Source organism: Littorina saxatilis, linkage group LG12 (genome assembly GCF_037325665.1).
Source record: "Littorina saxatilis isolate snail1 linkage group LG12, US_GU_Lsax_2.0, whole genome shotgun sequence".
In the NCBI taxonomy this organism is placed as follows: domain Eukaryota; kingdom Metazoa; phylum Mollusca; class Gastropoda; order Littorinimorpha; family Littorinidae; genus Littorina; species Littorina saxatilis.
Genome location: NC_090256.1, coordinates 34,550,922 through 34,675,194, shown reverse-complemented (window position 1 = coordinate 34,675,194; position 124,273 = coordinate 34,550,922). Strand labels below are relative to the sequence as shown.

Below are 124,273 nucleotides of genomic sequence, written 5' to 3'. Positions count from 1 at the left end.
GGGAAGTAATTTTCGAGCGGGCTGCATTGACTCGGCCAAGAATGCAAACTTTCTTCGATTAAAGACATTGTAGCATGTCTAAAGTCTTCGGACTTGTGTTATCAAGCTGTCAAAATCACCAAGTAACTTTTAAGTATAGTTTCAGTTACATGATAACTCATTCTAATGAACAGATTTTGAGAGCCACAACCCAACAGCTGCCCTTTATTTGTTTGTGTTTGTTTGTGGTTTCGTTTTGTGTGTGGTTTTGTTTGATTTGTGTTTCTACATGTGTGTGTGTGTGTGTGTGTGTGTGTGTGTGTGTGTGTGTGTGTGTGTGTGTGTGTGTGTGTGTGTGTGTGTGTGTTTTGCTTGCTTGTTTGTTTATTTGTTTGTTTGTTTATCACTTATAGCTGTGCGAGTCACGTGCTACCCTTGATCAGCACGATAAACTAAAACTAGCCAAATATAAGCCTTCTCTATTGACAAACAAATAATGAAGAGAAGAGTTAACAACCGACTGTGTGATCTTTTTTTTTTTAAATGTACTGCTCAGGATTTGGGATACTTCGTAAAGTTGACTGTTTCCAAGAAAATAGTATGCAGAAAAACCTGCACTTTCATAAGTCGACACTCAGTGTAAAAGGAACACACCGACGGGCGCAGTGGCGTGGTGGTAAGACGTCGGCCTCCTAATCGGGAGGTCGTGGGTCCGAATCCCGGTCGCTGCCGCCTTGTGGGTTAAGAGTGGAGATTTTTCCGATCTCCCAGCCAGGTCAACTTATGTGCAGACCTGCTAGTGACTTAACCCCCTTCGTGTGTACACGCAAGCACAAGTATGACGGCTTACTAGTGCCAAAACCTCATAATTGTAATTATCAAGGGAAAATTACTAATTTTCCCTTGATAATTACCATTTTCACGTGTTTATTAGTCATTTTCCCGGGAAAATTACTAATTTTTCCGGAATAATTACTAACTTTCACCTGTTAGTTACTAATTTTTAGTTTTGGCTCACTTCCCGACGGATTGCTAGTGCCAAAACTAAAAATTAGTAATTTTCCCGTGAAAATGAGTAACTAACAGGTGAAAACAGTAACTGACAGCGTTAATTAGTAATTATCATGTGATAATGAGTAACCCCAAGTTTTGGCACTAGTAAGCCGTCATAGGGCTTTGTCACAAGCAGCTGTAATTATTTCGTATTATATGCAATCATTGCAAGCGCCTGTTCTTTGTGCTGTCGTTTACCTGCCAGGTGAGACAGCTAGCACTCGTAGTTTTCGTGCGGCACGGTTTTCTCTAATTTCTAGTGAAACGGGTGTATCTCAGGTGTGCTGTAGTGAGCAGTAAATTCAGTTGTGTGTCAGTTTTATTCATTCTTGCCGTAGCCGTTTACAGGGCTAGTAGTCTGCGTTCCAGACTGGAATCCGTTCTTCATTTGAACGTTACTTTTGCTTTCATAGAGCAAAAGGGAGCTGTCTTCATTTGACAGGGGAATTTCGTGTATGCTTTCATGCAACCAGGATGTGGTGCGTAATTCTTTTCTATTGTTTTCGGTGTAGTTTAGGCTGTTTGCGTGGTACATGTTTGTTGTTTCGTGTCTGTGCGTTTCTTATATGTTCAGGCTAGTCAGTCAGGTATTTCGCTTAAAGAAGGTTAGTTTTATTAGTATTGTTAGTTATGTTAGTTATCAATTTTGAATATGGTCTGTGCATTATGATAACTTGTGTATGTAAAAAGACGGAAAGCTATTTTCGTGTTACATGTTTGCATAACTTCTGCCAATTATTAAACATGTAATGAATTGGTAGAACGTTCATAACATATGAAGTATTTGTGCGAGTGTGTGAGAGTCATAGAGGCTTTGTCCATTCTTTCCTGCATTGGGTTTGATATATGGGAACGGATAAGCGATGTGAGTTAACCATGGACTAAGAGCAATGCTAACCATTTCAGGTTGCGGTTTTCTTGCCGATGAGTGATGGAGATGATCCGCCAGCCCAGTCAAGCTAAGCCATTCTACTGTTGAGGGCTGCTATGGACTCGCTTCGCATGGAACTCGTTCTACAACTGAGGGCTGCTATGGACTCACTTCGCCAGGAACTCATTCTGCGCTCGTGACGTCATTCGTCTTCGGGGCATCTACACCCAGGATCTCGCTTCACTTCAAGTCACTGTCAGACCTGCTGGACGGTAACTCTTCCGCTAAATCCGTCCCCTAAAAATAACCCATGCAGGAAGTGTAATTTCAGTGTATGATGGAGTGATAGCAAGAGGGTGTGTTTGCGAGGTAGAGATTTGATGTGAGTGAATGAGAGTATTTAGAGTGTAAACGTTAATTATCTTTGGCAAGGGATTGGGGTTATTTGATGTGTAAATGTGAGTTTTGAGTGCTTTGTTTTGTTCAAGAAACGTATAAACTTCATTTATTGTGATTTGTACCTTTTTACAGTTTGAGAGAGAGAAAATTCTGTGAGTTTGTGGATGACAGACTGCGCATATGTGTGTGCGCATATGTGTGTGTGACAAATGGGGGCTCGTCCGGGATATGATTGGGATAGCTAGCTAGAAGTAGTGGGTCTATCCTAACTTTTCATCGTCACTTCAGATTTTTCTGTTTGCTTTCTGTTTTTCTGATATTGTTTTGTCTTGTTTTGTCATGTCTTCGTGATGCCTGTTTATTGAATATCATTCGTGTGATAGCACTAGAGTTCATTACTTTTGTCACTACCGTCGTAACAGTGACAGAAGTCGGTGTTTTCCGCGCATAGTACTGCTATTCATTTTGCGAAAGAAAACGTTCATTTGTAAAGCTTGTTTTCCTTGTTCGGTATTTATTGGTGTTCTAGCTCATTTCATTCAGAAGTACCATAAATACTTTTTCCTTTTTATTTCACTGTTTACTGAAGATAAAGATAAATATGTCCGCAAGGAAAACTCGAAACGCGGCCCTGTCTAGCTTTTCTACGCCTGACCCGACTTTGTCTCTTTCCGGCCATGAGTTATCTACTCCGCCTACTCATAGCGAAGTATTTTCTGAATCAGCTGGAAACTCGGTTAGTCTTAGTGCCGATCATGAGCGGATTGCCGCTAGGGGCAGAGCGTTGGGTGTCCGTTCCGGTAGTGCACTTGCCAGATTTGTGCAAGAAGAATTGGACCGTCTGCGCCATCAACAGCAGCAACAACAACGAGTGGAATTGGAGGCTCAGCTGCTAAAAGCTCAACTGGAGGAGGCTCGACTGAGAAAGAAGAGGCAAGAAGAAGACAGGAGAGAGAGGAAGAAGAGGCAAGAAGAAGACAGAAGAGAGAGGAAGAAGAGGCAAGAAGGAAACAGGAGAGAGAAGAGGAAGAGGCAAGAAGGAAACAGGAGAGAGAAGAGGAAGAGGCAAGAAGGAAACAGGAGAGAGAAGAGGAAGAATATACCCGACGTCAACGTTTGGCTGAGTTGGAGGAGGAGAGGATTCGGACACAGATAGCAAGGGCCCAGCGTGAAGAAACTGCTCATGTTCCCCATATCCGTCCAATAGAACCTGTCCGTCTAAAGATCGATCCTTTTGATACCACCAAAGAAGATTTGGATACTTTTCTCGGGCGATTTGAGAGAGCGGCATCCCTGAGTGGGTGGAACAGGGAACGAGACTGGGGAGCTAGGCTGGGGACACTTCTTAAAGGTTTTTCCTCAGAGGTTTACCTAGAATTGCCTGATGAGGACGCCGTAAAGTACGACAAAGTGGTGGAGACGCTACGTGGGGCTTTTCGTTGGACTGCTGACTCTTACCGCTCCAAGTTTCGTCAGGCTGTGAAAAAGGATGAAGAAACATTTCAGCAGCATGCTACTCGGCTCCGGATTTGGTTTGAGCGGTGGAGAAAGGCAGCCAAGAAGGAGGAGACATACGAAGGACTGAGTTCGAGATCTCATACTGATGGAGCACCTTCTCGACAGAGTATCTGGAGAACTTGCCGACTTCATCAGACAGAATGACCCCAGTACCCTTTCTGAAGCTGCTGAACTAGCTGAGAGATTTGCATCGTCGAAACGGGCCAGGAAAAATCCAGTTACGGTCTTTGGTAAAGCATTGGGTCATCAGAAAGGACCAAGTAGCCCGAAGAAGGATGAAACTCCAGAACAACTTGCTGACTCTAAGCCATCTGGATTCAAGGGAAAGTGTTACAACTGCGGTCAGGAAGGTCACTCTAGAAGAAACTGTCCTCGTCTAACTTCGGTGAAAACCGTTGTCACTCCAGGAACAGTCATTTCAGGATCTGAACTGCCTGCTCTCTGTGATCCTTGCAGCCAACTGACCTGCTCTCCTAGATGTACAGTGAACGTAAATGGTTCTTCAGTATCTGCCCTGAGAGATACTGGAGCTGACGGGCTAGTGGTGGATTCGTCTCTTGTGCAAGATAACAAGCTCAGCGTTGGACGATAAACCATCCGACTTGCAGCCGGCAACGTCGAACGAGAGTGCCCAACTCTTTTCAGGAAAGGCAATTGCTATTGTGGTGGAGGATCTTGCTCATCCTGTATTGATTGGAAATGCCATCCCGTTGCCTGATGGACAAACTCTTGAAGTTCCGGTGTATAGGGGAAAGGCATATCCTGTGAAGACATCTGTTGTCACCAGAGCACAGCATGTGCGAGAACAACAAGGACCCAAAACTCTTAAAATGAAGGACTCCGGACTGGGAGGTGTCACCCGAGATGAACTCATTCAGCTACAAGAGAACGACTCTACATTGGCACGCATTCGAGAGCTAGCGGCGGTTAGTAATCCTGCTCCCTCCGGGAAACATGGCCAAGTGAAGTTTTCCTGGAAGAAAGGAGTTCTGCAAAGGGAGTTCTCATCAGGTGAAGATGTGTACCATCAGATAGTTGTACCAGAAGCCTTGAGACCTGGTATCCTTAAGCTGTCGCATGATGTACCAATGGCTGGCCATCTTGGTTCGAGGAGGACTCGAAATCGAGTGTGGAACTCTTTCTACTGGCCGGGAATGTGCGGTGACATCCGTCGATATGTACAATCCTGCGACGTTTGCCAGCGAGCTCTACCCAAGGGGAAAATTCCAAAAGCACCATTTGGAAAGATGCCTCTGCGGGATGAACCATTCTCCTTCCGGATTCGTGCGACCCGAGGACGTGAAAACGTGGGAGCGGATTATTACAGCCGCGTTGTGTGAAGTTTTGTAACTTAACTGTTAGTTCAGTCTAACAAGGGGGGTGTGTCACAAGCAGCTGTAATTATTTCGTATTATATGCAATCATTGCAAGCGCCTGTTCTTTGTGCTGTCGTTTACCTGCCAGGTGAGACAGCTAGCACTCGTAGTTTTCGTGCGGCACGGTTTTCTCTAATTTCTAGTGAAACGGGTGTATCTCAGGTGTGCTGTAGTGAGCAGTAAATTCAGTTGTGTGTCAGTTTTATTCATTCTTGCCGTAGCCGTTTACAGGGCTAGTAGTCTGCGTTCCAGACTGGAATCCGTTCTTCATTTGAACGTTACTTTTGCTTTCATAGAGCAAAAGGGAGCTGTCTTCATTTGACAGGGGAATTTCGTGTATGCTTTCATGCAACCAGGATGTGGTGCGTAATTCTTTTCTATTGTTTTCGGTGTAGTTTAGGCTGTTTGCGTGGTACATGTTTGTTGTTTCGTGTCTGTGCGTTTCTTATATGTTCAGGCTAGTCAGTCAGGTATTTCGCTTAAAGAAGGTTAGTTTTATTAGTATTGTTAGTTATGTTAGTTATCAATTTTGAATATGGTCTGTGCATTATGATAACTTGTGTATGTAAAAAGACGGAAAGCTATTTTCGTGTTACATGTTTGCATAACTTCTGCCAATTATTAAACATGTAATGAATTGGTAGAACGTTCATAACATATGAAGTATTTGTGCGAGTGTGTGAGAGTCATAGAGGCTTTGTCCATTCTTTCCTGCATTGGGTTTGATATATGGGAACGGATAAGCGATGTGAGTTAACCATGGACTAAGAGCAATGCTAACCATTTCAGGTTGCGGTTTTCTTGCCGATGAGTGATGGAGATGATCCGCCAGCCCAGTCAAGCTAAGCCATTCTACTGTTGAGGGCTGCTATGGACTCGCTTCGCATGGAACTCGTTCTACAACTGAGGGCTGCTATGGACTCACTTCGCCAGGAACTCATTCTGCGCTCGTGACGTCATTCGTCTTCGGGGCATCTACACCCAGGATCTCGCTTCACTTCAAGTCACTGTCAGACCTGCTGGACGGTAACTCTTCCGCTAAATCCGTCCCCTAAAAATAACCCATGCAGGAAGTGTAATTTCAGTGTATGATGGAGTGATAGCAAGAGGGTGTGTTTGCGAGGTAGAGATTTGATGTGAGTGAATGAGAGTATTTAGAGTGTAAACGTTAATTATCTTTGGCAAGGGATTGGGGTTATTTGATGTGTAAATGTGAGTTTTGAGTGCTTTGTTTTGTTCAAGAAACGTATAAACTTCATTTATTGTGATTTGTACCTTTTTTACAGTTTGAGAGAGAGAAAATTCTGTGAGTTTGTGGATGACAGACTGCGCATATGTGTGTGCGCATATGTGTGTGTGACAGGCTTACTAGTGCCAAAACCTCTTAATTGTAATATCAAGGGAAAATTAGTAATTTTCCCTTGATAATTACCATTTTCACGTGTTATTTACTAATTTTCCCGTGAAAATTACTGACTTTTATCTGTTAATTACTAATTTTTAGTTTCGGCTCACTTCCTGACGGATTGCTAGTGCCAAAACTAAAAATTAGTCATTTTCCCGTGAAAATCACTAATTATCCCGTGAAAATTAGTAACTAACGAGTGAAAACAGTAACTGACAGCGTTAATTAGTAATTATCACGTGATAATGGGTAACCCCAGGTTTTGGCACTAGTAAGCCGTCATACACAAGACCAAATGCGCACGGAAAAGATCCTGTAATCCATGTCAGAGTTCGGTGGGTTATGGAAACACGAAAATACCCAGCATGCCTACTCAACGAAAGCGGAGTGAAGCTGACTATGCTCTCAGAGTATAGTGTGGGGAACCCAAATGGGCAAACGAGCTCACACGTAACCAGACAATTCTGGAACGCTGAAGAAGAAGAAGAAAGAAGAACACACCGACAGAAACGTGACACTGGCATGGCAAAGGCATACACACGAACAAGAGAGAGAGAGAGAGAGAGAGAGAGAGAGAGAGAGAGAGAGAGAGAGAGAGAGAGAGAGAGAGAGAGAGAGAGACCGAGAGAGACTGAGAGAGACTGAGAGAGAGAGACAGACAGACAGACAGACAGACAGAGACCGAGACAGAGACAGAGACCGAGACAGAGACAGGGGGAGCATCAGACAAAAACGTAACTGAAAAAGGCACTTACATGCCGAAAAATCGAAATGACGTGAAGTGAGTTTTATTCACATGTTGTTGGTTTTTCATACACAAATCCTTTTATTGCTGTACAATTCTATTTTATCTTACCATTTTGCTCATTACTTTTCGAGGCATTAATTTAATGACTGAGAGACAGACATACGCACAGACAAACAAACGAAGAGACTGGACACGTAGACTTACCACATTTCTGTTATGTGCGCAATATTATATCGGGGATCATTAATTTAAATGTCAGCCGGTGCTTGTCTCTGAATTATGATTTGTAAGATATATATATATATATATATATATACTGTTCAAAAAAAGAAACGCATAGTTGCTACTTGCCAAATTTGTTTTATTTTTCGAAAAAATTAACAGAAAATCCAATATTTAGATTATTTGTTTGAAATTTGGTATGGACACAGTTGAATGCACACACAGTTCATTTGCATCTTCAAATCAATCAGTCAATCAATACGATTGGGTGCCGAGGCTGTCAAGTCAGTAGGGGGTGTGACTGCCTTGAGCAGCAACAACTGCCCGGCACCTTCTGGGCATGGACTGGATCAGATGCCGGATATCTTGCTGTGGGATGGTGTCCCACTCCTCCTGAAGTTCCTGCAATAGATCGCGGTGATTTGCCGGCGCTTCTTCTCGCCTGCGCACACGTCTGTCCAATTCATCCCAGAGGTGTTCTATCGGGTTCATGTCTGGCGACATGGATGGCCAGGGAAGCACCTGGACATGGTGGTCGGTGAGGAACTGGGTGGTGAGTCGTGCTGTGTGCGGGCGAGCGTTGTCCTGCTGGAATATGGCATCCTGGTCAGCCAGAAGAGGAAGGGCGTGTGGGCGCAGAATTTCCTCCACGTATCGCTGGGCAGTTATGCGCCCTTGGACGTGCACCAGGGTGCTCCTTCCAGCGGTATTGATCGCCCCCCACACCATGACGCCTCCACCACCATGAACGGGTGCCTCATCCACACAGTTGGGCGCGTAACGTTCGTTTACTCTCCGGTAGACCCTCCTCCGACCATCATGTCGCTGGAGCAGGAAGTAGGACTCGTCGCTGAACCACACGTGTCTCCAGTGATTCCGGACGGTCCAGCGAAGGTGCTGGTTGCCCCACTGCACTCGGTTCTGGCGATGGCGGCGGGTGAGGACAGTTCCTCTGTGAGGTCTGCGAGCTCTCAAACCAGCTTCATGCAGGCGGTTCCGCACGGTCTGGTCCAATAATCGGTGTGGCCCGGGGAGAGCCTGGACAGAAGATGAGGCCGACAGGAAACGATTCCGGAGGTGGCGGAGCCGTATGAAGCGGTCGTGAGCAGCAGTTGTCGCCCTTGGTCTTCCCGCTCGTGGCAAGTCAGCAACGGAGCCAGTGGCTTGAAACCTGACCCACAGTCTACTGATGGTGCTCTGGGACACGTGGAAGTGCCTGGCGATTGCACTTTGACTTTGGCCTGCTTGTAAACGACCCAATGCAATTTGGCGGTCTTCTCTGCTCAATCGGGCCATCTTTCGTCGCTGAATTGTCGTCTGATTTCTTTGTGGCGAACAATCCGCTTTTATGGGTTTTGGAAGACATGGTGAGAGCTCAATATTCCCCGAGTTTCACGAGATTACACTGAAGCATGACGAGTGGTCATGCCAAATGAGCAATTTTGACATTGTAGCCACTGATAACGCATGCGTCACGTGCAGAGCTCACTTGTGGCAATGGACGAAAGGTCGACGACCAGATAAACATTTTCTGCAGTTTGGTGGATATCCTTGTAGCCATATAACTAAATTAACCAAATATTACAAGCTATGCGTTTCTTTTTTTGAACAGTATATATAACCTTTACTCTTAACCATAGGAACGACACAGCAGGCTACTGCATCTATCTTTGTTGATGTTAAAAAAAAATCGTACTCACACGTTTTGACAAATCCGTCAAAGCAAGCCAAAACAGGCAGAACAATATACCATATGAAAATATCATGCAAGCATGAATCAGCACATGTCGTAGCATGACAAAAGTGTAGACCAAATACTTTTTCTTAACTTCTTAGATTTTAATCATATTATAAAAACATGTCCCCAATTGGCCACTACTACCTCTGAGGATGTTAAATCTCAATTTAATCAAAGAAAAAGAACAAACAAAACAAACAAAATCAACAACAAAAACACAATGTAAACTTAGAGTGTCAGCTGCAGCAGACTCTTGACTCCAACACAACCAGACACTTTAATTCAGACATCTCGCAGTTTACATTTCTGTAAAATAAATAATGTTTTCATCCAACCACGCTGTCTCCAGTGTCTGAAACGGTGTAGAAATTGAACACATGGTTGACTCCCTCGGATAGCGTGTAGAACCCGGACCCCCGCACATTCCACGCCCCCGCCTGTCCCCCCTCCCTTCTGACGTAAGTCGTGACGTCAGAGGGCTTCATACTGACGATCTCGCTGACGTAATTCATGTTCCGAGAGAAGTAGTAAAACAGCACAGCCTGATCTGTCTTCGTCTTCACCAGCAGCAGCCTTCCGTTGGGAGAGCGGGTCGGCACCGCGTGGGTCGCTGTGGTGGGTGTTGAGACCCATACGAGCGGTGTTGTGGCTGGGGATGGGCCGTACTGGGGTGGATGCACCCCAGCCCGACGCGGGTAGCCTGGCGAAGAGAACGTCACCGCCGTAGACTTTGGAGATGATGTACAGGTACCCGCTGGGGTCAATCATCAGAGACTCGGCGTCTCAGTGGCTCGTCCCACCTGTAACACCACATGTGTTTTATGCTCAGAACTGAGGCAGAATCGAGTTCACATGATCCGTAGCTCAGCACCCACTCACCTGGAGTCATGCAAATGCCTGTGGTTTCATATGGTACATGTACTAGACGTGGAGAACCCAGAAGGTATAAGACTATATAGACTAGATAAGCTTTTCCATTCTGAGGAGGTACCCATTCTGGTTTGAGTTTTATTCTATTTTTGTTTCTTGCATTCTCGGCTCAGACTCATATCAACCCGATTCTTTCATAAGCCGCGTATGACTGAAACGACTTGGACACCATGCAGGGTCCGAGATACCGTGACGTAATGATGCCTCAGCTTCCCTGGACCACAGAACTTATAATCATTAGTAATATAAGTTCTGTGCCCTGGGCGACTTGGCTTATAGTGGTCAGTGACCCGGAACGAACACAAGATACAGAGAGGAACACTATTGCAGCCAACAACTCAGTTTTGCGCACACATTTCAGAGGCAAAGGCACCCAATCAGTATTGAACTTGGCACATGCACTCTAGAAGAGGAACATTTTCTATTTTGCTAGTGTGTGTTTGGCAGCAAAACAACAACCTCGGAAATCGTAAGCAAGCGGACATGCGTTTGATTGTCTTGCAAGTGCCTTTCCTTTAAAATTACGCGGGGTAAAAACGCTGATTTTTTTTCTTCGGGTGCCTGTGCAGGCTCCCACCCTGAAAGAAACTTTGGAGCCACAGTAAGCTAGCCCCGTCCCGGCGCCAAACCTTCATGTGGCCGGGTCTTACACAATCGAGCACCCGGCCGACTGACCAACTGCTCCCAGTCACATTTTTGCCTCCACTATCTTTTCACACCCACATGAGAATTTTTAGCCGCCACTGACTGAGTCAACGCTCGGTTTGATACGGCCGGACGTCAGTTGACGCTCAGAAACGGGAAGTATGCAATCTGACTAACGATTGAGGAAATTTGGAAACATTATAATTTATTTCAGGCAAATGGGTTTCACAATAGAGATTTGATTGGTTTTGACATTAAAAAAACCCACACAAATGGGGTAACGAACGTGAATTTCAGGGTATCGACATGTAACGCCGAGTTACAGCGTGGCGTCTTACAGCATGGCGGCTCTCTCTTGTACCGAGCATGGTCTAATAAACAGCTGACAAAACAATGTAAAGCAAAACGGTGATACATGTAATGCTGGAGAAAAAAAATTTAAACAGGTTTTCTGCAGTAAAACAACAGCACTGTTTTTTACTGCAGCATTCTTGATTTCAATTTTACTGCAGTAAAATGTTTTGCTGCAGAAAAAAACGCTGCTTCGGCGAAACGGATGACATTATGCAGAAATGCTGCAGAAAAGAACGGGTTTTCTCCAGCATTTGTCTTTTCTGCAGAATAACTGAATAAAGTCATAATCCGCTAAGGATAGATTTGTTTAACAGAAAGAAAATGCCGGAGTTAGCCTAAGCAGTCAAGTTACGGCAAAACTGAGGACTGACGTGCACTGAAAATCCGCAACTCCGAGTCTATCGGTCAAACCAGGCCGGCTTATAACTATACTCGGCTGCGTCATATACGTATAGCTATAATGTTGGATTTTTGACCTTTTCATTAATTTTAGTTCTCTGCTTTTTGCTTATTCTTTTGCTTTTTGTTTAACCTTCCCTGAACTGAGAATCCCTCGGCGAAACGATTTCGTGCTGTCCGTCTTAGTGAGTCAAGATCTTTCAGTTCAGCAAGTTAATTTCTTTTTTTTAGCATTGTTTGTCTCAACAACAGTCTATAAATATATTAAATGCTTTGGCCCATACAACTTTTACATTTCGTCAATCAGTTACACTATCTAGTTATATTTCTCGTCGGCATCCGCTGAACTAACATGATCTTTGAGAGTCACCCCTAACCAGTATCGGAATTAATTTTGTTGTGTTATGCAGAAGTCATAATAAAAATGTGGAATTCAAGAATTTAAAAAAAATCATGTAATCTTGAACTTATTTAGCGTGTTAAATTCATAGCTCATAATTCAGAGGCATTTAAGTCTCCAAATTTGTAGAACCTGCACTTGTAATCATAACAAGTCATTTTAGATCCCTTTGAAGTTACGGAATGATGAACTCCGATGTACGAATGCATTTCGTTTACATGGGTCAAAGAAGGAATTATCCGTACGAGTGGACAAGGGAGACAACTCTTTCGTGTATGTGTTGCGTCCCATCTAGTCAGCGGCGCTTTTCCGGAAATGACCTGCGCTTTGTTGGAATTCCAACTATGGCCGCCATTGTTGGAATTCCAACTTCGCGCTACGCGATTCTGGAAATGAACCGCGCGCAGAGTGAGAATTTTGCTCTTTCTTAGAATGCGATTATTAAATGATAATTGATGGACTACAATGATCAGCGTATGTTTAAAATATCAATAGTTGGTTGTAATAAAACAGATGCATTAGACAAAATCATACCAACTGCTATTTTTCTTACTTACGAACCTTAGAAAAATAAACACTGACTTCAGGCTGAGATCTTTTTGACGTCGTTCTGAACAAACGATCGAGCGCTTCAGTTTGCCATTTTAACTGGTGCTAGTGAAGTTTACTCTTACAATTTAAGTAACGTTGACAATCGTCATGCGTAACTTAATTGTTGCTTGATTGTCTTCTTCAATGTACTGTGTTAAAGTTGAAACAGTATATAGTTGGTTTGGGTATGTGTGTGGCTATATTTATGCATCCCCCCTCCACACACCCGCACACACACACCCCAAGCACACCATCATCATCATGCCAAACATCTATGCATGTATATAGTTGGGTTCAGGGTAGGTATTTGGTAACTGTAAGTAGGAGTCAAGGGACCAGTTAACATTTAGTTTGGGTCAGTTTGCACAAAAATGTAACTTACTGAGTGGAAATTGTATTTGCACTTAATTCTTTTCTTTTATCTAAAAGTAAGTATGTTATATTATTGTAAAGTAAAATCCATTAACAAACTCGCTTGATAATTTCTGTGTATTCCGTAAACTTTTGCGTTCTTTATATTTTATTGTCAATACAAAAGCCACCAACAGCATTCAGTATCAAATTCATTATGATATGCCGCCTGCATCTTAACAGGTTATTGTTAACATTATTGACTGTTAACTCATTGTGACCGGCCATTCTTGTGTCATTGGGAACACCCAGTGTCACAGAAATTGAAGATGCATGTATGTATATGTCCCAAGTGTGTTCTATGAGAGAAAGATTATATTCAACAGCTATATATATGGGCAGAAGCGCAGAACAATTTTTTATTACTTGCTTGAGAATGTGTAAATACTGAGAACAAAATGACATATTTTTGTGTTCAACACTTTTTTCATCACTAGAAACAGTTTAAGTAATGGTTGTGAACAACTTGTCCTGGTGGCACAAGATCAACAGGAGGTACCATAATTTTCATACAGAGGGTGTAAGAATTTGAAAGGATTAAAGTCAGTTAATGCAAAAATTAGCACTAAATGTGTGCTTGTGTGCATATGTGAAAAACCTGGTAATATGGTATATTTGAATACATATCCAGTTTCAATGTACACAGTGTCTGCCTATCCCAATCATTATGATGCTAAGCAAGGTGTGTGTGTTTTTTTGGTTTTTTGGGGGGTACAAGGGATGCTCTTATATTTCTTTGGAACAACTGTGCTATGTTATATGTGCTACATTTTGTGTGCTTGATTGCATCATATAAGTTGAGTATGACTTTTCTTTGAATAATGCCTTTTGGTCTTTGATAAACAAAGGGAAGGAAGCACTAGCTGCCAATGCATACATTTCATGATTTGTTTAATTAAATTCACACACCACACAAGAGAGGTAGCTTTCTCAGAAGGAGAGAAGGTCACTTTTTTCAACCAAAGCAACAAAGCGAAGACCAAAACAGAGATCAATGAACTGAATTTATAAACAAACAGAATATGAAAACAAACTTATGACTGTGATTAATGGCTTTACACTACATGGGTGGGAGTCTGAATTTTGCCTGCGACTGAACTTTTTATATTTAGTCAAGTTTTGACTAAATATTTTAACATCGAGGGGGAATCGAAACGAGGGTCGTGGTGTATGTGCGTGTGTGTGTCTGTGTGTGTGTGTGTGTGTGTGTGTGTGTGTGTAGAGCGATTCAGACTAAACTACTGGACCGATCTTTATGAAATTTGGCATGAGAGTTCCTGGGTATGAAATCCCCGAACAATTTTTTCATTTTTGTGATAAATGTCTTTGATGACGTCATATCCGGCTTTTCGTGAAAGTTGAGGCGGCACTGTCACGCCCTCATTTTTCAACCAAATTGGTTGAAATTTTGGTCAAGTAATCTTCGACGAAGCCCGGACTTCGGTATTGCATTTCAGCTTGGTGGCTTAAAAATTAATTAATGACTTTGGTCATTAAAAATCTGAAAATTGTAAAAAAAATTAAAAATTTATAAAACGATCCAAATTTACGTTTATCTTATTTTCCATCATTTGCTGATTCCAAAAACATATAAATATGTTATATTCGGATTAAAAACAAGCTCTAAAAATTAAATATATAAAAATTATTATCAAAATTAAATTGTCGAAATCAATTTAAAAACACTTTCATCTTATTCCTTGTCGGTTCCTGATTCCAAAAACATATAGATATGATATGTTTGGATTAAAAACACGCTCAGAAAGTTAAAACAAAGAGAGGTACAGAAAAGCGTGCTATCCTTCTTAGCGCAACTACTACCCCGCTCTTCTTGTCAATTTCACTGCCTTTGCCATGAGCGGTGGACTGACGATGCTACGAGTATACGGTCTTGCTGAAAAATTTCAGTTTCATTCTGTGAGTTCGACAGCTACTTGACTAAATATTGTATTTTCGCCTTACGCGACTTGTTTTTACTGCCGGGGTCCAAGGGCCGCCTAGGCCTTGGCGGATTGCAGGGGCAGCACGCAGCCAAAAACGAATTTTAGCATTTAAGGTGAGGATTAAGAAGCCTCGCCTGGCTTTAAAACGGAAAAAATAACAAGGTTGGTTCAGGTACTCAAACCATAACATCTTGTTAATTGAAGGGATTTATGCACGTTTTTAACACCTCACATGATTACAATTATATAGATTTTTTTTGTACGTCCCACATGCATTATGTTTCATTTGATTCACTCTGAATCACTTCTCTGTCTTAGTAGGAAAGCCGCATGAAATTATATATGTCATTATATTGAGACAAGAAAAGACAATTCATACATCATGATGCTTGAGGAGCAATGCACACACACACTCACACCCTAGGTCAAATGCTTGTCTTTGACCCCACAGTCTCACAGGAACACCAACACAAAGAAATCAGTGATGCAAATCAAAACTTTAGTTCTTCCACAAAAAAACACATAAAATGTATGAGCACCAATGAACACACACACACCATTTCATTTAGTTTTATACACACAAAATGGAAAGGCAAACATCATTAGGCAAGTTTGTTGTTCACAAATACAGAGATACAAAAATTAGAAGATGGAATTCAGAAGAAATGTTCAAGGGTAAAAAAATATTTTACGGTGCACAAAGCTTTCATACCCACAATAATGACATTATTCAGGATACAGCCTCAGTTGCCTTATTGATTAAAACAAAGTACGTTACTGCTTAGTTTGTGCTGTTTGCATGAAAATGGATCGATGGCAAAGAAATCACAAAAGACTGCAAAACGTAACTTATAACACCACAATTATCACACAGCAGAGGCAAACCTTGGTAACTGGGGTCAAACGGTAACGCAAATCTCAAAAGTTACAGAAGATACTTGTTTGAACTTGACAGTCAAACACACAAAAAACTATACTTCAAGAAAATTACAAGAAAAAAAATTAGTGACATCATTATGATCACAAAGCAGAAGCAACTAGAAAATTGGGGTCAAACTGTTCAGCACTATAATGTCACAGAAGACACACTTTGAAATTGGCACACTGACCCAACAAATAGACAGCACTAATAAATTAATCACATCACAATGATCTCACAGCAGAAGCACTACTTGTAAACTGCAATCAAACTGTACAGCACATCTAAATGCCACAGTAGAACATGTCTGTTTAACACACACACACACAATTAAGAGATACACATAACAAATGAATCACATCTTCGTAATGATCAGCAGAAGCACTACTTGTGAACTGGGGTCTAACTGTACAGCACTACTTAAAACTCACATTCACAGGAGAACACCTCTGTAAAAACTTGGCACACCCACACACAAAAATAAACAGACGGCACAAAAAAACCTTAAAAATTACAAAATACATCCGTTTAAACTTTGCACAAGAAACCATAAGACAGACAGCAAAAATAAATGAATCACATCTTGATGCTCAGCAGAAGCACTACTTGTGAACTGGGGTCAAACTGTACAGCACTACTTAAAACTCACATTCACAGGAGAACACCTCTGTAAAAACTTGGCACAACTACACACAAAAATAAACAGACGGCACAAATAAATTAATCACATCAAAATAATCACACAGCAAAAGCACTACTTGAAAACTGACGTCAAACTGTACAGCACAATTTAAAAATCATAAAATGCCTCTGTTTAAACTTTGCACAAGAATCCATAAGACAGACAGCAAAAATACATTAATCACATCTTGATGCTCAGCAGAAGCACTACTTGTAAACTGACGTCAAACTGTACAGCACGACTAAAAAAATTACAAAACACATCCGTTTAAACTTTGCACAAGAAACCCAGTGCCACTATGAAACAACAACATGATTTTTGAAAACACATACACACATACGTTCTAGACACCCCCTGAATATGTTGATTTAAACATATGGAAAATGTAACAAAGTTGTGCAATGCAATAATGACACAACGCAGTGACCCCAAAATGTGACAGGGGTATCTCAAACTAGATTCATGTTGGCTATCAACTACAACTACCCTTGAAGTTTTCATAGTTACAAAGCTTAAGATTCAATAACATCTGAGATAACTTCAATGTTAAGTTTTATGAAACAAACATGACTGGCCCCCTGTGACCCCAAAACTTGACAAGGGTCAATCAAACTTAGGTCAAGTCTGGAGATTATCAAACACTAGAAGTATACAAGGTTTCAAACCTGTAGCTTCAAAAACATCTGATATAGCTTCAACGCACAAGTTTTAATCCAATGAAACGAACATGACCCCGCTGTGACCCCAAAATTTGAAGAGGGTCAACCAAACTGAGGTCACTTTGTAAGATCTTTCTTTATTTGGTGGTTTATGTCATTGTCAACCACAAAGGTTATATCGCGACGGGGGAAGGGGGGAGATGGGATAGAGCCACTTGTCAATTGTTTCTTGTTCACAAAAGCACAAATCAAACATTTGCTCCAGGGGCTTGCAACGTAGTACAATATATTACCTTACTGGGAGAATGCAAGTTTCCAGTACAAAGGACTTTGTAAGATCATCGAACCCTAAATTTTTCAGAGGTCTAGCTTGAAAAACAACCAAGCTAACCTCAAATGTTAAGTTTTTTGGCCGGATATATGGATTGACACATGTACATGAATTCTTAGACTCGCCAATTACTCAGGTGAGTCAATAAGAGACGATTTGGAAAGAACAACAACATGATTTTTGAAAACACATACACACATATACTGTTCAAAAAAAAGAAACGCATAGCTTGTAATATTTGGTTAATTTAGTTATATGGCTACAAGGATATCCACCAAACTGCAGAAAATGTTTATCTGGTCGTCGACCTTTCGTCCATTGCCACTCCATCTAGTGAACGACGAAGAAGAAGAAGAAGTCCATTGCCACAAGTGAGCTCTGCACGTGACGCATGCGTTATCAGTGGCTACAATGTCAAAATTGCTCATTTGGCATGACCACTCGTCATGCTTCAGTGTAATCTCGTGAAACTCGGGGAATATTGAGCTCTCACCATGTCTTCCAAAACCCATAAAAGCGGATTGTTCGCCACAAAGAAATCAGACGACAATTCAGCGACGAAAGATGGCCTTATTGAGCAGAGAAGACCGCCAAATTGCATTGGGTCGTTTACAAGCAGGCCAAAGTCAAAGTGCAATCGCCAGGCACTTCCACGTGTCCCAGAGCACCATCAGTAGACTGTGGGTCAGGTTTCAAGCCACTGGCTCCGTTGCTGACTTGCCACGAGCGGGAAGACCAAGGGCGACAACTGCTGCTCACGACCGCTTCATACGGCTCCGCCACCTCCGGAATCGTTTCCTGTCGGCCTCATCTTCTGTCCAGGCTCTCCCCGGGCCACACCGATTATCGGACCAGACCGTGCGGAACCGCCTGCATGAAGCTGGTTTGAGAGCTCGCAGACCTCACAGAGGAGCTGTCCTCACCCGCCGCCATCGCCAGAACCGAGTGCAGTGGGGCAACCAGCACCTTCGCTGGACCGTCCGGAATTACTGGAGACACGTGTGGTTCAGCGACGAGTCCTACTTCCTGCTCCAGCGACATGATGGTCGGAGGAGGGTCTACCGGAGAGTAAACGAACGTTACGCGCCCAACTGTGTGGATGAGGCACCCGTTCATGGTGGTGGAGGCGTCATGGTGTGGGGGGCGATCAATACCGCTGGAAGGAGCACCCTGGTGCACGTCCAAGGGCGCATAACTGCCCAGCGATACGTGGAGGAAATTCTGCGCCCACACGCCCTTCCTCTTCTGGCTGACCAGGATGCCATATTCCAGCAGGACAACGCTCGCCCGCACACAGCACGACTCACCACCCACCATGTCCAGGTGCTTCCCTGGTCATCCATGTCGCCAGACATGAACCCGATAGAACACCTCTGGGATGAATTGGACAGACGTGTGCGCAGGCGAGAAGAAGCGCCGGCAAATCACCGCGATCTATTGCAGGCACTTCAGGAGGAGTGGGACACCATCCCACAGCAAGATATCCGGCATCTGATCCAGTCCATGCCCAGAAGGTGCCGGGCAGTTGTTGCTGCTCAAGGCAGTCACACCCCCTACTGACTTGACAGCCTCGGCACCCAATCGTATTGATTGACTGATTGATTTGAAGATGCAAATGAACTGTGTGTGCATTCAACTGTGTCCATACCAAATTTCAAACAAATAATCTAAATATTGGATTTTCTGTTAATTTTTTCGAAAAATAAAACAAATTTGGCAAGTAGCAACTATGCATTTCTTTTTTTGAACAGTATACGTTCTGGACACCCCCTGAATATGTGCAGAGAAAAGTCTGTGAGTGAACATCATACAGCACTAATGAACAAATTGAGAAGGAAAAAACCCCATGCAGGGGGAAGGTAGAAGACATAAATCAACACTTCCTCATCAGTCCTTGCAGTTGCACACAACACACACAAAATGTACATCTTCTGCCGAGACCTCAGCTCTCGTCATCTCCACCCCAGCACAGTCAAAGTGGCACCAGGAGTGACATTTCTCACTCTGCACCCAGTCTGCCAAATCCGGTTTTGAGCAAAATGGCATGCCGCACATGTTTTTTTCTCGAGGACGTCCATGTTGCAGAAGCCTCTGATGACTGTATTTTCTGAACATCTGGCAGTGACATTGTCGCATCACACCCACTGGAATGTTTGCCAGAAGCGACTCAGCATTCTGCACACAAGTAAGCAACAATCATAGCAAAACAACTCATTGAGGTCTGGATATATTAAAAAACAACTAAAAAAAAACAACAACAACAACAACAACAACAACAACAGATCAAGTGGACACTTACATAATTAACTGAGAAATACTGAGAATTCAGAGCGCAAAATGATATTTCTTTATCATATTATATATATGCTGTTGTAACTATAGTGCTTTCTACTGGAATTAAGAGAGGCGGGTACAAGTTCTACAACTGACAGATGACACTTGTTAAGTGTTATGATTAATCTGCATGAACAGTACAAAATGAATGAATTAAATCTAAGCAAGACCAATGTTGTAGGAATCAAAGGAACAAGGAAGTTTGGGGGCAAATATTGAAACTAGTTATATAAATATATATATTAATGAACCTAATTAGCTTCTGTCTGAAGTAACTGAATAAATTTTAAGCCATGAGTTGTCATTGTTCAGATTAATTTTAAGCAAGATTAGTGTAAAGTTATGAACACCTTCATCTTTTATTACAATGATAGCTGAGCACTTAAAGTTAAAGAATATTCAATTAAATTGTAACTATGTCACGGTGTAACAGTAAAGTTATGAACAACAAAAGGTAATAACTTATTTTTCGGCCTGTGTTTAAGGTTTTAACTTGATTTCTGACTGGTTGTTGACATGGAAACCAAAATGTTTGACATGGATATGTTTTTGTTGCATGTCTGTGTTATTATAACTAGAGTATTACAGAAAAAAGTACAGAGAATGATACGAATCATTTAAACTTTAAAGGACTGAAAATGCATGACTCTAATGGCAGGCACACAGCTCGTATTACATGGACGATTGTTTAGGAAACCTGTTACACATTGAATTATCATTGATCACACATGGTTGCATAGAACTTTGAAACTGAGTTTTATTCACTGGATGGACCATAGAACATGTCATCTGATACTTTCAGTCTCAATGTCAACAGAAATTTGGCTGACAGTGACACTGACAGCCATGGAATCAAGAACAGTTGAGATAACCATAACTCATTAAATGTACAAAAATAAACATGCGAAAAAATAAATAAAACAACATAGCGAAATACTTTCAGTCACGTTTCATAACTACGAACTTACCTCTTCAGTGTTTGCTGGGTATGCAGAGAACGTCGTTTAAGTCCAATCCTGGAAAGTTCACGAGCTGAAACTTCTTTTCACGCACCCACCACTTGAACTTCGAAGACTTCCCATCTTCAATGTGGTCCGTACGTTTTGTTTTTAGAAACAGCACAATATTGTCTAATTTCTTCTGCGTGAGCACGGTTGTATTTTCTGCGTAAGTTCCACGACAAAACTGTCCACCTCTTCCCTGTGGTCACCCATCATGGTCAAGGGCGAGAGGCAGACTGGCGATCAGACTGGCATCGCTAGTCGAAAGGAGGGCCATTTCTAGAATGAGTCGGTGCGTTTCCGGAAATGACGCGCTTTGTTGGAAATCTACTGAGGCGTGACGAAGTCCCGCGAGATTCCAACTCTGCCCCGGATTCTTACTATGCGCCCAACATTAATGATGTCCCATGGTTGACAACGTACGCCATTTTCGGTGCATTTTCGTCGATTGAACAACCAAATTAATTAATTATGCTTAAGTTTGGAGCTCAATCCGTCAATTAATTTCACGACAAATGTTCTTTGGCTTGCTTACATGGACTTGTATCAAAAATAAGTAAAGAATGTCACTGGATTCTGAGCTATGAATTTAACACGCTAAAGTTCAAGATTACCAAAATCATAATAATTAACTATTCACCAAAATTCGTATCAAACGACGTTATTAATATGCTGAAGTTTTTATGCTCCGTTTTCATCACGTTTGTCGTTTTTAAAAAACCTTCAACATAACAGGGGAGGCAAATCTGCGACAACTTTGCGGTGTCACGCTTTATGTGAACGCAAAAAGCGAACAAAAATCTCTTCCGATAAGACCGTGGCATTGCGAGCAAAATAAGACATGTTCACAGAAATGGTGAGAGTTATCCTAGTGCTCTGCGCACGCGACAAGATTTGTCAGATGTGTTGCGCAGTGGGTAGCAGGAGAGGTAAGTGGCCACACTTGGTTTTTCGCCCAACCCTCATTTTTGCACACCTCCGCGTAACGAGAGGTCGGTAAATATGACCGCCGCGAGGTGTATGGGACCACTCTGGTCTGCGGCGAGTGGTAGAGCTGTTACGATCACCTGATTACCTCGACTCACGCTGTTCGGTCTGTTGTAAAGGTTTCGTTCAAAACAACTTGCTGTCATTTCGTCAGATGTAACGGATCATAATTCATATCATTTTCATACACATCAACTGATCAAGATAGATGGGACGTTCAAGTTTAGGCCTTAAGTTTAAGTGAACTTCGCAATAAAGAAAGAAGTTTTTATAAGACTGACTGAGTGAAAGTCGAGAAAACTTCACCAAGGCTGAGATTTACTGTGACATTGGGTTCATAAGGTCAGTGGTTTTCAATCAGGCTATTTCTCAGTAACAGTAACAGTAACAATTTAAGTACCAAACAGCCAGAAATTCTGGCTGTTTGGTACTTAAATTGATACTGTTACTGTTACTGTTAGTGGTTTGTGTTTTATTTTTAAGTGTTCTGCTGTGCTTTTGACTGAGTTATGCAGCAATGAATAGAAATAGTTTTAGGTTTTTAAGTTCATGACATAATGTGATCATTCCATGAAGTATTTTATTGTATAATGTATTGACTCTTTAAAATGAGTAAGGAAAAGTGATGGGGGTCTCACACTCTGTGATTGTGAATAAATGTCCACTAAACTCTTTCAGTCATACTACAGTTTTATTTTGCTTTTAATTTACATTACCATTTTTTTAGTTGAACAGTATAAAAACCAATTAAATTACATATTATTACCCAACTCACATATAGCAATTAACTCTAGTTCAGTGCTGGTAACGCTGTACGCGTTCCCCTTGGTAACAAGGGAGACCACCCTAAAAAAGAGTGATCCATCCCATAATATCAGACCGATGTCCGGTCCAACATCCGTATGCGTGCGCATACGCCGCCATTTGTATCATTCTCTCTCAGCGGTTCAACTGGGAAGGACGCTCCTGATGTACGCTCCTGCTGTCTTCAGCATTTTGTCATAGTCTTTGGCTTTGGCATCTCCCCTTGGTCGTCGCCTAGCTGTTCACCTTTACCTACTTGTGTGGTGAGATCTTTCCGTTTTGTTATAACTTTAGCGACGTTTTTCGTCGCTCGTTTTGTACTTGTGAAATTTTTCTGAAATTGTTTTTCTTTGAAATTTTTCGTGAGTTCTTTCGCTATGGCGGAGGCTGCGCTTGTTGATAGCGTGAATAGGAAGCCGAGTTCGAGGCAGGTGCCTGACGATTCGCCTCCTAAACGTAGCTCGAGGAGAGAGAAGGGCGCAGGAAAATCCGCGTCTGTTTCTTCTGATTCAACTTCTGTTAAATCTCCCGTGTTAGCAGACGTCAGTTTAACTTCCGGTCAGGCTTGTTTACGTTCTGGCAAGAGTGGCGGTTCGCGCAAAAGAACTTCTTCTTCTGCTTCTGCTTCTGCTTCAACTTCAGATGGCTGCCCTGGGTTAGCGCCAGCTGAAGTTGCGTCTTTATTGTTGACTTTGAGCGCTCAAGTTTCGACACTTGCGTCGGAATTATCTTCCACTAGGGAGGAATTACGTGCGCTTCCGTCGGGTGTTTCTGATGTTCTCTCTTTAGCACAGTTACGGCAGTCTCCTGCAGTTCCGGCTTCGACTTCCGTTCAGCCTTCGGCGACTGTGACTCGGGCGGATGTCCATGCTTCGCAGGATGGGAGTACCAAGTTGGTGTCTCTTCTGAATGTGACACCAGTTCAAGGTATGTCTACACCGCTTGCCGGTGTGCGAGCTCAGGGGGCTCTCTCTGGCGATGGATGTCGTGAGAGTTCTTATGAGCAGCGAAAGGACGAGCGCCTCCGTACGTCTCTTTATGAGAATATCGGGGACCGTTTTAGTCCTCTTCCGCCCAGGGGGCAGGAAGTGGTCGGTTCTGCCGACGATAAACGGTCTGATGTTCTGCCTCCTGGCTCCGAGCTTGATCTCGAGTCGGAGTGTAGGGCGGAAGACGGGGATGCCTCAGTGGTAGAGGATTCCCAACTGAATTTGCCCGCGAAGCTGTCAGCCGCAGTGGCGCTGGCGGCGGAAACGGCGTTCAGGTATTTTCCGGAAGGGGTGGTGAAGGACAAGGCTCAGCTTCACCCACCTCGCTCTGCTTTTGACGATTTCCGGAGTGCACAGGAGCAACGGCCTCGCTTCCGCTTCCGGGAATCGTCAACTATTGCCTATGAGATGGCTAACGTCTTGTGTGGTAAACGCAAACCGGCGGTGCCGTTGTTGGTTCAGCACGGCGAGGCCCCGGAAGACGTCGTCTCTTGGCTGGCTCAGCCTGGGGCTCGGGCTGCTTCCGGTGTTCCGAAGTTCAAGCTTACCCCTTATCCTTTGGATCTGATGGACTCTTTTGCTCTGCCGTCAGGGGCACTTCCGGTGACGCCGGAACTTGCTGCGTTGAGAGAAGACGGGTACAGTAGGGATAGAGTTGTCCCATGTACTGACGGTTCTCTCGCGGCTGTGGAGGAAGTTGGAAGGTCTTTGCTGGAACTCACGTCAGTGTCGGAGTCTCTGCAAAGGTCTTTGTCGAGATCGATTGCCACATCTCTTGATCCTTTTGAATTTCGGTTCGATGCGTCGCCGACAGATGTTTCCACACTGCTGGCTACTCTGGGCAAGGTGACTAGAGAACAGGTTGCTTTGTCTGCCCGGCTGTATACTCACGCAGTTCTGTCAAGGAGGTCAGCCTTCTTGTCGGGGTCCAGGTTTCGGGACACCGCGACTGTGGAGCGGCTGAAGGTCTCCCCTTTTGCTGAGGGGTCTCTCCTAGGGCAGGCGTCTTTCGATGCACTCCAGAAAGAGACGCAGGACGCGCGGGATGTAGCGATCGCGCGTTTGGCTTCACAGGGCTTCCAGAAGCCTCAGGGCAAGTCTCAGACTCAGGCGTTTTCTTCCGCTAAGCCTCAGACGTCTTCGTCAGGTGGTGGGAAGGCCCAGAAGCAGTCATTCTCCTCCAGGGGTAGGGGGCGTGGAGCTCCTTACCCTAAGAGGGGTCAGTCTTTCGGGGGTTCCAGGGGGTCGGGGCGTAAGCCTCACCCCCAATGAAACTTCCCCGAACAACACATCCCGGTGGCCCCCGCGCTAGTTGTAGCGGGCGGCCCGTCCAGGGCCCTTTCTTCCTGGCTGCAACTGGTGGCCAGCAAGTGGGTCACGGGGATAGTGTGTTCGGGGTTCCGGCTTCTCTGGTCAGGGCAGAAGGCTCCCCTGGTCAGGATAATCCCGCCCTGCAGGGCGCCAAAGGATTTGGTGGCACGGAACGCAGTCCAGGAGGAGGTCTCGGCTCTGCTGCTCAAGGGAGCTATAGAGGAGGTCTTGGACGCGCGGTCCCCGGGGTTTTACGGCAGACTTTTCGTAGTGCCAAAAGCCTCGGGGGCGTGGAGGCCGGTGTTAGATCTTTCTCCTTTGAACAAGTTTCTGAGAGTAATCAAGTTTACCATGGAAACTCCAACCTCGGTTCGGGAGGCCTTACGGCCGGGAGATTGGGCAACGTCGATCGATCTTACAGACGCTTACTTTCACGTCCTCATACATGTCGCGGACAGGAAGTGGCTTCGCTTCCCTTGGGGCGGCAAAGCTTACCAGTTCAGGGCTCTGCCGTTTGGCCTGTCTTTAGCTCCGTGGATTTTCACGATTGTGGTCAGGCAGCTTTGCGCTCTTGTGAGACAGGAAGGCATCCGTCTCAGAGCATACCTGGACGATTGGTTAATCCTTCACCAGAACAGGGGGCTTTGCGAGGCTCATACGCACAGGGTGCTGAGTCGGGCGGCACAGCTGGGTTTCTCTGTCAACCTGACAAAATCCGAGTTGGAACCATCCCAGACGTTTACTTACCTGGGCATGGAATTCGACACACTTCGGTGGTCTGTCCGTCCGTCTCAAAGGCGGATCGACAAACTTCAGGGTCTGATTCGGTCTCTCTACGGAGAGAATCACGCCAGTGCAAGGGTTCTGACTTCGGTTCTGGGTCAGATGGAATCCATGGCTTCCCTCATTCCGTTGGGCAGGGTTCACAAGAGGCCTTTTCAGGCCTCCCTGCAGTCAAGGTGGGATCAGACATCCCAGGACTGGAGTGTTCCGATCGCACTGGGAACTTGGTTTCAGCAGACCACAGGCGTTTGGCTTCTTCCGGATTTGTTCCGGGGTGTTCCCATTGTTCGTCCACCGCCGGAGAGAGAGTTGTTTACGGACGCATCTCTGACGGGGTGGGGTGCTCATCTGGACGAGCACATGGTTTCGGGAGTCTGGGATTGCTCTCAGGCCTCCCTACATATCAATGTACTGGAGTTGGAGGCTGTTTCCTTGGCGCTGTTAGCGTTCAAGCCTTTCCTGGAGGGCAGTCATGTACGTCTTCACACCGACAACATGTCTGTGGCGTCGTATGTGAACAAGCAGGGGGGGACTCGGTCTCACAGTCTTTCCGACATTGCATGTCGCATTCTCAAGTGGTGTCACGCCCAGCACATTCTGTTGTCAGCAGTGTACTTGAAGGGCAGTCTGAACGTCCTTGCAGACACTTTGAGCAGAGGGGACAGGATTGTTCATTCAGAGTGGACTCTCACACACCAGTCTTTGCAGCGGCTTTGGTCGCAGATCGACAAGCCCAAGATAGATCTCTTTGCGACGAGGTTTTCGGCGAGACTGCCTCTCTTTGTGTCCCCCTTCCCGGATCCTCTGGCCTGGAAGGTGAATGCTCTGGAAGTGGATTGGTCAGATCTTCCGGCGTATGCCTTCCCTCCGTTCTGCCTCTTAGGCAAAGTCCTCAGGAAAGTGGACTTGGAGAAACCAGCGCTGGTTCTGGTCGCTCCTCTGTGGCCAAGCCAGCACTGGTTTCCCGACCTACTGCGTCTAGCAGTTCGGCCCCCAATCCCTCTCGCCCTGAAAAGAGGAGATCTCGTGCAGCCTCGGTCAGGCGTTCAGCACGAGAACCCACAGATCCTGGCCCTTCACGCGTGGATTCTGTCCGAAGCGCTTTGCGTAGGGCAGGGGCCTCTTCCCCTACTCTGAGATTCGTTGGACATGCGCATAGAAAATCGACTTCTTCGGTTTACTCATCGCACTGGGCCTCTTGGTCTAGGTGGTGCGCGCTTAACGGGGTTAAACCTCTTTCTCCTAGGTCTATTCATGTAGCCAACCATCTGTCTTGGTTGGCTGATCAGGGGGCTTCTCCCTCTTCTATTAGGGTCCGGAGGTCGGCGATCTCTTCGACCCTCGCGCAATTAGGCCACAAAATTTCGCTCGGAGGGGTTATCGCTAGTGTTATTAAGGGGGCTGCCCTTTTAGCAGCTCGTTCAAAATCGCTTCTCCCTGCATGGGATTTGTTCCTGGTCTTACGTTTCTTAGCCTCGGATGAATTCGAGCCTCTTTTGTCAGCCACTTTGGCCGATTTGACGCGTAAGACTGTGTTTTTAACGCTTCTCTCTACTTCTAGGAGAGGTAGTGAGGTGCATTCTTTGTCGGGTTTAGACAAGGACATTGCGTTCGAGAAGGATGGTTCCATTTCTCTCAAATTTGTTCCCGGCTTTCTCGCGAAAAACCAGAAACCTGGCCAGCTTTCTCCAATCTTGCGCATTCCACCCTTGAGCAAGATTTTGGCTCCTGGAGATCCCGATATTGCAAATTGTCCTGTGAGAGCTCTCCGATGTTACCTGTCTCGAACTCGGCCTGTTAGGTCAGAAAGTCAAAAGCTTCTTTTCATATCTTTAAACACGGCTAGGTGTAAGGATATAGCGAAGGTGACTCTGGCCAAATGGATCTCCACTCTGATCAAACGAGCATATGCCTGGTGGCTAGTGCAGTCGGGTGATGCTAGGGCAGTGTTGCCTCTCACCGCGGCTAGAACCCATGAGGCGAGAGCCTGGGCATCCTCGGTGGCAGTTCTTCGGTCCGGCAAGCTAGCCGAGGTACTGGAAGCTGCGTATTGGCGCTCTGAGGACGTTTTCGTCAACTTTTACCTCAGAGACGTCGCTTCTGTCAGACAGGATGGAAGCTCCGCGCTGCCTGCCATGGTAGCGGCGGGACAGGTCCTGCGTGCCTAGTTTTGGTAAGTACCCACCACCTATAGTAGCAATCTGCTATATGTGAGTTGGGTAATAATATGTAATTTAATCCAAAATTTTAATAATAAATTTTCATTTAATTAATATACTTACCCAACTCACATCGTTTAAACCCTCCCGCCTCCCCGCTGTGGTGGTATTGGGTTCTAAAAAAGTAGTGAGTTGGGCTTCGTTCGAATGATACAAATGGCGGCGTATGCGCACGCATACGGATGTTGGACCGGACATCGGTCTGATATTATGGGATGGATCACTCTTTTTTAGGGTGGTCTCCCTTGTTACCAAGGGGAACGCGTACAGCGTTACCAGCACTGAACTAGAGTTAATTGCTATATGTGAGTTGGGTAAGTATATTAATTAAATGAAAATTTATTATTAAAATTTTGGAATGTCCTCTGCAGTGGCCGCAATGCTTGTTTTCATTTCTGTTTTATTTATCAGTTTTCTCCTATAAATTTTAAATGTTAAATTCAGCTGCTGTGATATAGCCTATATATATATATATATATATATATATTAATTAAAGGTATTCAATAGATTTACAGTGACCAGTGTAGCCATGCATTTTCCAAACAGTGCCGCTTAATTACAAGTTCAAATCAATTGACTCTCAGGGTCTCACACAAACCAGTCATTCTCTCAGGCCAGGTAGACAGTCAAATCAAATGATTACATTTTAATTAAATTGAAAAAAGTCTGTCATAATGCAAAAATATCTATCAGTAGGTATCACTGGCTGATGATTTCATTTTAAAATATTTTCACATTTATACCACTTACCAGAAGACTATTGTACATTTCTGGTATGCGTGATATAGATTAACACTTGCTTTAATTCAAATTACTCACAGGGGTAAAGAAAAAAGCGAAAGGTGCTTGTGCTTAATTTTCAATTGAAATTATACATGCTGCCTTGCCAAGGCCAAGAAAAAAAAAATCAATGGTTCCGAATCCGCGACCCACACTATTTTATCCTCTCGACCCTAGACATTTGTTTACCCTTCAAAAAAACTGAAAATTCAAAATCACAAAACTTGATTTTGCAGACTTTACAAGGAAAGTTACTATTCCCCCGACATCCAGGTGACAGCTGATACGATTTCTCGTGAAGAAAAAACCCAAATTCAATCAACAACCAAAAAACAAAAGTAACCCACCTATATTTGTTTTGGCCCTATCATCAGAAACAAACTTCTTTTTTGTATTTTGTTTGTTTTGCCTAATGAAATGTGCTGTAGTTTTGGTTAATTCAATGTGACTGTGAGTGTGAACTATACTCATCTGTATACATCTGCACATTCAGCACTTAAAATGAATGCCCATGAACTGTTCAGTACTACATGTACCACGCTAATATAAGATGTTTGGTGGCTTGTTGACAGACCAGCTTTTTTGTTGGTCCAAGGGGACCATATCGTCGTTTGTTTCATCTTTATCGACCAAGGCCGAAGGCCGCGGTTGATAAATATGAGACAAAAGGCGATATGCTCCCCGAGGACCAACAACAAAGTGCTGGTCTGACAACAAGCTTCCAAACATCGTTTTTGTCATAATTTTGGTTGTGCAACAAAATGCACAATAACCCACAGGGAGACGAATTTTTAGAATCCAACTCCGGGCCACAAAGCATCGTCACAGAAGCACGAGATAACACGTCAAACTTGTATGTGACGTCAAACGTAGCTTGTTGACACTTTTCTTCCAGTCTGAAAATGTACAGAGCTGCGATCATACCTGTGAATTCAGTAAATGTTGAGCATATTTCTTTTCTTTTAAGTGTTTATGACTTTTCGTTGTGGATTTTGTGATTACAGAGATAAGTTGCAAATTGACAATGAGTCGCCGCGGTAATTATCAACATTGATTGGGTCTTTGAGAGTGAATGCTTACAATCGTTGTCCTTGGAAACACAAATCCGAAGCCACGATGGTTCCACACATCAAACAATCAGCCTGATTGCCTTTTACTTTGACAATCCACGTTTCATATGAAAGCTCTAACCCATTCACCACCTCGAGTTATTGCATGGGGATCATGAGATTTATTTACCAGGTGTTTGTGAATGAAAACTCGTGAAAATGATGACAATATATTTTGTTTTTATGGCCCGTTACAAATATTTATCAGTCCCGCACTAGAAATAAAATTGGTTACATAACTAGTTTACAGTGTGTCAAGGTGCACACATGTATGATGTATTACTATTTAGTCATAATCTCTCTCCGTATTTCTCTCTCTCTCACACACATTTAGATTTCATCCCTATAAGTTGTTTTCAGTTTGTGAAAGGTGCATTGAAGAACAAGCCTATATGTAGTAGCTTAAGCTATTGTCTAGTTAGCTTTGATAGATCACTTCCAGTCTGTGCCCGTATGCTTATGGGGGAAGTTCGCGAAAACTCCCAAAGTTTTGAGTGACATCGGAAGAACTTGCCTCACTTTCGTATGCATGGGCCGGAAGAAGGGCTTACTTCGAAGCAAAGCGAGGAAGTAATTGATGGTAGTTTGTGACAACTTCCTACGTTTTGAGCGACATCGGAAGTACATCCTCAATTTCGCATGCATGGGACGGAAAAAGTGCTTACTTTTGAAGCAAGCGAGGAAGTAAGTGAGGGTAATTGTACTACAGCGAAACCCAGGAGTAAACACGCTGCTTCCAAAGTTTCTCAGTGCAAAATAGCAGGGCTTTTCTTCGGTTTTTCATATACAACCGATCTAACGCAAATGAAAGTCCCAAAAAGAGAAAATAGAAAGAAAAGTCGTATCTCGTGCGTGCATTTCGTGTAAATTTCCCTGGATACAACTGAACCTGAGTTGCCAGCTTTGACTTTTGTTCGTTCTGGGTCACTGGCCACCACTCTTAAAATTTCATCCCCGCTTATAGGAGGGGGTGTTTCTATGTAAATAGGCGTCGTTGTGTGAGTGTGAGAGTGTGTGTGTGTGTGTGTGTGTGTGTGTGTGTGTGTGTGTGTGCGTGCGTGCGTGTGTAGGTGTGCGTCTGTTCATTCATTCATTCATTCGTTTGCAGTGCACGCGCGCACATGTGTGTGTGTGTGTGGGGGGAGGGTGTGTGTTTGTGTGTTGTGTGTGTGTGTGTGTGTGTGTGTGTGTGCGTGCGTGTGCGTGTGTGTGTGAAAGTGTTTGTATGTATTTGTGCGAGTGCCTGTGTGTGCGGGTATAATTGTGCGTTTGTTTGTGTGCGCGTGCGTGTGTGTGTGTGTGTGTGTGTGTTAAACGGTGTGTGTGTGTGTGAGGGGGGGGGGGTGGGGGTGCACACACACACACACTATTATGAGCTGATTATTTGCGCCTCGATATTTTATTTATTTTCTTACGTTTTATGTTGTTTGTTGTGATTCACCACACCCGAGTTTCTCGAAATTGAGATAATAAAGTGTTCTATGTCTAACACACATGCACACACGCGCGTAGGATAAAAAAATCCAATCTTGACTTTCAACTTTACATAAACATACATCCTGTTCACAATTAACGAGGACAAACATAATTTACTAACACCTAAGTACAACAATTTATCTTTTGTAAAAATTTGGACACACATTTTCCCAATTAATATGAAAGTTACTGAACTTATCTTCTTTTCACTACACCTTATATCTTGATTCCCCCCAAAACTTGAGTTCTGCCTTTTTAAATTGACCAGTAGCCCAAAACTTTTGCTCTAACCAAACAGTTTTACTGATACACAATCAATAAAAAAAGAAGAGGTTTAACAAAACCGACTTCGCTACCACATAAACAACAAAAGTGTTATTCTCCCCAACATTCTGGTCAACAAAATCATTATTACAGACAGTCATTCAATTTCAAGACAATCATCACAGCTTTGAACAGACCATTTCGTTCAACCAGTCAAAAACAACAACTATAGTAAAAGCTACAGCGCGATCAACGTTCGCCCATTTACGAACTCGCGATGAGATTTGTTTCTTCTGGTCACCAAGCCTACCGTTTACAAACGCATGCGCACTAATTGGGATTCCCCCAATTTCCTCGACCTTGACCTCAGGACTCTCGAAGCCACTACTTCGGCGTTCAAGTTAGCTCGTGCATACCGAGTAGCTGACAACTTTGCTTCCGAAGTTCCCACTTTCAAAGTTAATTTCATCATTTATACGACGATGTCGCATCTTAAAGGTCCTTACCCATCTAAAAACAACTCCAACGCATGCTACAATTGCATGACATTCTGGTTTTAAAGGCAGCTCATTGGGAAATGAGCTCAGACACAACATTGAAGACGTGAAATGCGTCAATCGAGCAACTGTCGTAACTTGGCTACAATGAGACGGTCGGCTACCTTGCACCATAGACACGAACTGTGACATTCTTGTTTAATTTAGGTGAAAAGCTTGAAACAGCGGGGCTCAAAACCGACAGTACGATCAATTACTGACCGAAAAAAACGTGCTCGAGTCATTCGGCGAAGATGGTGAGCTTTCCAACTACCACGACTGAATAACTGATAACACATCTTTGCATAATTTTTCTAAACGAGTAGCATAGTGCAGTGGTTACGGATTCGGAATATCAATCCGACGCTCTGGGTTCAAGTGCCGCTGGGAGCTAATTTTTTTTTTTAATTAACCTTTTTTTTAATAGACCTTAATTGCATTCAGACTGCAACAACCGGTTTTTAATTTGCCTCTGTGTTAATCTTTTTTAAACGCGTAAAGAAACTGTCCTATGCTTTCAAAAAAAATTCGAATCTTGACTTTTAACTGTACATAACCATGCATCGCCATCGTAATCAAAAATTAACGAGGGAAAACAAATTAAAACACCGATGAACAGTATTGTCTTTTCTAAACTTCTTGACAGACATTTCCCCAATAAATAAGGAACAAGTCACTAAACTTAGTTATTTACGGTCTACTGCATAATGTTCTTCCTTTTAAACTTTACTGTTTCCCTATAACAATCTATGTTTGTCCAACAAAGAGTTTTACCGATATAACATTATTAAGCACAAGTTCAACATACAGTAATTGTTGTACTTATTGTGAGAACCAATATGATTATACTGATTTTTTTGATTTTTTTGTGCCCCAAAATTATGTTCACTTGGAAATGCGTTGAGGATAAAGTGATTTGTAAATATAATATGATTATTAAAAATTACCGTAAAGGAAGTTTTTTGGGCGTGTTCAAAATACATTTAGAAATAGTATAGTTAACGATATGGGTACATTTAAAGTAGAAAAATTAATATAAAAAGCAGAAAAAAAGAAAAGAAAAAAAGATCAATGAAGAGGGATACTCCCAGCAAAACAAAAATAAATAAATAAAGGGTTGAAGCAAGCAGCTGAGATTCCCCCCCTCCCCCCCCCCAAAAAAAAAAGTTGAACATAATCATTTACTCTTATCCTAACATTCAAGCCAACAAAGTCATTTGTCATAGACAGTCATTCGATTCCAAGACAATCATCACAGGTTTGAACCGACCCTTTCGTTTAACCATTCAAAAAAACAACAGCAATAACGCTGTTAGTACTACAGCGCGCTCAACGTTCGCCTTTTTGAACTCGCGATGAGATTTGTTTCTTCTGGTGGCAAGCTTACCGTTAACAAACGCATGCGTACTAGTTAGGATTCCCCCAATTTTCGCGACCTTGACCGAATACTCTCGAAGTCACCACTCCGGCGTTCATGCATAGTGAACAGTTGGAAAGTTAAACTTCGGGAGTTCCCACTTCCGAAAGAGGCCTCTACTTCCAGTGTTGCTGACTTCCTCCTCATGCATACGGGCCCTGGTTAGCCAGTCAGTGAGTCAGTGTCTGGTGTCTGCAATGTTGCGGAATTTAGCATTGACATGACACTTACCTGTAGCAACTGCTGTGAGCCTGACGTGAAAACTGACAGTGACGGACGTCACGGAGACAGATGAGATTATATCTCATAGTTAACAGGTTGATCCTAACAAGGTCACCTGTGTTTTTTTGTTTTTTTAACTTTTTTTCTTGTTTTCTTTTGTTCCTGGTCAATGGCTTTGTATTGCACTCTCCATTTCTCTCAGTCTTACTTAATGTGCCCTCTCCTCCACACACAGTGCCATGCCCTCCCTCCCCAGCTCCCTGCATCACTGCCTCCCTCATTCCTTCCTGTCAGAGTTAAACAAGATTTCTATATAACTTCAAGATTTTTCGTTCATGTAAACTGCGACCTAAAAAAATAAAAAGCCCCAGCTGAAAGGTTTTTGTGTTTGTTCACCAAGGGGGACATTTTTTTTTAGAAAGTGTTATTGAAAAGTTGTTTACTCTTCTTTTAATTTTATCCATACAAACTTAAAGGAAAAATTCAAATTCTGTAGACGATTTTTGGAAATAACTTCGTTCGATTTGTATGGGTGATGTGAAAGAGTGACCTTTTTTCTTACAAACATTGGAGGGGCCAATCACAACCCAAACAAACCCCACAGAGTTATTTTCAGAATGCGTCTATTGCAAAAAGTCTTCTTACACAGCTATTTATGATAACAGACCATTGACTCTGTGAGAAAAGTTGCAGTGCACTAAAGTGTGTCACACTCACAGCTGTATAAAAAAATAGCTGTCTCACTGTCTCAGCTTGTTATATAATTTCTTGTCAGCACACTGGTACCTGATGTTTGTCCTGCTTTTCTTGATAAGTTTGACAAGAGGGCCTCCAGGCGTGCTCAGAATAATTAAAACAGGATTGACTAATGACTGTACCTTACAGCCAGAGAATCCCAGACCTAGTTTCAATTTAGCAAGGAATTTTTGTGCAGTTCACTTACATAAGAAATTTATGTTTGTGGACTTTAGCCTGTTATTTAACTTTCTTAGGAGGAAAACTTGCTCTGTGAATTGAAAGAATTTTCGTAAGAATGCTAATGAATGAAGCAATGAAATATTTTCCCCATTTAATTAACGTTGATGTTAGTTCTTTCTTTCTTTATTTTATTTTATTCCAGAAAAAAAGTTTTATGTTCATGTATTTAATGTCAGCAGAAATTCATTGGTGATCTGAATTGGAATTTTCAGTTTTGAATTTGACACACATAGTATTTAGTGCTGACATTTGTACCTACAAGTTTATTACTGCCACAAAGGTGCATAAGAGGAAGAAGAATAGACCTGTACAGAAGCACGTCACAGAACTGAACCCTAAGCTCAAAGTCCTTTCTGTGTCACACTCACAGTCTCATGCTTATCAAAGAAAAAGCTGAGCCAGTGAGGGTGCAAACACATAGAAAACCAAAGTTGTGCTTTGCTAGGTCGGTATTATTTCTTTTTCTTCTACATTGTACAACCGTTGTGTCTCTCATGGTCTATTTAGGCCTGCTGATGATGTGAACTATGTGGTATAGCTCATTATAGTCATAACAGTTAGTATGTATTCAGTTATTTGCGTTAAACAGAAATGTCTGGTATCTTACCAATTAGGAAATATTGGCAATTAAATATGGTTAATCGGTCAGTCCTACGAGTTTGATTTAATTTGAATTTGTTTTTTTCTGTATCAAAGTAAAGTTATTGCTTTGTTGCTCACGGGCCTTAGGTTGCCTTGACCCGGTGATTGAGTTTTTGTGGGAGCTTATCTTCTCGCTTTATACCACAGATTTCAAAACACCTGATCTGATCACTGAATCTATATATATATACGACTTGTGTCTGTGTGTGTGTCTGTCTGTCTGTCTGTCTGTCTGTGTATGTGTGTATTCGCCATGCACGGCCAAAGTTCTCGATGGATCTGCTTCAAATTTGGTGTCCATATTCAGATACACCCCGGACAAAATCTGGTCGATGAGATATTTCAATACGTGCTCTCAGCGCGCAGCGCTGAACCGATTTTGGTTCCACCTCAGCTACCCGGGCCCCCATACTGACACACCAAAGCCGCTAGACCACATCACAACGCCAAAGTTCTCGGTGGATCTTTTTCAAATTTGGACACCGTATTCAGATACACCCCGGACACAATATCATCGATGAGATATTTCAACACGTGCTCTCAGCGCGCAGCGCTGAACCGATTTTGATTTTTCTGTTCATTTCACCATTCCCAGTAACTCTTCCTTATCTTCTCCAGTGTTTTGCGTTTATCTCCCTTCCTTCGTGTGGCTTCAATCCATATTCCCGTTTCTACGTTACTATTTTTAGAATGTCACTGCGCTGTCCAGAACGCTTCCCTTGCACCCGTAAGTTGTTCTTACTGTCAAAGTGAAAAGGTCGAATCAATTTATAGCCACGCGAAAAATACACTGTCACCTATCTCTATATATTTATAGATATAGATATACATATATATATACGGCTTCTCTCTGTGTGTGTGTGTTTGTGTGTGTGTGTGGGCAACACCTGTGGATTTTAGAGTTCTGTTTGTGATGGGGTCTAGCGGCTTTTGTCTGTCTGTATGTTCTGGCATTTGAGAAGCCACAACAGATAATATAGGGCTAAGAAATAAGCCCTAAAATTCTCAATCCCATTTGACAGGACTTCGCCTTCAAAGGTGAATGTGGTGAACCGCCACGCTGTCTGTCTCTGTCTCGCGATTCACCCCGGCGAAGCCGGGTATTCCTCTAGTATATATATATATCAAGGTATATCAAGCCAAAATGAATAGTGGACCACCAAACATTCAGTTTATAGCACTAATGTCCTGAAATAATAGAATGGCACCATTGTAATTCTGCTATTCAAAGCTGAATATAAGGCTTTCGCGTTGAAATTTACAAATGTCTATCTCAGCTGGAATATTCAACTCAACTCAACTCAACTCAAATTTTATTGGCTTCAATTTTCATAGAAGAATTTGTCTTGCGCTTGGGAGAAAGTAAGAGTATAACATATAAAAACAGCATTCATATCACATTTCATGTATCACACAAGAATCTGTCAAGGAGTCTAAAAAGTGTTACAATTTTTAGACTTTTTTTTAAACCTCCTTAAATTTACATGAATAAACATCTCGGTATTCCTGTCCTTCAATTGCAGCATTTTATTTTCCAGTCAAGTGTTCGGTTTATCAAATATTTGCAGATAAAGCACAAATGACTGTATGTTACATTTACACCATAACATAATTTCAAGGTGCTGTCATTTCCTTAGGTTCAGCTTTAGGCAACTGTTTCACTATCCAATGGCTTGATGGCTGAATGTAGAGTTGATCTGTACTAAAGCAACACTTGAAAAAAGTTTCTCCTGTCTCAATATAAGCAAAATCATTTATCCGTTAGTTACTTTACACCAAAGCCCAGAATCAAAGATACAATTCAACATTTACCTATTTACACTGTTTTTAAAACAATGAAATTCTCTATGGAAGTGCAGAAAAGGTTCCAGTAAATGTTCATGTCATTTGTTTTGCAAACCTTAACCTCAATCATCAGGTTATTATGTAATTTGAAAAAAGCACGGTCAGCGGTGTAGAAATTATTATTAAATCACCCTCTTTAAATATTTTTACACTTTTTTGGTCCGCAGTTTTTTGAGTTACAAACAAGAAATTGTAACAAATCCTTTTCACGATAGAATAGTCAGGTTGGTACTCCACTACAGTACCAAATGTTAATTTTACCCATGATCTGTACGTTACTTTACACCAAACAGCAAGTACAAGGTACTGAATTTACATTTAATGGGCTATGCTCACATCAGTTAAACAGTATTTCTAACTTGTTTGTTCTAAGCTACCTGTCTCAAGTCAAAATAAAGGGTTAAATTAATGGTTGTGCCTTTTTGGTTGTGTGTACATCTTTACACAAAAGGATGGTGTAAAGTAACATACAGAAGGCTCCGAAGATCTGCAGGTCCATTTGAAGGGTAATTTCTCTTTTATTTAGCTCATAAACCCTCAACAGACTGTTATGTGCTGTTTTTAGCATTATTATGTGCTGCATATGGTCTCAGTAAAAAAACAAGGTGATGTATGTTACATTTACACCAAAATGTCCCAACAGTGGTCCTTCTGAGGTAAATTTTGTCATTCAGTGTGCTTGTTTTCATGTTGAAACAAAGGTTTGGTCTTGCTGGTTGTTCTTAAGCACTGATAAGTTATCTTCTGTCTCTAAAACAAATTCATTGTCATTTTCAAGTATTCTCAGTATGTACGTTACATTTACACCCTTGTCAGAAGGCCTCACTTAAATCTCTCTACAAGCCAACAGGTGCAAGCACTAGGAATCCTGTGACCATAGTTTAATTACCAGGTGTCTGAGGTATAAGAAAACACACACATTTGTGTATTATGCCATTATTTAAAGACTGTGACAAAACTTGTTTGGGCAAGTAGATACAATTTCATTTACACCAAACGCATATTTTTAACTTAGAAGTACAATTAAATTACAACAAACACAACTTTTTCGCTCAATTTAAAAAAAATTGCAATCATCCTACCTAATGACCTTCCTCTGCAATGATTTTTAAGTAAGTATGACCAGAAACATTTTTTTAAGATAGTTTCCCTTTTTTCATGATTATTTACACCAAATGTAACATACAGACCAGCTAAAAAAAAGAACGCTCAAAATCCAAAACCTATGTTCAGATCAAACTTTCATTAATCTAACATATGTTTCTCCATCCATTTCTGGACCTATTAAAAAATAGATTGAGAAGATACCCTTATCAGTAACTTGGTTATTCAATGCCCAATGTACCATGCGTTTCGCGTAACGCCTTGTGTGCCCAAAAAGGTGCTTTTTTTCTTGAACAAAGTCAATTTTCTCAGCATCCAGACGACTGACAGACATAAATTTGGTATGGATAGAATCTGCATAAGGAATACTTCATAACGGTATTGTTTATATTGTAGTCATTTAAAAACAGAATAGAATACAAAGTAATAAAAGTATCCAGAACAGGATTTTTGCATTTGGACACCTAATTGACAGATTCCTGACCATATAGGATGTAAATTTACATAATATTACTTGTACATCAGACTTATGATGGTTGAAGGATGTGAGTTCAGCTCACAGGTTTGGGCCAAGAAATAAGACAATGAAAACAGTTCTCTTTCAATAACAAACACATTACAAACCAGCTAACAAAGTATGCCAAATGAAACAAAAATTGTAACAAAATAAATAAATAGACAAAAGTTAATCAGTTGGTTTATAAACTAGAATAGCTGCTGTATGTACTCATATATGCTGTCAGTGTCAACGCTACATCACTACTCAGTGGATGCACAGCAATTACATTTTTCATTTCAATATTGTTTGATATTTTTACAGTCCTGAATTGTCTGTTTATGGTCATAGCCTGTCTGTTACCAAATTATTGCTTACATTACTGAGATTTTGACTGGTTTTTTGACACACATGCGAAGCAAAAGTGAGTCTATGTACTCACCCGAGTCGTCTGTCCGTCCGTCCCCCCCGTCCGTCCGGCCGGCCGGCCGTCCGTCCGGAAAACTTTAACGTTGGATATTTCTTGGACACTATTCAGTCTATCAGTACCAAATTTGGCAAGATGGTGTATGATGACAAGGCCCCAAAAAACATACATAGCATCTTGACCTTGCTTCAAGGTCAAGGTCGCAGGGGCCATAAATGTTGTCTAAAAAACAGCTATTTTTCACATTTTTCCCATTTTCTCTGAAGTTTTTGAGATTGAATACCTCACCTATATATGATATTTAGGGCAAAGTAAGCCCCATCTTTTGATACCAGTTTGGTTTACCTTGCTTCAAGGTCAAGGTCACAGGAGCTCTTCAAAGTTGGATTGTATACATATTTTGAAGTGACCTTGACCCTGAACTATGGAAGATAACTGTTTCAAACTTAAAAATTATGTGGGGCACATGTTATGCTTTCATCATGAGACACATTTGGTCACATATGGTCAAGGTCACTTTGACCCTTATGAAATGTGACCAAAATAAGGTAGTGAACCACTAAAAGTGACCATATCTCATGGTAGAAAGAGCCAATAAGCACCATTGTACTTCCTATGTCTTGAATTAACAGCTTTGTGTTGCATGACCTTGGATGACCTTGACCTTGGGTCAAGGTCACATGTATTTTGGTAGGAAAAATGTGTAAAGCAGTTCTTAGTGTATGATGTCATTGCAAGGTTTAGTTAGTCATGTAAAGGTCAAGGTCAAGCATGTGAGTCGTATGGGCTTTGCCTTTCTTGTTTTTCAGAAAAGGTAAGCTGCACAAGGACCTGATGGACTGAAAATAAGCAGTGTCACATACTGCAGGGAAAACTGAGTTGTAGATGTGAAAGGCAGGGTGCAGGTGTCCTCATTTCTTCACCATGGCAAGCAGCAGTGCAGCAGACCCAGCCAGCAGGGAAAGCAGCACCAGTCAGAATTCAGACTCTGATGTGGATGTTGACACACTGCCATGTAAGAGTTTGACTGTGTGTTGGTGTGCTTGTCTGTTGGTTGTTAGTTTTTTTCATGGTAGGCTTGTTGAATACATGCATACACACAACTGGAAGGAGTTGAGGTCGATACAGGGGTACCTGTGATGAGAGGACACTGTTAGGATTGGCCAAAGTGTGTCTTACTCATAGGGTGATTCTGTTGAACATATAAATAAGCATATTTACATAACATTAAAATAGACATGTGCTCACTAAAGTTTTAAATACCAAATATTCTAAACAAGCTACATTTTATCACAATTTCAGTATCTTTGTTTTAATTTTAAATGTGTCAAGCGCAAAGAGCATAATTGTAAAGTTATGATATTGCGCCATATAAATGCTCATTTATTATTATTATCTTCTGCGTTTGTGGGCTGAAACTCCCATGTACACTCGTGTTTTTGAACAAGTGGAATTTTACGTGTATGACCGTTTTTACCCCGCCATTTAGGCAGCCATACGCCGCTTTCGGAGGAAATTATTATTATTATTATTATCAAAATCTGGGCAGAAAAATTAATTGCACACATGCTCGCACACAGACACACACACACAGACAGTGTCACATGCATTCAGCAAGGAAAGTCTGTATCGCTGTAAACACATGCTTATTTCTTCCGTGTTCCTTGGGCTGATTTACACATATTTTTTTTAGTGTAACCATCCATAGATTTATCACTGTTTCTATGTGTGTATGTGCAAATTTTTTTGCGTGTTCTCTGGGGAGAGCAGGGTGCACTGCACATTTGCTTTGTAAAAACATTCATTTTGTTTTTCATTCAAAACTTGGTGCTAGTACATTTAAGGTACAATTATAGCCTGTTCCCTTTTTTTTTATGTGATTTACAGCATTCATGACAAAACAACATTGAGCTGTCAGTGAAGGGATGCATGTGAACCAATTTCAGTAAATCGATCTGCAGGCAAATCCTGAGAAGCAGTTACAACTACCGCCTCCTCTCCCATCTTCCACCCCATCCCCTTAAGAGAAGCATGAGATTGATGTCTTTTGTCACCGCATGCAAATGAGCCAAACATCCAAGCAATAAGTGGGCGTTAGGTTGACGAGACAGTGAGTGTCTCTGCTATATATATGCCCCATTGTTCTTCGTTGTACGCAGCTTTCAAGTTCAGCAATAGGATCTCTCGCAGGATCAGCACTTTCTGGAGGTTTAGTGTTCATTTCAGAGTATACTTCAGGGAGAAAAAGTTGCTCTGATGCTGATTTGTGTTATTTGTGGGGGCACACCTGATAATTTCTGGATTTTGCGATAGATTGTTTTAAAATTTAAGTGTTTAAATAACCGGTGACAGATTTGCTCAGAAACTATCTGTGTCAGAGACTTAGATTTTGAGATTTCCTGGTACACTTTCATGTGGGTATCAGGATTATTATTTATGGGACTACAAATGCAGAACTTTTTGTTGTAAGTGTGGACAGCTCCTTGCATTCTGAACATTCACTGAGATTTTGCTTTAACAAGATTTTACCTTCTTATCTCTCATAGACTATTCTGATGTGATAATGCTCTGTGACCATTCTGGTAATTGCACGAACAAGGCTGTCCGTACTTATTGAGCGCTGTAGGGCTCAGTCCATTACCTTTCCCCAGCCAAGCTAAGTGGCCTGAAAGTAAAAAAAATTACACCCTGGCTCTGGAAAAACGATAAATACTTGTGGAATTACTAAACCATATTAACTTTTTGCAGCCATGCCATGGTTCGGGATGGACATAGGAGGCACACTGACGAAGCTGGTGTATTTTGAGCCATGGGATGTGGAGGGGGTGGAAGGGAACGAGGAAGAAGAAACGCTGCGCACCATCAGAAAATACCTCACTGGCAATGTGGCGTATGGAAAAACAGGTAATCAGAGTTTTTTCAACAGAAAAGTTCTACCTTGATTGTGTATGTAGTAAATCCCAAAACAAAAAGACGGCCAACAATCCAAAATTCAGAATAAAAAAACAAGAAAGGTAGGTTGTTGGAACGTTTGTTATTGACAAAACAATACATTAACAAACATTCCAACAACCTACCTGTCTTGTTTTTTGATTGTGTATGTAGTAATTTTATGTTGCTGAATTGATTTATCGCCATGCACACAGAATCAGTTGCATAGTTGCATTCTTTAATTGTGTGTCTGTGTTGTGTTCAATAAATTCTTCTGTAATTTTATTTCACATCATTTGGTTCTGTGAATTTTTTAATTGATAGACTTTTTATGCGCTTTGAAGACTTTACTTCTGAACAGCAACAAATTTGTGGTACATGTATCTGTACTTCTCGTAAAATTGAGATCTGCCATAGCTTGTTTTTGTGAACTGAATTGTCGCATTTACTGTGCCTGCAGGTATACGAGACGTGCACCTAGAAATGCCGAAGCAGGTGCTGGGTGGACGGAAAGGGTCGTTACACTTCATACGCTTCCCCACCAGTGAAATGGCCGCCTTCATAGAGCTGGCGCGCGCCAAGCACTTCTCCAGTCTGGCGTCAGCAATCTGTGCAACGGGTGGTGGCGCTTTCAAGTTTGAGAGCGAATTTCAAGACGTAAGGAGAGCTTCAGGAAGAATTATAGTGAAGAATTATGGTGAAGAATATATGAATTACAAAAATAGCTCACGTTGGGTTTGTATGGGATGTGAAAGAGCGAATGCCCTTGCTTTTTATTTGGACAAACATTGGAGGGGCCAATCACTAGCGAGGGGTGTGTCGGAAACACGTGGACAGGAGCACGTGTGAAGTTATTTGTCAGAGGAATAGCAAGGGTATTGAGTCTTTCACTACGCATACAAACCTGATATTAAATTCAGTTTGCCGCATCAGAGTATTTAGCTTTTCAAATTCTGATCTTTAATGTTTGGTTTTCAGCAAGTCAGCCTTCGGCTCCACAAGTACGATGAGCTGGACTGTTTGATTCGCGGTATTCATTTCATCGACGGCCACAACCACAGCTCCGAGTGCTACTACCTCACCAAACAGCGCTCCCCCTCTCAGTCTCATCTGCATAACGGACACGCTGATTCCAACCAATCACGGGCATCCTCTGATCTCCCTAAGGACCATTCAGTAGAAAGTGGTAGTCATTCTGTAGATGACGGTAGTCATTTAGGTAGCAGTGGTGAACAAGCAGAGGACAGCAGGACGTTTTCCGACCAACCGGCAGTAAATGGCATAGACGCTGACAGTGATGGGTGGGATGACGAGAATGACAGGTGGCATGGCGATCATGGGTTTGATGGAGAGTGGGACAAGGTGCCCTTCGACTTCCGCAACCCTTACCCGTACTTGGTGGTGAATGTGGGGTCAGGGGTCAGCATCCTGGCCGTGTACTCTCCGACCAAGTACAAGCGTGTTAGCGGCACAAGGTACGGTATCTCTCTCTTTCTCTCACTCCCTCTAATTTTCTTTTTCTGTGTTAATAGACAGCAACTCCCTATGTACACTCGTGTTTGCACAAGAGGGTTTTTACGTGTATGATCATTTTTTCCCTCACCATGTAAGCAGCCATCCCTCTCTCTCACTTTGGTTATTTAATTTTTTTGCCTCTGGCCTTTCTTACCCTCTTCTTTGATCCTCTGAACTATAAGACTAGAATCTTTCTATTTTTGCTTTTGAAAAAATTATGTTTCAGTTTTGTGAGCGTCATTCTCTGTCACCAAAGACTTTGTTACTTTTGTAGCCTTAGGGTATGTCTATCATCTTCTGAGCTTATTTTCTTTTTTTTCTAAATCTCTCATTCTGTCAATTCTCTGCTTTTGTTGTTGTTGTGTAAGACCTCGTGTTTAAGCTGGTTTATTTTTGTTTCTTCATGCATTCTACTCAGTAGAAGTTCTAGTCTCTGGTGAGTGTATTTTAATTGTTGTATTATTCTAGTCCTTCTCACTTGCAGTCTGTTATATGATACAAGGTATGGTTTTCTTTTTTTTCTCCTCAATCTTTTTCTTTTTCTTTTTTCTTCTTTTTTGTAGCTTGTACCAATTTTGTTGGGTCAGGGCAGGCTTTTCTGGACTTTTAGTACAGTGGACACTCTTTTCATGGTGTTATGTATCATTTCCCAAATCATTATATATCTTGGCATTCTACTTTTGATGATTTAAACTTGATCTCTTTCTGCAATTTTTTTCCAAGTAAACAGTTTTTTTAGTTTGTGTGTTTGTTGGCAGCATCTGCAAGCTTATGGTTTCTTGTTATCAGACGTGGATTTCTGAGCACTGAGTCAATGTCCCTTATTGCTATTGAATGAATTAACCTGTGAACAGCCTTGGAGGAAGACAGTTTCTGGGTTTTTGTTGCCTGTTTGTTTGCCTGTTTCTTCTGCATTCATGTGCTGTAGTTCCCAAATACATTTGAGTTTTGCACGAATGGGTTTTTACATGTATTCCCTTTTTTAAACCCCCTCCATTCAGGCAGCCATTCTCCTTTTTTGAAGGAAGCATTAAATTACATATTCTTACTCCGAATCACATAAAGCATTGTCACAGACTCATATGCTAGGCACTGAAAACGCTAACCCATCAAAACCCTTTTAAGGGAAGCAACCCACTCTAAAAAGGCTGAACTAGCCATGGCCATGGGCCCCGGGAGTTACCTCCCCTATGGCTACTTCCCATCAGCCCCCACACACCCTATCATACGTCTTTTCAGCAGCGTGGTGTGAGGGTGCTCTGAATTTTCGCTAGACTGCGGCTGACTGTGTGAGCTTTTTTGCCTGCCAGCCGCGTTGACCTGTCGTTCTCCCGTGCGGGCGCCAGTCTTGGTGAGCTCGTTCTCGTTTGTTTCAACTTTCCTTGTTGTTTGTTGCTGATATTTCGTCCCTAGGACGTAGTTATCAGTTACTGTTGGTGTTGCCGCCATTTGCATTTCGCCAGCTTGCTGTCGTTTTTCATTGTTTGGCATGTAACCGGCGCTTGCTTCTGTTATTTGTTCTGCAAGCTTGGTTTTCTTGTTGCTAACGTTCGTTTTGTTTACGGAATTTTCAGTCCGTGTTTGCTACTTACGTTGTTTGCATTTTTATTTTCTTTCCGTCTTACGCTTGTGCTTTTGTGTCAAGTCATTATGGCTGACTCCGACGGGCGTAAGAGTAAGGGCAAGGGCGACGCGAAGGGCAAAATTAAGCCCAAGTCGTCTTCTTCTAGGCCAGTCGTACTGGTTACGGATGCGGAACGCAATACTGTACTTTCGGTTACTATTTCACCTCCGAGGGAGGCTACGGAGGCTCGTCCTTCTTCTTCTGTTGTTTCGGCTCCTTCTCCTTTGTCGGCGCCGGAACAGGGGGCACTTGTGTCCTCTTTGATTAAGTCATTAGTGCCAGAGATCCGGTCTTTGGTGCAACAGGAAATGCAGCGTTCGTCGGCTTCCGGTGTTGCCGCTGTGCCTCCTTCCGTGGGGGGGGTACAGTCCCTCTCTTCTCTGGTGGCTTCCGGTTCGGGGGTGCAACTTCCTGCCTCTGCCTTTACCACTTCTGTCAGCGGACATCCAAGTAAGTCGACTTGGTCCCACAGCCCTCGCCAGGCGTCGGGACACTCCCTGCTGGGAGACAAGTCAATGGGGCAGAGTGGCACTCTGCATTCTCCTGGTGACTCGTCCTCCCGTTTCGGCTTGGACGTTGGTAGCCAGTACGCTGATGTCCGTCCCCGCCAGCTTGTCTGGGATCGTGACTCTCAGCAGCAGCTTCCGTTTTCGGTCGCCGCATTTCCGGCTTCGGCCGGAAGTACACTTCCTGTCCTCACTTCCCGCTCAGCCGGTTGTGAGGGTATGGATTACAGGCTGGCCTCAGGGCCTTACGGCCCCCGGCCACAGCCTGCTCCGGTTTCGGCCGGATATGCTGTCCCTCTTCCGAGTTCATCTGCTTGGATCCCGGAGAGGGAACAACAGCGTTCAGCGGTGGCACATGCTGTGCATCAGCTGGGGCGGTCGTCTTCGTCCCCGGACGTGACGGCGACTTCCGCTCACCCACTTCCGGTCGTTTCCGATGCGTTTTCGGCTTTCCCTTTGCCTGCTGGCAGTGGGGTGAGCCGAGAACAATTTCGGCGTCACGACTTTCCGGTCTCCGGACAGGTCGCGGACGTTTCGGCTTCGGCGGTGGATGATTACGATCCTCAGTTTGACCAGTCTGAGGTTCAGTCTCTGGCAAGTGAGGATCCGCGTACGGGCTTTCCGTCTCGGCTTCGGACGGTTCTGAGTGCCGCGGCGGAAGTGACATCCCGCTACTTTCCTGAGGGGGCTTCGGCGGCCGGAGTTTCGACTTCCGTTCCTCCCTCAGCGTGGTCCGACTTCCTTCCCGGGGGGGAGGACTCTTCCTCCTTCCGGTTTGTGGAGTCACCGGCAGTGGCCTACCACCTTTCTCAGGTGCTTGCGAAGTCTTCGCGCCAGAGTGGTGGTTTGCCTCCCGTGCCTGTCCCGCTTCTGGTACCGTACGGACCAGTTCCGGAGCAGGCACAGGCTTGGGTTGCTTCGGGGGCTCAATCTTCTTCCGGTGGCACTTCCGGTCATCAGAAGTTGGTTCTGCCTTCGAACAACCGGAACCTGATAGCGTCTTTTTCGCTTCCCCGGTCTTCGTTACCGTTGACTAGGGATCTGCTGCCTCTTTTGTCAAAACAGGTCAAGAACGATTCTGTTTTGTCAGTAAAAGAGTCGACGCTAGTCAGTTTGGAGGAGATCGCACGCCAGCTTTTGGAGCTTGCGTCTATCTCCGACACTCTGGTTCGCGCTCTGTCTCGGTCTCTGACCGATTCTCTCGTTCCGTTTACCCTTAGCGAGGAGCAGAACGCGGACGACGTGTCTGTCCTTCTCGCTGCTCTCGCGAAGGTAAACGAGGAACAGACGCGGCTTTCCTCCTTGCAATATGCACATGCGGTGATGAGCAGGAGGGACCTGTTTCTGGACCATTCTCACTTCAGGGACCAGGCTACCCGGGATGCCCTTCGGGTATCCCCGGTTGTGGAGGGGTCTCTGTTCGGCCATATGGCGGTAGACGCTCGGCAGAAAGAGATCCAGTCACTCAAGGACACACAGTTCTGTGACTTTGCTCTACAGGGCATGAGGCAGGCTAAGCCTTCACAGCAAGTGAAGGCTCAGTCGTCGTCTCAACCCAAGTCTGGGACCAAGAGACCTGCACAGCAGTCGTCTCGAGGTGGCAAGAAACGGACTGCGTCGGGAAGGGGGCGTGGCGGCTCTGGTAGCAAGCCTCACCCCCAATGAAGTGCTCCCGGTCTCACCCCCCTTCCGCCCTCCACACCAGTGATGGCGGGAGGCCCCTCCCGGGCACTCTCCAATTGGATGGTCTCTGTAGACAGCCAATGGATAGTGGGAGTGGTGAGATCGGGCTTCCGTCTGCTATGGCGGGAAGAGAAGGCACCTCTTTCCCGGCGGCCGCCGCCCTTCAAACCCCCCTCCTCGCAGGAAGCAAAGTCCGTTCTTCAGACGGAAATTGTCTCCCTGGTGCAGAAGGGCGCGGTAGAGAGGGTCCTAGACCAAAGCTCTCTGGGATTTTACGGGCGTCTTTTCGCCGTTCCCAAGGCTTCAGGGGCCTGGCGTCCCGTCCTGGACTTGTCTCTTCTCAACACGTTCTTGAGAGAGATCAAGTTCAAGATGGAGACGCCAGCCACGGTCAGGGACTCTCTCCGCCCAGGAGATTGGGCGACCTCTATAGACCTGACGGATGCATATTTTCACATTCTTATGCATCCGTCCGACCGGAAATGGCTTCGTTTCCGGTGGGGCGATCAGGTCTACCAGTTCCGCGCACTCCCCTTCGGACTGTCTCTCGCACCGTGGATTTTTACCATGGTGGTGAGACAGTTGTGCGCACTGGTGAGGTCGCAGGGTATCAGACTGCGGGCTTATCTGGACGATTGGCTCATCCTGAACCAGTCCCAGATAGGTTGTGCGCAGCATACCCAATCGGTTCTTCGAGAGGCCTCCCTGCTGGGGTTCTCGATCAACCGATCAAAGTCGGAGTTGATCCCGTCTCGGACATTCACTTATCTGGGGATGTCTTTCGACACAGTGGCTTGGACTGTCCGCCCTTCCCAGAGCAGGGTGGACAAGCTCCAGGCCCAGATCAGCTCCACTTTGCCTCTCCTGCAGGCTTCCCTCAGGTCTCTGGCCTCCATCTTGGGACAGATGGAGTCTATGGCTCTGTTGGTTCCCCTGGGCAGGGTCCACAAACGGCCTTTCCAGGCAGCTCTGAAGCCGTTTGTGGACTCAGCTCGGGTGGACTGGAACGCCCTCGTTCCTCTTCAGGGATGGTTCCAGTCCGCAACCCTTCCGTGGCTGGACACGGAGTGGGTCTGCCAAGGAGTGCCGATTGCTTTGCCACCCCCAGATCTGGATCTCTTCACGGATGCTTCCCTACGGGGGTGGGGAGCGCACACGGACCTACACACGGTGTCAGGTCTGTGGTCGGCAGAACAGAGCCAGTGGCATATCAACTTGCTGGAGCTAGAAGCAGTAGCCCTAGCTCTAGTCGAGTTTCTGCCCTCCCTGCAGGCCAAGCATGTTCGTCTGTTTACAGACAACACGACTGTGGCCGCTTATCTCAACAAGCAGGGAGGCTCGCGGTCCCCGTCTCTCTCGGACAGGGCCTGCGAGATTCTGAAGTGGTGTGCTCGGCACCACATCATAATCTCGGCCAGGTTCCTTCCAGGGAGGCTGAACACTCTGGCGGACGCTCTCAGCCGGTCCGACAGGGTGCTTCAGTCAGAGTGGACCATCACTCACGGGGCACTGCTGCGCCTTTGGGCCCAGGTCCAAAAGCCTCTCGTGGATCTGTTTGCCACCAGGTTCTCGAAGAGGCTTCCGGTGTTCGTCTCGCCATTCCCGGATCCCCAGGCTTGGCGGGTGAACGCTCTGGACATTTCCTGGACGGGTCTGGAGGCGTACGCCTTCCCGCCTTTCCAATTACTCAGCCGAGTAATTCGAAAGGCGGAACTGGAGGGGCCGACTCTTCTTCTGCTGGTCGCCCCTCTCTGGCCGTCGCAGGTCTGGTTCCCAGACCTGCTTCGGCTCGCCCAGGGGCCTCCCATTCCTCTCTCCCTCGGGAGAGGGGAACTCGTGCAGCCCCGAACAGGCGTTCCACACGAGGAGCCCAGTTTTCTGAAGCTTCACGTGTGGAGGTTGTTCGGGACTCACTGAGGCGCTCTGGGGCGTCTTCTCTGACGCTAGACCTGGTGGGCCGTTCTCATAGGGCTTCCACTGCGTCCGTCTATGCCTCTCACTGGAAGTCCTGGTCCACCTGGTGTGCTGCTAAGGGGATTAGTGCGGTTGCGCCCCGCTCTATGCAGGTCGCCAACCATCTCTCCTTTCTCTTCTCACAGGGCGCCTCTGTTTCCTCCTTGAGGGTCCGGCGCTCTGCGATTTCCGCTACACTCAAACAGATCGGCCGTTCGATCAATGTAGGGGGAGTGATAGCGGCCGTGATCAAGGGCGCTTCTCTTAAGCAGGTCAAGTCCAGATTGGCCACCCCTAAGTGGGATCTGTTCCTGGTGTTAGCCTTTCTACGCTCTTCGGATTTTGAGCCTTTGAGAGAGGCTAGTCTTCACAACCTTACTCGGAAGACTCTGTTTTTGATTTTGTTGGCTACGGCCCGGCGGGGTAGCGAGGTCCACGCTCTGTCGGGTCTGCCTGGTGATATCTTGTTCGAGTCGGATGGTTCAGTGTCCTTACACTTCCGACCCGATTTCTTGGCTAAAAATCAGGCTCCGGGGCAGGCCTCTCCGTTGGTTAGAGTCAAGGCTCTGACCAACGCGTTGGCTCCGGATGACCCTGATTTGGTCAACTGCCCGGTTCGGGCCCTGCGTACGTACTTAGCCCGCACTCAGGCGGTACGCTCTAGCACGCAGAAGCTGTTGTTTCTCTCTATTCTTACCGCTCGGGAGAAAGACATCTCTAAGGTCACGTTGGCACGGTGGGTGACTTCGCTCATACGACAAGCTTATGTCTGGAGTCACACGAACGGGGGGGGGGCGCTGCCTGCCTTTCCCCTGGACTCTGCGAGAGCCCATGAGACTAGGGCTTGGGCGTCGTCACTTGCGGTGCTTCGCTCCAAACGTCTGGACGAGGTTTTGTCTACTGCGTATTGGCGTTCCGAAGATATTTTCATTAATTATTATCTTCGGGACGTCTCTGCTCTTCGCCAGGACGGCTCACGCGGGCTTCCTGCCCTGGTGGCAGCCGGCCAGGTTCTGGATAGAATGTGATGGTGAGTTTGGTTTATTCTCTTGCCCACCGCCATGTTGATGTTATCTGCTTTATGTGATTCGGAGTAAGAATATGTAATTTAATGGAAAATTTCCTAGTAAATTTTCATTTGATTAATATACTTACCCGAATCACATAGTGAATTCCCTCCCGCCTGCCCCGCTTATGGTTTTAAGTTTCTTTAAAGCCGTATGATAGGGTGTGTGGGGGCTGATGGGAAGTAGCCATAGGGGAGGTAACTCCCGGGGCCCATGGCCATGGCTAGTTCAGCCTTTTTAGAGTGGGTTGCTTCCCTTAAAAGGGTTTTGATGGGTTAGCGTTTTCAGTACCTAGCATATGAGTCTGTGACAATGCTTTATGTGATTCGGGTAAGTATATTAATCAAATGAAAATTTACTAGGAAATTTTCCATTCTTTGTTTTCATGTTTCTATGAAGCACCAAACTCTGACATAGATGACAGGATCTTTTCCATGCGGGCTTGGTCTTGTGCTTGCAAATAGACACAGAGGGGAATAATGCACAAGCATGTCTGCATATAAGTTGACCTGGGAGATTAGAAAAATCTCCAGCCTTAACTGACCAGGCGAGGCAGGATTTGAACCCTTAACACTTTCGCGACGGGAGGTGACTAAATTAGTAACAGCGCTGACACGCCCACGGACGGGAAGTGACTATTTTAGTAACAGACATACAAGGTACACGACTCGTGATTGCTTCCCGGTTTTTGAGTCACTTGAGAAAAAGTGACTCTATGTAATCGGTCAGTGTTAGTCTGTCCGTCCGGCCGGCCGGCCGTCCGGCCGGCCGGCCGTCCGGCCGGCCGTCCGTAGACACCACCTTAACGTTGGACTTTTCTCGGAAACTATCAAAGCGATCCGGCTCATATTTTGTTTAGTCGTGACCTCCAATGACCTCTACACTTTAACGATGGTTTCGTTGACCTTTGACCTTTTTCAAGGTCACAGGTCAGCGTCAAAGGAAAAATTAGACATTTTATATCTTTGACAAAGTTCATCGGATGTGATTGAAACTTTGTAGGATTATTCTTTACATCAAAGTATTTACATCTGTAGCCTTTTACGAACGTTATCAGAAAAACAAGGGAGATAACTAGCCTTTTCTGTTCGGCAACACACAACTTAACGTTGGGCTTTTCTCGGAAACTATAAAAGTGACCGGGCTCAAATTTTATGTGAACGTGACTCCCAGTGACCTCTACACTTTGACGTCTGCTTTGGTGACCTTTGACCTTTTTCAAGGTCACAGGTATGTCTTGAAGGAAAAAAATTGAAATATCATATCTCTGAAACTATTCATCGGATTTGATTCAAACTTTATAGGATTATTCTTTACATCAAATTATTTACATCTGTATTGTGTTGTGAATAGCAATTTCTTCCTGTCCATCTGATGCCTCATATAATATTCAGAACTGCGAAAGTGACTCGATCGAGCGTTTGCTCTTCTTGTTGAAGCTTGCAATAAATTGAGTTGTTTCCCTTGATACACGTGACTTGCTCTCCGCCATGTGCAAATTAGAGAAGATTTGAGTGGTTTTTTCGAACAAAAAAAATGAATCAAAGGCGAGCCTTGTCACGGGAGGAGATTCTCCGGATGTTGGATCTTGAGGATCCTGTAGATCATGATTCCGACGTGTTGTTTTCGCCTCAAGAAAGCGATAATAGCAGTGATATTGAGGAAGAAACAGTCCTGTTGTTGCTAGTATGAGTCGGCAAACTACACGTGGTAGGGTGGTACTGCATGGATCTTCGAATCGTGTAGTTGCAAGGGGGGCGTGGCAGCACTGATAACAATGGATGGCTGGAGCCTCCTAATCCTTTTGGAAATGTTCATAGGTGTACAGTTGGGACTTTGTTGTGAAAATGTGACTTATATTCAATATGGATTACCTAGACATCATTTGGTGAGTGTCACAGTTTTGTTTCATTTGAGTCAGGATGCTGTGAGTGAATGCGGGATTTGCTTGTTTTTTTCTTTGTACTGTCTCCTTATTTCTGTGTAGAATTTTAACAATATTTCAGCTAATTCATAGGTTTTACACCTTGTTTGGTTATAAAATTATTTATAATACTTTCTGTTAAAAAATAACTTTTAAAAAAGCAGTGGAAAAGAAAACACACACAAAAAAACGTTAAAAAACACAAATTATCCCCCTTTCACCCCCCCCTTTGCTAAAACAAATCGCGTGACAAACTTATAAATAGCACGACTGAACTGGGCATCCATTTTTTAATTAGTACACAAAATTTGGTGGTGATTGGACTTAATTCAAGCTTGCTAGACAGATTTCTTTACAGTTACTGTTTTTTGGGAAGTTTCTTGGTGGCAAGCTTGGGCAGGCAGGACGTTAACGCCTTGGCAATGCTAGTCACAATAGTGTTAACCTTCCAGGAAGAACGTTTCTGGGTTTTTGCTGTCTGTTGACAATGACTAGAGCTATCTTATTTCTGTCAACAGCCTTGGAGGAGGAACGTTTCTGGGTCTGTGTTGCCTGTTGACTGGGTGTGAAACGTTCGAGGAGGCGGTGGAACTAGCATCCAGGGGAGACAACCACAAGGTGGACCGTCTTGTGCAGGATATATATGGTGGAGACTACAGTCGCTTCAACCTCAAGGGGGACCTTGTGGCCAGCAGGTATGGACGTAGTGCAGTGGAACCCCCCTTTTAAGAACTAAAATCTGGGGGGGGGGGGGGGGGGGGGGAGTTTTGAAGGGAGGGAGTTTTAAACTGGGTATTAACAAACTAACAAACAATCTGAAAAGGCAAGGTCATGAAAGTGAGGTCTAAAATCGAGGAGTTTCACAGTACATGAAGCTGAGTTTAAATTTTTCACCCTTTGCTTACTGTTTGTCTGTTGTAACAGTAGTTTATTGACTTTAAAAACTCTTGAGTCAAGGATCTGTGAATGTTTTGTATTGTGTTTGGAATAGAATATTCTGTTAATGACCTTTCCAGGATTTCTTCATTTACTTCCAAGAGAAAAATCGTTGGTCATAAAGTCTTGCAGGACCCAAACATATTTCTGCACGCTTTCTTTTCTTTTCATTTTCAGTTGCTTTGCAAAAATGAAGTGTCATTGGTTTTCTCAACTTGTCAAGTCAGTCAAAACGACCGCAGAACACAGAACTGAGAAATGACACTGATTGAAATACGAAAGATCTCCGATGACGAAAGTATAAATGACGTCATGTGGTCACACCTATCTCGAGAACTAAGCGTCGCTCAGAACCAGCGCCCTTCCATTAGTGGGCTGATATGACAGTGATGTATTTATGTGTGCAGCTTCGGTCACATGATGTGCGAGCAGCGACGCAAAGAGGCAACGAAGGAAGACCTGGCCCGAGCCACTCTGGTCACCATCACCAACAACATAGGGTCCATCGCTCGCATGTGTGCCGTCACGGAGAAGATTGAGCGCGTCGTGTTTGTGGGGAACTTCCTGCGTGTGAACACGCTGTCCATGAAACTGCTTGCCTATGCCATGGACTACTGGTCCAAAGGGGCTCTCAAGGCACTTTTCCTTGAACATGAGGTTTGTACTGTGGTGGCTGTAAATACCTGTATAGTGGTCCCACATTTCTTCTTCTTCTTCTTCTTTGTTCATGGGCTGAAACTCCCATGTTCACTCATTCTACTGTGTGCATTTGTATGGGTAGAGAGACAGTTGCAGATGCTTCAGGCTTGCAGAAGCTACATACGGATTACTGTGCTTGTGATTTGAAACTGAGATAAGGAAGCTTGAACCTAAGTGACATGGAAACAAGTTTTGTAACCAAAGTTCAGTTGTTGCTGCATTGTAAGTGGTCTCCCACAAAAGGACATCTTATGGAGTTGAAATTTGCATATCTGGCTTTGATCGTTGGTAACAAGTGTTACTTTAAACCTTGAAATGTGCCCATCTGGCTTATTTTCATCATAAGTAACACTGTTACTTTAAACCTTGAAATTTGCCCATCTGGCAGATTTAATGCTCCTTCTTTCATGCCACCATCAGTTTATGTGTGTTTGATGAAACTTTTTCTTGCGCAGGGATATTTTGGAGCTACAGGATGCCTGATGGAGTACCTCAAACTGGGACATCCCACCTGAAGTGAGAGTGCAATCGGTACGGATGACCTAAATGGGGACAAGTCCTGAACAGGGCAACGTGTCTTGCCAAAATGGGGACATGAAACTACTTTATGCCTGTACAAGGCAACAAGTCTGACCTAATTGGAGACATAACACTGCATGTAAATTCTTGAACAGGGAAACGTTAAACATGTCTGGCTCAGTGCAACTGGAAACATGTTCTGCTGGCCTGTGTGTTTATTTACTGCTGCCATTCAGATTCTTAATATTTGAGCCAATGAGGATTTATCACTTTTCTTCCCTGAAATGTCTGTGTGTTCAAGGACACGGCAGGAGACTTTCAGTTGGATTTTCATCAAGATCTTTGCTTTATTGTGCAAATAGGAAAATGCTTCAAAGCATGGACACGTTGAATGTTGCACCAGTGCCGTAGATGCAACGCTGACAAACAGAAACAGTGTTTGTCTTTTTGAGAACTGCTGGCGTGGTGAGTGAGACGATGAAATTCCACAGTTGATTGGTAAAGTGATTGATATACCAATCAATCATGAGTGAAGAATAATTTATGAATTGAATGTATTTATGCTTGGGAATTGCGTACAGTGTTGGTTTCTGTGAATTGTATATTATGATTGCTCAGCTGTGTGTTGAAGTACAATACATGTAATATATTTAAAAGAAAAAATGGAAATATATCTGCAATTTGAAGTCAGGTAACTTTGTGTTTTAGATTTATTTGAAAGGTGTATAGATGAGTATGCGTTTAACTTTCAATTCAGGGAGTTCGATGTTCAGGTTGAATTTTTGTACAGGCATTTTGTAATTTGGCAAGACTGAAAATGTCAAAACACTGTCATTGTCCAGTATGCTGAGTTGATCTTTGTGTTGTAATTAAAGCATCTGCTTCCTAGAAGTTTGTTTGGATAGTAACTCAGACTTGTTTACATCTTGAATTTCCATGGATTTTATGCTTGAGTCTGTAGCATAAGATTAATATGAACCACTAACAGTACAACCAGGAAGTATCTATACACATCTTCTCAGATGTGCTAAGAGCCGAATACATTCTTTTTTTTTTTACTGAGTGCCTTCTGGTGTCCTTATTGTGATTACTTATATTAAATCTGATCAAGTATTTTGCATTACCAAGGCACTTGCAGCTTTTCCTCAAGTTCAATACTATTTGTTTCTGATCTCAACTTGTTTTCTCTGTGCCAAAACCAAATTGACTACTTCAAAAAATAACACACCATTTTGGGGGGAAAGGCCTGATCTAGGAACGCTGAAGAAGAAGAATGGGGGAAAGGATAACAAGAACAGAACAGAATCGGGGTAGACAGGTGTAATAGTATAGCAGCCTTTCTGCTGTTGCTTTTTTTCTTCTTAGTTTAGCTAATACTGAACAGTTGATTAAGTAGTAGTAGTAATGTTTTTAAAAATATTAACATTGCCTGCATTGGCTTCATGAGAGATGTCATTAGAAATATTCCTTGGTTTGGTCTAAGTTTACCAATCACGTGCAATTAATGTTTTTAGCATTTCTATGGTACTAATCAGCACAAATTTTGTTTGTGTAGTAGTAGGTGATTTTGTTGTTGTTTTAAAATCGGACCTTATGCTTACATTTGTTATACACATGTCTTTTTGTATGATTTCTTGTTTTGGACCTGCCTGTTGAACTGTAAATAATCTTCTTTATTTTCAGTGATGAATGTACACTCTAAATGATCTTTGTTAATAATCTTCTTTGCTGACTTGTTTTTGGTTAGATATTAAATTAGATTGTACACTCTAACCCAATGCCCCCTGACAAAAAAATGGCAGGCAGCCTTCTTAATCCTGAGCAAAGGGAAACTACTCCGCACAACATGCACACATACAAAACAAAACAATTCATATAAAATCATAGAGTACTCACATTTATATAGAAGATGGCAGAATAACTCGAGAATACACTATAGTTTCATATGCAAGTATGTTCTGTCCACTTCCGATGTAATAAATGTTGTTTAAAAAAAAAATCCAGCAAGTGTTCTTCAAAAACGTCCAACGTGTCAGCCTTCAGTCCTCATTTACACCAATATATGTTGAAAAATCCTCCCGAAAGTCCTGTTGTCGAATAACAACACCCAGATCGATGTCAGACTCATCCCCTTTCACCTCTTCAAGTAGAAAACCTTTGAAAGGAGTGTCAGAATCGTCATCCGAGTTCCCCATGATCGAACACCATACTTCCAAACCTTCGTTCAACGCCATTTTGTCAGACAAAAAAATCTCAAACTTTGAAAATTCACAGCTAACACACTATCGCATCGATTCAAACTCTGCAAACGCTAGAATGAAGCAGCCGGAAGGAAGTGCATTAATCACATCCGGTCGCAAGGCCTTATGGGTAAGGCTCAAAGCTCAAGTGAAAGTAGGTGACCTAGTGTTTAGCGGGCCATGCCGGGCGTTTCAGGGATTTCATAGGGCACTTACGGCGGGCCATGCCGGGCGGTTCAGGGGGCATTGGGCTAAATAATAATTAATATTTGTTAACTTCCTTTTAGTAAAATAACCTGTGAATATGGGCTGTGACCTGGTAGTTTCTTCTGCTCGTTATATTTCATTTTTGATATGTGTCTGGTCCCTAGGATGTCCGAGTTCTAGTTTTATGCTCGGATCTGTGGAGAGAGTTTCACAATCATCTCTGATTAAACCTGTGAATTTGCCAAAAATGTGTTTTGCTACAGATAAGGAAAATTATGTGCAGAACACACTCATTTTCCTTGGATATTTATTTTTGTAAATGTGCTGTGTTTTGGTACTCTGCTGCTCTCTGCTTCAACAATCAATAGAAGTGAAGGTACCAAGTAAAGGGACACAACTGAGGGTTGTGAGAAACTGGAGTTGAAAGAATTATTCAGACGCATCTTTTGTTGTGTGAATAATTATTGTTCTTATCCTGTTGCAGTCAAAAGCTTATTATTTACTGCTTATGTTGTTGTTACATGTTGGATATATGTGCGTATCGCATATTTTTTTTTTTATCAAGTTTGATCAAATTCAACAGAAGCAGCAGTGCATTCTAAAGAATTTGTTGTCTCCCACTTTTTGAGTGTTTACTCGCACATTTTTGTTATTATAAATACATATTTCCGGAATAATTGGTGTAAATATTTGCCCCCCGCGGGTTAGGGGGAAGAATTTACCCGATGCTCCCCAGCATGTCGTAAGAGGCGACTAACGGATTCTGTTTCTCCTTTTACCCTTGTTAAGTGTTTCTTGTATAGAATATAGTCAATTTTTGTAAAAGATTTTAGTCAAGCAGTATGTAAGAAATGTTAAGTCCTTTGTACTGGAAACTTGCATTCTCCCAGTAAGGTAATATATTGTACTACGTTGCAAGCCCCTGGAGCAAATTTTTGATTAGTGCTTTTATGAACAAGAAACAATTGACAAGTGGCTCTATCCCATCTCCCCCCTTTCCCCGTCGCGATATAACCTTCGTGGTTGAAAACGACGTTAAACACCAAATAAAGTAAAGAAAGAAAGTGTAAATATTTAGCTAATGCAATTCGTACAGACACTGTCATTTTGATGCATTTCCAAGTGACTGCCACTAAAAAAAGGATTGTCCTATTGCATCTGCGCGAAAAAAAGGTAGCAAAGCAAGGGAAATAATAACAAATTCAACACAAGGAGACTTTCTCATCTATTTGAGGAAGAATTTGTCAGGTCACTATTTTGTTGTTGTTGTTGTTGTATTAATGGTTTAAGGACTTCTTGGACCGTTTATAAGTCAAAAAAGGTTTACTTATTAGAGATAATAAAAATCATAATAGAATTTATAGTTTTATTTTTATGTACTTACCAACTTTACTCTGTAAATTGTAATCCTCTTTGCATGTTCGCTGGTAAGCACTGATAGACATAAGCAGTGTATCACTAGCACAAGAAAAGTTTCAGTCCTACCCAGAGATGACCAAGTGGTCATTGTGAGACTGAGAACAGGCCATTGCAGACTCAAACATCACCTGTATACCAAATTCCACATTGGTGATTCTGCATCGTGCCCCTGTGGCACATCTCCAATGACAGTGGAACACTTCCTGCAGGACTGTCCAACACACCAAAACTTGCGAGCAGAGACCTGGCCTGATGACACACCGATGAGGGACAAACTCTATGGACCCATGGAGAGCCTCCGGCGTACAGCAGCCTTCATCAGGGCCTCCGGAGTTGCTGTCTGAGCGAACGACGAAGAAGAAGAAGAAGTGCAAAAATTTTACCCAAATCCATCAGCCATTATGTGTCATTCTTGGTTTATGCAGTATTGGCGTTAACCGGCAATTACCAGTATTTTACCAGTTGAAACGAGAAAATACCGGACCAAAATTGGTTGCCGGTATGACCTTCCGGTTGATTTTTAGAACTACCGGGGTTTTTTCACCGGTAAAACAAAAAAACCAGTACTTACTGCTTCCAATGACCAGCCTACCGTTTTTTTCTGGACTGTTTGCATTAGATAGTTTGCGTACAGGTTTGAAAAAATACTAGCACCATCACTGTTATGCATGGTCTAATCATTGCCATGATTTTGATCTGTGTCAAAATCCTTCATTATGTTTCGAATGACATGAAAATCATTGAAATGCGTCAGACTGTATGTGTTTTAAATCAGGGATCAAGAAGTATTGATGACGGAAGAATCATTAAACTGACAAAATATGACCAGCCGCTTTCACCCTAAATGCTGTAGTTTATAATCTTTGTGAAAATCATACATGTATTTTAATCAAGTGTACAGTATTTGTTCTATTATTACTCTGTTTTATTTTTCCTTCCTCTTGTCTTAACCTTAAAAAAAATAGTCACCTAAATAATCTATTGATTGAGATTTAAAAATTAAGTTGTAATGACAGGTACATATGATGCCATAAAAGATGTTATCTTGATAAAGAGGATGGAATGGAGAACAAGACGCCAGTAGAACCAAACTGGACCGCTCAACAGAATGGAAACCACTTGTGTCTCAGTAGCAGTGGCAGGCACCATGAAAAAGCTCAAGGGAAGTTACTGTATGCTTTGACTTCAAGCCCAAGCAAAATTCTCACAAGATCTGTCAAATTAGAAAAAAAAAGTTCTGCAAATGAACTATGCTTATGCAGATTGTATACAGCTTTGTCTGTTTTTTAATTTATTTTTTAATGTGGATTGTATTGTACATAACCATAAACAGATTACAAAAAATAAGCATGAAAGGGACATTACCACTGTCAATGTGTGATGTCTCGGTTTTGCATTAAGTGAAGTGACATGGAAATGCTGTGCCTGTTGAGTGACATGGCTGATAACGGCATTCAATGCACTGGCGGTATGTTCAGAAGTGAACAGCAAGATTTGCTGCCGGTAGCACATCTGCGATGCAAGAGTGATTCACTGCATGCATGAATAACAGGCTTTACAGACATCAGGACCAGGTTTACCGTAGACACTGTGTACCAGTGTACCATTCAAGCGAATGACATAATGACTCGGGATTTCTTTTCCAGCAACCCTTGGTTTCTCTCTTTACCCCCCGCGGGTTAGGGGGAGTCCCATATTGGTTGGGACGAGAAAGAATTTACCCGATGCTCCCCAGCATGTCGTAAGAGGCGACTAACGGAATCTGTTTATCCCTTTACCCTTGAGTGTTTCTTGTATAGAATATAGTCAATTTTTGTAAAGATTTTAGTCAAGCAGTATGTAAGAAATGTTAAGCCCTTTGTACTGGAAACTTGCATTCTCCCAGTAAGGTAATATATTGTACAACGTTGCAAGCCCCTGGAGCACATTTTTGATTAGTGCTTTTGTGAACAAGAAACAATTGACAAGTGGCTCTATCCCATCTCCCCCCTTCCCCCGTCGCGATATAACCTTCGTGGTTGAAAACAAGGTTTAACACCAAATAAAGAAAGAAAAGAAAGTTTCTCTCTTTCTTGAAAACATTTCTCGATTGGTCTATAAAATAGGGCTCGTTCAACAGGCAAAGGGGCGCAACTTACAGATATCACATGTTGACAGGTAGAATTGAGGTGCTTGCTTGCTTTTGTCGCTTTATATGCTTGTGACAGAACTGTATCATTTCTGTCATGTGAAGGTCATGTATACTAATGTATGCTGATGAATCATTTACTGAATTTGTATTTGATTATTATAATAACTATTTTAATCTGAAATGATGATTCACACATAAATGCAGTCAGTTCTTGTTAGAATGGAGGGTAGATTTTATATTCATATTATGCCATGTTCATCTCAAGAAAAGAGGATCAGTGACATGATTATTTAAGACACTGTTGTTGCTTTTTGAATAGATGGACTCCAGAAATAACTCTACCGGGTTTGTATGGGTTGTGATTGAGTGAATACACTTGCTTTTATTGAGGCAAACTTTTCACGCTGCTCCTTGTCCACATATATCAGACACACTCCTTCGCTAGTGACTGGCCTATAATGTCACGTGGGAAAGTTTGCCCCAATAAAAGCAAGAGTATTCACTCTTACACAACCCGTACAAACCCGACAAAGTTATTTCTGAACATTGTCTATTTTGAGATAGCCATACAACTGTGCTTTGTTGAGGTTTACCAAATCAAATATGAAGATTTGTATTTATAAATGTTGCTGAAATGTTTTATTTGTGGAATATTGTCTCTTCGGGCATTACATGTATTTCAGCATTTCCTACATAGCAGTACATGTAGTTTGAAGTTACTGTCGGTGTCACATTTATTTCTGTTTTGAGTTCAAGAAATGACATATTGCCATGTTTTGAAAGTACATTTTCTGTTCTAAGAGAATGACGTTGCAAGCCCCTGGAGCAAGTTTTTGATTAGTGCTTTTGTGAACAAGAAACAATTAACAAGTGGCTCTATCCCGTCGCGATATAACCTTGAACGGTTGAAAATGACGTTAAACACCAAATAAAGAAAGAAAGTTCTAAGGGAATGTAAAGTTTGCTTGATTCAAGTTTGGGGACATTCTTTTAAAATGAAATTGAGACTGATTTGAATTTGAAGAATGTTCTTTAATACAAAAGTCAGAGAAAAAAGAAACAGTAAACCAATAATATGAAATGTTGAACACTGCATGTGGCTATGTAGAGTAGGTCAGGAGGGTAATAATTATTTATGTTATGTTAAATAACGACAAGTATTTTGTTATAACATGAATAAGCAATGTGCATAGCGTCAGGCGTTGTCCCTTCATAAGAGGCAAAGGAGTACATGTATTTGAATAGGGCAGAAATGGGTTTATTATGTTTCTTGCAAGACTAAAAGATTTTGATTGAGCAGTCTGCATAATCCAAGATTAAAGGTACTGTAGTCCGATATCGCTTTTTTCGTCGTAGGGGACTGAGATGTTAGAAATCTTAACTTCTTGAGGGCCAGCTTTAGGAGGGCTGGCCATAGTGACAAGGACTCTTTTCTTAGATGTGTAGACTGGAGAGGGCTCGGAAAAATAGGTGCAAGTATTTGTATACGTCCCATGTGGGGGGGTAGACTACCCAGTACTTCAGAGTGAGGGGCACACACTCTATCGGCTATGCCACACCGGCTCTCTCCCCAGCTCTGATTGGGCATATACTTGTCAAAACTCTGTTTTGAATGCATCATAGAAAAATGTCAGTGTGAAGTAAACATCGCCCAAAGACCGCTTTTGACCAAGAATCAAAGAAATAATGTTATGTGTGTTGTTTTTGATTATTTTCTGTTTCACTTTTTTAAATTCTTTTATGGCTGCATTGAAGACCAAACTTTTTAAAATATTTTTTATCTGAACAAGCATTTTTCTTTTGTCAGAAAGCAGATTTTACTGATGTGTATTGTTTGTATATAATTCTTTCACGTATATTTGTGTGTGTGTGTGTGTGTGTGTGTGCCCCCCGCGGGTTAGGGGGAAGAATTTACCCGATGCTCCCCAGCATGTCGTAAGAGGCGACTAACGGATTCTGTTTCTCCTTTTACCCTTGTTAAGTGTTTCTTGTATAGAATATAGTCAATGTTTGTAAAGATTTTAGTCAAGCAGTGTGTAAGAAATGTTAAGTCCTTTGTACTGAAAACTTGCATTCTCCCAGTAAGGTAATATATTGTACTACGTTGCAAGCCCCTGGAGCAATTTTTTGATTAGTGCTTTTGTGAACAAGAAACAATTAACAAGTGGCTCTATCCCATCTTCCCCCTTTCCCCATCGCGATATAACCTTTGTGGTTGAAAACGACGTTAAACACCAAATAAAGAAAGAAAGTGTGTGTGTGTGTGTGTGGGTTTTTTTTTTTAAACTGTCTTGTGTCTGTTAGATAGCTTTGTGATTGTACCTGTTTTGATTCTCAAATGTGTTTCTCCTAGTTGAATGCACGAAGCATTTAAGTAGGTAAAACTGTTACATTTAGGGTGATAATTAACTCATTGATTAATAAGTTAATGAGTAAATTAACTTATTAAAGGGATATTCTTCAGCAATTAGCTGTGTCCAGTCCTTTCAAAAGTGGTAAAGTCTGGATTTTTTATGATAATATTACATGCTTGGATATTGCAGAACTAACTCAGAAAAATTGAGATTTCCTAAGTTACTGGTTTGGTGTATCAAAACTCCACACTTTCAAGAGTGTTGCAATGAAAGACATGAACCTCCAAACCTATTATATTTCAATACTAAGGCATGCATTTGAGCAAGCCTTATTTCACAGTACATGGTTGTGTATCATCAGCATGTATTGTCTACCCAATTCCTTTAATGTGGCAGGCCTCAAATTCAGAGGTACCTTTATTTTCATACCTAAAAAAAATCTGAAAATGTTAGCTCTTTAAAGAGAGGCAGTCTTAAAACACAGGTAAATTTACTGACACTATGATGAGAATGTCTATGAAAATCAAGTCTTGATGTAGATGGAACCCCCCGCGGGTTAGGGGGAAGAATTTACCCGATGCTCCCCAGCATGTCGTAAGAGGCGACTAACGGATTCTGTTTCTCTTTTTACCCTTGTTAAGTGTTTCTTGTATAGAATGTACTATGTTGCAAGCCCCTGGAGCAAATTTTTGATTAGTACTTTTGTGAACAAGAAACAATTGACAAGTGGCTCTATCCCATCTCCCCCCTTTCCCCGTCGCGATATAACCTTCGTGGTTGAAAGCGACGTTAAACACCAAATAAAGAAAGAAAGAAAGAAAGATGTAGATGGAGTCTTAATGTAGGGTCTAAAAACAGAGTTGAATGTACCAGAAGATGATAATGATCTCACAAGGGCCATTGGAGAGACCCCTTGAAGAGAATATGATCTGTATGATTGTGTTGAAATAAAAAATCCTCTCAGGAGATGTGGAAGAGCACGTTTTTGTTGCTAAAATATTTCTTGGGATAACTTAATTAAGCTGCAGAATACAAGTGTTGTACATGTAAAGTATGTGTGATGTTTTGTGTGAAGTGTAAAACGTTTGTGAGTATGTAGCATTCGGTTAGTGTATTATTTAGTCTTGTATCCAGTTGCTTTGAAAATATCCATGTAGAGGTTGAGATGGCTCTCTTGTTGTCGCCACTAGGTTTGTAGCCAACGCTATAGATGTTATTTGAAGGGAAAACTTCAATACATAGAAACTGTAGTGCACATATTTATTGGACCAGTTATTTACTTTAGCACGTGTGATTTAGGTTGAACTGTAATTAAGGGAGTGTGTGTGTGTGTGTGAGAGAGAGAGAGAGAGAGAGAGAGAGAGAGAGAGAGAGGAGAGAGAGAGAGAGAGAGAGAGAGAGAGAGAGAGAGAGAGAGAGAGAGGAGAGAGAGAGAGAGAGAGAGAATCAAAACTATTTTTAATTTCAGAATATGACATTAGTGTGCTGAAGTGTGCTTGTAATTTAAAATATGCATGAAAATATAACAGCATAGTGTGAATCAACAGAGTACAGCGAAGTGGACAAGAACCAATAATCATAATACAGTAACGATAGGCAGACTGTTTGTTGTTGGTGGTGGTGAATTATCATAAACAGAGGACCACAAATGGATAACTGTTTTATATTTGCACAACCTTGTGTTTATATATTTTGTTTGTGCAGTGGGAGACTGAAATAAAGTGGGAGTATTTAGATTTATGTGATTACACACCTTGACTTGACTCGCTATGTGTGTGTGTGTGTGTGTGTGTGTGTGTGTGTGTGTGTGTGCTGGTTTTGCTTTGTCAACAAACTAGAACGGTACAGGTTTTAAGTCATCAAATTCAAATCTTCACTTCTTCACATCTTCTTTTATATTTTACTGTTGTTTTGGAATCCAGATTGTGCTTGCTTCCCCCCTTTTCTCTACCATCATATGCTCGATTAATTCTTCTAATCCATCAGTACAAAATCCTGTTACACTGGAACCCCCCTTTTAAGACCCCCCAATTTAAGACTTTCTCCTTTTCAAGACCTTGTTTTCTCAGACTTTCTGTTCATAACCTCTGACGCTCTGTAAAAAATTACCCCCATTTTAAGACTCCCTCCTTTTTAAGACCTGGTTTTCAAAGATTTTTGGAGGTCTTAAAAGGGGGGTTCCACTGTACCTTCATAAGGCCATTTTCAGACCATACTGTATGGGTAAGTCTCAACAGAAAAATCTGAGAAAGCAGGGTTTTAATAGGGATAAGTCTTTAAATCGCCTGGTCTTCAAAGAGAGGTTCTATTAATGATGTACACAAATGCAGTGTACGGTGTGAACAATTGTTCACATGACCCTTACACTGCATACAGCATATTACTAGCTGCATTGTTTTGTCTTGCCATAGAAACACTGAGCAAGTGACATGTAACTTTGCTCAATAGGGTCTCCTAAGCCCGTAAGTGGTTTTTTTTCTGCTGACATAAGGTGAGACACAGGTAACTTATTCTTCCCAAAGTAGATTCCACTTTAGGGAACAAGTGTTTACATTTTGTTTTGTTTTGAAACGTAACAGCACTTAATAATAATAATAACTGGACATTTTTAAGTGCCTAACCTATGGTTCTAGGCCCTTTACAAAAGAACATATACAGAATAGAACAATTAAATGTACAACCTACATAAAACAATGAACAGACCTGGGAACCCCTGTTTTATACTTTGAGTATTCTCAAACAAACATGGTGTATTTTCAGAAATATGAGCGTACCCTGCACAGCATTTGAACATTTATGATTTAAACATATGCTTCACACCGCGTCCGTGGCACTGTTAAATAAGTTTACTAATACATTTAAAAACAAATGCTTCTATCAATGTTACTCACAAAAACTGTAATCATGTGTCAAAATAGTGGATCGGCTTCGGGATATGCTTGTGCAGAAAAGTAGTGTAGGAATTTTTCTCCTCGTATTATTTTTTAACTGAGCATACTGATCGTATTCTAGACAATCATGCGTACAAAATACGGCAAAATCATATGGGTTCCCAGGTCTGAATTAACCATACGGACAAAAATCACCACATGTACTGTTCACACAATATTCATATAATAATGCCATACACACTATAACACACATACCCAGCGAACACTTTCAACAATCATATGCCAACTTTGTGGGAGAGGAGTACGTGCAGAAATGGAATGGAAAAGACATTAGGCCGGGTTGGTGTAATATTGTGTGAAAAGGAAAGTTTTCAACTGTTGTTTGAAAGAGCTGAGAGAGGTGCAGTGTCTGACAGAGAAAGGAAGAGAGTTCCAGAGTGGTGGTGCTGCACAACAGAAGGTTCTTGCTATGTGCTGCTTCCTGTTGAAGCGCTCAACTTTTAGTAGCCTGAACTTCCTTTACTGAAACCTTGAAGTCTTTTCAATTACCTGTTCAAAGATCTTTTGTGAGAAGTACAATCTTTATCTTACGATAAGAGTTTAGCAACACAGACCAAATGGACTGCAGCCTTTATTATTATTTTTTAAAATTTTTTTGGATTGAGGCTGAGAAATATTTTGCTCATGCTATTTCAAAGCTTTTTTCTCATGACTTTGAAGCCCATCGGTCTCTCAGGCACTAATTGTTATCATTCCATACTATCGTTCAATTGGTCCTCATTTGCACATTTTTCATTTATTTATTGTACCAGTGTGAGACATATGTCTCTGATTCAATGATTGTCTTTATTTTTTTTTATAATTTCTTGTCTTCATTAATATATTTTCTCTTATTTCTCTTTCCTCCTTGGCTTTATCTAACTTTTCTTCTCTTGATTGTTGTTGTTGTTGTTGTTGTTGTTGTTTTTGTTGTTGTTGTTGTTGTTCTGTCAGAAATCAGTTGAGGTCAGTCCCTGTAAAAGTTCATGTCGCAAGTGCGCCTACCCATGCGCCATCGAGGGAACAGATTATAACGTAGGGAGTATACAATAATTACAGGTAAGGTGTTAAAGTTAGCATTATAAGCTGAACGGTTCATATTAACACTGCTGATAGGCTTAATCCATAGTAATTGTAATCTAGCTATGGTCTCTGCAATTTCAGGATGTTGTGTTTTTTTGTCGAAACAGATTTCAAAAACATAATTTCTGACAATACCAGAACTGATTCCCCCCTTTTCCATCCGGGCGTTCTGCAAGTACGCTGAGAGTACTTTACGGTATTGTGTGCAAATTACTGTGCAATCTGGAACGCAAACTTAACGATTTTGTGAGTACATTTCGAGGTTCATTCATTTGCAAATGAACAGACACACATTTTGGAATGTTATTATTGGAATACGCAGGTTTGCCAGTTTTTCAGTGCCCCTTTATTCGCATTGAAAATTCTGTGTTTTGGTGGGGTTCCAGACTTTGTCTTAGATTTTTCACTCAATTCCAAATTCTTGTGATGTTGTTGTACTTCTAAGGTTTTGATACAAAAGCTCTGATGTCATTGTTTCGGAAAACCCAAAATAAAGAGAGAAAATAATTGTTTGTCATTCAGCATTGTGAAATGTGTTACAAAGGGAGTCTGGAACTAAATAGACAGTAGAATCACATTGCGATTCAGCACACTATATTTTCAGGCAACTGAAAAGCATTTTGCATGCAACACATTTACATGTTGTTGTTGTTTTTCATGCAGATCACTTTGTGATTTTCTTTTTATGATCGAAATGATCTCTTATTCTTATCAAAGGCATTTGGTGTAGCTCCGAGACACATGAAAACTGAAATTGAAAAGACGTTTCAGTGTCACGGTAATTTATGTGCAAGTTCTTCAATTTCTTGGAGAGGAGTGTATGCATAATTTGCTTACAAACGCACAGGTCTAGCAGTAGCAATTTGAAGATTGGATTTGACCCTTTTCAGTTTTTGTTAAAATCATGGCTTTTTGGAAAATTTGCCGTAAAGTTAATAAAAGTGTGTGACTGATAAGTGATATTGATCAATTTGATGACAATATATATATAGACTATCAGTAAGATTAAGAACCAATTAAGTCATTTAAGCCTTTAAACATCACATTATGTACCGACACTGACAGTTAGGTTACATACATTAAAGGCACAGTAAGCCTCCCGTAAACCATCACAGATACTGTCAGGCTTTTACACACAGTACAAACACCCTTCCATTTGAACGCTCACCAAACAGGAACATCGTAGGTGCCCTCCGTAAAGAGCGAGCAATTTTCAAAGAATTTATTTTTGCGTGGTTTATCTTACCCCTGAGCCATCGTGAACCCGTGTGATCAAGTTTCCCTTTTTCACAATATAGTCGTCAGTTAGTAATTTGAATGCGACTCGCTGTGAGCTTATCTGCAATAGCACGTTATTAAGTACCTCTGACTATGCACGAAACAAACGGCTGTGGTTCACAAGAACTCTAGCGATGTCTTTTGACTGTTCAGAGGAACTGGCGATAGGTATAAACCGTCGTCTGCTACGAGAACCACGACCTTGCGTGACCCTGCTTCCGGGCTTTTCTTTTTTCAAACTTTCATAACTTCGAATTGTACTGATCTTGTCTTTATGAAAAAAGAATTCTTTTATGATTTAAGAATGTTTGTGTAACAAGCTGTCAATTTATTATTTAGATTTTAAAAGTTAGGTCTAGCGCCAAAACGCACCACGGTCCGATTGTCTCTGACACAATCTGCAACATTAATTCTTTGAAAATTGCTCGCTCTTTTCGTAGGGCACCTAGGTTGTTCCTGTTTGGTGAGCGTTCAAATGTAAGGGTGTTTTTACTGTGTGTAAAAGCCTGACAGTATCTGTGATGGTTTACGGGAGGCTTACTGTGCCTTTAATGTATTCATGTGCAAATATATATTTCTTCATGTTTCAGGACAAAGTCATGGATCTTCTTCATGCTTCCTTCAGTTCACATTTTACTCAAGCCCCAAGAAAAGTGTTACACAGTATACATTAATCATATTGAGCTACATACTGCTCAACCAGTTTCAAAGGGAACTATATGCAAGCAAAAACTTTCAAACAGAACCTGCAAATTTTTTTTGAAAAAGCAGTACAGCAATCAACATTGATTAAGTGTTGAATTGATGAATTGACACGTACTTGTTTGAACTGAAAGCATTGATAAAGTGGGTGTTTTTTGTCAGTAAGTGAAGTGTGCAGTTCAACTTCAAGCTTAGTGTGTTCTTCGTTTGCATCAAACTTAGTCAGCCTTGGTCAAGTTCAGGTGCCATCAGCTCTCCAAAACATTTTCACTTGTATGTGAACGTGAATTAAGCCGCCACAATCGCTTGGATGAGCCTAGTGTGTAAGTGCGTGAGGATGGGCAACACACGCTCCAGTCGCTGCGAGCTGGTCTCCCTCGGGATGCCGCAGCGAGAGCGTGACCTTCACCTTGCAGTGATGGGCAATGACAAGACGATGTTGCATCAGATTGTGTCGCTGGGTGTAGACCTTGACTACCCGTGGAGCAATCCTGCCATTCCCAGCATCAAGGACAGTACCACACCTCTCTTGGCCGCTGTTTCGCTAAACCACGTGGACATCAGTTTGGTAGGTGCCGCTCCGCTGTATCAGATAACCCTCCCATTGAGGCTCATTTGACATACATGAAGTTGTTTGGACTCGCTTGATAGAGAATCAAATGTTAATGACTGTTCGAGTGTTTCCCTTTTAACTGCAGAGCAGCAGAATTGGGTTTGATGATCTATATCAGCTAGTATAAGTTTTCTATAACGCTAACACTATAACAGTTAACACTAACAGTAGTGAATTCTGAGCTTAATTTTGATCTGTTAGTGTTACATAGTGTTCACTGATAAACAGCATATTATAAAAATGGTTTTTCAGTACATTTTAACTGCTTGATGAAAATTGAAATCCTTAAGAATAGATTTTTACCAACAATGTAATCTGTTAGTAATTGGCATTATGAGTATTTTTATGGGACTTGACTCATTGTCTCCCAGGTACGGATATATATATCCGTACCCACTCATATGGCTCTATCAGACCAGGTACGGATACATCTGCTCAGACTGTTAGCTTCAGTCGCTTCCTGTAACGTCCATCTAACGCCTGCATTCCAGCGTGTTGATACACAGTTACTACACAGTTACTACAATTCTGAGTGACCTGCTGCAGCACAGCTGGTCTCGGCTAAAAAAAACTTGGTCAACATAGGTGGGGTACAAAGTGTTTAAAAGCTCAATTGACATCTTTTGAAGGCTAAAACAGTAACACACCTGGATCGATTAAATTTCATAACTTATCCCGACTCACATATATCATTAACCTTTTGGTTTAAGTGCCGAGACGCTGAACTACGCTTCACCCCTTAAGGGGAAGTAACCCTAAAAAAGAACAGCCTTGACCCTATAAGCTGGGTCACAGGTCAAGGCCATACCGTCACGTGACTGACCACGCGAGACCGCCACCGCCATTTTGGAATACTTCACTCTTACCTCAGCGGTTTTATCGCTAAGACGTTGTCTCTTGAGCTACGCTATTGGCTTTACAGCCTGCTGCCTGGTCGGCAGTTATCATCACCCTGGTCATTCTTCACAGTTCTCTGCTTCTTATGCTGTATTGGTGAGGTCGTTCTTTGTTTTCGTTTTTACTCAGACTTTGCATTGTGTCCGCCAGCCTGTTTGTTTGTTGTTCTGCTCTCAAACTGAGTTGTCATCAACATGGCGGACAAGGATAAGAAGAAGCCTACTACTAGACAGTTAGCTGCTGAGTCTTCCCCTGCTAGCGTACAGAAAAAAGACAAACCTAAAGCGGCAACAGTTACTGTGTTAGACCCTTTAACTCAGACTTCGTTATCTGTCAATATTTCTGGTACTTCAAGTCCTACCATGCATGTACTTAAAGAAATTAAAAGTAAGGGTAAGGCTTCTTCAGCCAAACCAAGAAAGAGCAGCGATAAGGAAGACATCTCCTCTCTCTTTTCCTCTTTTTCCACGCAAATGAATGCTATGTTCTCACAGCAGCAGAAGCTTGCCGCGGACATACAAGCCACACGTGACGAGTTGCGTTCCCTTCCGAAGGGGGTTGGCGATGTTTCCTCCCTGTCTCGCGTCAGGATTCCACCCTCAGCCACGATCACGTCTGCAGACGTGCGAGCAGGCGAACTGGCTTACGCCAGCTACGGAGAGATGGTCCCTCGGGACTCTGTAGCTTCTGTACAGAAGTCACTCTCCTCAGGTATGTTGGGTTCGCCGGTAGCCAGGCTCTTTGGCGAAAGCGTTCCGCATAGACCGCAACTAGTAGCTCCCCCGCCTCGACATAGGTCAGGGAGTGAAAGTTCGACATCCCCTGGGCATACGACTCACACGAAGCGGAGCTCACGGGATGTTGACGCGGGAATGCAATCGATGTTACATCGATTTGGAGACCAAAGTGCACACGGGCAGTCTTCGACTTCCCCCGTTGCTGTACTTGTGTCACCACTTCCGCCTGGGCAGGAAGTTGTCTCCATGCAGGCTCTGCACCGAAGTTCTACTTCCGGTTTGCAGTCAGCCTCACTTCCGGTTGATCACGTCCAAGACTCTGTGAGTCGCGCAGACTTGTTGACACATACGGAAGCGGATTCGGAGCTCGACGATCATCTCTCATTCAATGAGGACGACGCTGAGTTCCACTTACCGTCAAAGCTGAAGCCAACCTTAGCTATTGCAGCACAGGTGGCTTACAAATATTTTCCTGATGGCGTTGTTTCATCGGCTGGACTTGTCTTACCCCCACCATCAGCGGTGGGCGACTTCCGCCCAGCACCAACAGCATCTGAAGGTTTTCAGTTCTCTGAGTCTCCTTCAGTAGCTTATGAGCTCTCTAAACTTTTAGCAAGAGCTCCAGGCACGGCGAGCTCCCTGCCTGTCGGCACGGTGCCTCTCCTCTCTGCTCATGGTCAGGCGCCAGACGCTGCTAAGCCTTGGCCTGCCACTGACCAACTTCCACAGGATAGTGTCTCTGCCTTTGCGCGCAGGTTTTCTCTCAGCCGTCGGCCTCAGAACCTTATCGGCACGTTTGCCCTTCCGAGTGCAGCTCTTCCGGTCACGCCGGAGCTGTCCACTCTTAGGGAGGACGGTTACCGTCAAGACAGACCTTGTGTCTACACAGAAGGTTCTCTTATTGGTTTGGAAGAGACAGGCAGGTACTCTCTTGAACTTGCCTCTCTCTCTGAGACACTCCTTCGGACACTCTCTGGTTCGATTACGTCTTCTCTGGATCCGTTCGAGTTCCGGAATGACGCAAGTGTTAAGGACGTATCAACACTGCTGGCCACCTTAGCCAATGTCTCTGCAGAGCAAATGTCTGTAGCGGCACACCTTTACTCCCATGCCGTGTTTACACGCAGGGACTCTTTTCTGTCGGGCTCAAGGATTCAGGAGAAAGCGACTTTGGATGCTCTTAAGTCTTCTCCGTTCACTGAGGGAGCCCTTCTCGGGCAGCTCTCCCTTGACGCCCTAGACAAGCAAACCCAGAACGCCAAAGATTTGGCAATTGCTCAGTTAGCACAACATGGCTTCGCAAAGCCACAAGCAAAGCAGCAGGGTCAGCCTAAGGCTTTGTTCTCGGCAGCTAACCGCGGCCACAACACCCAGCAGTCTCAGTCTTCGTTTAGGGGAAGGGGCAGGGGCGCCCCTTATCCTAAGCGGAAACCATCGTTCGGGAACTCCAGGGGAAATGGGCGTAAGCCCAACCCCCAATGATGCCCCCCGAACCACTCATCCCTACAACCCCCACCCCTTTGGTGACGGGTGGCCCCTCCCGGGTTCTTCCCTGCTGGATACAGCGCGTAGACAGTCAGTGGATCGTAGGGATAGTGCGTTCGGGGTTCCGTCTACTCTGGAAAAGGGAAAAAGCTCCCCTAACCAGAGTAGCTCCGGCATTCAGGTTTTTAACAAGATCAGAGGCAAAGGCGACGATTCAGTCGGAAATCGCCTCTCTCCTAGGAAGCTATAGAGGAGGTTTTGGACCTCAGCTCTCCGGGTTTTTATGGAAGACTTTTCGTAGTCCCGAAGAACTCGGGGGGGTTGGAGGCCTGTTCTAGATCTGTCACCTCTCAACAGGTACCTCAGAGAAATAAAGTTCACTATGGAAACTCCAACCTCTATCAGGGAGTCTCTCAGGCCATCCGATTGGGCAACGTCCATCGACCTAACAGATGCCTACTTTCATGTTCTGATCCACCCCTCGGACCGGAAGTGGCTCAGATTCCGGTGGGCAGAGAAGGCTTTTCAATTCAGAGCCCTTCCCTTCGGGTTGTCTCTGGCTCCCTGGATATTCACAATGGTCACTCGTCAGCTGTGCTCTCTTGTCAGACAGAAAGGCATTCGCCTCCGTGCATATCTGGACGATTGGCTAACTCTGCACCAAGATCGACTGACTTGCAGTCTTCACACACAGTTTGTCTTGAGCCAGTCAGCAGACCTAGGTTTCTGTGTCAATCAGGACAAGTCGGAGTTGACTCCTTCACAGACGTTCACGTATCTAGGTATGATTTTCGATACCGTGGCCTGGACAGTCAGACCTTCTCTCAGGAGAGTCGACAGGCTTCAGACGCTCCTAACATCTCTGAGATCTCAGGAGCAGGCCCCAGTCAGGACTCTGGCCTCAGCTTTAGGCCAGATGGAGTCGATGGCTACAATCGTTCCCCTGGGGAGCGTGTTCAAGAGGCCTTTTCTGGCAGCCTTCGGCTCAGTATGGGAAGCAGCCTCTCAGGGTTGGGACGTCTCCGTCCCTATTCAAGGCTGGATCAGGCAGACCACAGAACAATGGCTTCAAGCCCAGTTCTTTCTCGACGTCCCCATTGTCCTACCTCCGCCGGACCAGGACATGTTCACAGACGCCTCCATGGTGGGCTGGGGCGCTCACCTAGCCCACCTGACGGCCTCGGGTGTGTGGTCAGCGACACAATCGCTGTTGCACATCAACATGCTAGAGCTGGAGGCCGTATTCCTTGCCCTTCAGAGCTTTCTTCCCACTGTGATGGGAAAGCACGTGAGGTTACACACGGACAACACTACAGTAGTCGCTTACGTGAACAGACAGGGCGGCTCACGTTCCCACTCTTTGTCGGACAGGACTTGTCACATTCTACTGTTGTGCCAGCAGCATCATATCATTCTTTCTGCCAAGTTTCTGCCAGGGTCTCTCAATGTCCTGGCAGACTCTCTCAGCCGCTCGTCCAGCGTCATCCACACAGAGTGGACGATCACTCACCAGGCCCTACAACGTCTGTGGGTCCAGGTGGACAAGCCGCTTGTCGACTTGTTCGCCACAAGATTCTCAAGAAGACTTCTTGTGTTCGTTTCCCCGTTTCCGGACCCGGAAACCTGGAAAACAAACGCGCTGGAGATAGACTGGTCGGGACTGGCGGCCTACGCCTTCCCACCTGTCAAACTCCTAGGCAAGGTGCTCAGGAAGGTGGAGATGGAACGCCCGTCTCTCATTTTGGTGGCACCGATGTGGCCCTCTCAGCACTGGTTCCCGGACCTACTCCGTCTCGCAGTAGGTACACCCATTCCGCTAAATCTTCGGAAAGGGGAACTACTTCAGCCACGCACGGGCATCCTGCACGACAACCCACAGTCTCTACGCCTTCACGGCTGGAGACTGTGAGGATCTCTCTGCGCCGTGCTGGTGCATCGGACAGGACCCTCGACTTAGTGCAAAAGGCTCACAGACAGTCCACAAGCTCTGTTTATGCCTCACATTGGGCAGCCTGGTTCAAGTGGTGCACAGACAACGGAGTGAATTCCACTTCCCCCCGTTCCATGCAGGTGGCCAATCACTTGTCCTGGTTGGCATCACAGGGCCGATCACCTTCTTCTCTGAAGGTCAGGAGATCTGCAATTTCTTCTACACTCAGGCAGTTGGGCCGCACAATTTCGCTTAGTGGTGTCATAGTAAGCGTCCTCAGGGGTGCGTCCTTAGGCTTTGCGAAGACTAGGTCACCAGTCCCAGCTTGGGATCTGTTTCTGGTTCTCGAGTTTCTCAGGTCACGGGATTTCGAACCTTTGCATGCAGCAAGTCTCCACAATCTGACCCGTAAAACACTTTTTCTTACGTTACTTGCCACTGCTAGAAGAAACAGTGAGATTCATGCTTTATCTGGTCTCGCTAAAGACATCTCGTTTGAAAGGGGCGGCTCTATCAGACTTCGTTTCCGACCAGATTTTCTAGCCAAGAATCAAAGGCCAGATCAGCCTTCGCCCTTAATCAAAATCCCACCGCTATCCACAATTTTAGCACCAGGGGACCCAGATATCTTAAACTGTCCTGTCAGAGCAATCAGCAGCTATCTGTCTCGTACGGCTCCTATTCGTTCAAAAGATCAGAGACTCCTTTTCATATCAATCAATACAGCCCGGAGCAGGGACCTGTCTAGGGTCACCCTTGTTATGGAGTGGTATAGCCCGGTTTCTAGACTCTCATAAATGTCTCTACACCACTCTATAAGTTTAGTATTTGTTTACAGGCTTGAATGTAATCTGAATAGTTGTCCGCTACAGTAGCTTACAAGGCACAAGCGCACCCGCACTCACACACGCAAAAACCTAGTGTTAAATGGATCTTGACACTGCCAAGACTAATTATTATTAGTTACAAAGCTTTTTACATCACAAAATCATTTCCGGGCCTCGACCAGTACTCTAGGCCGACAACACCGCAAGAAACTCTACAGTCCAAGACGCAGACACCTTTTGGCTCAAACAAAGCAGCTTAACAGGTAAGACGAATAGGTATTCTACTGTACGTTACCCTACTGCCATCTTTCGGCCCTCAAGATGTTGGTATGGCTGTAAGTCCTTCAGACGACTGATAAGGGTGCACCAGTCCTCACGACACCGCAACCATTGCTTGACGTAGTCCTTGATCCTTCCAGTTCGTCTCGGCGGCTAACTGTAGAACTCTGCCAGCTCTCCATGCCATGGACATGTACACCAAGCTGCAGTCACCAGTTCAGTTCAGCCTCCGGCGATGAAAACCCTCCAGTTGGAACACTGTAAAGTTTATAGTCCATAAGTCAACTTGTCTTTAGTTTCTTTCACTCGCACAATAAAAATACTCACTCGTCCAACATATTAAGCTGCATGAGCCAATATAATTATTTACACGTTAATTCCTGTTTTCTAAAGCCAAGAAAACGTTACGTAAACCCTCACATGTTTAAGCAGTGTAGCACAATAGCTTAGGCCTACACAATAACGTTAAACACAGAAACAGTCACTCTTCTCACATACGACAACATGACATGAAAATATAACCGGTTTCAAACATACCTCAAAAGAGTGTAAAGCCAACATTTAGTACAGTCGCCGGCCTGGCATGAATATGAAAATGGAAGATATCATGTAAGCTGATAGGGAAAGTTCGTCAGTCTTCATCCTTCTTCAGTCAGATACCTAAAACAGGAGCCCGTCTGCTAAAGTGTTACGAAAAACATGAGTCGAGCTTGGCTCCTTGACGGCGACTGATTTTACAAAGTCGTTCTTGCTATGACATTGCCAGTGAGCTGTCGTCTGCATCACTTGCACGTGAAAAACCTTGTCAGTTACACAAAGGTTCAACTGCGGTCAACGTGACGGTACGCAGCCTATAGCCCTTTCCAATATCTGACCATCGCTATAGTCTATTCTATTTACAACAATACACATTACCAAAAATACGAGTAAACCGCTTCGTAACAACCCTGGCCAGATGGGTATCTACTTTGATCAGACAATCTGGTGGCAAGAAGGAAAGGGGGGGGGGGGGGGGGGGGGGCAGTCAGTTCTTCCCCTGTCGTCTGCTAAGACTCATGAAACCAGAGCCTGGGCCTCCTCGGTTGCTGTTCTCAAGTCTGGTAGGCTGGCAGAAGTTTTGGATTCTGCCTATTGGAGATCCGAGGATGTGTTTATAAATTTCTACTTGCGTGACATCGCAAGTACTCGTCAGGACGGGACCAACACCCTTCCGGCTATGGTAGCAGGTTCTCTCCAGCTTGTAGAGTGAGTTTCTTTCCCACCACCTACATTAGCAATCTACTATATATGTGAGTCGGGAGAAGTTATGTAATTTAATCGAAAATTTTAAAAATAAATTTTGATTTGATTAATATACTTACCCGACTCACATCGTTAATACCCTCCCGCCTACCCCGCTTTAATTTACCCTAAAAATGAATGTTTCGCTTCGTTTCGAGTGAAGTATTCCAATATGGCGGCGGCGGTCTCGCGTGGTCAGTCACTAGATGGTATGGCCTTGACCTGTGACCCAGCTTATAGGGTCAAGGCTGTTCTTTTTTTAGGGTTACTTCCCCTTAAGGGGTGAAGCGTAGTTCAGCGTCTCGGCACTTAAACCAAAAGGTTAATGTTATATGTGAGTCGGGTAAGTATATTAATCAAATCAAAATTTATTTTTAAAATTTTCGATTATGCAAACCTGGTAGCTTCATTGCTTGTTTATTCAATGATAGTGACTGTGAGTGTGAGTGATATTCACTGACTTTTTAGAGAATGATTTGTGTGTGCAGATTCTAGTACAGTATGGTGCAGCAGTGAACCGCACAGATCGCAATGGATGCACACCTTTGTACAAAGCTGCCTACCACGGTCGCCCTGTACTGGTAGATATGCTGGTCAAAGCAGGTATCCGTCACTCTTGTAAAACTTTTCTCCCTGAAAACTCAGATAAAAACTTAGATTCCCATGGCTGGGAAGGCAGAAGAAGAAGAAGAAGAAATTCCATTCATTCAGTTTGAGTGATGTTTAGATGGGGATGCATGTGCAGTTTTGACATTTTGCCAACTGAAGTTTGATAATAAAATACTGGTAACCAGCCCTTGGACATTAAAACTAAAAGATGTTAACATCAAAAGAAAAAGAAAAAAACCCCAAACAAACAGATGCAAATCCAGATAAACAAAATCTTCACAGTGTTTGATTTAGAATGAGGTGTAAATAAACAGTTGACAGGAGTTTTTGTTGTAGATACATGTTGTTTTTCAATCAGTCACACTGTTGGTTGGTTAGTTGTTAGTTAATAATGAATCACAGTGAAACCTCTGTAAAGACCCTTTATTCTAAATACAAAAAAACTCAGTTTTATTGAAGAGCTTGATAAGGTATTTGAGATTTACCTCCAGTTAAAGTTCCTCAATCATAAGACTAACTTTTCTCAGATTCGTGGAAGTCTTGAGACAGAGGTTTCACTGTAAAAGTAGTGGAGTGCTGTTTGTTAATCATTATTATTGCTGATAATCAGTCATTATTGTGTGCCCTTTGTCTGCTTGAGCATGGCATGTGTTTGTGTACAGGAGCTGAAGTGGACAAACCAGACAAGGAGGAGCAGACAGCGTTACACATCTGTGTTCAGAACGCCATTGTTCACTCCAGTTATGCTGCTGTAGAACATCTGCTGGCTGCGGGGGCCTCTGTCAGTGTGTAAGAGTTCAATTGGTAATGTGTTAGAGTAGAATTGTTAATGTGTAAGAGTTCAGTTGTGTTGTAGATTTCAGTAGCTTTGTGGTTAGAGCATCACTTTGAAGTCTGTTTTTGTGTGTGGTTCCAGCGACATGTTTTTCTGGAGCTGAGGTTTATTGTTACAGGTTTTGTTTGTTGAGGAGGAAGGATAAAAATATAGTATTTCCCAAAATGTCACATTTTCCCCCCTCTTGTCATTAAATTTCTACTTCTTGTCCTTTTGAAATATTAGCACTTTTAGCACAACAAGTTGTAGTTTGTTATAGATTTTGTATCATTGCTATTTGTGAAAGGTATTGCACGTAGGATGATGACCGAACAGAATAATTCTGAGGCCTCAAAAGTTCCCACCACACAACTGGGCTTAACCTGCTCCCTATTCACTTTAGACTCTTTAACTAGTGCACAGACAGCATGTCCTGATACAGGCCACGGAGATCCGTTAAACTCACTTTCTGCATTTGTTGGTTGATTTAGACGAGACATGTACGGACGGGCCCCCATTCACATTGCTGCCCACTGGAAGATCCGTGAAATGCTGCGTCTGTTGATAGCTGCTGGTAGTCGGGTGGACCTGGTGGACAAGAGGGGTCGCACTCCGCTGTATGTTGTGGTCAGCTCCCTCTCTACCGGCCTATACAAAGAGGACCTGCGCTATCAGGTAAACTTTTCTTGTCTTGGTTTGACTGAGAATATTGCGAGAAAGTGATGCAGGAGCCCAGAGCCTGATCAAAGTCAACAATTCAGCTGTACATGGTTTATTGATGTTTGATGGTCTTTAGTCTGTTTTGATCATTGTGGTTTCAGGACAACAAGGAAGAATCCAAGAGCCTGATTTTGCAACGTTTGAGCTGCACAGAGTTTGTGGTTGTCTGTTTCCTTTTCAATTATCTTCTGAACTGTAAATATATTTTTATGTGATAGAATTCTGTGAGGTACAGAGTTGGGGATCAGAATTCTGTGAGGTACAGAGTTGGGGATCAGAATTCTGTGAGGTACAGAATTGGGGATCAGGATTCTGTGAGGTACAGAATTGGGGATCAGTAAAAAACAAAAATAGGACTGGCTCAGCAGTCAATGGGTATAGTTAGTAAAAATCAGTTAAATCATTGGTTGTGGGTTCACTGTCTGGATTTGGTGAATGTTTTATTTCCGCCAGTTGACTCCTGTTAACAATACAGCTCCTTATTGTGAGGCTTGGGCAACAGAAAGTTGCAAGTGCCCGTTAAAAGATACCAAACGTTTTTTGCTGCTTGGGGAAACCAACCAGTATTTCGTTGCAAAAATACTCTAGAGAAGAGAAATATAGTGAACACGGACTGTTTCAGGTTCCTTGCATCAAACTGTTGTTCTCTCATGGCTGTGACATGCTGAACCTGGTGGACTGGCTCAAGTGGAAGGGGCCCGGCATCCCTGAGGAGCTGTTAGCTGATGACGAAGCTTTCTTCACATGGTATGTACATGTGCTCATCTACGGTAATGGGGACTACGTCAGTGGGTGACACCATGTAACCCACTTTATTTTCAACTGAAACTTGTGGCTCACCTGAATAATCAGTGAGTCTTAGTAATGAGCATTGTTCTTCTGTACGGACTGACAGGCGGCTGGCCCTCTGTGAACAATAACCTAAACATTGAAGTTTTCTCGTGTTTTTGAAGCTGGAACTTTAAAACTTAACATAATTCTATTGTGTGATGACCTCCCAACATGACCCAAGTCTGGTTGACCCTCGTCAAATTGCAAGGTCACAGGTGAGTCGAGTTCGGGTCATAAAATGGAACATTATTGGTGTCTTTGAAGGGTTTTGAACCTAGACCTTTGAAACTATACGTGCTTACAGAGTTTGATGTCTTCCAGATATGACTCAAATCTTGTTGATTAGTGTCGATCTTTTAGTTTCAAGCCGACAGATTGACTAAATGTTTTGATATCGTTTGACGCAACTTTTTGACTCACATGCGAAGCAAAAGTGAGTCTATGTACTCACCCGAGTCGTCCGTCCGTCCGTCCGTCCGTCCGGACGTCCGTCCGTCCGTCCGGAAAACTTTAACGTTGGATATTTCTTGGACACTATTCAGTCTATCAGTACCAAATTTGGCAAGATGGTGTATGATGACAAGGCCCCAAAAAACATACATAGCATCTTGACCTTGCTTCAAGGTCAAGGTCGCAGGGGCCATAAATGTTGCCTAAAAACCAGCTATTTTTCACATTTTTCCCATTTTCTCTGAAGTTTTTGAGATTCAATACCTCACCTATATATGATATATAGGGCAAAGTAAGCCCCATCTTTTGATACCAGTTTGGTTTACCTTGCTTCAAGGTCAAGGTCACAGGAGCTCTTCAAAGTTGGATTGTATACATATTTTGAAGTGACCTTGACCCTGAACTATGGAAGATAACTGTTTCAAACTTAAAAATTATGTGGGGCACATGTTATGCTTTCATCATGAGACACATTTGGTCACATATGATCAAGGTCAAGGTCACTTTGACCCTTATGAAATGTGACCAAAATAAGGTAGTGAACCACTAAAAGTGACCATATCTCATGGTAGAAAGAGCCAATAAGCACCATTGTACTTCTTATGTCTTGAATTAACAGCTTTGTGTTGCATGACCTTGGATGACCTTGACCTTGGGTCAACGTCACATGTATTTTGGTAGGAAAAATGTGTAAAGCATGTGAGTCGTATGGGCTTTGCCCTTCTTGTTTTGTTTTGTTTTCTTCTAATGCATTTCAGTTGCACAGCTAGGAATATATGTGGATTGGTTATTCTTTTCTTGAAGTTAGAATCCCTTGCAAGGAATCAGCTAATATTTTATTTCATTCTGGTCGGTTAGTTACTTGATCTCTCTCTTGTGGTTGCAGGTACAAGAAGAATTCAACATCACCTACATCACTGCGCAATTTGAGCCGTAAAATCATCCAACACCAGCTGTGTCGCCATGACAACATAAGACTCCTGGAGCTGATCCCACAGCTGCCCCTGCCACCGTCGTTGCATCTCTTCTTGTCGCGCAAAATGTTTCACCAGGACTTCTCCTAGTTGATTCCTGCTTCTCCTCCTCTCACCTCTCTGGGTATGCTCCCCACCCCCTTGTTTTCCTGGGGACACCTCTACCCTCATCACCCACCTGTGTGTTCTGAATGCGCCCACACCTCCTTTTTTTGGCGCGAGTCAGTTGGATTTTGTGTGTGTGAGTGAGTTTGTGTGTGTGTGTGTGTGGATATGGTTTTAGTCTCCCAGTACTAGACCGGCCAGTTGTGAACATAACAGTTCAGATTTCCTTAGCTAGACAGAAAGTCGTTAGCCGTCAATATTGTTTTGCTCATACTTTTTGAAATGTAGCCAGTCTACAAACAGCTGACCTCCAGTCAACCTGAAATGATGTTTGAATGTCTCAGATGATTACCGGTACTAAGTCTGAAGTTTCAATCTGTCACCTCCATACATGCACACTTGACTTTGCTAGTTTTACCTTGACTTCTGTGGAAGTTAACAAGACTCAAGACAACATTTTTATACAGTTCCAGTTTTTAAATCTTGACACTCCTACTGCATTTTGTAAGCTGTGAAAAAAAAAATGTGGTTTCTATTCTCAGTGGAAATCTCAACATTTTGGTCTTCAGCAAGCTAGACCGACACTCAATGATTAATGATGACTGTCGCGTGCATGCATGCTTGCATGTTTTAGTTTTTACCTCAAAAACGTTGGCCACACCACACAGCACTCACAGAACACCGATGTAAATAAATGAGAATATTTAATAGTTTCCAGTAGGGTGACAGATGGGGGTGACGATGAATGGGATGATGGAAAAGTTAATACGAATACATGAAGATGAACATGATGAGCATGAAAAAGTAAACAACAGTCAAATAATGTCAACAAACAACATACCCGAGACGATCAGGGTAGTCAGTATACAGAACGTACGTCTTAAAGGCCCTCCTCATACCATAAATGATATCTATCGTTGAAAGAAAGTACTTAGCTACTCGTTCGATGAATTCAGGGGGGGTGGGTGCGCCCTCAGGTCAACACCTGCGTCTCTGTCGCGGGGGTGAGAGATTCAGCCCGGTTGAGAGCTGTCACGCGGCACACATGCTGCAGCGACGGCGCCGGTCCGATGTTGCTGCTCAACAGCAGCGTGGTTGTGCCACTGCGACGATACGGAATAGCTGCTCAACAACAGCGTAGTGATGCGACGGCGATGATCCAAAGTGGCTGCTCAAACAGCAGCGTGGTGGTGCGACGGCGAGGGTCCAAAGTTGCTGCTCAAACGGCAGCGTGGTGGTGCCACTGCGAGGGTCCAAAGTTGCTGCTCAAACAACAGCGTGGTGGTGCCTCCTCCATGCTGAGAAGCTAAGGTTCGCACATCCCGGTCCGTTCTGTCCTTGACAGTAATCACTGAAAGCCTAGAAGGCCAAAGTCAATAATCACCCCAAAAATATAAGACACGTGACTTCCTCCTCCAATAGACATCATTATTAGGAATGAGGAGGAAGCACAATGACTCTAAACTTTGGTTTCCTTCTACAATACAATTTACCATTATAATGATTTCCTTTTAAACACTATGATGAACACTATTTACAACAACACAAAGACGAGACAAAACAGTACAACTGGTAACTAATGTAGGTTCCCTGTCCCCTGCCACCGGCCCAATTCACCTTCAGCAAAACTAACAAAAGTCTATCCAACTAGACCAAGAAATATAGCTTACCTCACACAGGCCAATGAATAATCATCGCGTACACACTTTACGCAACCGACTTTAACAAAGTCAACCAGTAGACGTACATTACTACTGAAAAATAAACCTCGAACTCAAACGACAATTCACAACGCGAACTTCGAAGCCGTTCGAAAACATCTTGTCTCGGCCGAGACAGAAAAAAGAATGCTTATGAATTTTACGGTCAGCTACAAGGTAACCAGTGAACTCTACAAATAGCGCGCAGCCTACCGTGAACGTCCCGTGCAATGCGTGCAAAGCGTGCAAGGCGTGGAATTACTGAGCTAAGCTCAGATACAGGTCTTCCCACCTTGACACAGGTACCTGTCAGCAACGCCCGACCAAGGAACCCTATATATATATACAACTGTCCGCGACAATGCCCCCCAAGTTAAGCATAGACATCCGTCTACACGGCAAAAGATCCCTCTTCAACGCATGCCCGGCTGAGGTAGTCGGCTCCCACGTTGCGACTACCGGGAATCACACGATATATCTGCGGGTAGCGCAGTGGTTGGTGATCACACCTACGGCGTCCACTGCGGTTTGTCTGTCTCTGTACAGCTTGAGAAGATTGGCGTGGTACAGCTTCTCACGCCCATAGATCCGAATCCTGTAGTCTGACTCGCCCTTCTTCTCCAGAACGTTGAACGGTCCCTGCCAACACAACTGCAGTTTGTTCTTCTTCTGCGGCAGCAGCAACAAAACCTTGTCTCCAGGCTGGAACTGTCTTCGAACTGTCTTCCGGTTGAACACCTTCGCGTGTTTCTGTGCAGCAGCTGACAAATTCTGACGCGCCAGTTTGCAGGTTTCCTCAATCCGGTTCCTCAAGTCAACCACATACTCAGAAGTCGTGCGAACTTGCTCATCGACTTGCTCTTCCGTCCATAGGTTGCGAAGAACAGACATGGGTCCTCGCACTGTCCTGCCGTATAGAAGCTCAAAGGGAGAGAATCCAAGACTCTCCTGTGGAACTTCACGATAAGCGAAGAGGAGTGCAGGAATGTAGCGATCCCACTGCTTCGGTTTCTCTTGAGCAAGCTTGCGTAGCATGGTCTTGAGAGTTCCGTTGTATCGTTCCACCAATCCGTTTCCTTGCGCATGATACGGAGTAGTCGCTAAACCCTTGATGGCCAGCAAACGCTCCACCTCTTTCATCACCTCGGACATGAACTGAGTACCACGGTCTGTCAAAATCTCTGAGGGAATTCCTACTCGAGTCCAGACTGCCCACATCGCTTCTGCAACCTTCACAGCCTCAATCGACTTCAATGGAATGGCTTCCGGGTACCGAGTAGCGTAGTCCACAAACACCAAGATGTACCGGTTACCAGACTCAGAAGCAGGGATGATGGGACCCACCAGATCGATCGCCACACGCTCGAACGGCGTATCGATGAGAGGCATCTTACCTAACGGTACCTTCTGTGGCTTATGAGAAACCTTCTGACACTGATCACAAGACAACACAAAGCGACGTATGTCTGCGCACATACCTGGCCAAAAGAACTGCTGCCAAACTCGATCACGTGTCCTCTGAACACCCATGTGACCTCCCATAGGCGGTTCATGAGCCAACTTGATAACACCTAACCTCAACTGCTGGGGAACAACAACCTGAGTATAGACGCTACCACCACCGCGATACTCACGGTACAGAATCTTCTTCTTCCAGACAAACCCAACTTCACCGGAGTGACCAGACGTTCTGACGTCCCGGCGATCTGCTGCCTCACGACAACTCTTCAAAGTCGAATCATTCCGCTGAAGGTCATGCAACTGCTCAGGCGTGACTGCTTCTAGACCCGGAGCAGCAACATGCAACAAAGTCGGCCTCTTTCCTTCAGCGGCAGCCTGAGCACGAGTGACAACTGAAACAACCTTGGAAACAGCGTACACCGGTAGAACATTCGAATCACCCAGCCGGGCGTGATTACCTACAATGAAGTCAGCAACAGGTGTATCCATGACGATAGCCTCAACCTCACCAGTGTAGAAAGGGCAATCAACCTGAACCTTAATCACAGGATATCGCCTCTTGATGTCTTTCTCAGCCATAGAAACCTCAAGATCCTGTCCTGTGAACTGAGACCTTGAAACTAATGAACTCTTCACGACACAAACCTGAGATCCAGTATCACGCAACCCCTCCACTGCAATACCATCCACTACCACCAGGCATCTCGGGTCGTAGTCTTGCTGGCTACAGGGAGTACACAAAGTAGGTACACTGACGGGCGGTAAAGACTTCTCAGGACCACTATTCACCGCTCCAGTCGACTTGCTCTTCTTGGGACAATCTCTAGCCAGGTGTTTGGGGGATTCACAGATGTAACACTTCCTACCGGATGTACCAAATGAGATATCTCCACTTTTCTTCTTTTCACCAGCGTCAGCCTTTCCACCCTGATCACGATCATGCTGAAAAAACTTCTTGCTATCACGGTGTGCTTCAAAGTGAATCTCAGCAGACTTAACTGCTTCGGCTAACGTCTGAGGTTTTCTCTCCTTAACGTACGCGGCCATGTCCGCGCTCAGGGTCTGCAAGAACTGTTCAAGCAAAACCAACTGTTTCAGTTCTGTGATCTCGGAAAGCTCATGCCACTTAGTCAAATTCTCTTCAATGCGAGCACCGAACTGTCTGAACGTTTCATGTTCCTTTCTCTTGCAGGTTCTGAGACGACGGCGGTAAGTTTCTGCTGTGAGCTGATAGCGGCCTAACAACGCGACCTTCAAACCATCATAGTCGTCTGCGCTATCATCATCAAGAGTGTTGTACACTTCTACAGCCCTACCCGACAACCTAGTCGAGACCCTAGTTGCCCATGTATTTCTCTTCCACTTGTACAAGGTAGCGACTCTCTCAAACCTTTTCAACCAAGTAGCTATGTCTTCTTTGCTCTCATCAAACATCGGTATGGAAGGCCGAAAACCACGAAGGTCACTAGACTCTTCTTCACCTGAGGAATCTCCATCATTATCAGCCCTATCCCTACTTCCTTTCTTCACCCTCTTACTTTCAGACTCTCTCTGCAGGAGGTGCATACGAAGGTCATGCTCTTCTCTTTCCTGCCTTTGTTTTTCTTCAAACATCTGAGTACGTTCATATGCGGCTTTCTCATCAGTCTCTCGCTGAGCTTGAACATACTTAATTCTCTCATCAGTCTCTCGACGCGCTACTTCTAGCTTGTCCTGATAAGCTTTCCTTTCCAGCTCTAGTTTCTCCTTCTCTAGCTCTAGTCTAGCCTGTTCCGCATCTTCACGGGTCATTCGCTCGGCAATAAACTCAGGAATACTGGTAGATTTAACACCTAGCTCCTCAGCAAGTGAACGCCATCTAGCAATCCTATCCGAACCACTTTCTGTCCTAGACGCCATGATAGCACTATCATCCAGAACACGACCAGAACGAAGTTCCATAAACAAGAACAAAACTAGCAAATGGGTAGCCAAAACATGAAAAATCAAAATAAGGCACGGCTGACTGGCAACAAGGACAGGAAACCCACAAGGCCTGATGATAACCCTCGGGCCCCTCCAACCACCCACAGTTACCAGACAACAACAAAAGCTAACTAAAGTACATCAGTGCCAAGTGTATGGGAAGTGTGGCCAACGACAAAAAATGAAGTGAATTCCTTGAATTCAAAGAGGATTTATCCTGGCAAGCTCGCCATTGTCGCGTGCATGCATGCTTGCATGTTTTACTTTTCAAAAACTTTGGCCACACCACACAGCACTCACAGAACACCGATGTAAATAAATGAGAATATTTAATAGTTTCCAGTAGGGTGACAGATGGGGGTGACGATGGATGGGATGATGGAAAAGTTAATACGAATACATGAAGATGAACATGATGAGCATGAAAAAGTAAACAACAGTCAAATAATGTCAACAAACAACATACCCGAGACGATCAGGGTAGTCAGTATACAGAACGTACGTCTTAAAGGCCCTCCTCATACCATAAATGATATCTATCGTTGAAAGAAAGTACTTAGCTACTAGTTAGATGATCAGGGTGGGTGGGTGCGCCCTCAGGTCGACACCTGCGTCTCTGTCGCGGGGGTGAGAGATTCAGCCCGGTTGAGAGCTGTACGGCACGCGGCACACATGCTGCAGCGACGGCGCCGGTCCGATGTTGCTGCTCAACAGCAGCGTGGTTGTGCCACTGTGACGATACGAAATAGCTGCTCAAAACAGCGTAGTGATGCCACGGCGATGATCCAAAGTGGCTGCTCAAACAGCAGCGTGGTGGTGACACGGCGATGGTCCAAAGTTGCTGCTCAAACAGCAGCGTGGTGGTGACATGGCGATGATCCAAAGTTGCTGCTCAAACAGCAGCGTGGTGGTGCTTCCTCAATGCTGAGAAGCTAAGGTTCGCACATCCCGGTCCGTTCTGTCCTTGACAGTAATCACTGAAAGCCTAGAAGGCCAAAGTCAATAATCACCCCAAAAATATAAGACACGTGACTTCCTCCTCCAATAGACATCATTATTAGGGATGAGGAGGAAGCACAATGACTCTAAACTTTGGTTTCCTTCTACAATACAATTTAGCATTATAATGATTTCCTTTTAGACACTATGATGAACACTATTTACAACAACACAAAGACGAGACAAAACAGTACAACTGGTAACTAATGTAGGTTCCCTGTCCCCTGCCACCGGCCCAATTCACCTTCAGCAAAACTGACAAAAGTCTATCCAACTAGACCAAGAAATATAGCTTACCTCACACAGGCCAATGAATATCATCGCGTACACACTTTACGCAACCGACTTTAACAAAGTCAACCAGTAGACGTACATTACTACTGAAAAATAAACCTCGAACTCAAACGACAATTCACAACGCGAACTTCGAAGCCGTTCGAAAACATCTTGTCTCGGCCGAGACAGAAAAAAGAATGCTTATGAATTTTACGGTCAGCTACAAGGTAACCAGTGAACTCTACAAATAGCGCGCAGCCTACCGTGAACGTCCCGTGCAATGCGTGCAAAGCGTGCAAGGCGTGGAATTACTGAGCTAAGCTCAGATACAGGTCTTCCCACCTTGACACAGGTACCTGTCAGCAACGCCCGACCAAGGAACCTTATATATACATACAACTGTCCGCGACAATGACCACGTTTTAGTTTATTGTGTGTCAAGTTGAAAGGTTCTATGAGCAAACTTTGTGACTGCTATTTTTGTCTTTTTATAAGAACGACTTAAAAAAAATAGTTGCCAATATATTATTTAAACTTCTTTTTCTTCTTCTTGTCGATCACTATTATTTAAACAATGACCACCACTTTACTTTGGAGGCCTTTCAGCATACAAAATAAGGTGTTTGTGCATTGTTATAAGGATGCATAGTCAGATTTATCTGAGATTGCACTGTTTCTTGGTTTATGTCTTGTTTATTCCCTTTTCATTTTGCCTTCTTCTGATGGTCTTGTGGGTTTGTTTCTTTGAATATATTTTGTTTTTATTCCAAACATTGATAGCGTCATGTATGCCTATCCATTCCATCTACTGTGTCCCATAGGTTATTTCTCACAAATGTGTTTATCGGATTGTTGAGCGTTGTTTTATCATGCAAATTTGCTAGTGCTGTCAGACTTTGTGTGTAAACTGCACTGTTTCACTGTTGTTTTCTTGTCATGCATTTATCAATTTTACAATCTGCAGCTGGAATAGTTTGTCACACGTTCAGTGATGGTATTGTCTGTTTCGTGTTTTATTTCAACTTCAGAACTGTTCTCTACCACATTTTTTGGTGCCTGCACATGGCTTTTGTTGTTGGAATGTTCTTTGTTAAAGACTCCATGTATCCAATCATTTTGATGATTGTTGCTGTCAAGTTTTCTTCAGGGAGGTATGTGCTTTCTTTAGCTTGCGAAGTTTAAAAGTGAATTATAAACTTCATGGTGGACAGCAAGAGGAGCTGTAAAGGACTGTATACTATGTGTGACAGAAGCTACACAAGGCGTTGCAAGAGTTTGAACAGTTGTTATGCTGAGGTGCTGCAAGCAGTAGTGTTTCTGTCACTTGGTTTTCTTTGAATTTTTTGTTTATTGATGTATTTACTGATGTGGTTTTGAAGTAATGGCACAGTTCACTCTATGTTTTTTCCCCTGTTCTGCTGTCTTCTTAAAGTACTGGGAGATTTTGTCTGCTGGCTTTTAAAAAGAGAAGATTTTGTAGTTTCTTATATGAAGGAGGTGAAATGATCTCTCTTAAGCTGTTGTGTCGATGGGACAGAATCGGAGAAACATGTACTCAAACAGAATAATTGACAAATAGTATATTGACAGTTAATAATTGAGAATGTTCCTCTGTAGCAGTTTTCTGCACGTCTGTTTTGTTATTCTTGTTGTGATATGTACTGACAAACTACCTGAGGCTTATTGTGCTGGGGGGGGGGGGACAAATAATCCACATGACTCGACCACATGTTTGAGACACACCCCTAGCTAGTGATTGGCCTGTGGATTGTTTGTCTCAATGCAAGTTTCCAGTACAAAGGAGCGTGAGTGTTCAGTGCTGTCTAGCGGATGCACGTCATACCGAGACCAAAAGTGCTACCACTCTTATGCTCACTTATAGCTACAAGTTGACTTGTACGTGTTAGGCCGTTGGTTTGTTTTGTTTGCGACCTGGCCGGGGTTCGAACTAGGCCGTTGGTGGCTGTTGGTGCAGCAAAGCATTTCCACAAACAAATCGTGCTGGCCACCGTTTGGCCGTCTGGGGACATGCACAGTTAAGGCAAGGCTATTCACTCTTTCACAACCCATACAAACCTGACAGTTATTTTTTCGGAACTTGTCTATTTGCTGTGGCATCATATGAGTGTAAAATGGAAAAATGTGCTGCTTTGGCTACAAAGGAAGTTAGTGTAGCAGTAGACTGTTTTTCTGAAAATATATGAATCACAATAGCAGTCTGTTTCATTGGCTGAAGTGTTCTTCAGTAAGCATGGTCATGAACACTGTGCTAGGTTACAATCCAGGAGTTTGTTTTGAAAGTTACAGGTCACAGAGAGAAGATATATAAAGCCTCACTTCTTTTTGTTAATTTAATTCTGTATTGCCTTTGGTAGTCTTCATCTTTGTGAGCATACAATTCATGATATATAATAACAGTGTTGGCAAGAATCTCTCATGATGTAGTACAGGTAACCGAGTTAGCAAGAATCTCATGCATTGGCTATTTTTGTATTCTACCATTTGAAGTATAAAGTTCCGGAAAAGAAATCATCAACCATTGAGACGTTACTACCAGCTGACATTTTGTTTGACACATTTTTTTCTTTAAATAAAATATAACATGATACTACATCAGTTAGTTGGAATCGATTCTGTTGCTCAGCATTTGATTTTGTAATTGCAGAAGCCCAGTTTAATGTGCTTCACAAAGTTTTGACTTGCAAAGATGGCTACACCAGTCCCTGGTTTATTTAGCTGGTTGAAGTATTATATGACTTGAATTGATCAGTACAGAATGGTGAGGAAATTGAGACACTTTCAGTTATTATTTTAAGAGGGAAAGAATTATACAGAGTGAACTATGGGGCATTGCGCATCTGTTAAAACACTTCCAAAACTCATTCATTTGGTTTTTGCCAGACAGGTTCCACTGTACTGTCTAAACTGGTGAGGAAGAATAGTTGGAGGTTGTGTGTGTTCCAAACATTTTCTGTGCAGTTTGGTCCAGACTGGTTCTGTGCAACTACGGTTGGTGGCTTTCCTCAACCAATTAGTTCTTTATTTTTAGATTATTAAAACAGAAAAAAACACTTGTTCACATTTTTGTTCAGACAGGTTCCGACCCAACATTGGTACTATTTATTTGTTAGGCAGCTGCATTCAAATCTGTCCTATACATGCAGCTCCTGGTGGATTGTACAGACTGGTTCTGATCTGATATAACTGGCATTTTTTTCTGGCACTAAGTTGCTTGCAGTTGAATTTACCCTATCAGCTTCTGATAGGTTTTTTTCCCAGACTGGTTCTGATCTTATATTTCTGGCGTTTATCTCCCAGGAAGTTCACTTGCTTGCGTTCAAATTTTGTTTAAATGATTCCCTAACAACAACAAAAAATCAAATTTTTATTCTCCCAGACTGGTTCTGATCTGATGTTGCTGACATATATGTCTGGCAAGATGTTTCTTGCCTTTGAATCTTATCCTACACAACTTCTGGAAGTGTTTTGTAACCTGGTTCTGTGCAGAAATTGATGGTATACCTCGGTCAGTACGTTCAGTAAATCCTTATCTGTTGTAAGCACCTATTGAACAATTTTATGCAGACTGGTTCTGTGCTGAATTTGCTTGCACTCTGGTGCCAGGCATTTGAATGTGTTCACTTCAATTCTTCTTCTTCTTCTGCGTTCAATGTTATTCACTTCAATATTTTTAACAGTTTTTGTGAGATTTTAGCTCAGGCTAGTTATACACTGACGCTACTGGCATTCTTCAGCCAGAAAGTTGTATGTGTTCAGATCTACTTTAAAATACAAGCAGCTTCTGTAGATTTCGTTCAGACTGGTTCTGTGCTGAAGCTGCTTAACTTAATTTGTCTCAAGAAGACAGAAAGCGCGCGGGTCGTGAGAAAATTTGGTAAAGTTAGCCAAACAGAAAATAACACATGAGAAAATCTGTTAAGGTTTACCAAACAGAAGATTACTCATGAGAAATCTGTTGAAGTTTGCCAAGCGAAATGTAACTTGAAATGGTTCTACATGTTGTCACACTCATAAGATGCCTGTGTCATTTTTTAGTGTTTTGAGAAAAACGTTTTAGGTTTCTGAACAAACTGCCTATTTTATTTTAGTGATAATTTGCAAACTGCCTATCTCGAACAGTTGACAGCGGAATAAGCGAAAGTTAAAGGGCTGGCAGCAACGTTTTCAATCAGCACAACTGCATAACAACCCAAAAAGCTTTTGCACGCCATACAATTGTTCATGTATGATAGCGGCGGCCTCTGCTGAAAGTGCCTAACTCAGAAACGAGAACGGCAGTTTTGCTTACGTAACCGTGACAATGGTTTCCGATGGTCTGAGAGTTTGTACTCTCTAACACAATCATGATAGGTACCCTCCCAGTAGCTTCCCCTGTAGTATCGGTGCAGAAATGCCCAACACTGAGTTAGATATTTTTCTTGTGAGCGTGACGATGTAACGGATTGGGGATTGCATGCAGTGGGCGGGCTCACTGTAGTGTTAGAAAAACAAAACCACTGTAAAAGCAACAATTTCAATGATTTAAGTGTGCATGATTATGTCACCAGTATCTTGTAGGTACAGTGTACCTTGTGTTTATGATGGTATCTTATAATCGTATCTGTTTCACAGCAATAACATCCCTTTTTTCAATTCTTCAAGCTTTACATTCACTAAGCCTCCTGGTAAAAAAAACCTCCTGCAGTGTATATTTAAATTTTTTCACTCCATCACTGTGCTTACATGGTTATATTAATATCTCTTTCAGCTTTACTTTTCTCTTTCACGCAGTTCTTGACATTTACACAGGATGTTTAAAATAAAAGGTGGTGGCTAGATGTATGGAAGTTTCTGTCCGACTATTTTTTTTAAATGTTCTGGTTCATATTTTTGCACAGTATGTATCTGAGTATAATGAACATTGTCCACTGTCAACACTGAATTTGTCCACGGACATATTTGTCCCTTCGTGCACCTTGTACTGTATTATGTATTTGTTCAGGCTGTTGTCTTTTAACTCAGATGGCCGAAGCAGACACTGCTGAAGTTGACATTGTTTTTTGTTTTTAACTAGTTGTAAGATTTTTTTTTTCTCCATGTGGCATAGTTGGGTCCCATGGAGGTCATTTTTCAAATACGTATACATACTGTGTGAATACTGAGAACTTTGCTTGTTTTACTTATTTAATGTTTGGAGCATTGTATTACTCCTAGTGGTCAGTAGTATTGTTGAAGATTAACCTTTGAGTGTTTCTCTTGTGTACTTACAATACTGTTTTTATTTATGTTCTCATAACTCATAACTCATAACATTTTATTGATCCAACAAAGGAAATTAAATTGGTCATCAGCACATATAGGTCATTAATTAATAATTATAAAAGAATAAGAGAAGAAAAATTATAAAACCCATGATAACAAAAAAATATCTAAAGTAATATATGTACAACTACAATACCCTTTTTACTTGCACACTTGACACACCGACTCACCAACACACATGCATACATACCTACATACATACCTACATACATACATACATACATACATACATACATACATACATACATACATACATTCCATGTTCAGGCAGTATTGTTGCTTTAAATCTATAAAGATATTGTCCGAAATTGTGTCATTATTTTTGCAGGTGAGAATTTGTTTCACTAAAATATTACATTTGCAGACATGTTGATTTTTTACATTTAGTCAAGTTTTGACGAAATGTTTTAACATAGAGGGGTAATCGAGACGAGGGTCGTGGTGAATGTGTGTGTGTGTGTGTCTGTGTCTGTGTCTGTGTCTGTGCGCGTGTGTGTGTGTAGAGCGATTCAGAGTAAACTACTGGACCGATCTTTATGAAATTTGACATGAGAGTTCCTGGGTATGATATCCCCAGACGTTTTTTTCATTTTTTCGATAAATGTCTTTGATGACGTCATATCCGGCTTTTTGTAAAAGTTGAGGCGGCACTGTCACACCCTCATTTTTTAATCAAATTGATTGAAATTTTTGTAAAGCAATCTTCGACGAAGGCCGGACTTCGGTATTGCATTTCAGCTTGGTGGCTTAAAAATTAATTAATGACTTTGGTCATTAAAAATCTTAAAATTGTAATTAAAATTATTTTTTTATAAAACGATCCAAAACTACGTTTATCTTATTCTTCATCATTTTCTGATTCAAAAAACATATAAATATGTTATATTCGGATTAAAAACAAGCTCTGAAAATTAAAAATATAAAAATTATGTTTAAAATTAAATGTCCAAAATCGATTTAAAAAACAATTTCATCTTATTCCTTGTCCGTTCCTGATTCCAAAAACAAATAGATATGATATGTTTGGATTAAAAACACGTTCAGAAAGTTAAAAAGAATAGAGATATAGAAAAGCGTGCTATCCTCCTCAGCGCAACCGCTACCGCGCTTTTCTGGATTGTTAATTTCACTGCTTTTGCCACGAGCGGTGGACAGACGATGCTACGAGTGTACGGTCTTGCGGAAAAAATGCAATGCGTTCAGTTTCATTCTGTAGGGCAGGGATGTAGCTCAGTCGGTAGCGCGCTGGATTTGTATCCAGTTGGCCGCTGTCAGCGTGAGTTCGTCCCCACGTTCGGCGAGAGATTTATTTCTCAGAGTCAACTTTGTGTGCAGACTCTCCTCGGTGTCCGAACACCCCCGTGTGTACACGCAAGCACAAGACCAAGTGCGCACGAAAAAGATCCTGTAATCCATGTCAGAGTTCGATGGGTTATAGAAACACGAAAATACCCAGCATGCTTCCTCCGAAAACGGCGTATGGCTGCCTAAATGGCGGGGTAAAAAACGGTCATACACGTAAAATTCCACTCGTGCAAAAAACACGAGTGTACGTGGGAGTTTCAGCCCACGAACGCAGAAGAAGAAGAAAGTTTCATTCTGTGAGTTCGACTGAGCTTGACTAAATGTTGTGTTTTCGCCTTGTGTGACTTGTTTCTATTTTTTCCCCCCAACACATTTTGTGAAAGGTCCTTTGTCAAAAATCAGAACAATCACATATCACATTTGAAAGCTGTAAAAGTGTGAAGTAAGTGTGTTGCTTGTCATTTTTTGAGAACATTAATTTTTAGGTAATACCAAGACCTGGAAATACTTACACTAACCCTGAAGTTTTGTTTTCATGTGATTTAACTTCCATTTGGTATAAGTGGAACACCAAACACAATTGTTTTGCAAGGAAGTGTCGTTAAATTCCATACATTTTGGAATCCTGTTGACATCAGTGAAATATTTTTAAAGAAACTGACAGGGTTCTGTTTTCTGCTGTTTCAAGTCTTTAATGAGGCACAAGGCATTTATGATACCGTATAGTGAAAGCATGTTTGTTGTGACGTCTTTGAATAATGGGTGGTTCTGGTGAGGTTATGCCCCCTCTTTCTTTCGGCTGGTAACTGGCGCCACCTTGCTGCAAGATCACACGAGAAAGGAAAAAAACCCTTGCATTGGTCCCAAATAGCATATCGGTTTGGTAACAGTTTGTGTGTAAGTCGTGCATTTTATACGGTAAACAGACAATGGTCAGTTCTGGTGAGGTTATGCCCCTTCTTTCTTTCGGCTGGTAACTGGCGCCACCGCACGGCAAGATCACAGGAGTTGTCTCGTGTTATCACACCTGAAGCGCTCATTATGCAGTCATTGTGAAAATGAATCGGGTCAGTTTGAAAACTTCACAGCTGCTCTCACCCATCAGGAGTCTTGATTACTGCAACACAAATTCTGAAGCTTCTAGCGTTATTAGTACAAAAAAATATATACAAAAAGTGTTCATTTTGTGTGCTAGTGTTATTTCAAGCCATAGGCAAGATTGTCTTACTGTTCTAGCGAGTAGAAACATTTAATTGGTGCAGTGACCCCTTCAAACACTTGTGAAGTAACTTATGTGTATATTGCCCCCTTTGCTAATTTAGTCTATCAATGTTTTTCAACTCTTTGCACCTGTAGACCTACTTATGTGTTCATAGCATGTGTTTTCTGTACAATGGCTGGTCCTTTGAACATTTTCAGTGTTTTAATTCTTGTTTCGTTATAAATACATAAGGTTTTGCTTGTTTTTCAAAACGATATGATTGTGATGTGATGATCTGTTTTGTACAGTTCATGTGGTGATGTTTTATTGTGATAAATTTTATTGACGAGATTTAGGCCGTTGTAGATTATTGTTTTTTGACATGATCAATTAAAACTTCACATTTCTTACTCCATTGTCTTGTCTTCAATATCAAAGAGAGAGACTTTGAAAGAGCAAGTGTCATTATCTTCAAGTAGGCAATTGATTTTAAAAGTTTTGAAACTGAAACAATCTCTTGTTTTTTTTATTGGCAGTACATGTATTATATTCCACTCATCTCATGTTTCAGGTTACTTGCATTCATTCAGTATGCGTACAAACAAGTCAGTCAATTCTGTCATTTACAGCATTTTTATTTTTATTTTCTATAGCAGTGATTTTGTACATTTCCTACAGAATCAGAAACGATGTAAGACCGAGAGAAAGGAGATACGCTTCAACTCTACCGTTGCTATGGATACAGTGTTGGCACCCTTTGTGCAGTTCTGACTATCACATACAGTACAACAAAATACAACGGATACAGCATGACCGTAACCTGCTGTTCAACAAAACTCCAAACCACACACTTTTCTGCAGACATAAGAATACAGGTTTGACATCCCTCTCCACATTACTTTTTCTTTCAACCAGCTACCTGAAAAGCATTCTCCATTTTGCCCAGGTGTTCAGTGAGACATAAGGGCGATCTGTTGCTGTAACCAAGAGGCTACACCTCTAAATGGACATCACCCCATTAATGCATGCTTTCAATGGAAGTTCTCCTAAATAATGCAATAAACATTCAGACTAGAAGTTGACCGAAATCATAGTCGGAATGGCAAACATGTATGCAAGATTCAAGGTGGGGACAAGCCTAAGCTACAATTCCTGTGGAATATCTGGACTTTAAAGATGATTTCTAAACAGAAATTCTCAATGTACTTTCCAAAACAATTCACACTCTGCAGTTAAACAGAGTAATTCAGATTCTACACTCTAACTTACTCGCACAATTTACTAAGAGGAAAGTAAAACAGCAAGACTATAGGAGTACACTGCAGTATTGCAATACCAGTGACAAGTTATACAACTGACTGCACAGGTGTAAAGTATGCTTCAACGCAAGTATCAAACATTACAGATCACACTCAAACCGATCACAGATCACCTGGGAAACGGTTCTAACATTCAAAAGGGCACACTATTCATTTGAAAAAAATCCAGAAACGAACACACACTGTATACATGAAACTTCATAAAAATCACATTTTTCAACAAAACTATTTATTTATACATACGCATGTCCATATTTTCAATGTCCAACTGAAACCAAAATTGTTGAAAACTGACGCCTATCAAACATTGACAAATACAAGATTTCACATACTTCTGTGTATCCTTTTACTCAGCCATACAGCCTTGGAATTTAACACAAAATTGCATCCATTGTACAAAAAAATGATTTAAATACAGACACAAACATGCATACACTTTGCCAGAGCTTCTCCTCTGCACTTGGACATTCCACCCCACTTTCACTCAGCTACAAACACAACAACCTTAAAAACAATTACATAACCCACTTAGAGTCGCCAACATAAACGTGTGTACATTTTCAAATGCCATCTTCATGAATTATTGTTCAGTTTGCTGAAACTGAAGAAACAAACAATTTTTTTCTTAATTAAAAAAGCAGAGAAAAAAATTGCTGGAATGTTAGGAACAGCTCACATACTAACAATCACAAAGATGTACAAGTGTATTGAATGATGTTTTGCAATTTGTTTCATGAAACTATTCACTCCCAACTCTGTATGTACTTAATTCTTTTATCCCATGGGTCCAAATTCGCTAAAATGATAACTGTTGGCTGAATGTTGAAGTGAGGGCCAAAATCTTCAGGTTCTTTTATGGCCCGACAAAGACGACACTTTCAGTTCTTTTAACTACGCTGAACAGGATATCAGAATGTACAATTTTTGACAGGGATTTATTTCAGCACTACTTTTGCCTTTTCATTTCAGATATAGAAAATCAGACTGGAGAAGTACACCGAAGATTCTGTGTTACCGTACTGCGCAGTTCTGCCATTATGTTCAAAGTTTGGTGTGTTGAAGCTACAAACACGGTGCTATAACCTGGTCCCACAGTTCCTTCAAGCGTGACGTAACCTTTCTTCTCATCAGTGAAATGCACAGTGCCACTGCCAACACAGACAACAATGAAAAGAAGTCCTATCAACGGGATTGATCTCTGACACTGACAGCACCCATGCTCTTGTGATATGTACACCACTGGACACGCAATTGGTTTTGGATGTTAGCCACACATGTACTACATTCATACCCGTCTTTACATCAATTCTACACCACTTTGGTTTGACTGGCTACAAGCTATCTAACCACCTGTACAACACGCACCAAAATGAAAAGATGTAAAAAATAAATTTAAAAAAAACTGCAGTGAAAATGCTCCATTCAAATTTGATCCTTTGTCACTACAGCGGCATGAAGAGGGCCCAGCATCATGATGACCAAAGGGGTACTGGGTGACAGTTCGGTGAGATTTTCACTAAATGATAACGAAAGGTCAAGGGCAGAGGACAAGTCACATGACTCAGAGAGCAGTGGTTTCCTTGCCAGCGGCTCCTGCAGCTGCGGCGGCCTGCGCTCTGTGGGCGTCACGGGGGTAGTACTTGGCCAGTGTGCTCTGTGGGATTCGCTTCAACATCTCCTTGGGGAAGATTCGCAGCAGCTGCCACCCGATGTCCAGCGACTCAAAGATGGTGCGGTTCTCGTAGTGACCTGCAGTCAGACACATTTTGATAACATTGTGCGATGCATTTAAAAAAAAAATCTAAGCTGGCACATTGGTAACTTCAATCAGATTTGCCATTGTCAATGAAAAGACAACACTTAAGTTATAGTAATAAAGCTATCTCTTTGTTAAACGGTACACTTAAACATTTCAAGGGATACCTGCCAGAGGCATGTGTGTGTGTATTAACTGCAGTTCATGCCCTCTTTCGTGAGCAAATGACAGTAAGAATGAAACTGGTAACAAAAAATTAAAAAATTGTGGGGGGTAATGTCTAAAAATTTGTTCCCTGAAGGTAGTTGTGTAAAAATACCTTCTTGCTAAATGTTAGACCCTCAGGTTCAACAGAAGATTTTGATGGTAAGAGTTTGTATACTGACACATTCAAAATGCAGCCAGCATGCAAACCCTAGAACACATGCACATGCACGTATTGTCAACATTTTGTCAGGTACAAAAAACACCCAGAAAGACAGTCGAAAGAAGCAAACACTATGCCCTCCCAAGGACTCAAGGTACCAGAAGCTTACCTTGAGCGATGAAGTTCTTCTCAAACTTGGTGAGGAACTCCAGGTAGAGCAGATCTTCTGGCGTCAGGGCTTCCTCTCCCACCACAGCCTTCATGGCCTGCACGTCTTTGCCGATAGCGTAGCACGCATACTGAAAGAAAAGGAACATTTTTGTAACGCTTCAATAAGTACTCATCATGACTCTTGGTGCTCTATCAACTCAGACTATTTGGCTATAGTGCATACCAATCCATAGTTGGATTACACAGGTACATTAAGTGACGTGCCCTGCATAGTTGGAGCTGTATCTTTACAGTTGAAGAATTGGAAAAGCAGCATGAATGAAATAAACAAGGGTCAGGGTATACTGACGCTCTGATGAATTCTGGACAACCCCGAGAAAAAGAACCGAAGAGCAGATTTGGAACAGTTTAAACTTTTCATACTCTTTCTTGAGATTTGCACAAAATCATTCACAATAAATCAAGACAGATCAAGAACTTATATAATAAAAAGTGTTCTTGATATTTAAAAAAACCCACGTTAAGTGCTAAAAAAACCTCCAACTTTACCCATAACTAACGGCACCTGCACAATGCAAGTGCACTAGCAGAGAGAGAGGGAGACAGACAGAAACACAGAGAAACTTGATCAAGACAAAAAAGAAAGTGCAGCAGCACCCACTGACCAGTTGGTTGGAAACATCAGAGTGGTCCTCTCGCGTCATTCCCTCACCGATGGCAGACTTCATCAGACGCGACAGAGATGGCAGAACATTGATTGGAGGGTAGATCTGGGGAAAAAAAAGTCATTTTCACTTGTTATTTTGAGAGAAAAAAATCCAACAGCAAATGAGAAATCTTGACACAGCTTAAAGATGACAAATGTGTTGTCATTCAAATGCACTGCTCTTACACACACTCATACACTTACAAAAAAGAATAAGAACAAATGAATAAAGAGAGACAGACACACAACACTCTTCAGTCAAAATCTAACTTTCAGATCAAGGTTTCACAAAAAGAAGTTCTGAACCCAAAGAGCAGTGAACCACTTAAGCACTAAAACACCGTACCTGTCTGTTGTGCAGCTGTCTATCAACATAGATCTGACCCTCTGTGATGTAACCCGTCAGATCGGGGATGGGATGGGTAATGTCTGCAAAATATGACACACATATAAGCACATCAGTATTACAAGGCAGTTCCTTCCCTTTCTTTGTCTGTCTTTCCTTCTTCTTCAAAGGGTTCAAACAGAGAAGCAGCAAGTATGCCCAGGGTAAAAAACAAATTTAAATACAATAATACTTTATTTTTGACGAGAAATTTAATTCACAAAATTAAAGCCCTCGAAAAACAAGGAAAACTAAAAAGTCCTTCAACAAGACAAAGAAAGAATGAAGGATTAAATGAAAGTAAGAAACAACAATCAGAAGAAGAAACAAGTCGCGTAAGGCGAAATTAGTACATTTAGTCAAGCTGTCCAACTCACTGGATGAAACTGAACGCACTGTATTTTTTTCACCAAGACAGTACAGCTTCGTCAATCCCCGTGTGAAGGAAATCGCTCACCTCCCACATGCAAAATGTAGTGATATTGACACGCCAGATTAGCGTGGTAGCGTATTGTGCTAAGCAGGAAAGCGCGCTTTTCTGTATTCTTGTTAACTTTCTGAGCTTGTTTTGAATCCAACCTATCATATCTATATGTTTTTGGAATCAGGAAATGATAAAGAATAAGATGAAATCATTTTTGGATCGATTTCTTAAATTTTAATCGTAAGATTAATTAATCTATTTTCGTTAATTGTGATCACATTTTAAGAGTAAACATGACACCGGCCCCCGTAGCGCAGTGGTTAGCGCATCGGGCTGTGGGCCGGGAGGTCGTGGGTTCGAATCCCATCAGGGTCATGTGGGTTTTTCGGGCTACGGTCGGCTCCTACCCAGAGTGGAAGTGCTATGGTTCCTATGGGAAGGCTGGAATCACACAGCCGAGTGTCATTCACTTAACGAATGCGACTTTGAGGGTGCTCAGGTTCTGTTTACCTGACCAACACCGCAGGTGCGGCAGTTCTCGGGCCTGGTTGACACCAGGATATATTATGACAGTAAGCGTAGAGTGCTGCCCTGTCACGTAGTCTCAAACCAAATTGGAAATCCATAGCATCATCATTATAATCATCCTCATCTCATTAATCATCCAAAATTATAAATTTTCCTTGCTCTTGTGGCCCTTCATGCCCGGAGCTCTCATGGTGACCTTGGTCTCAGTGTTCCTGTTCCATCCTTCCCTGAATAGTACTTCTGCTGTCAGTCTTCAACGTGTGACGTTCTGGGGGGTCGACGGAGGGACGTGGTGGCGGTCTGCTCTCTGGAGGGGACCCTCACTCAGTCTGGCTCCGCGACTTAGCAGTCAATGTCGTTAGTAGGGGGCATAGTAGGTAGTGGGCTGCGTCCGTTAGCTCGGGACAGACCCACTACTGAACACCGTCGAAGTGACTCAGCAGAAGTGCAGTGTCATCTTCCGAGGGTAGCCTACCGCAACGACCCGACATCCCTCCCTGGAGCGTCTGTAAAATCGACAAGTCTGGCAGCGGAACGAAATTCAGATGTGGATGGAGCAGCGAGTTCAGGGACGGGGAGGCGTGAGAGCACACCGGGACAAGGAACAGGTGTAAGGGAAAAAAAAAAAAAAAAAAAAAAAAAAAAGAGTAAACATGACATATGCATATATTTTTAGATTCAGAATGTGATGAAGAATACAATGCAATCAATTTTATATCTGTTTGCAAAAAATCGATTTTAATGACAACTTTAATGAGCAAACTGATTAATTAATTTGTAAGCCTTCAAGCTGAAATGCAATACCAAAGTCCGGGCTTCGTCGAAGATTACTTGACCAAAATTTCAACCAATTTGGTTGAAAAATGAGAGCGTGACAGTGCCGCCTCAACTTTTACGAAAAGCCGGATATGACGCCATCAAAGACATTTATCAAAAAAATGAAAAAAACGTCTGGAGATACCATACTCAGGATCTCTCATGTCAAGTTTCATGAAGATCGGTCCAGTAGTTTTCTCTGAATCGCTCTACACACACACACACACACACACCAGGCATGGGAATTGAAAATTGTAAAAAAGGCGGAAAATTTATAACTGAAGACGCGAAGCGCCTAGCCTTACTAGGGGGGTCCGGGGGCATGCCCCCCCGGAAAATTTTTTTCTCCAAAGAACCCAGATGGTGCAATCTGGTGTCATCTGAGCTCCAAGTTTGCCATTAAATTCTGTTTTTAGAATCAGAGTTTTTAGTACAAAAATGTACCAATTTTTGCTTTTTTGAAGAAAAAAAATATATACATGTATTATATGGTTTAAATTTGTAAAAAAATTGATCTGTTGAGACAAACAGGAAAATGTAACTTGTAACACAATCTGTGCAATCTCGTTTACTTTCAAACATAAAACTTAAATAACTGAGGCGGGCGGTAGCAGTGCGTGAACAAAGTACGGAAAGTTTTCGCGGGCTTTTGCGCAAAGGCCAAAGTAACCGGTGCTTTTTTTGTGCGCCTCCCCCCTTTATTTTTTCGGCGGACACTTTTGCATTTTCGGCGGAACAAAAAAAAAATTCGGCGGAAATCCGCCATTTGGCGCACAATTCCCATGCCTGACACACACATACACCACACCCTCGTCTCGATTCCCCCCTCTACGTTAAAACATTTAGTCAAAACTTAACTAAATGTAAAAAACACACTAACCGTCGTTGGGCATAGTGAGAATGGGGATCTGTGTTATGGAGCCGTTACGTCCCTCCACTCGCCCAGCTCGCTCGTAGATGGTGGCCAAGTCAGTGTACATGTAACCTGGGAAACCACGACGACCAGGCACCTCTTCTCTGGCAGCGGACACCTGCACACAACATAAAGTGGTACCATGTTTAATATTTGTAGGACACCGGCTGGTTGTTCAGAGCTTGCACTAGCACGAAGAAAAGGCTAAAGTTTTATCAGCTTCATGGACCATGTCTAAGTTTCTGCTGACTAACGCCATCTGACATCAGAAGACATATATGCTGTGATATTGAGCACCAGTAGCAAATATTAGGTTGATGCTTGCGTGTGAGATAAAAAAACAAACAAAAAAACAGGGAAAAAAATAAAATTATATTATATCACTCAATGCTTAATTAAAATAGCAAAATAACTTCTTCGATCTTGAAATTATCTTCTCTTCAAATAACCATGTTACAGGAAACAGTAATATTCTTCATCTCCACTCCCCCTCTCTTTTATTTCGAAGGAACACTTGCTTACCTCTCTCAAGGCCTCAGCGTAGGAGCTCATGTCTGTCAGAATAACCAGCACGTGCTTCTCGCACTGGTAGGCCATGTATTCAGCTGTCGTCAGGGCGATACGTGGTGTGATGATACGCTCAATGCTGTAACACAGTGCAACATTCTTTTCAAACGGTAGCCCCTCAAAGAAAAATGTGAAAATAATCTACTACGATCAGAAGTTGTATTTCTCAAAGTGACAAGGAAGACCGCGTAATCAAGCATTCAGCAGCATAGGATGACCTCCAACACAATGTAGTTTGGCAAGACTCAGTTATTCGGTAAAGAAGTGCACACAAAGAACTAAATCAAGTACAAATGCTGTCAGCCTAAATTTGCAAACTTTTGTGAAACATTGCTGTGTCTTTTCAAAACTGCAGTTCACCGTGTGTAAAAAGAAAACTGATCAAGACTTTTATCACAATAAACTTACGTGGGGTCGTTGGCCAAGTTCAAGAAGAGACACACATTCTCCATAGAGCCATTCTCCTCAAAGTCTTGTTTGAAGAACCGAGCAATTTCCATGTTCACCTGAAACACACAGATATCAATGCTGTATCACAATGATAAACAAAACAGTCAGTCTACCAAGAGCTGATGAGAAAAAACGGTTCAGCAAATCAAAACAGAACTAAGCAACAACACAACCACAAAAGTTTCTGTTCCAGTGAAGATTTAACAAATCTGGTACAAGAACAGCAGGTTCAAGTTTCTGAGGTAAACTAGATTAAAGGCCAACATCAGCGTGTGGCAGATTGAGCTCTAGTTTCTCATGATGGCAACGTTAAATTTAGCTCTTTGGACTTCTACTTTATAACAAAACTGGGTCTGTTGGAGATGGATGTTTGCCTTTAAAACAAAAGGTAAAAGGCAACTTACACCCATAGCAGCGAAGACAATGGCAAAGTTGTCATCGTGGTCATCTAGCACACTCTTCCCTGGCAGCTTGACCAGACCGCCCTGACGACAGATCTGTGCAGCGATCTGAAACACAAAGGAACCAGGTCATCTTCGTGTCATCCTTTCAAATGAGATACAGTGGCACTGGCTTTGGTACCAGTGGTAAGTGACCCTTCATTGCAGGTGTGCTTTCAAGCTAGGGACACAATCACATAATAAACGGAGTAATGGTAAACATGTGTCCTCTCAGTCTCATGCGGGGGGCCTTCCACTACAGATTACGGTACAGTGTAAAATCAGATCTTATAACATAGGAAGTCTTAAAATGGGTGTAAATTTACAGAGGTTATGAACAAAAAGTCTAAAAAAACAGGGTCTTAAAAGGGAGGGAGTCTTAAACGGGGGGGGGGGGGGGGGGGGGGGGGGGGGTCTTAAAAGGGGGGAGGGGTCCCACTGTATACCATACAAGTCTTAGCCAAAATTATGTGAAACAAACCTTTGTGTACAAGGTAAACAGTCTTTAGTAATGAACGTTCCTTGAACAATACACAAACACACGCTGAATTCGACATGTCAAAAGTAGCGCAACTGTTAATCTTCTTGAGGATGTTTCAAAAGCTCTCCAAACAAACATAATCTCAAGCCGTCGCTCAACCGAGTGCGGGATACAACACAGACAGCCAGGCATAACATACTGACCTCGTTGTGAGGTAGACCGGCGGCGGAGAAGATAGGGATTTTCTGACCACGGGCAATACTGTTCATGGTGTCGATGGCCGAGATACCTGTCTGGATCATCTCCTCTGGGTAGATACGTGACCACGGGTTGATGGGCTGACCTAAACACAGTAAATAAACTTGTAACCGAGTGTCGGAACACAATTATCACCTTTGGAGGCAAAGCCCAGTCAAGCAGGATTGAGAATTTTAGAGCTAATTTCTTAGCCCTATAAAAACTGTTATGGATACACAAAGGTACCCGAAAACATACAAGGAGACCGCAGAAGCCAGACCCTATCACAAACAGAACTCTACAATTCACAGGTGTCAGCAACGTAGAAGAAACAACGAGCTACAAATAGCTTGCGCTCTTCAATGGACGACAAATGCAGAGCCTGCTGTGAAGGGTGACGCAGTAGTTTCCCTGTCACATACTCATTAGATTTTTTTTTAATAGAAAGGTTCTTATAACAGGTAATCAGACAAAAATCTTGAAAATAAACAAGGTCTTTTGAGAGGAGAAAGCCTCAATAAGAATTAAAGGTCATGATATGTTATTCAAATGACGAGGAAGACCAATAAATGCAAGTGACTGGGTAAAAGGCTGAATGTCTCTCTGGGAGTTAGAACACCATCCACAACATCTGAGTCACTTACATCAGCTGTCTTCATAGAAGTTAAAACAAGGTGTACAGGTCAAGAATTTTATTTTAGTTGGGCCTCTTACCTTGAATATCTAGGTAGTCTTCTGCCAGAACGGGAGGCCCCTTGTCGATGGGTTTACCAGAACCGTTGAATACTCGACCTGTAAAATAAAGCAACAGGATTTAGACAAATGCATACATTTCAATCATATCTTCAGACATTCAGAACAACCATGTGTTTTCGAAACTCCCAAAATCTGAACTAATCTGCTTTTAAAAGAGTAGAAGTCTTTAAACTGGCTAAATTTAAAGGCTCCATAAAGAGAATATCTGAGAAAACCAGGTTTGGAAAGAGATGAACTTGAAGTCTTAAATTGTTAAAACGGGTCTTAAAACATTAGGTGTTTCACTGTATTTTGAAGTAATCAGTCTATGGTTGAAAGTATGCACAACCCTTTTATGAGAAACAAGAAGAGCAAACGCTCGATCGAGTCACTTTCGCAGTTCTGAATATTATATGAGGCATCAGATGGACAGGAAGAAATTGCTATTCACAACACAATGAGTCACGTTCACATAAAATTTGAGCCCGGTCACTTTTATAGTTTCCGAGAAAAGCCCAACGTTAAGTAGTGTGTTGCCGAACAGAAAAGGCTAGTTATCTCCCTTGTTTTTCTGATAACGTTCGTAAAAGGCTACAGATGTAAATACTTTGATGTAAAGAATAATCCTACAAAGTTTCAATCACATCCGATGAACTTTGTCAAAGATATAAAATGTCTAATTTTTCCTTTGACGCTGACCTGTGACCTTGAAAAAGGTCAAAGGTCAACGAAACCATCGTTAAAGTGTAGAGGTCATTGGAGGTCACGACTAAACAAAATATGAGCCCGATCGCTTTGATAGTTTCCGAGAAAAGTCCAACGTTAAGGTGGTGTCTACGGACGGCCGGCCGGCCGGACAGACTAACACTGACCGATTACATAGAGTCACTTTTTCTCAAGTGACTCAAAAATAGGCTGAACATACCCAACATGTCTTCTGAGGTAGGCATACGCAGGATGTCGCCAGTGAACTCGCATGTTGTGTGCTTCGCGTCGATACCTGAGGTACCCTCAAACACCTGGAGAAAAATCACAGACAATTATGCTCCAGAAAACTCGACACACCTAATAAAACAGGGCAATACTTTAACCAGATAAATTCATCAGGAATACATACTTTTCTTTTCAAAAATCAAATTTTTTGTTAGTATCCAAAATACCTACAGAGGCGGGGCTGGTAAGCTGCTGGTGCTGGACACTGGTGAAATTTTTATCTGTGTACGCACAAGACTTCTCCATAAGTTATAAATGTGGATGTGCATGTTAATGTTCAGCATGCTTCTAGATTTTAGTCATCTATAGCAGCAGCAATGCTACCAGTGGCTGGCATAAAAGATGTATGGAAAGCTACCCTGAAGGCAAAATGTACTGATTCCTGTCATGGTTCCTCAAATGTTGATATAAACAGTGGTATACAATCGAAAATTTGAACTGAAGAACTAAGCTTGTTTACACACCAGACTGTGCACAGAGATTATCGAAATAATATGTATACGATCAGAAACCAAATAAATCTATACATGCATAAAAAAGAAAGAAAATATGCAAAACACACCTGTACGACAGCTTTGGACCCGCTGACCTCCAGTACCTGTCCGCTGCGTTTACTGCCATCAGCCAACGTCAGGTTGACGATCTCAGCAAACTTGGGAAACTGTACAGCACATATAACACGTTAAAGAAAAACGTAATATGCTTACAGTAACAAAACAGGTGACAAACGTTTGTTGATGAATAAATACTAATGAATGTAAAATTCACATCAGGTGTAAGTCACATCAACTGATCAAGGCAAACATGTGACAGCCAAGCTTTTGAGTTGGACTAAAACTTGGCCATTTTATTACCAGAAAAGCCAAGGAAGTGGCACTAGTGTGACAAGTGTTAAGATTGAGCAAATCTAATCTATAAAGCTATTTTCTGTGTGTGTGTGTGGGTATGATGACGTAAGGCTCCAAAATGGCTGCATCGATTTAAACGGGAATTGCAGAGTATGTTCGCTGCCACTCGAGTCGTGTCATGGGGTACTTCTGAGAAACCAAACTTGAAAGGAGTCGTTAAAACCGGTGGAAAACTGTAGGTATTATATAAGCCATCAAGGACCCTGCATGTTTGGGCTGGCGAAACTTCACTTCATCTTGCCTCATTACTTTTGAGGTATGCCAATTGCCATGCGTCATAGTTATATGCCGTCATTCAACTCATTGTCCACTCTCTTCACTTATGCTGCCAAAGTCTTGGTCTTGGTTACAACAAAAATCAGTCAGGGCAAGCCCAGAGTCTCTCTCTCTCTCTTCTATTCGTTTTACAGTATATCAGGTGCAGGCCTATATGCTTCTTGTATACACGCGCGTTTGTGATCGGGCGTGTGCAACAAAATACATGTTATGTGCGCATCTGTCACACAAGAAGGAGAAACCATCGACCAAGAAATTACTGAAAAGGTTTGGTAAAGAATTGGGTATAGCTACTAATTACTAAAACTGAATTCTCAGGTGACAGTGGTCACCTGAGTTGTAACATTTCTTTTCACTTTCAGAGTTGCACTGACCTAAAACTGCCATAAGGCACCTGGGAAAAGCAGTGGATATACCAAACTTTCTGGAGCTTTAATAGATTAAGTAAATATGGTGGTGGCGGAGGGTGCAAATCTGGAGAGAAAAACACACTTAAACAAGAGGCGAAGCCTTCAAGGCTCCCGTAAGAAATCGACAAACAGTAACACAAACTCATTCACTCTGTCACACATACACACACACAGTATAGATCTAGATCTGTCTGTCTGTAGCTTACTTACGGGGACACGACTGCCAGATCGACACTGCGCTTCCTCGCGCACACACTGGAAACACGCTGTGCAGATCAACCTGTAGGAAATCTCCTTTGGTATCTTCTTTATCTATTTTTCTGGGGCTACGAAACCGAACAATGTGAAATCGTCTTCCCCGAATCGGCAAACTGCAGCTGGTTGAGAACGGTATCTATACCACAATCCTTCACGCGATCTGACTTAACCTTGACCCCTGACCTGGTCTACATACCACACACGACACAAACCAGTCACCTGTTTTTACCCCCCCAAAACCCCCCACCACCCGTTTTCTTTGGATACACACTTTAACTACATACGTGCCGACGAAATGTTGATCATTGCTTCAATACTTTGAGGCTGTTGCTTGGATAATAACCAGGTAAAATTAGTATTTCGGTGTTCAGTCAAACGTAAAAGTTTCTATCACACACATACACACGCACAGACAGACAAAAGTTAGCATCGCATAGGCTACACTTACGTGAGCCAAAAAAAACCTGCAAAACCACAACAACCCCAGAACAAACAAACACAAAGTAATGATTGGTGAGGGTGACTCCCTTACCTTGACATCATCTAGAATAACCAGTGGCCCGTTGACACCAGACACTGTCTTGTATGCTGGAAAGAAATGACACAATATTATGAATATATTTCTTCAACTTCACACCAGAAATTATTTATTTGTTTTAATGTGTAGTCATTCAACACTAGCACACCCTCAAAACATTTCAGTTGCAACTCAGTTCAGTGTTTTCGAAGTTTTGTAAGGGTTCTGAATTGTAATCTTTCTAATACAGTAATAGTAATAGTAATCCAGGTTTCCCAATTGCTTCGTTTCCGGCCGATTTATGTAGAGCACGTGATGCGCACAAAAAATATTGGCGGTCTAGATGATCACGGCGGCTTTCTTGACCGCCAAGGATGACCACGCACGTTGTGAGACGTCATTCGTTAGACCTCAATTAAGTACATTTTGATAAAGTTAAACAGTTGGTTTTTTTAAAGTGTTGTAACTTGTATTAGTTTTCTTTGACCTCTCATTTTTGTCTCACCAGATAATGCTACAAACAGATGCACTTGAAATTAAAAAAACTGTCACTGCCATCAGTGAAACATGCTGTGCTTGATGTACACTCCTTACTATGTAGTGAAGATTTTGCACTGTTGACATCTGAATTTTTTTATGTTTTTCAAATGTCTTAACTACTGTTTTGATAGCAAACATTTTCTCTACTTTTTAAGTTAAGAAATAGGCCCTACAAAGAATGGTTCATACGGTTTAGCAGAATCTGGTTGGTATTGTCAGCTGAATTTTTATTCACTATGCCATGAAAACAGCCAGCAAAGCTAGCATACCAGATGTTTGAAACTGTCAACACTCACAATTTCAATGTGAATTATGAATGAAAAGATCTCTTCAATCTATTTTTTTGGCAAACAATAACCTCTTGAGATCTACAAGTAGTGACCCAAGCCGATAGAACTATTAAAGTTAACTTTAGACATTCTAAATGACACAAAAGTGGTGCCATGGTCCAGTCTATATTGTCACTACACAGGTAAAGCAGCACATCCCACCAGGCAATTTAGTCACTTATGACACGTTGATAACGCATCCTAAACACGGTAAGATCAGTGGCATGCTTTATTTTTTCCTTGATACCAGTGCACCACTCGAGACTAATCTTATACAACTTCGTATGGCCATCAGCTACATTCAGAATTCGTTAAATTTGCATTTTTATTGCCAAGTGTGTCCCTCAAAAAGCCGGCCATCGCGGCTCCCGAGTTGACATAACAGACGACAGAATCTGATGCGGCAAGTCAAATGTCAAATAAACAGCATTACAAAAATCCATGTAAACATTGAATGCATACTTGTTCTGGGCTGTGAAATGTAGTCTCTGGAAACTGCCAGTTTGTGTGTTTGCCTTGCTGCAGCATCGTTGAGCGGCCCGTTCAGGGATCCCATATTCAGAGCTCCTCCTTTGCTCGCCATGTTGATTATGCTACAAGTCATGTGACAATCACGCGCAGTGACTGCTGTCAGCTCTTCCGGATTTCTTTGCATCAGACTTACTTCCCTTGACCAGTTGCTGGCGTCTGCTCTTTCGTCGAAAGTCGACCTCAGGTAGCACTTTCATTTTCAAGTAAGTTAGGTAGAATGACAGAAATTAGATCCTAGAAACTTTTTTCGCACTTAAAATACTACCAAAGGTGCAAGATCCGGACACCAGTTTCATACTGATGCTTCTGTGTGTGGGTTTAATCTAACTCAAACTTACTAATTCCTTTTCTCCCACCTCTTGAATCAGAGGTGGTGCAATACATGCATATGATGATATGGACTGCTAGTACCACAGGCGAGTTGCTTCTTCACTTCTTCTCCCTCACTGATGTACCCTGTTGCAGAAAGAACTGGAACATCTATGTGATTGTGATGCTGACTGTTGAGACGAGCACATGCACTTTTCAGATGCTGTAAATGTGGTCCATATAATATAACACTGAATTTTAATGTATGTCTATGTAATTGCTTCTGTGCATGTATACATGTTGAAGTTGATTTTACACTGAATGTGATTCATGTAATTTTATTCGCCCAGTGCTGTATTACATGTGGACACAGACTTTCACCTTTCATTTCCGTGTTAGGATTTAACATAAAATTAAAACATAAGTCAATGCTGATGCTGTTTGTGATTCACATTTGCCATGTTGTTTGGTTGTTCTAGGTCAGGAAAAAGCGGCAAAGTTTCAAGCAATTATGCCCAGGGGGAGGGATGCACTGACGCTGAAACAGACCTGCATCAATGTGATAGCTCGCAATTTTGAACGACTGTGGGCCCAACACTTTGACAAACAGTTCGGGGATATTCCAAGGCTGCTCCATGTCATAGGCCCTTTTCATGATTTGCGTATGTGAAGTATAACTTTATCTTGACCTTACTTAGGAGAAATCTGTAAGGAGTAAGGGACTAGGCAGAATGTAAACTGGAATAGACAGACAGACAGACAGACAGACACACACACACACACACACACACACACACACACACACACATCCACACAAACACAGACATATTACACATGATACCCATGGACAGTTTTTTTAAAATGTGATATTTTTGCCATTTGGACAATTGGAAATGCATGAACTCTTTCATAATCATAAAATAGAGATGTTGAATTTTTTCTTCCGATAAACTTATTTTTGGAATATTAAGACCTGTTACTGTTATATAATTATATGTAGACCTATGACCAAAAAATACAACAATTGCATACCTGTCAAGTCTTACGTTCTTCGCGTAATTCTTACGGTATTTTGATGTTTTTCAAGTCTTACGGTATACGGCATATGCCGAAGATCTTACGGTTTTTACAAAACAATTTGGTCAAATGAAAAAAAGATTGCAAAGGTTCGTCCAAGAACAAAGTAACAGCTAAAAAAGCTCGCGGTAACTGATCCGGCGGAAGTACAAGGCAGCGCGCATGTGCACACCGTCAGCGCGATCTGACTGAGTACTGTGCGACCACGCTTGACCACACGCGACCTCAAATTAAAGCAGTTACATGTACTATTGTTGTTGTTCTCGGTATCTTCAAGGTATTTTCGCACGTTGTGTCATAGAAATGAAACTAAAGGAGTTGTGATGCATTTTCGAAGAGCTATTGATTGAAAGTGAAAGTAGCCGGATTCCAGTCACATCCGATCATGTCGGACTTGTTTTTAGAACATGCGCGACCTCAAACTAAAGCATTTATACATGTAATAGTTTTGTTGTTCTACATGTAGTATCTACACAGTATTTTTTCTCGTTGTACCAAGTGTGAAGCCATATAAATAAAAATAAGGGCGTTATGATGCATTTTCGAAGAGGTAGAGAGCGAAAGAATGATCATCCTCAAGACCGTGGGCATTACCGGAAAGAAGAAGAAGAAGAAAGTTGGCACCGGATGTCTGTCACAACCGATCATATACGACTTGTTTTTAGAACATGCGCGACCTCAAACTAAAGCATTTCCATGTCATATTTTTGTTGATCTGGTATTTGTCCTTGATTGTTGAGACACACATGAGTTTCTGGCTTGTAACTTGTGTTTTACATGTTCTGTTTGGCTAAAATGTTCTTTTTTGCACATTGTGGTGGGGGTTTCCATGATTGAATCGCTGTGCTCAATGAATGAATGTTATTAAAACACACTTGAATTGGGATATCATGCATTTATGTATTTATTCATTTATTAGTCACAGCTACAGCAAAGCAACTTTCTGTTCTTTTTCTTTTTTCTTATTTTAGCGATGGAGGTAGTGGGGGAGGAAGAAGGGGTGTGGGGGGGGGGGGGGGCTAGGGGGGAGGTAGAGGATTAGAGGGCAGTATATTCTAAACGCGTTGTGTTGTGGAATTTAAGTGAGTAATTTTCTTCTTGCTTATATTCATTTTCTAGCCGGTCAACTGTGCCAGGATATTCTGCAAGCATTATTGAATCTGCGTCTGCTGCGCAAGTCCCACCTCCAGCTGCTGTTGGTTCCGCAGATCACACAGATCTCCTTTGCTGCCACCTACGCCAACTCCATTTCTGCTCAGACTTTAGACATACTGGCTTTGAGATGCAGGGTAAACTAATTATGTCACCATTTACTTTTTTGTTTGTTTAGTTTATGCAAAGGCCATTTTTTAGGAATTTGGTATTGCTTCTCTGAAGTGAGTTTTGCCTGCCTTTCTGACTTCGTGTCTGCCTATCTTCCTGTTGTTATTGAATCTCTTTGTTTTGTTTGTTTTATTGTTACAGTTGGCCTTATCATTATGCAGTATATAATCTAAAACAAACTTATTGTATTGAGTGATTGAAAGGAAACTACAGATATTTAAACCATTTTTTACATCTTCTTGTTTTTGTTGCATGTTGCATGGCATTATTCAAAAACATGTATATATTTCAGCAGGTTTAGGAGAAGAGAAAAAGGGAAGTGGGGTAGAGCTTAGAACCTATAATGTTGAGTGCAGTGGTCAAAGCTCTCTGAATATAAGTGTACCGTATTTGACGGACTACAAGCCGCGACTTTTTTCAACAAAAATCGCATTGCGGCTTATAAAAAGATGCGGCTAAAACGTTACCTAAACTTGAATAGCATTCACCTAATGGAAGTCGCCGCGTATTTTCATTTCGCTTGATTAGCGATTACCGGTACTTTATTAGCTCTCTACTCAAGACTCGGCGCTTTTCTCTTTCTTTCGCGAATCTTCGTTTGTCAACAAGTCGTCGTGACAAGATAGCGTACAGAGAAACACCGGATGTATCAGGATCTCGTAAGCGCGAGATTTCGTTTTTTTGTGTCTCGCAATAGTTGGAGGAGCGAGAGCCGCCATGTTGTGTTTTCGTCTGCTCGAAATGTGCTCAAAAGTCGTAAATCATCCAAAAAAAGCTTATTCTGTGCGGGACTACATGTGTGTGTTGGTTACAAATTGTGTGTGTGATATTTTTCTTCAAACTTGTTCACTTTTCTTCTTCAATGTTTCACTTGTTTATTCTCGGAGCTGATTTCGCCAAATACCGTACTTTCGTTTGCCTGGTTCTTTTGATTGATTGACACGATCTGATTATATTTTTTTTGACGGCGGCTAATATAGTGACGCGGCCTATACGTGGCTCGCCCCAATTTTTTTGTTAAAAGTCGGGGGTGCGGCTTATAAAACGGTGCTTCTTGTAATCCGTCAAATACGGTACCATTAATTATCTCATACAACTTTTGAAAAAACAGATGATCTCAACATTTTCTTTTCTCCTTTCAGGGTCTTGTGTCCTTGAATCTGACCAACAGCATGTCACTGTCGCCAGGGGCCATAAGCCAGTGTCTGTCTTCTCTTCCTTTGTTGCGCACCTTGGTTCTTAAACAAACCAAGATCAACGACCCGGTTATGAAGGTCATCGCCATGTCTTTGCCCCGTCTCACTCACCTTGACCTTCATGCCTGTCCCATCACCGACAAGGGCGCTGTCTTGTTTTGCGGTGACCACGGAGATTTTGATCCAGTGTGTGTAGATTTGACCCTGCTTGATATCAGTGCAACGAAGATTGACTTAGCAGGCTGCAGTGCCATCATTGAGTGCTACCCTAAACTACGCTCCCTCAGCCACGCAGACTCTGTAGAGGCTGTCGCTCGTCTTCACAAAAGAGGAGGAGAAAATAAAGTGAACAATATTGTGAACAGCATAGGTGCAAGTACGTCCAAAGAACCAGATGCTAGTGAAAGCGACAGTTCGATCTTCACGGGGCAGCACAGGCTAGAGATTTTGTACGCCACTGCGTTAAGATGTCGCAGGATTGACCCAGAGAGTGTGCGACTGGCTTGTCACCACTGCCCAAACGTCAGGGAGGTTTACTGGTATCAGGACGCTAGTGATGAATCTCTCAACCACCTGAAGCCTCTGAAGCACCTGGCAGTTCTAGAAGTGACCAGCGACAAACCTCAGGCAGTGACTTTTCATGGCGGTATTCTCCCTTTGGTGAGAAGTCAAGGAGAAGAGATGCTGTCATTGGGGTTGTACGATGTCCAGGATACAGACCTGGCTCTCCTGGGCTCTCTGTGTCCCAAACTTCAACGGTTGAAGCTTGTGTCGATGCATGAAGAGGCTGACTTCTCTCACTCCTATCTCAGTGCTCAGCAGAGGGCACTCAGCTTTCAGCAGCTTCGGCAGTTGACGTTAGTGTTTGGTGGGGACAGCACACGACTTGACTCACACGATCTGGAACATGTGCTGGTCAATGCTTGCAGTCTGCAAGAGTTGCATTTCATTGAGGTTCAGGCCTTGACTGACGAGGTTCTTGTGGCTGCACTGTCTGTTCATGGATTTCCATGTCTCAAAAAGGTCAGTTTTTCTTGTTTGGGGGTTGTAGTGATGTTGCTTTGTTTGTTTGTTTCTTGCTGTACAAAAGTTGTCAGTTTTAATTATGAAGGCTATGGTTGTTCGTGATCCATTTGTTGTTGTGTTTACATTTAATGCACATGTCCAGAACTACTGCAGACCATGTCATGATATAAAGCCTTCAGTAAAAACAAACAAAAAGCTTAATTCCATTAAAAAAACCTGACAAGATGCAATTTTTGTTTGGTTTTTAACTGTTAAGTTGAAAAGAGTAAACCACAAATTCAAATTTTTATTGTAAGCCGTGTAGCAGTAATTGACCTTGTCCTTATTCTGATACCTGGGTTATATGTACATGCATGTCCCTTAAAATTGTATCCAGTCACGTAATCTTCTGCATTGTCTTTTCACACTGTGCAGTTTCAGCTGGAGTCGTGTAATGAGATCACCTCAGTCAGTATGAACCAGCTGGCAGCTACTTCCAGTCCGCTAACTCAGCTCAAACTCAAGAGATGTCATCTCATCACCTACCAAGACTTTGAGGAGTTGAAGAGTATGGTCAATGCCGAGGGGTTAGTTCTAGACATTGAGTGGGAGTGAGGTTTCAGTTTGCCCCCCAAAAATGTCATCTCGCCACATACCAAGACTTTGAGGAGTTGAAGAATATGGTCAATGCCGAGGGGTTAGTTCCAGACATTGAGTAGGAGTGATCGAGGTTTCAGTTTGCCCTCAAAAGATGTCATCTCACCACCATCTCAAGTCCTGGGTGTTGAGTAGGAATGGCTGATGGGTGCATTGGCCGAGATGATAAGACATCGGCCTCCTATGCAAAGGGTTGCGGGTTCGAATCGTGGTCGCGCCTGGTGGGTTAAGGGTGGAGATTTTTCCGATCTCCCAGGTCAACTTATGTGCAGACCTGCTAGTGCCTTATTCCCCTTCCTTAGAACAAGTGCGCACAGAAAAGATCCTGTGATCCATGTTAAGAGTTTGGTGGGTTATAGAAACACAAAAATACCCAGCATGCTTCCCCCGAGCGTCATATGGCTGCCTGAATGCCGGGGTAAAAACGGTCATACACTTAAAAACGCACTTGTGCAAAAACATAAGTAAATGTGGGAGTTTCATGAAAGAGGAGAAGGGAAGAAGAAGATGAGTAGGACTGAGACAGAAGGTTCCACTCACTCTCCAGATAAGTAATCTCACCACCTACCAGGCTTTTCAGGGATCTCAGGAGCCTGGTTAAGGATGAAGAGCTGGTCATGGATGTAAGACTGAAGTTTCAGGTTGCCCTTAAAAATATCATCATTTTGACAAGCTGGACATGGGGTGGAAATGCCAGTTCTTCTTCTTCTTTACTGTTTGGTAAGCGATTGAGAGTGAGACTGAGATTGAACTGAAATGGGGGTCTTCAAAACCCCCTCTCATATAGCGCCATCATACACAGCTAAACAGGATGGAACTCTTACGCTGTTGGAGGGGAGAATGGGATTGGGTCACTCAAAATATAAAAGCGTAAAAATATTGTTTTAAAACAGAAGGAATTTCCCGGTCTGCTCCCCCACTGGAAGCATGTCAAAATGGTGCAGTGTTATTATCTAATCTTATCTGTTTCATATATAAAAATGGATGTAAGTGTGTGTGGGTGGGGGGGGGGGGGGTGTGTCTGTGGTCGCCATACCTCAGAGATGGAAAGAAGAAAGAACAAGATATTGTGAATGCACTCTGCCAATAAACACAGAAGAAGAAAAATATATCTGCTGTAATAAAACAATTGTACTGATTGTACTCAAGGACCCCAGAACGTGATTCACTGATTGCCTTTATTACACCCCCGGTATAGGGGTGTGTATAGGATTCGGTCGATGTGTTTGTTTGTTTGTTTGTTTGTGTGTTTGTGTGTTTGTGTTCGCATATAGATCTCAAGAATGAACGGACCGATCGTCACCAAACTTGGTGAACAGGTTCTATACATTCCTGAGACGGTCCTTACAAAAATTGGGACCAGTCAAACACACGGTTAGGGAGTTATTGGTGGATTAAGATTCTACAAGGACTTATAGAGGGACATATTAATGGTCAAAGGGAAATAACCTTCTCAGTTGGTGGCAGTGAGAATGGTTATTTCCCTTTGACCAACGGGGGTGTTTTTCCTACCTCGGAGGAATTTCTTGTTTGTACCTGTATTCACATTTATGTGTGTGTTTGTTTGTTTATGTTTTTTCATGTTTTTTTTCTCCATGTGAGTGGGTGTATATGTATAAGTGTGTGTGTGTGTGAGAGAGTGTTTGCATTCGGGTATGTGTATATGAATGTGTGTGTGTGTGTGAGTACATGCATGTGTGTGTGTGTGTGTGTGTGTGTGTGTGTGTGTGTGTGATTAAGAGAGAGAGAAAAAGAGAGGGTTGGTTATTATTTTGTATCGTCTCTTCAGCTGATATTGCTATTCGAGGTCGATGCAAGTTGGTTTCCTATCTCAGTTCACATGGCAAGCTCCATGCTTAAAACATGTCTGTCCTTTTCAAAAGAAGTTTATAAAACCTTATAACTTTCACATGTGTGTCTTCAAATCTTGATCTCCTTTAAAAAGGGACTGGCACCAGCACTCTCACAACCCCATTCTCACTCCTGCACCCGCCCGTGGTGTGGCTGACCAGCACTCTCACTGCACTCGCACTCTCACACCATTCTCACTCTCGGCCTGGGGACCAGCACAGTCACTGCACTCGCACTCTCACTCTCACACCATTCTCACTCTTGGCCTGGGACCAGCACTCTCGGCACTGCACTGACTCGCACTCTCACACCATTCACACTCTCGGTCTGGGACCAGCACTCGCACTCTCACACCATTCTCACTCTCGGCCTGGGACCAGCACTCTCACTGCACTCGCACTCTCACACCATTCTCACTCTCGGTCTGGGACCAGCACTCTCACTGCACTCGCACTCTCACACCATTCTCACTCTCGGCCTGGGACCAGCACTCTCACTGCACTCGCACTCTCACACGATTCTCACTCTCGGCCTGGGACCAGCACTCTCACTGCACTCGCATTCTCACACCATTCTCACTCTCGGCCTGGGACCAGCACTCTCACTCTAGCATCGATATGGCACCACTAGTCTTATTCTGGCACCGGCCTCATGGCACGCCCACTCTCACTCTGGCACTGGTCTGGATCCTCCGTCCATTTTCACTCCACATCCACACGCACAGGAACACACACAGTCGAACACACTGACACACGCACATCAAGCTGGCACTGGTCTTGCAGCAATCGGAAACGACGTACAAACACACACATAATAAATATTGACAGGAGTGGGAATCGAACCCACGACTGAGTCAGTGGGAGTTGACAGGGTTTGAACACTGTCGCTCTTATCCCCGTGGCCACTCTGCTCTCATGACAGTTTGCGGAAAATGAGTAAATATAAAGTTTTAATTGAGCGAATGTTCACTAAAGAAAGAGCATGGAGCAAACCGTGGACCACAGAGCCGCGATTCAGTATGACATTTATTTCACCGCCCTAGCTGTCAGTGTTCGTCAGTTGTTGGAAAAGGTGGGTAGACACAGAGTTGGTTGGTTGTTGATTTTTAATGTCCCTTTTAACTTGGCTATTCGGGGCCGATTAAATGTTGTTTTCTTGCTCATTTTGCACTCGGTGTTATTGTCTGTCACAGAAAACTGAAGAAGGTTTTAAAAAGTCAGAGCGTGACAAGCAGTGACATACCGGCACACACACACACACACACACACACACACTGGCACACACGCACTGCCGGCACACACCACACACACACCCACACACACCGTGACACCGTGGCACACACACACACGGTGACCGCCGCATGCACGCACGTACGCACACTCACGCACGCACACACACGGCACGCACACACATACACCCACGCACGCACACACAGGCTCACACACACACACACACACACACAGCCTGCAGTCCCAATCCTCTTTTTCATGACGTTCCTCTTACTATGGGAACTAACCGCCCTTTCAGTCCTTAATTAAGGCTAATACAGTATGGCAACAGTTCTTCCCCTTACTCCGCTAACTCGCTTTGTCACTCATTCTCTTATTTACGGCACTGCAAGAATTACTCCACTTTAACCCACACCCAATTCCTGAGGTAAATTGGAGAACTTTTTACAGGCTATTCTTCTTGATGATCTTGTCTTATAATTCTTCTTATATTTGTTCTTTTTATTACGTATTTTTTCATTTAGTCAACATTTGATAGCGTGCGTGCGTGCGTGTGTGTTAGTTAGTTAGCTGTTGCTTTTCGGGTCCAGCGGACCATAATAGGCCAAATCAGGACCCCGTGTGTGTGTGTGTGTGCGCGCGCGTGTGTGTGTGTGTGTGTGTGTGTGTATGTGTGTGTGTGTGTGTGTGTGTGTGTGTGTGTGTGTGTGTGTGTTTGTGTGTTTCCGTTCATACAGCGTCATTTTTGGCACTTGGTCGAGGAAACAAATTTGTGTTTCTGATCAAACGAATGTGTACGAACGGAAACGCTTTTCGTACGAACGGAAACATGTTATTTTGTACGAACTGAATCATAGCGTACGAACGGAATCGGCCTTTTTTTTTTTAAAAACAAGTGATTGTACAAAAGCAATTAGTTTCTATAAAAGCTGTTCAAGCGAAATGTCGCAACAGGCAATGGTTTTGGTGCTCATATGCATATCAGGGGGTCAGTTTTGATTACAGAGCGAGAAAAACAAGAAAATGTCGGAAAATCATGCAATGCTGCCACGTTTGACCCGAGTGTGCAATCATGAGGTCGACTAGCACCTTAGTATTTATTGTACACATAGCCCAATCAATTTGCTACCTAATCCTTGCAATACCACAAATGTGCGCTGCCCACACGATTTAATGCATTTTTTTTCCTCGATCAATTGCCGAAAATGACGCTGTATGAACGGAAACATCTGGCGTACGAACGGAAACATCCGGTGTACGAACGGAATCAGTTGACACACGGTGGTGTGTGCGTGTATGCGCGCGCGCGCGCGCGTGTGCGGGGCGAGCAATTAGCGGAAAAATATCGGACGGATGTTTATGAAACTTGACATGTAAACTCTTCCAGATTATATCGATCCCCACACATTTGTTTCCTTTTCTTCCCGGTTAGATGCCTTTGATGATGTCAAATCCGCCCTTACAAATTTTGTAAGCCGAACTGTGTTGACCGCATTTTCAGACAATACAATTACTTAAACTGTTTGTCAAACTATCTTTGACCCGGTCCGGCCTACACTGTGAATGGATTGTATATGAGCTTGGAATTTAGAAGAAAAAAATATGTTAATTAAAATACAGCTTGAAAATAGCATTACAAAAACATATTCGGAATGTTTTAAATGGATTCGTTATTATTTCCTGAATGCAAAAATATTTATATATAATTTGTTTTGAGTGAAAATAATAATGTGCTCAAAAATAAAGAAAATCTAAATTATTTCATGCAAATTAGGTTCTGTTCAGTTGGCGTCAGTCACCAAGACCGACATAGCGAGCTCTGTCTCACTCGAAGTGTTTCGGCCAACTCAGGAGGGTTTTGTTCATGTCCAGATCCGCCTTTCAAGTTGAGATTTACTAATCTCGGTCATAAAGAATAGTGTTCAGTTTTTCTCACAGATTCACTGAATGCTTTTATATCGGCATGTGTCTGTTCGTTCCGCCTGTGTGATTTAGACCAGTTCGTCCGTCGTTGGGGTCACAAGTTTCACGTGGAATTACGGGGTATTACCGCATGATGGCAAATCGACCCTGGTTATACGCTAAACGGAAGAACTCGGGTTGATATGTTTCCATGTCTTAGCTTTTGTCCGCCTGTCTGTCTCTGCTGGACTATCATGCGGTCTCTTTCCGTCCAGGGGCGGGGACGTAGCTCAGTTGGTAGCGCGCTGGCTTTGTAGCCAGTTGGTCGCTATCAGCGTGGGTTCGATCCCCACCTTCGGCGAGAGATTTATTTCTCGGAGTCAACACATGCGCACGAAAAAGATCCCACGTTCACAGCGAAAAGTCTCAGGGCTTGGAAAACACGAAGACACGCATGCATCATCTCTCGTCTCTGATTATCATGATCGTATTTTCGATACTTTGACGAGACAAACCCAATGCTGGTGTGTCGAAGAAGACAGCCACAGCGGGCTTGTTCGAATCAAAGTATCACACCATATCTTCAGCGTATTACCAATACCTGTCCCAATATAGACCAGTTGGTCTAAGAGGACGTTAAACCCTAATAGTCAGTCAGTCTCTCCGTCGCTCCTCTCTCTTTCTTCCAGCCTATCTCTTTGTGACTTGTGTAACCCCAACCCTGTTTTCCGTATTATACCGGTCAACCTCCTTGGGTGTCCTTGTAAAAGAACAGGGCAGTGAATAATAATAATGCAAACTTTTATAGCGCTATTCTAGAAAAATGTCTACTCTTAGCGCTTTACAATACATACATCGACCAAGCATACTATACACGCACAGGCAAAGAAACCGACCAAACATAACCAACAAACTATACATGCACAGGCAAAGAAAACGACCAAGCATACAATACACGCACAGGCAAAGATAACAACCAAACAAAGCAAACATACTATGACCAAACATAACCAACCTACTATACGCGCGCAGGCAAAGAGAACAATCAGCACATGTAATAATTACTGACAACTAATAATGCAGGCATACAGTGACAGTCCAATACACAGCCTAAGCACAAGAACCACAGTAGGCTTCTATATAAAAACGTGTCAACAGTACTATTTACACACACACAAACAGTGCTGACACAAAGCGCAGAAAATATATATACACGTTATTTTAGGCACTAGGTAGGGGGTGAGGTGGGGCGGGATGGGGTGGGTGGGGAGATGCAGCAATACAGAAAGGAGCGGGTCAAGAAGAGGTGGGGTTAAATTCTTGTCAGTCTTGAACACATCTTACCCCGCTTGCATGTCCGCCACACTGAGGGGACAAAACATGCACACAGGGGGATGGGAACAGTCACAGTGACACAACAATTGAAAGATTGAGCTTGTGGTGAACTGTCTCCAAGCCATAGGCACGTACAAGCTCTGCCTTTCAACACAGGAAAAAACAAGTCGCGTAAGGCGAAAATACAACATTTAGTCAAGTAGCTGTCGAACTCACAGAATGAAACTGAACGCAATGCCATTTTTCAGCAAGACCGTAAACTCGTAGCATCGTCAGTCCACCGCTCATGGCAAAGGCAGTGAAATTGACAAGAAGAGCGGGGTAGTAGTTGCGCTAAGAAGGATAGCACGCTTTTCTGTACCTCTCTTTGTTTTAACTTTCTGAGCGTGTTTTTAATCCAAACATATCATATCTATATGTTTTTGGAATCAGGAACCGACAAGGAATAAGATGAAAGTGTTTTTAAATTGATTTCGACAATTTAATTTTGATAATAATTTTTATATATTTAATTTTCAGAGCTTGTTTTTAATCCAAATATAACATATTTATATGTTTTTGGAATCAGAAAATGATGGAGAATAAGATGAATGTAAATTTGGATCGTTTTATAAATTTTTATTTTTTTTTTACAATTTTCAGATTTTTAATGACCAAAGTCATTAATTAATTTTTAAGCCACCAAGCTGAAATGCAATACCGAAGTCCGGGCTTTGTCGAAGATTACTTGACCAAAATTTCAACCAATTTGGTTGAAAAATGAGGGCGTGACAGTGCCGCCTCAACTTTCACGAAAAGCCGGATATGACGTCATCAAAGACATTTATCAAAAAAATGAAAAAAACGTTCGGGGATTTCATACCCAGGAACTCTCATGTCAAATTTCATAAAGATCGGTCCAGTAGTTTAGTCTGAATCGCTCTACACACACACACGTACACACACACGCACGCACGCACATACACCACGACCCTCGTCTCGATTCCCCCCTCTACGACTAAATGTAAACAAGTCGCGTAAGGCGAAAATACAACATTTAGTCAAGTAGCTGTCGAACTCACAGAATGAAACTGAACGCAATGCCATTTTTCAGCAAGACCGTATACTCGTAGCATCGTCAGTCGACCGCTCATGGCAAAGGCAGTGAAATTGACAAGAAGAGCGGGGTAGTAGTTGCGCTAAGAAGGATAGCACGCTTTTCTGTACCTCTCTTTGTTTTAACTTTCTGAGCGTGTTTTTAATCCAAACATATCATATCTATATGTTTTTGGAATCAGGTACCGACAAGGAATAAGATGAAAGTGTTAAATTGATTTCGACAATTTAATTTTGATAATAATTTTTATATATTTAATTTTCAGAGCTTGTTTTTAATCCAAATATAACATATTTATATGTTTTTGGAATCAGAAAATGATGGAGAATAAGATGAACGTAAATTTGGATCGTTTTATAATTTTTTTTTTTTTTTTTTTTTAACAATTTTCAGATTTTTAATGACCAAAGCCATTAATTAATTTTTAAGCCACCAAGCTGAAATGCAATACCGAAGT

At 42.7% G+C, this 124,273-nt stretch overlaps 6 protein-coding genes and 1 long non-coding RNA gene across 9 annotated transcripts; 4 read left to right on the top strand and 3 right to left on the bottom strand.

Moving 5' to 3' along the window:
- Positions 1-21,662: 21,662 nt before the first annotated feature.
- On the top strand, positions 21,663-64,377 carry LOC138981812 (pantothenate kinase 3-like). Of its 2 annotated transcripts, none has more exons than XM_070354891.1 (8): positions 21,663-21,837; positions 40,107-40,312; positions 42,046-42,201; positions 42,689-42,885; positions 43,207-43,703; positions 53,019-53,195; positions 53,844-54,093; positions 54,591-64,377. In XM_070354891.1, the coding sequence occupies exons 2-8, from the start codon at positions 40,222-40,224 to the stop codon at positions 54,648-54,650; spliced, it is 1,428 nt and encodes a 475-aa protein (XP_070210992.1). In that variant the 5' UTR covers positions 21,663-21,837; positions 40,107-40,221; the 3' UTR covers positions 54,651-64,377. The 2 variants fall into 2 exon arrangements, with proteins under 2 accessions (XP_070210992.1, XP_070210993.1); XM_070354892.1 differs by lacking the exon at positions 21,663-21,837 and adding an exon at positions 21,899-22,237.
- A 2,807-nt stretch (positions 64,378-67,184) lies between these two features.
- Positions 67,185-82,230, top strand: LOC138981811 (26S proteasome non-ATPase regulatory subunit 10-like). Its single transcript, XM_070354890.1, has 7 exons — positions 67,185-67,264; positions 68,887-69,566; positions 77,536-77,650; positions 78,319-78,445; positions 78,962-79,145; positions 79,813-79,937; positions 81,358-82,230. Exons 2-7 carry the CDS (start codon positions 69,309-69,311, stop codon positions 81,533-81,535), a joined length of 987 nt encoding a protein of 328 aa, XP_070210991.1. The 5' UTR covers positions 67,185-67,264; positions 68,887-69,308; the 3' UTR covers positions 81,536-82,230.
- LOC138983309 (uncharacterized) lies at positions 75,584-76,604 on the bottom strand. The gene is made up of 2 exons (XR_011461076.1): positions 76,304-76,604; positions 75,584-76,024 (listed from the first exon to the last, which is right to left on the bottom strand). It is a non-coding gene; the product is annotated as an uncharacterized lncRNA (long non-coding RNA).
- Positions 82,231-83,281: 1,051 nt separating the features above from the next.
- On the bottom strand, positions 83,282-86,610 carry LOC138983071 (uncharacterized). Its single transcript, XM_070356477.1, has one exon. It carries the CDS (start codon positions 86,608-86,610, stop codon positions 83,716-83,718), a length of 2,895 nt encoding a protein of 964 aa, XP_070212578.1. The 3' UTR covers positions 83,282-83,715.
- Positions 86,611-96,393: 9,783 nt separating this feature from the next.
- On the bottom strand, positions 96,394-110,917 carry LOC138981810 (V-type proton ATPase subunit B). The gene is made up of 14 exons (XM_070354889.1): positions 110,768-110,917; positions 109,452-109,507; positions 107,630-107,728; positions 107,000-107,093; positions 106,054-106,131; positions 105,306-105,445; positions 104,586-104,690; positions 104,140-104,237; positions 103,687-103,810; positions 103,132-103,282; positions 100,445-100,527; positions 100,058-100,162; positions 99,391-99,520; positions 96,394-98,847 (listed from the first exon to the last, which is right to left on the bottom strand). Exons 1-14 carry the CDS (start codon positions 110,907-110,909, stop codon positions 98,660-98,662), a joined length of 1,593 nt encoding a protein of 530 aa, XP_070210990.1. The 5' UTR covers positions 110,910-110,917; the 3' UTR covers positions 96,394-98,659.
- Positions 110,918-110,964: 47 nt separating this feature from the next.
- On the top strand, positions 110,965-117,404 carry LOC138981809 (uncharacterized). 2 transcript variants are annotated; one of them, XM_070354886.1, is made up of 5 exons: positions 110,965-111,039; positions 111,625-111,807; positions 113,342-113,511; positions 114,688-115,764; positions 116,182-117,404. In XM_070354886.1, exons 2-5 carry the CDS (start codon positions 111,657-111,659, stop codon positions 116,359-116,361), a joined length of 1,578 nt encoding a protein of 525 aa, XP_070210987.1. In that variant the 5' UTR covers positions 110,965-111,039; positions 111,625-111,656; the 3' UTR covers positions 116,362-117,404. The 2 variants fall into 2 exon arrangements, with proteins under 2 accessions (XP_070210987.1, XP_070210989.1); XM_070354888.1 differs by having other exon boundaries at positions 110,985-111,020.
- LOC138983070 (putative uncharacterized protein FLJ46204) lies at positions 116,498-118,864 on the top strand. The gene is made up of 2 exons (XM_070356475.1): positions 116,498-116,534; positions 118,416-118,864. The coding sequence occupies exons 1-2, from the start codon at positions 116,498-116,500 to the stop codon at positions 118,862-118,864; spliced, it is 486 nt and encodes a 161-aa protein (XP_070212576.1).
- The last annotated feature ends 5,409 nt before the right edge of the window (positions 118,865-124,273 follow it).

Excerpts from the sequence above, each read along its gene's own strand:
- LOC138981812 (XM_070354891.1), top strand. The coding sequence starts at position 40,222 with ATGGCAAGCAGCAGTGCAGCAGACCCAGCCAGCAGGGAAAGCAGCACC. Across the intron at positions 42,202-42,688 it reads TGTGGCGTATGGAAAAACAG|GTATACGAGACGTGCACCTA; the intron begins GTAATCAGAGTT and ends CTGTGCCTGCAG. Across the intron at positions 42,886-43,206 it reads TTGAGAGCGAATTTCAAGAC|CAAGTCAGCCTTCGGCTCCA; the intron begins GTAAGGAGAGCT and ends TTTGGTTTTCAG.
- LOC138981811 (XM_070354890.1), top strand. The coding sequence starts at position 69,309 with ATGAGCCTAGTGTGTAAGTGCGTGAGGATGGGCAACACACGCTCCAGT. Across the intron at positions 77,651-78,318 it reads AGATATGCTGGTCAAAGCAG|GAGCTGAAGTGGACAAACCA; the intron begins GTATCCGTCACT and ends GTTTGTGTACAG. Across the intron at positions 79,146-79,812 it reads AAGAGGACCTGCGCTATCAG|GTTCCTTGCATCAAACTGTT; the intron begins GTAAACTTTTCT and ends GGACTGTTTCAG.
- LOC138983071 (XM_070356477.1), bottom strand. The coding sequence starts at position 86,610 with ATGGCGTCTAGGACAGAAAGTGGTTCGGATAGGATTGCTAGATGGCGT.
- LOC138981810 (XM_070354889.1), bottom strand. The coding sequence starts at position 110,909 with ATGACTTGTAGCATAATCAACATGGCGAGCAAAGGAGGAGCTCTGAAT. Across the intron at positions 104,691-105,305 it reads CCGGTCTACCTCACAACGAG|ATCGCTGCACAGATCTGTCG; the intron begins GTCAGTATGTTA and ends TTTGTGTTTCAG. Across the intron at positions 104,238-104,585 it reads TTGTCTTCGCTGCTATGGGT|GTGAACATGGAAATTGCTCG; the intron begins GTAAGTTGCCTT and ends TGTGTGTTTCAG.
- LOC138981809 (XM_070354886.1), top strand. The coding sequence starts at position 111,657 with ATGCCCAGGGGGAGGGATGCACTGACGCTGAAACAGACCTGCATCAAT. Across the intron at positions 111,808-113,341 it reads AGGCCCTTTTCATGATTTGC|CCGGTCAACTGTGCCAGGAT; the intron begins GTATGTGAAGTA and ends TTCATTTTCTAG. Across the intron at positions 115,765-116,181 it reads GATTTCCATGTCTCAAAAAG|TTTCAGCTGGAGTCGTGTAA; the intron begins GTCAGTTTTTCT and ends CACACTGTGCAG.
- LOC138983070 (XM_070356475.1), top strand. The coding sequence starts at position 116,498 with ATGTCATCTCACCACCATCTCAAGTCCTGGGTGTTGA. Across the intron at positions 116,535-118,415 it reads TCTCAAGTCCTGGGTGTTGA|CACTCTCACTGCACTCGCAC; the intron begins GTAGGAATGGCT and ends GTGGCTGACCAG.